The 126,856-nt window shown below is 44.0% G+C and overlaps 1 protein-coding gene across 1 annotated transcript; it reads left to right on the forward strand.

Moving 5' to 3' along the window:
- The first annotated feature begins 36,068 nt into the window (after positions 1-36,068).
- On the forward strand, positions 36,069-117,999 carry MAMLD1 (mastermind like domain containing 1). The gene is made up of 5 exons (XM_066559212.1): positions 36,069-36,336; positions 83,744-85,462; positions 114,038-114,184; positions 115,448-115,529; positions 115,818-117,999. The coding sequence occupies exons 1-5, from the start codon at positions 36,283-36,285 to the stop codon at positions 116,834-116,836; spliced, it is 3,021 nt and encodes a 1,006-aa protein (XP_066415309.1). The 5' UTR covers positions 36,069-36,282; the 3' UTR covers positions 116,837-117,999.
- The last annotated feature ends 8,857 nt before the right edge of the window (positions 118,000-126,856 follow it).

Consider the following 126,856-nt stretch of genomic DNA (forward strand, 5'->3'; position numbering starts at 1 on the left):
AGCTCATTATGTAAGAGAATTAGCAAGGCAGTTCTTTTGACATGACAGTCCATTATGGCGGCTGTCAATCATACCTTAACATATGCTTTTTTTGTCCTCTTTGGTGATTTTTTTTTTAAAAAAAAAGTTGTTTCATTCCTGTTCCTCAATAAGGCAGCATGTAGATGCTTTTTGTGTGTGCACAGTAGCTGTTGCAGATCTAGATGGGCAGTGCTTTCTCCACATAATTGCTGGGTAACAGATAATTATGCACGCATGTGTAATCCTGACTGATATGGCTCTTTGTCCCAGTTATATGTGCACAGAGGCTTCAGTCTGCTGTGGCTTCTCATCCACCTCATAGTGATTTTTGGTCCTCTCATATGAGATAGTGAGGCTTAGGGATTTTGGTGTAGAAAGTCTAGGTTTGCTTCCTGAGGAAAATGCACCTAGTTAGTTATATTTACTATATTTAGTTATATTTACTCATTCCCCCTACAGGAGAGAAGAGAAAATCTTGCTCTAAGACTTGTGCTAAAATGATATCAGACATTGATACCATAATAATATGTTCCACTTTTCATAAAAGGACTTCCATGTAATGAATTTAGCCTGGAAGATGATTCAGTATTACAGTAGTCAGCAAGTGAAGAAGTAGATGCATGGAGTATCTCAAGTTTGACTCCAGTTCATACCCTTCCTCAAGTCTTCTATAAATGAGCCATTGCCTATTAGAAAAGAACAGGGATGGAAAGGAAACAACTGCTTAAAAGGCTTTTTACTTCACTGAAAGACCATCTAAGAGGGGGAGGGAGCACCATAAGGATAGATTACCTCTGAAAAAGAAAGGAGTTCATCTGTACAATCTCATCTTGACTGGTGTGCTCATTTGAGAGGGCTGGTTACTGGCAGTAATGCATGCTAGGAACCCTGGGAAGTTAACACATATCAAACAACAGTGCATTTGCAAACACAGAATATGTATTACAATAGAATCATCTTTTCTTAATATTTAAAAAAAATCCTATATGTTAGAAGGCAGCTCTTGTAAATTATAGTTTCATCTGCTTTGATTCACACATGTATATCAAGCAGTACAGTTGAGACTAGGAGAACACTTTACTGCTTTGGGCTCACTCATGGGAGGAAACAAAGTTGGAAAAAGAAGCTTCATTACTGTACATCCATCTTTCTACCATTTGTTCTTTCTGAATATCTCTCTTTTCTAACCCCAGTAAAGTCCATGTTCTTGTCTTCTGGAACAACACAAAGGTAACTGCTAACACAAAGCTGCACCGGTGGAAAAGAGGCAACACATCTTTCCTAGCAAAGATGAACTTCCAGAAGGAGATTAGTTCACTGGGAAAAACAAGGTTCAACCCAGTAAAAATGCCTTATCTTGGTTACAACTTTTATTGGGGTGAGGAGGAAGGTGGGATTGCATTTTAAAAGCCTAATGGGAATACAAGGGTTTGGGAAGGTTTCTTCCCAAAGTAAATGTTTTCAGAAAAGTCCTTTAAAATATCCTCTAGTTTCCCTTCTCTTAGTTTTTCTGGAAAGAAGCTGTGTGCTTCTATGCTGTTACCTACAATCCTAGGTAGGACTGGGGCATCCATATAAATGCAGATACATTACCCCCTCTGCCCCAAAGATCACACAGATTAAGGCTTGTGTCCTGCAAATTGCTGGCTGAGGCAAATACTCTTGCTTGCATACAGTGGCAATGATTTCAAGGGGGTCCTCCAGAGCCAGGGCTCAAGAGACCTCCCAGCAGGACAGGTCTTGGACATTTGGTGTTGTAAGCATTGGCCTTAGTCTTTCTGCACAAATGGATCAAGCATCATTGACTTCATTGGTACTGCTCAGATGTGCAGTGGTGTGCAGATGTTTGCTTCTGACCTTTTAACATTCTTTTCCATTAAAAATCAATAAATGATGCCCTGAAATACCAAGCAGGATGCACATCATTCCAGCTGATTGCAGCTTAGGTGTTTTTCCTTTCTGTGCTATCATTTCATAGTCCTTAATAACTGTTCCTTTTTTTTTTTTTTTCCTTGAGGGAGAGAATGTATTCACAACCTGTTAAACAACTTCAAGGATGCTTCATTCTACTATTTCAGCTATTAGGTGACTCTTCCCCTGGTCTGATCTGCAATGAAATCAATGGAAAGTGTTCTATTAAATTCATTTGGCTTCAGATCAGATGCTGCCATTGAAAACTCTCATATAGGCAGCCTGGTCTTTGTGATATCTACCATAATGGCACAGTGTGGTCCCAATCCTGCAGTCTGACTCTGGGAAAATCCCCATTGACTTCAATAAGAGCTCTCTTAAACTAAAGATTTCACAATCAGGTAATGAGAAGCAATGAGCATACACTGCCCTCTCTATTAGATCCTGTAGTCAGACTACTTCTGATGGGCTTCTGTAAAGTGATTTTCTCTGGCAATCTGTGCTTGCAGCAGCACCTGCTCTGTTAGTCTCTCAATTCTTCTCTTAACAAAACAGCTTGACTCCGCAGGTGAAAGATTCTGAAATGTTTTAATTAACTAGCTTGAGCACCATTTGATTTCTATCTCCCTGGATGTTTCAGAAATTGCAAACTGCTTGGTTTTGTGACTGCCATCAAACAAGATTTGAACATATGAAACAGGCTGCTATAAGAGGAAAAGGTGCTGAGTTTATAATGTAAAGTTTATATCAGGCCACTGTAAACAGTGTGTGTACACAGCTTGTTATCACTGGGTGATTTGACTAGCAGTGTTTCTCAGGCTGCAGGAGTAGTTCTAGAAACCATGGGCCAAATCTTCTAGCTCTGATTTAGTTAAAATTCCTATTGGTTTCAAATCTTTTGAGTTGAGGCTTATCTTGAGTTTTAGAGAATGAAATAAAAGATCAATGGGAAGAGCAAAAAAAAAAAAAAAAAAACCCACCTAGAGTTTTTTAAACTATTCATTTTTCAGGTTACACAGGAATATGCATTTTGGTAGGCTGCTATTGTACAGAAGCAATTGGAGCTCTGGGTCTTACGATTAAATAATTACTGCAGTGTTCTGGCCACATTAGCATAGCTCAGTTCAGTAGGTCAAAGCTGTGCACCTACCCACCTCTAAGAGAGGGATCAAAGGAGGGCAGTGCCAGGAATCCTTCGGAGCCATCCCACACCTCGGGCTGCCACACCCGCCCCAGCCGCTCCCGGCAGCTGCAGATAAGGGCTCGGTGTCTGCCTGCAGTGGGGCAGCTTCTTCTGAAGGCCTCACAATGGACCTGTCTTTAGCAGGGGCACAATCAAGCAGGAGTAACTATTACACCTTATTTGCATGTATCAGCCTGAGTTACTTGCTTACAGGATTTGATATCAGGCTTCTGAAAAAATTGGGGGAAAATAGGTGTGTGAAAGGAAGGAAAGCCATCAGATGTCTGTCGTGGCCAGTGGGAACTTTTTTTAGTTCTGCCAAAATGATGAAAATACACCTTTACTAAAAAGATAAAAGCTAAAATTCTCCTGTAACAACTTGCCTCCATGATCTGAAATATCAGAAGGCTTATAAAGGGATGAAAGAGGAACAGTTTTACTAGTACAGCAGCAAAGCACAGTATTTGTGGAATCCAGGATTGAACATGATTTAGTCTATGTGGAATGGGTATAAAATCTTCTACACAGAGTAAGAAACCAACAAATCTTTAATAATCAGTGAAGTGCTGCTGGGGGAAATTATTTAATTATTTAATTATTTATATTTTATTTTATTTGGGTTTGTTTGGGTTTTTTTTAGTCCAGGATTATGACACAGATCTCTTTGCAGAATTACACATATTAGTGTTCTGAAGTCAGAAACCTTAATCTTTAGGTTTTTTCCCTCCTCACATTAAGCCCAGTAAGCTAAATGAAGTGTTCTGTGCTACATTGTGTCTTTTCATAGCTCCTGAACAGAAGCCAATTTAAATAGTTCAAATCTATTTACAGGTAATGTTCCTCACAAACACTGCACCACTGAGACTATTTGTCTTTCTGAACTTGTGCTAGCGCTCATTGCATTAGCAGTTTAATCAGATTTGTTAATGAATAATGTTTTGCTTGCAAAGTATATCTTACGTGCATTAAGCTCTTAATTGTGGAGTTGCCACAAGCCCTGGATAAAAGGCGCTGCAGCAGTCAGGAAATCCAGATCCCAGCTGGGCTCCTGCTCCCACTCGCTCCTCCCTGGGATTCCCACTGCGGGGGTAACAGACCCTGGTAAAGCCTGTCTGCTTTAGCTGAGCTCTCTGAGCACCATCCTGCTTCCCTCTAGTCCTTGGTGGGGCTTGGGCAGCAGGGACAAAAAAGATGATTTTTCTGATGTAAGGATTTTTTGGTTCTTTGTGGTTTATTTTTTGGTAACTTGAAACAGAGGAGTGTATAGGATGTTGATTCCTGAAAATAGTAATTTAACCCCATAGAATAGTTTCTATATTGTTGATTACTGATGTGGTTTTCCCTACTGATGCCTTTGCTTAGCATTTTAAGAAATTAACCAACAAATGGAAGTTTGATGTAAGCCTTGGGCTCTTTAACCTTCTGTTTCTTTATGCCTGGTCCTTACTTCCTTGAAGTTTCATTCGTGTCTTTTTCTTGAGTGGATGTAATTTGTTAGTAAAATATATTCACAGTCGGGCATCACAAAATTCCACAGGCTGGGCAGTATTTATTAAAGCAGAAGTAGCTAGCTTCCACATTCTGACTAGTGATAAATCACAGCACTGTGTATGAAACTTCACATTTAATTGCAATGTAGAACAGTGGGGCAGAAGTAGGAAGTGAGGTTTTATTTCTCTTTGAAGTTAAACATTCCACTTCTCATTTTCTTATCAAGTTTTCAGTTTCATATGCCTTTGAAATACAACGATTATATAAAACACTGCTTTGAACAATGTCATAGAAAACTGTGTGCCAGATTTTTTTTAAGGCATGGAAGAACATATAAACATAAGTTGTTTCACACAGTATCTTGTTTTGTGGGTTTTTTTGGAATGCGAACTAGAATACTGAATCAGTTAGGCACTTGTTTAAGGACATAATGAGATCTAGAAATTTTCAAATAGGAAATCAGGTCCTTGATCCAGGTATGATCAATTCCTTCCTTAATTTGTGCGGCAAAACACTTTTGCAGTGTTTTAAATATGTTCATTTTCCTCCATAGTGATTTCATTTTTTTTCCCAGGGAAGGCTTGTATGGTCTCAAGCTGAATTATCTCAAATTGCCTTCTTTAAAGTATCTTTTTCAATACTGTTAATTGTAACTTTTATTGAGTCATTCTGAAATCTGTCCAGCTTCAAAGAAATGAGACAGACGTGCCTCACCAGGGTGGTTTCGTGGCTGTCTGCTCTGTGCCTTCGCTGCTGGGCTGTGCCCCAGCAATGTGAGCAACCTCTGGCTGTGCCCGTAAAGGGCAAGCTGGGCCGAGCACGGGCAGCCTTGAGCTATCAAAAGCACCTGTGGCCGGTAAGCTGAGCTCGGTGTTCACTGTCCCTTACCCCAGGTGACACCTCAGGTGGCTCAGAGGTGAAGCAGTGTACATGAAAGCCACCGCAGGTCCCTGTCACCAGCACCCTTCCTTCCCCCTCAGCCCCATCCTTTGTTGCCACCCGGCCACTGAGCACCTGGTGGGAGGCAGCAGCTCACGGTGCTCGGCTCCCTGAATGTCATCGGGAGCTGCCTACACACATCCTCCTCCAGCTGGCTCGGGAGGCGGCGGGCTCAGGTGAAAGGTGCTGCTGACAGCTGGGGCTCCTGGCAGCAGCACATGGTGCTTATTTAGATAGGCTCTCTATTAAACGTTCCCCTATGCCTGCTTCGCTCACTTGCTCCTGCCCTTTCCCAGCTGATACTGGGAATTGCTCTGCTCCAGTGGTGCTAATTCAGGAGTATGGTGCTGGCTTGCTAGCCTGGCTCTGGGAAACTCTCTCCTGGGTTTTTTCCTCTTAAAAAGTAAAAGGAAAAAACAGGAAAGGAAAAAAATCCTCTGGGCTCTCCTGCTGTGGGTTCCACATATCGGGATTAGCTGGTGGCACAGCAGCGATGTGGCACCACAGTGGCACAGCTGCTTCGCAGCCAGGGGGGACCTGGGGGCCCTCTCCCCACGAGGCTCCCCAGCAGTTCCGCGGCCGGCCGGCGGCGAGGGGCTGCCCCGTGTCCCCCCGGGCAGGGATGGCGAGGGGCTGCCCCGTGTCCCCCCGGGCAGGGATGGCCAGGGGCTGCCCCGTGTCCCCCCGGGCAGGGATGGCGAGGGGCTGCCCCGTGTCCCCCCGGGCAGGGATGGCCAGGGGCTGCCCCGTGTCCCCCCGGGCAGGGATGGCGAGGGGCTGCCCCGTGTCCCCCCGGGCAGGGATGGCCAGGGGCTGCCCCGTGTCCCCCCGGGCAGGGATGGCGAGGGGCTGCCCCGTGTCCCCGGGCAGGGATGGCCAGGGGCTGCCCCGTGTCCCCGGGCAGGCCGGAGCGCGGCCCCGCTGGGCCCGTCCGCGGCTGATGCGCCCGGAACGCGCGGGGAGCGGCGGGCGCGGGGCCAGCCCCGAGCGGGGCCAAACAGCGCGGACGTCACCGCTACCGACGGCTCTCCCGCCTGCCTCCAGTTCCTTCCTGGCTTTATTTATTCCTTGTGGTGAGCACCAGCTCAATGCGCCGTTTTATCCCCAGCAGGACAGGGCACACCCAGTGAGGAGAAGCAGAAAGTTCATCGCGGCTCCAGCCAAGCTGGGAGTCTCTGCGGGGTCACTGTCAACACGAGCGAGTGGGGCGCGTTCGGCTGGGAAAATGTGACGAGTAAAACTTTAAGGAAGGAGGGAAAGCCAAACGTGTCAGGTCTACCCAAAGTAGAGCTAGGTAAACCTGCTGCCTATGGGGTTACACCAGCTGCTGTAGCCTGTTTCCTATAGTAAAGTCACAAAGAAACCAACCAGATTGTGACTGAAAACCTCAGCTTATATGTTTGCCACTCTGGCACTCTATTTTGGCAATAGAAGGATTGAAATATTTGAAATTAATGTGTATGTGATTTCCTTGTGTGTACTTCTGTGATGTTTATGTATGGATGGCACACCCCAGCATATCCCACTGATTCTGAACCTGATCCTTCTGCTTTGGGACGTCAATGCAAGTTAATGTGACTGATCTTCCCAATCACTGTAAGGTTTTTATTTAGCACCTAATGCTGTGTTAAATTATTTTTCTCCATTCCCACCGTGTATTTAGGGGGCTGCTGAGCACCCCATGCCCCAAGCAGTGTCACCACTTGCCCTTCAGCTAATTCCTCTGCAGCCCCCCATGGCAGAGAAGAGTATTTCAAAACGTTGCTAAGCTGACACCATTTTCCTGCATGCTTCCCTCATAAAGCCAGCAGACTTGGGGGAAGTAATTGCTCCATCTTTGGCTTAAGATAACTTCTGACACCATGTAATGCTTTATAAATACTCAAGAGGCAGGTTTTTCAGTAGAGAAGGCACACTACCTATTAAGTGCATGAGCAGGCAGCTGCGGCTGATTTTACTCTGGTGCTTGGAACTTCTGAAGTTTTACTTCATTAGAACCAGGATTTCATCTTTTTGTTAGACACAGGATGCTCTCAGTGGTTCTGTGTGATTATCAGCACAGTCGTGTATGCACCACAATTATTATTTCATTTCTTAGTCATGCTCCTGCTTGCAACCAGATACCTCAGCCCTAATATTCTTTGGGTAGCTCTGCTATCATGTTATGTACAGTCCTATTTTCCTTTGTGAACACAGCACTGAAATAGGACCAAGTGCCAAGCCATGGTGCCAAGGTGTAAAGTGCATATGAAGAGCAGACTAGCTCATCAGCAGAGCAACCAGTGCCATAGCCAAGGGTTTGTGTACAGGCTACATTTTTGTGTGAACTGAACTATGCTATAAACATGAGACAGAAAAATCCCAAGTCAATGAGAATACTGTTACATAAATAAAGTCATATTTATTTCTTTGGCCTAAGAAAATGTTGTGACTAAAACATTGAGGGAGATCAGAGAGGCAAAAAAAGCCCAAACCCCTAAGTAACACAGTAATAAGTGGTGAGTCCAGCTTCCCTCTTATAAACTGGTCAGATGTGCCAGAGCAAGTTCTTAAGCCCTTTAGTGATCACAACTGGAGCAATGCTGCAGAGCACACAGGAGGGGAGGCTGCTCTTGGCTAGGTCCTGACTAACACTGACAAGTTAGCTAAGGGTGTAGCTGTGGCTAAACCACTGAGCAGCAGTGAATACAGTGAGTGGGGCTGTACTTTGTTTGAAAATGAAGTTTCCTCTCATTAAGAACACATGGAAATATCTGAGGAAAACTGATTTTTAGAACACTTCAGGAAATGGGCAAATTAGGTCTGACAGAATAGTGATATGTAAAACAATGAATCTAATACAAAAGATGCATCAGGGAATTCTCAAGACACCTTTCATAATAACAAAGCCAAAAGCCATGCAAGATATGGAAAGATAATTTTCTTTCAAGATACAGATTTTTTTTCCTAATTTTCCATCATGCTGTTCCTATTTAGTGGCTGGGAGCCTCTCCTCCATCTGCCTGCAATGCTGGGTCTTGCTTGCACAAGACATCACCAGTGAGTAAAGTTACTCAGACTTCATACTCACAAACAAAGCGTTGTTTTTCTGCCTGTGTGAGAAATAAAATATAGAAACCTCACTAGTATTGAAGAAAGAACAATTAAATGTTCAGAAACAGGTCATGAGCTTATCTATACTGATGTTAACCAGGATAAAAATCTTAAGAGATTTAAATGTTTATGATTCACAGCATAAGTAGTGGCTGATGAGACTTAAGGAAACATTTCCCTCTAGGGCAGGCTTTTCTATAATCAGCCATTACAGGCACACTCCTCTGGTCCATGGTACCAGAGTACAGGGACAGCAGGTATGATCCACAGTGGCAGCTCCCATCTTCCTGCCAGCTCACAGCTGTGGCTGACAGTCCCTGTTCTCTTGGAGCCATGCCTACTGCCAATGTGCAGCCGTTTGGGGGTTTCACCAAGGCAATAGGGGGGGTTCTACTTACTTGTTGTTCATTATTCAAGCTCCTTCCCAAGTAACCTTGTTAAAAACAGTTCCAAATTGGATGTGGATTGACTGTTGATCTGATGTTACACTCAACTAGCCAGTGCCTGGTCCAACAAGAAATGTTCTCATTCTTGTGTGTTGCTGTTGAAGACTGGGCTGTGGGCTAAGCAGAGTGTTATTTCAAGACAAGATAGCAGTTAGCCTGAAGGGGAGAAAAAAAAATATATATGGATATGAATAGGGAAATTACTTCATGCTCTACTTTGGGCAGACTCTTGCTTCTGTAGTTACCACCTGCCTTACTTCAAGACCAGCAGACACTGTGAGTAGGTCTGTCAGGAAGGCAGGTGTGACTTTGAACAAGTATGGTCCTGTTAGATCAGCAGTGAAACCTGTCATGTCCTGCCACCAAAGACAGAGATCCTGTCAGGCTGCTGCTTCTGTGCTGTGAAACTAATGTATGGATGTGTTTGTTGGAAAAGAGAGGGTGTCTGATGGGCACAAGTAGGGGATCAGCAGCTGGGGTGGCTGCCTGAGTCTTGCACATCTAAGGGGCAGCTTTATACACTGAGTGGAACAGCTCAACATCCTCTACAGTGCTGTGATCTTTAAGAAGCCTCCTGTACTGGGAAGGCACTAAAAATTGAAATCAATTCCCTTTTCTGTTGACAGCTCTTTATGATCCTCTCACTGGAAATACTGAAGTCTGCAGTTAAAACGGAAATATGTTTAAGAAGTATACTTTTGTCTGTGTTTGCCTTGGCTAGAGGCTGAAGTGAGTACAGTGTGAAAATGTGGTGCAATAAAAGAGGCTTCAAGAAAGAAAAGAGTATGAGATGTGCATGTTATAGATGTAAATATCACTAGCAGAGCTGTGCTGCAGAATAAATTGAAAGGTTTATAATGGGTTTCTGTCAAGAGGTTACATAATGGTTAGGAAGGCAATACATGGTTCAAGTCTAGAAATGGCAGCAGATGGAAAAGTATTGATTTATATTAGTGACAGTAGAAAAATAAAGGAAATAATTGAGCTACAACAGCTAGTTTCATGCTGAAAGAACAGTGTTCACATTCCAGTTGCTTGCTGCTACTGTCACAGTGACTCCAGGAGAGATGCCTGTATTTCAACCACTGACTAGCACGTTTGAGGGCCAAATAATTTAATAGCCATCTACACTGAATTTAATGGCATTATTCTGTATTCAGCTAGTGCTATTGAAAGCAGAATTTTGTCTTGATAGGAAACAAAACAATCTGTATTTCTACCAGAGTCTAATGTAAAAGATGTAAAAGCACAGTTGTGCTCAGCACTAGAGAATGGGGAAGATGTCAAAGATGCAACTATAGCCTCTTATGTGCTGATCAATCTATACTGACAGACTCTGGATGCCTTAAAAAATGATCACGAGATCACTCCATTCTCCACCACTGGAATGGAGTTTACGTGAAGTGGAAGATCACTGGAGCAAAGCATCCCAAATACCCCTTTGTTCCCAGCTCAAATCCCTAATGAGATTGGAAAGGCACAGAAATCACTTCCACTTGGCTTTATCCCTGTAGTGAGGGAGGGGTTTCTTCTGGTCACATAAAGCAAAACCTGTTCCTTTGGGACACTTTTGCAGGACCAGGCATTCTAACCTGGGGTTTATAATTCACCTGCATCAAGACTGAATGGTCTGGGAGAGTTCCCTGGGACTCCAAGATCCCTGGGTGTGCAAATCAAGTTCCCTGGTGCCCAGGCAGCCAGGCTCCTTCCTGGGGAATGGGGAGGGATTGTGGTGGGTGGCTGGGTCACCCTTGACAGGAGCTAGCAAGAAGCTGAGGCAGGGATCTGAAATGGGAATGTGCTCCTGTATCTTCCAGCTGAGCCCGAGCCTGTGGCACAAACATGGGCAAACCTCTCACCTGAAGAGCTGCATATAAAGGGACTCCTGCTGTCTGTGCTCCCCTTCTCTCCCTTCGCCTCTCACCTCTTTTCTGAGCAGAAAAGCTGAGCTGAAGCAGGCTGGGTTCCAGTTGAGTCTCAACTCCCACAGGGTACTTGTTCTCCCTGTTCTTGGAGTTTCAGGAGTGACAGAATTCCTGGATGTGGTTTCTTTTGTGAGTGTAGCTGCATGGAGAGATGTGCCTGAATGTAGGTCTACACATAACTTAGCTCTGGAACAATAAAAATTCTGTCAATTAGGATTGGGTCTTTAAATCTGAGCCAAAAAAGTATACAGGGGTCAACTAAGGCTGTGAACTGTGTTGTGCAAAACCCTGCATTTTCATCAGCCTCCTTTGCACGTTTAACCCATAAGGTACAAGGTACTCCTGCAGCTGGATTTGCACTGTGGTGAAGCAGCTTTCTGGCAGAGGTGGCCACAAGTCCACATTTACAGAGCAAGGCCTGAAGGACACTGCTCATATTCCTTTGGAAAGACGAGGTGCCCCCAGTTCTGGGGGTGCTGCTGACACTTCCTGCCATCTTTCACTGGTCCATCTGCCCCAGTAAGTGACAGTGCAAAGCAAGAAAGATGACTGGGATTTCTGGAGGGACCTAGGCTTCTTCTTAAAGGACTACTAATATTGGCTGCTGCAGGAGCAGATGGGATTTGCAGGAACCCCAAGCTCCATCTGTTCACAGTAGATATGATAAGCCCAAGATCCAGGGCACAGCTGAATGTGGTGGCCAGCCCAGCACTGTCAGCTGGAGGTGAGGAACAAGTGGGTCAGAGCAGCAAGATTCGAAAACAAGCAGTAAAGGCCTCTTTCTCTAGAAAATGGCAGAAAACACTTTTCACCTCTGTTGAAATATACCTGTGGTAGAACCAAAGGTGTCCAGCAAGGCACCTCCTAAACACACCTGGCTGTCATTTGAGCAGCCTTATTTCCCCTTCTAAGCTGCCTATGGCTGTGGCTGCACTGAAGGAGCCAGAGCTGACTGCAGCATGCAACCTTTTACTTAGTGGGTGGAGCTGGCACAGCAGCATTTGTAACCTCAGAAGCTTGAATAACCCAGTTTCTAAAATCATCGTACTTGCCAGCCTATGCAAAGAACATATAATTAGAGCAGCTTTGACTATTTCTGTTGAAATAGCTCTTGCAGCTTCTTGTTAGTTCTGATAGCAGGAATGTTGCTGCTTCTGCACTAATTGCTGTAACAATCTTCCGAGGGCTCAGTCCTGCAGTCAGTACGAACCATTCCTGCTGAGCATGCTGCTCTTCAAACTCAGGGACTGGCAGCCCTGGCAGAGCAGGGAGCAGTGCTGGCTGATGTTCTGCAAGATTTTCTTGCTTAAAAGGAGAAGACATCATTACTTGTTATTGATACAGTTCCTCAGTGTAATTTGCTCAGCTAAACTCCAGTGTAATCTGCTCTACTTCCATCAGACTCTCCACAGCTAACTTCTTTCAATGTCCATGAATTCTGCTGTGACTCTCAGGAACAGTTTCTTACTGCTGCAAAAAAAAATTAGCCCCTTTGGGTAAATGATTAGTTCATCTAAGGCAGCATCCCTTGCTGATTAACTCGTTACTTTATATGGGGAGAAGATGCTAAAGCTGCCTTAGCTCTCTGTTACCTGTGACATTTACCATTCTCCACAATGGGAAAGCTTTCTCCTTGTTTTGGCTGTGATTCTTAGTTATCACCTGATATTTCCACACTAGAGCACCAGAGCACAGTTTGCCTCTCCACAGCATAAACTCCTAGAACTGCTCACCTCAGATAAGGCCACATTTGAAGTAGACTTGGTTTGTTTTTCAGCTATGGCAATCTCAAACTATAGCTGTGCATGCACAGAAGGCCAAAGAACTCTGTATCCTGGAATGGCCTGGGATCATCAGAACTTCTCAGCAAAAGCCAAAGCTTCCTTTTGAGAGCCTTGGCCAGTGTTGGTGGTGTCAGGCTAAAGCATTAGCAGACCAGGATTTTGCCTATATAACATAGATTAGAGTGGTGTATTTGAAATATTTTAACACAAATTTATCAGTCACTGCCTCTGGGGCATTTGTCTGATATGTTGCAATCATCTGGATATTTTAGCAGAGTTTCAATAGACTTGCGTCAAAATCATTTTGCCATCATCTTGACATAGTAATGTAGTCTCCAGTGATTGCAGTGACATTATTTTGCCATCATCCTGATATCATCTATTACAGCATTGTGGTCCCCATGCTCTGGCATTGCTGAGCACTTTGCCTCATTATACTATTTTCATAAGCTTGCTCTGAAATTTGTACAAAATAGCTCTGGTTTTCATAGTTACATGCATGGGGGAGTTCCTTAAATCAGAAAAGATATTTCAAGTATACTGATTTGCTATTTTAAGAACACTCCAGATTTTTAACATTTTTCCTTTAAATGACCAAAATGTTTAATTCATACAAAACTGCCAGAAAAAATGTTCACTTAGGAGGTAAATGATGTTTTACTCAGAGTTTGGCAGGAGTACTGAAAACTGGTTCCAAATTATGCTTTGTTAAACTCTTCATCATTAAAAGCAACATAAACTTAATCTTTTTGGGGTGTACACTGGAGGAAACATTGCTTATTGCAGCCTGAAATAGCCTCAGTATTCTTATGTTTATGATCCAGTGACTTCAGTGTTTGGGATCCAGCTTATTTTGAACAAGCTCAGTCCCTTACTGTATCATTTTAAGTCTTAAGCACAAACATATCCCAAATATCTTCAGATGCACAGATAATTTCAGAAATTGAGAGTATGGCTGAATTGGCTTGGGTAGGGAAAGGCTTATTTCTGAGCTTACCCTGGCCACATTTAGCTAAAGCCATCTTAAACTTGGCCCTATTCTGAGTTTAAGACAAACAATTTCTCCAGTGGGATTGTTCATGTGAATATTAAGTACACACACAGGTGTTTGGAGAATCCAAGAGAGCAGGAGACAGGTGTAAAGATTCTCACTGACTTCAGTGGCTATAAAATGGCTTCAGTAGCTTTACACCAGGTTGCTAAAGAGTTTCTACTTCTTATATTTATAGAAACAGGAGGAAAATTTAAGCTTGGTGCATCAGTCCGTGCACAATGGTGATCCTCTTGCAATCCTCTAAGAACTGGAGTTTGAACCTTAAGTATGGAAAATGCTGTCTGTGGTGTTTCAGCTCTCTGCAAGCACCAGGAATGCTTTCAGCAGGGGGTACAACACTGACATCACTGGAGACCCAGTTGACACAGGACTTAATGCTAAGTAGCAGTTTATATTTTGCAAGCTTTTTGTAAATTGCTGTAGGGTCTCTGCTTCATAACACCCTGCCTTGGTACTCTCATATCTTTATTCCATGGGTGTCTTTTTCACCTTTTTAGTTAATCACATTTTCTAAAGAGAACAGCAGTAAAAAATAGGTACCCAGTGAAGGCATTAATCCTTTTTTTCATGCCCTCATAGGAGGCCACCAGATTATAAACAAAAAAATTTTTTAAAGTAGTTTGGTTATTTCTTAATCAGGAGAAAATAGCTGTGGTTTCTTTTTTTTTTTTAGCTATTGATGTTACCCTTTTCAAAAGTACACACGTAGCAGGAGTTTTAAAGTTTCAGCTTTTAAACTATGTTGTCTCACATTCCAGTACTGATCCTTGCAGTATTGTCTCTTGGTTGGCTGCCCTTTCATTTCTCTTCAATTACAGCTCCCTCAAAAGCTGTATAGAAAAAGATGCAAAAGAATAACACAGGCCATTATTCTGGGCTTTCAGTGGTGATAGACTCCACTATAGCAGACATTCAAATAATGACTGAACTATCACTCCCCTCAGAAGCTGTACTAACAAAACACCACCAACAAAATTCATGGGGTTAGTTAATGTTTTATCGTGACAAGTTATGGGATGATATGGAATCACTTTTTGTTCAAACCCAGAATTACCTCATGGTTCTGTTAGCTATATTAAATCTTCATTAGTCCAAAAATGAGACTGAAATCAGGCCATTCATACACTGACATCTGCTGAGCTTGCAGATGAATAAAACTTTGTGCTTCTTCCCTACATTCAGTGGGTTGGCAAACAAATAATTATTTTCTGTTTCTATTTTGTTTATACAAAGCCACCAAATCATGGTGCAAATACATGCAATAGTAAATCTCCCATTGTCTCTAACCAGAGCCATGTCTGGGTCCATCTATATGCAAGTTGTAAAGTCTGTGCTGAAAAAAGCTGCCTGGTAACCCTGTGAGTATGCCAGCAATCATAAATGTGCTCTATTTTACAGGGCATGCTGGAAAACTACTTGTGCTAGGGAAAAATTCCTGACAGCAGCAGCCTCTGTCCCCGGGATGGGAAAGCACATCCATTAGTGATTCCTTTGTCACCAGGAGCAGCTTATCTTCATAATGCAGCCAGGGGAAGGCTGAATTCCTATCAGAAAAACAGACAAGTAGCTACTACTATGAGCTGAGTGGGAGGAGAAACATAATGGGGGGACCGTGTCCGTGGGACTCTGCTGAAGGGAGTGAGAGGGGAGTTAGATAAAGTGAAAATAGGGTCAGTGTCAAAATGTTTAATTAAGAGGCAGCAGCACTGGAGTGAGAAGGAACAGGAGATCACAGGAGATAAAGGGATGGTGGGGAAAAGTAACAGCAGCAAAAAGCTCAAGGATGGTCTTTTAATTCTCTAAGCGTTTTTCCCAAGGAGAAACATTGCTTCTGGAAAAGAATCTCCACCTCCTTTACCCTGGTGGGAGGTGCAGGTGTGAAGTCTGAGAGGGTTTCATTGATCCTCAGCAAGGAGGGGGGAGACCCCAGGGAAAGGGACACTGCTGCCAGAGGGAAGGAGCTGCTGTGTGAGGAGCACCTCTTCCATTTCAGTGTAGGTGAATAACAAATGGTCACATCAGGGATAGCCAGGGAGAAAGCCCCTGAACCCCAAAGGGAGGGAAGGAATGGCTTTTGTGAGCCACGTGCTGAGGCTGGGTGGGATGAGATGTGTGAGGAGGAGCTCAATGGCAAGGAAAAAGGGCTTTTTCTCTGGGTGCCCACAGGCTAAAGCCCAGCACAGAGTGCTTAAAAAGCTTCTGCCAGGCTCTGCTTGCATCCTTCATTTTAAAACAATGAATATAGCTATTCTGAATTTATTGTAGGATGTTCAGAGCTGGCAGATCACCAGCGTTGTTTCTTCTCTCCTTGGATTAACCCAGTGTTCTCTGCATTTCCCTGAGTTGCTGCCACCAGGGTTGTTGTTTTGAATCCTGCAGCACCAGCTCAGTCAATCAATCACCACAATCAGTGCTGGCATTGAGACACAAAATAACATGGAAAAAAAACACTGTGTAACCCAGGGAAGGGCTCGGTGGCACTGTGAAATCAAGAGCAGACACATCCTGCCAGTGGCTACATCATCTCCTCATTCCCTGCTCTGTGTTTATGTGTGTGTATGTGTGAGTATGCACATGCCTTGTGTGCCTTTATCTCCTTCCTCCTACAAGCTGAGAAACTTGGCTCAATATGCCAGAAAAACCTACTGAAACAGCAAAATACTTAATGGATCCTCTTTATGCCTCACATCCAGTCCAGGCTAAGGAGAATGGGAGAAGAAATTGTGATTAAATTATTAGCTTGATGTATTCTTAATACATGCTTTATTAGCATGTAACTAAGTGTTGTTAAGTGAATGAAATGCGTTGTGTAACAGATCACACCTCCTTTACAACTGACGCCCTAAGATAGAGATCAGTGTTTGTACAGGAAGGGAATGCAAGAATTCTAGTACACTTTGCCTTTTCAGCCAGCAGACAAGCTCTGTTTTCTTCTGATTTCCCCAATTTTATTATCATTTTAGCAATGTCATCTCATGCTGTGTAAGTTCAGATAAACTAACTTCCTCATTTTCTGGGAGCTGTGACTTTCTTACAGCACTGTGGCTTCAGTGGGCAGAGATAGAGTGACATGACTGGGACTGCTGGGGGTGCTAGGAACATTAATATCTTTGTGACTGTGAGCTTAGTGATAGATATTCTAGTTACCATTTTATTGGAAAGCTTCAGCAACAGTGTCATTCAGAGCATTCTGCACATGGCTAGGTCTGGGTTGAAACATGTTTGTTGTAGGATAAATTCTTGGCTAGTGGCCAATGAATGATCTGGTGTTTTCTGTGTTACCCACAGGTTGTTGTGCAGGAGGTGCAGTGGGTAGGACCTGATCTGCTACATGAGACTCTAACTTGGACTTCAGTGTTCAGGACTTTGTTTCCCTCTGGAATAAATTCTTAGCTAGAGCATGGAGTGCAGGCTGTGTTTTTGCCCAGCAGTTCAGTTTCCTCTGGAAACACAGAGCATTGTGTGAAGTCAATCTGTGTCCTTCAACAGCAATTCCTGAGCGCTGCCACAGGGGTGAACAGTGGATGGTAAAAGCTTGGGCAGTTGTGTTTGCACCTTGGCAGGGGAAAGGCTGCCAGCTGAGCTCCTGGTTCAGTAAAGTGCTGGGAAGTTAGTTCAGGTACAGAGGTGCCTGCAGGAGGGATCACCTCTCTGCTGGAGCTGAGGCACCGCTGACGCACCGCTGACGCCGAGAGCGGCCCGGGGCTGCTGTGCCATTCCAGCATCCAGGCACAGGTCCATTCCCCTAGAGGGAATTATCCTTTCAAACTGGGGGAACAGTAGCCCTCATAAAGGGAAGTATGTTTTTTAGAGGTCATCTAAGTCTGCCACAAGTTTAAGCATAACTACTGTTAAGTGTACATCTCGCATACTCTTGGAACCTTCCAAGGAAGGCGGCCCTACGACCTCCCCAGGCGATCTTTCCCGGTGCTTAACTAGCCATATTATTACCCAGGGTTTCCTAATGTTTAACCTAAATTTCCTGTGCTCCTGTTTAACCCAATATTTCTTATACTATCCACACTGGATAAGGAAGACTACTTACTCCTTTTCTCTTGTAAGGGCACATTACGTATGTAATCTTCCTCAGCCTTTTCTGCAGACTATATGAGAGCATTCCTTCCAGTTCTCCTTGTGTTTGCTAGGCCTCTGGCTATTCTCAGTGCTCTCTGCTAGATCTTTTCTGTTTGGTGTCATCTTTGAAGCTGAAAGGACTTCCCACAAACTGCCTACACTGCTCCAGCTGTGAAAAATCACATTGTATTCTAAGCAAGCATCTTGAGAATGGCCTGGTACCACCTGTGCAGCCCTTCTCACTTTTATTGTATGCAGAAACTAAGTTATTCTGATCTAACATAAAAGACTGGAGTAGAAGTATTTCATAGGAGCAAATCCAGGGCAGATGCCTACAGAAATGTATTTAACATACTTCCAGTTTTAGAGAGAATTTTGTAGGTAGAGGGAGACTGTATTTTTCCTAGCTCACTTATGACCATGAGGAGGCTGATCCTGGAAAGCTTTAATAAAGTTGAGATTTATCTGTTGCTTCTCCTCCATTCCCACTGAAGGAAATTAAATTGGTTTAACAAATCTGTGTTCTTGACAAAGCCATGCTAACTGTTACTCATCTCCTTGTTATTTCCTGAGCGGTTACAAATAATATGATTGTTTCCATATTTTTCCAAAAACTGACCTTCACTCACTGCTCTTTAATTCCCCATTACAATATTTTCCCTCTGTGTAAGGAAACACACTATCTGCTATTTTTCTGTCTTGTGGATATTCACCCATATCACCTAAGATCTCCAAGAAAACCACTCATGGCCCTGGGATTGCTTCAGGTAGTTCAGTAGAGTACTTTAGGATGAATTGTAACTGACCCAGCCAATTTGAAAGATCTGATTTATCTAAGCACTATTTAATCTGTTCTTTCCCTGATTTCACTTGTGTTTCTACCTCTGTCACTATTGCTGTTTCCCACCTAACCTCATTTGATCTTTTTGGTAAAGATTGCAGGAAAAAACCTTCCAACCCTCAGCCTCTTCAGCATCACCTATCAATAACTTTCCCTGCCTTGTTCAATAGAAGGCCAACACATTTTCCTCATCTTCCTCTGTTTATGAAGTATGATTACATCCTTTTTCTTGTTGTCCTTTCTGCACCAATGCGTTTTCATTTGGCCTTTGTGATTTGGGCCCTACACTCTCTCTTTTCTTTCCTCCTGGTCTTCAATAATCTGACCTAGGTTCAACTTTCTATGCCTTCCTCGTGTTTGAGGTCAGAGAGGAGGAGTCCATGATTTAGCTAAGATGGCTTCTTACAACACTTCAAATGGTTTTGCTGCTTTGGGATAATTTGCACTCATGCTGTTAATAGAACTATTTTAAGGAACTGTCAGCTACTCTGAGTGCATTCCCCATGAGATAATACTTAAAATTCTCTGAGTTTATTTAATCTGGCTTTTTTCAAGTTTATTGCTTCTATTTGCTATTCATTTTCCCTTCCAGGAGCAGTGGGTTTTCTCATTCCATGATCACTGTCACCAAATTGCATTCTGTTTGCTTATTTTTAAACCTATTTCCCCTGACTCTTAAAATCAAGAGTAAAGAATGTTCCCTTCAGTTTCTTCTCCAGCCTTGTCTCCCAGAAGACATTGGCAGTGTGGAGTTTGTCCTGTGATCCCTGTTTCCCAGCAGGCATCTCCATCAGCTCCTGCCTGTGCCTCCATCGTGTCCAAGCCCAGTGGCCTGGATGTGTGTATGATTCATCTTCCTGCCCTCCAAAAGAAGGAGGTCTGTCCATCTGTTCTTTGTGGCTTTACTCTGTACACCCCCTCAACCCCCCTCTGCTGTCACAGCACCTGTGCTCACTCCCTCTGTTATTATTAGCTAGGGATTTTCAGCTGGTTATCTCTTCCCATGTTTTACACTGTGGGATGAATGTGTCTGTGGACAGCATTTTGTCCTTCTCCCTGAACGAGCTTCACCAGATAAATTAATATTCTAGTCTTGTGAATTATCCCAACAAGTTTCTTGTGCCAATTAATTCATAATTTTGAGCACGTATTAAAACTTCCAAGTCCTCCTGTTTATTCCATGTATTTCTTGCATAAGTTCTTGTGATTACTTTTTTGTGATTGCACCCAGCATCTATCAGGAATAACTCTGTGAAGTCAGAGGGTCGTATTTTGCTGTCATTTACATGAATGTCAATCCAAATGATCGTACTGATTGGCAAGAAGCTATTTCAGATTTACTTGCATGAGGGTAAAGGAAGAATTTGGCCCCCTGAAATGAATTCTGTGTGAAATAGGTCTGGGCCAGGAGGATTAACATGTTTCTCTAATTGCTAGATGTGTTATATTGTATGTAATCAGTGTAGTGGCAATAAAATATGATTGCCACACCCAGACTATTTCATCACTGAGCTTTTTTGAATCCTTTAATTGTCCTTCATTTGTTACTGTGCTCACATTAATAAGGTGCAGAGTTTAACATAATTGAAAAAATAAATTAAAATAATTTAAAAAGAGAACTCTGAGATGTGCATGCAAGCTGACTGTACCATGTACTTTGTGCTGCAGCAGAGCAGCAGAATGAGGTAGAAAAAGTCAGCTTTTGAGGTTTTATTACTTTTTGCTTTGTGATGACTGGCTTCAAGCCCACACATTTCTTGAATACACAATAGGGAGTTGGGCAAGACTGCAGAAATAAATTTTATTAACACACAATCACTGCAGCACCAGACAGAATAATCTCCTTTAGTCTCCTCTAGCTGGCAGAGTCCTCTTTGTACCAGGTCAAGTCAATTAGCAGTATAATGTACGACAGGTTTTATTTAAAAAGGGTTTAATTAAAGTTTTGTTACAAAGCTCATACAAACTAACAATCTGTCTTTTAGGGATATGTATTATCTAGAAATTGATTTTAACTTAAACACTAATTTATAGACTGTCCCCTGTAATAAGTATAATTCCTTGGAAGATATTAAGGTCCTCCTGCCCCAAATAAATTCAGGTCCTGATTCAGCAAAACATGTAATTACTAAGGACTTCAATGAAGCCACTCATGCACTAAAAGCTGAAGGTGTGCTCCAGAGCTTTGCTGAATTGGGGCCTTCCTGTATAACCCTGCCCTGATTACACACATGGGCCAATTCAGCCAGGTCTTTGCTGAGAAAGATACTTAAAACCATTTGTGAATGTCTTTAAAATACCTCATACAGGCCAGTAAGGATGGGAGTATTTCCTTCTTCTAGATACAGATGGTTTTCACAAGTCCTGATATCTTCTCAGTTCTTACATCTAAATACAGTGATTTACCTGTTCCACCTGTGAATATATTTTAAAAAATAGAAAATATTCACCCTACTAATTTTTTGGGTTTTTTTCTTTTTTCTCTTCCCAAGAAAGCAAAAGCTGGCACCCCAGAAGACGCAGCTAGTAGAGCTACAGTAACTTAATGGAGCTATGTTAGTTTATGCCATTTGAGGATGGTAGCCCAACAGTTTAAGTAGATGTTCTTAATGCAAACTAGCAGTGCTACTCTAGTAAAGGCTAACTACAAACTTTCACCTGATTGTAATCCCTCTAGAATAAAAATACTCCTAAAAGCTCAAGAATATGTCACATTTCAGGATAACTGATAATTCATCCTTATATGTGACTTTCTGTTTTTATTATTCACAAGCTATATGATTTAGAGTCACAAACAAGTGACTAGAAGGGATTTCTGTGTAGAAAAGATCCCAGGGGTTTTTTGGCTCTCTCCTGGGCAGTGTGGTTGACTTACAGCAAAACCTCTGGATCATGAATTTTCCCAGTGAGCAGGAGGCAGGTGAGCTGGGCTCTGCAGTCTGCCTTGGACACCCCAGAAGGAACTGGATGTTTCCAGCATGTGCTGGAGCCAGGAATGCTGGACCCTGCTGGGGCAGCTCCCCGTGCTGGCAGCGTGCAGCCACAGATCCACAACAATGGCCAGAGACACCAAGAAGCCTTAGAAGGCATCTGTCTTCTCTTCACAGCATATTTGGGAAAGTTGTGCCTTTTTGTTGTAGTGTTTATTACCAAAGCAAATCCTCCTCATTTTTTATTTTTACTTTTTAAATCTTTTGTCATTGAGACACATGTAACAGCGGGTCAGAATTTGCTTTGATTAATCTCCAATCTGGTTCTACTGTGTTCTTCCCCATGGTGTAAATCTAGACTGCAGCTGGTAGGGGGTTGTATGCTTAAAAAGAAAAAAGCCTCAGTGCCACAACATGCAAAGTAGCAGGCTTGCATTGCCTACTTGTATGTCTGAATAGTCTGAAAACCAAAATATAATTCAAATACTACTTTTCCTGCCACCTTCTGCCTGAGCCCTCCAGAGCTGAGGCAGGGAAGGCAGGTGTGTGTTTGAAATATGTGACATGAGAATAAAATGGGGGGCAAGTGGAGGGAGAGAGAAAGAAGTGCATTCAGAAAACCTGTAGAAAAGAATAAAGGAAGACTTGAATAGAGCAATAAATTCTGTGGGACAAGTCCTACCCTGACAGCTTCAGTGACATATCCCTTGATTTCAGGGAGGCTGCCGACACCGAGCTGTTCAGGAGATTTTGCAGGGATGGCCCTGCTTGTTTGAGCAGAGCTGTTGGGTGGGGATGCCTGCCCCAAATATACATCACAGGCTGCCTGCTAGCTAGAAGAACAGGCTTGCTCATTTAAGATTGAATCAGGCTTCAAGCTTAAGTTTGCAACAGAGAAACATAAGGAATGAAATAGTTTGCAAAGAAATTCTAAGCAATCTGATAAATTCTCAAACCAAACTCTTCAAGATGTGTCTGGGATTAATGCCCAGTCCTATTACAAGTTAAACATGCTGGTCAGAGCATATTTTACAAAACCTGAAGAGCCCTAGCACACACAGAGTGTGAGGTTCCTCAGGAATAACCACCAGGCTCAGGTGTACTAGGGGCACAGGGCAGAGCTGGTGCTCCACCAGGCATGGCTGGTGCTCCTCATGGAGACTGCCAGGCTGACCCCTGCAATTAAAACAGAAATATTTTCCATGGTTGGGTTCCTTGTTGGCCAGTTAAGAGGAATGGGTTATTTTTACTTGCCACTTTACAAGTCTATGTGTGACCACATTGTCCATGGTATATGGAGAGAGATGAGTGTTTAAGGACTCAGGTACTATTTCCCTGGCTCTGCATCAGTGTCCTAGGGGTGGTGGAATGGCTGTGTTGGAATGTGTGCAAAGCCTCACAGCTGTGAGTACTAATGAAAGGAGCAGGGAGGCAGGGAATCAGGGATGAGCTGCTGGGAATGGTTGGATGCTGCAAGGTGCTGTGCACCAGCCAGTGCAGGTAACTGCACTTCCCAGAACAGCAGCTTCTAAGGTCCCACAGTCTTCCAAAGGCATTTGCAGGTTTAAAGTTAAGTGTGTTTTTAGAAGTGCAGTTGAGTTTGGGGCCAAACTGATCAGTATTTTAAGAGTTCCAGCCCAGAACTGTAAAGCAAAATAAACCCAGGCCTCCATGTGCCAAAGCCTAATGTGTTAGCCCACTCTTTCATCCACCCCTTCCTTCCCTTCCCTCCAGAAACAGTCTCACCCAATTTTACTGTACTGTAATGGAAAATAGGAACCAGAATGCACTGGGACATCCTTTACAATTTTTTTTTCAGTCTAAATAGGTCCCATAGACCTCTCACCAAGTGATTTCAGTTCTCTCAGTCAAAGTAGCCTCATGGGATAAAATACAAACAGCATTAATCCTAAAAGACAAAATACAGCAGAAGAAAGAATTGCAATGACAATTAAAATATCTGCAAATGAGTTTAGCTAGCGCCCACCGTCCTTTTTACATTCGGTGTGATCTTCCTCTGGAAAAAAATAAATTAAGGTCAACATACAAACTTCCTCTGCTTCCTGGAATTCTTACATATTTTCACTATGATAACATGATTTGTGTGTGTGTAAATGCAAGGGGAGAGGCAGCCGGGAGCTGGCAGAGAGCCCCCTCCCCCTCGGTCCTGGGAGAATGCCTGAAGCATGAGCTCAGCTGTTGGGCTCTGTGCATGGTGTCATACACTTCCACAAGCAAATTCACAGTGACATTAAGAAAAGAAGATCTGGGGCCCTAGTCTCTAAAGTGTTCACAGTGTCCATGAGACAGCTCCTACATAAAGGGCTGTTTATTTGTTGAATTAGCAAATTGGTACCCGTGGAGGGGGTTGAAAATATCTGAGCAATCCTGGGGTTTTGGTACTGTCACAAAAGTGTGTTTTCTTCTATGTGAGTTTGCTCTGACAGAAACTCAGGTCTTTGCATTTCTCCTTCCTCCCCCTCCTCCCTCATAAATAAACACCCTTTAAAAAAAAGGTAGCTCACAATTAGCCATTAATTAAGTCCTTTACTGGTTTAAAATAAATAGTTGCTGAAAGCCTAGGATGAGGATCTCAGCACAAAGCACATCTGTACACCATGGTGTGCTTCTGAGAAACAGAATTTAAATGATTTGCATATGGCCACCTAAATATTTAATGGGTTTGCAGTTTAGGAAAGCTGGCTTAGAACTATGCTGTGCAGCCTATCATCTCCTCTGGCTCTGCTGCCTATGTTGGGTCAAACGTGTTGTTATTTTTAGGGCCTGATCCTGGAATTTCAGAAGCTGTTGGAGCCCTTGGCACCATTTTAAATGGGGGCTCCTCTCCAGCATTGTGTCTGCACACAGCTGAGCCTAGGACACGTTCAAGTTTCTAAAGCTGCTGGAGTGTTTGAGAATCTTTAAGCCAAAACCTGGCAGTGTTGTTCCCTTCACAAAGAAGTTTCACACTAGCATGGTATCAGTTCTCAAGCTGCCTTACAGCCCTTCTTTCTTCCCCTGCCCCATCCCCCCACTGTGGCCCGCTATGTACACGCTCCCAAGCCCAGCTAAGCATTTCACGAGTGTGCAGGGCTGAATGCACATTCTCAGGAAACAAAACCGTGAGATACTTTCAAAAATGCAGACACACACAGAGCTTCTAGACAGCTCCAGGCAGGTGCAGTGTTTGTGCTGCAGCCGACTGTCCGGTGCTGCACTGAGGCATTCCAATGCCACTGTGCTCCAAGGCCACAGTCAAATATTAACTGAAAGCAAAAGTTAAAGAAAAAGAAGCAGCTCTTCCCAGTGGAATTGTAGCATTCTCTCCTCGTCACATTCTTTTGAGCTCATTCATTCCTTTGAGCTCCAATAACAAGTCAGCTCTTTGTATATGGTGAGACTTGTAACGGAGAAGAGAGAGAAATTGCCTCAGAAGCAGAATCCTGCCTTGCACTTTTTGCAGGGATCACTATGCTTCTCTGCCAGCCACAGAGAGATTTCTTCCCAATTTCACTTCCAGGCAGCCTCTCTGGCACAGACCTGGTCCCTGTGCTTTAGAGATCAAGTCTCCCATCACAAACATGCATCCAAATAACCAGCATTTCTGGAGCCCTCATTCCAAGTACTTCATCAGGTAAACACTGTGGCTGATGAGGCCAATAGCCCTGGGGATTCTTAATCTCATGCAGAATCAGGTTTTACTGGCTAAAACCCAGTAATCCAAAATTCCTGTTGACCCCAATGGGAGTTGCAGGTGCTTGAAAACCTCAGATTTATGGATCGCTTCATTCATCATTCCACTGCAGCCTTGTCTGGACAGGAAGACAGTAACCTTTAAAGAGCAACACTTCACAACCATTAAGGAACTAATATTTTATGCATTTGTATCACAGTTGGCTCCAAAGCCAACCTTGGCAAGTGTCTGGAGGTTTCTCCTGAGAGTTATTTTGTGTGTTAATACTGCTGCTCTGTTTAAGGTGTTTAAGGGTTGTTTCTCTGATCCTTCTTCATTAGAGGTAATTGAATAGTTTAGAAACCCAATCACTGTTTGGCTGAGTCTTCCAGTCAACAACCCCACTGACTGAATAATCGCTCACAAGACACAGAGGCACAGAAAGATAAGTTTATCACAATTTTCTAGCACTCAGAACATCTTCAAAGTGCTTGACAGGCCACTAATTACTTTCTTATAAACAGCTGTGGATTCAAATCTTGCCAAAATGCAGAAAGATTCCTGTAGCTCATGATTTCAATTTCCCTACTTCACTGGTGACTTCGGCAACAACATCCTCCACACTTCCCTCACTTGGGGAAAAAAATTCCCTCCAGTTGCTTTGCAAGGAGGTTCTGTGCAACCCCAGGTGCCAGCCCCTTCCTCCAGGCTTCTGAGCTGCTCTGTGTTCTTTCTGTGCTAAGAGATTTCATTTCACCACCCCCAGCGAGACAGAGTCTACCTTCTGCCTGAGGCAGAGCTGCAGCGCAGCCATGCCAATTATAAAAGATGCCTCCCAAACGTGTATTCCTGGTTTCCAGAGTGACTCCAAAGTGCTACCACACCTATCTTCAGAGTGGCTAAAAGTTACCAAAAGGCAGTGTGGTCACAGGGAGTCACATACCGTGCAGATGAGCAGAGCATGAATTGCTAACTGGATGGTCAGGGACACTTGGATTTTCCTCCTGAAGTCCCTGACAGAGACAAATCTACAAATCTCTCTTTTTTTTTTTTTTTTTTTGGTGGATGAATTGATGTTTTGCTCTCCATGCTTTGCTGGGACATAGCATGGCTTGCTTTCCCCCTAGGCATTACACCCAAAGTTGCACTTGCCTCTCTTGCCTCACCTCTTTAGGCTGCTCTATATCAGGAGAGCCCCACCTGAGAAAACTACTCTGAGCTCTGTGCTCCATTTCATTGCCATTGACTTCAATCCTTCTGTCTCAAAAACCCTTTCCCATGGCCCCTGTGGAAACTGTGGTACATGCTCATACCAGTACCACAAAAACTTTCAAAAACCCTCAAAATAATGTGAATTTATCTTTCAAAAACCCTCAAAATAATGTGAATTTTGAATGTGTGATCACTTTCATCCTTGGACTGCTGACTCCCCAAAAGCCTCAGAATCACTGCACCAGAAATTGCATCAAGATCTGTGGTTAAGTGTCTAGAGGTGCAGCTGGAGCAGAGCAGCATGGCTGCTAGTACAGTAATTCAGCAGCAGGCTAGAGTTAGGGTCACCTGTGCTATAGATATTTCAAATCTATCTGATTAAACAATGTTAATTAGTGGTGGTTCTTTTTTCCAGTACAGTCAGAGCTGTTTGTCCCTGTCTAGTAATGGAAGAATGCCACTACCTTCAGAAGTGATTTCTAAGGACTGATTACAGAATATTTGTTCAACTTAGAGAAGAATGAAGTCCTACATATATGTTAATACATCCCCACTAACACAGAATGGCTTTTTGTTGTTCTCCTCTGTCTGGAACGTGAACAATTTATAGTCTCCTGCATCTAATTAGTGAATCTGACCCTTAAATGGAAGCAGTAGAGGTTTGTGATTTCTAAGTCCAACATTTCTAGGCTCTATCATTGAAAAAGGGGCTTCATAAAAGACTCAAGAGATGCAGTGGGATGATTTTTAAAAGCCAGTCAGATATAGCCAGGAAATAAAGGCGTGCTCTGAAGCAGTTGCATGGCTGTCTTGATTCACATTCACAATGCAGGGAAGGTAAACTGCTTTCAACATGGATATGTGGGAAGAACTTGGCCTTGTACAGCTCCCTCCTTGGTACTAGCCAAGATAAAAATACATCAGGATTACCAGCATCTAGGAAACTAGCATATGGTGCTACCACAGAATGTAATATGAATATACTTTAGAAAACCATTATTTTTCTCTTCTTGAGCAGTGTCTCATTAATCTGGGTGCCATTCATTCTCTGCCTGGATTTTTTCCACATTTTTCCCATGAAAAGAGAGGATATGCTTGAATTAATTTAATTGCCAATGTTTTTTTCCAAATAGCTGTGGCAGAAATAACTTTTCCTAGCCAGGTTAAACAGCCCCTTCAGCTCAGCAGTTAACACTTATTGTTGCTGTCAGCCTCTCTGCATTGATTAGGGATCATACTGCTATTAGTGCTGAAGTGGCTTGGGAAGTTGCAGTGCTTCCTTTTCTCTCTCCTTTCTTTTTCCTGCACAAGAGCAAGATGATCTCACCATAATCTGGCAACAAGTTGTTTTCAAATACTTTAGGAAGAGCCAGAGTGCTCAAAAGGAATTCGGGGGTTCATTTCCAATCGAGTTGAAAATTGTCCCCAAATGAGAGGGCTCCTTCCTTCACAATGAGGTGATCACTGTGGTGACTGTGGGAAACAGGCGTCAGCCAGGCAACATCCCCCAGGGCTGGAAGCTGCTTCCCACCTTTTCCATCCTGCCATGGCAAAACCCAACTTTTTCCCTCAATGTAATGTGTGAACTGCAGGTGATGCTGCTCCAAACAGCAGTGGGTATAGTTGGAGGGCAGAGCAGGAAGGATCCCATCACCTCTGTGAGAGGGAAGTGCCTTCCCTGTCCCACTGCACCAGCCACAGCAGCAGGGAGGGAGCAAAGCTGATTCTTGTCCATCTCACAGCCTTTACCTGCAAAGGTCACGCTGGCTGGTCCTGTGAGGCTGTGCCCTGTTCTCTTGTTCCCAAACTTAATCTATTCTGCACTGTACACAAACAAGTGCGAAGACAAAAGAAAATGCTATCCTGTTTATTCTGTCATTTCTGCCACCACCGTCAGCCTTGAACATTTTGTATTTTTGTAAACATGGAATTCATTAGGGCATGCAACTGACTTGAGAAAAGTGATGGTAAAACAGGGAGATTTTTTGGAGAAAAATATAGAACCAGACCCCTTCTCTGAACACTGAGATGGGTATGGACCACATTATGCATGCAGCAGAATTGTCAGCATCTTTCACCAAATTCCAAAAATGCCATTGTACCCTGTGGCACATGCTGGCAGCTCCAGCAGTAGGTGAGAGACCTGTCTCCACCCTGGAGTACTTCCTTGGGAAAGGGAAGACAGCAGAGTGGGTAGCTGGAATTAGAAGTGTGAACACAGCACAAGGACCAAGAGAAAAGTGTTAAGGAGTAGTAGGGCTAAATGAAAGAAACACTGTGCAGGAATGCATTGGGGGACCAGGAGCAGAAGATGGGCAGGAGAAAAGAGGGTCCTGGGAGGGGGACAGTTTGAGAGGACACACATGCTGGACCTCCCAAGGGTTTATTTCTGCCTTTTACAAGTGCTGGCAATGAACTGTGACTCTTAGCCCTAAGGTACAAAGAGTAACTATACTCAGCATCCTTTTGCACTTGCATGCTGTGTACTGACTTGTAAGTTATATGTACCTAAAAGTAGCTCAGTTCAGGCTGTTTCTTGATTTATACAAGAAGTCAGAGGTTACTGGTCTTGTACTTTCCTTTGGGGGACAGGGAGGGTGGTAGCACAATTTCTCTGGATAGTGCCGCTGTATTTATTTGAATAACAAAATGTACAATTCTGGATGGTTTCCATAGTTTTGTATTGGATATAGAAATGTATCTTAATAGCTTTTATTAATTCCTTTTCTGAAGGGAAGTAAAGCTTTATTTTTTTGGTTCAAGAAATCTGACACTAGTTGAGACACCACACATTTCTACAGAAGGCTGCAGCCTCTAGCAAACGGATGCATATTTATATGACAGGATATGCTCAGTAGCCCTGGGAAACCAAGAATTGAAATCAATAATTTCTAGTAAATCACAAACTGACATTGGCAGCATCCTATTCTGGCTGAATATCTGTATCATCACAGACACTCTTCTTTAATAAACAGAACATACAATGCTTCATGCATTGGTTTTGCATTTTCTTGGCAAATGTATAAAAGAATAATTTCTAAGCATGATCCAAGGGATCTCTGACAAAGGAAAGAGGGTAACATTTGTTTCTGTGAGCTTTATGGGTTTAAATCTCAGGGCCAATTCTGCCATCAGGTAGTTTATGAATATTCATGTAAATTGTTTTGAGTTGAAGAATATGTAACTTTGCCATGTATCTGGCATGGAAAGAATACTTTGACAGTAATGAAATAGAGAATGTTTTAAAAAATAGCTTCAGCAAAGAGAGAACAGCTTTAGAAATGAAAGGGAAAAGTAAGAAAAAAAGGTGTGTTTCCTGAGGACAGCAAAATTATGTGAATGTAGAAGCATTTTCTTATGCTTAGATACTTAAAGCAATTTGAAATATCATGTATCAGCTATGGGTCAGATTCTGCCTTTCTGTTGACTTCCAGAGGAACTGAGGCAGATTTGTATATCCCTGATCACTGCACTTGTATGTGAACTGTGTGATCCAGCAGTGGAAAACAGCAAGGCTAGAATTATTGCTATTGTTTGTGTTATTACATATTCTGAGTGATGTCTTACTTGCAGTTGGGCACAGGAGTCAGATAAGCGTGTCCTATTGCCTAGACCTATTCTTAACCTGGAAATTTGGCAAGTGATGCCTGTCACTGTTTGCTCCTGATCCAATACCCCCCATGTGCTGGGACCTGGCTCTGTGCCCATTTGGCTGCTGGAGCAATTGATAAATGAGACAACGCTGCTGAACATAATGCTTGGAGAAAAGGCATCTCCTGGGGAGAGACAGGGGCTCCTTTAAACAATGCCTGAGTGTTTGCAGGTACCTCTCACTTCAGCAAATGACAGCTTTTATTCTTAGATGTGACTGAGGCTGCAGGTGGAATGTGCAGCAGCCTCAGCCCTGCCATCCAACACACCTGCAGCCCAGCACAGGGTTTGTGCCCGCTGGGCAGAGCCAGCAGCAGCCACACTGAGTGCACACATCACAGTTCAAGAGGGAAAATGTTTTATGCACAAGTCAAAATTGGAGAAATGTCATTCATTATCAAACATTTCAGTGTATTGTTGCTGACAATAGAGCTATTGAATATGATATTATGTTAATTTGTATCAGCTTCTGTGCTTTTAATGAAAAATCTTATTAGCTGCAAGATGGTCAGAATTGAAATGTCTGTAAGTCTTCTACAAAAGCAGCTCATGGAATCACAGAATGGTTTGGCTTGGAAGGGACCTTTAAAGGTCATCTGGTCCAGACCCCTGCACTGAGCAGGGACATCTTCCAACTGTATCAGGTTGCTCAGAGCCCTGTCCGACCTGACCTTGGAAGTCTCCAGAGATGGGACATCCCTCAACCCTCTGAGCAACCTGTCAGCATTTCACCACCCTGATCATCTGTGTGCTTCCCTCAGCACTTGGGTAATCCCTTCCATTCTGAGACACTCATACATTATGTTAGCATGTGCCTAAGTGGATCTCTGAGTGAATCTATGCAAATAATTGATTTCTGAGTTTAAAAATTAAATTCAAAATATATCAATTGGAAGCAAGCATTTGGTCACTAAGCAGACATTAACAACTTGATTTTAACTTGATACTTTAGTAGAAGAAAGACAATGTACTTTTCTGAAAGTATGAAGAAGTTACTCACAGAGTTGTCATCTCTTAACTCCTAACAGAGAGATTAGATTGGTGTTTGTCTTTCCATATAAAAGACAAAACTGTAATTCACTTTAACTTATATAATTTTCTAAGATAGTTCATGTGCCCACTGAAATGTTAGTATGGCCATCCATCTTTTGATGATTTTACCTATAGACTCTTCCATGGGAACTCATGTAAATAATGATTTATGGAAGTTGAAGGACTTACAAAAAGTTGATTGTACGTGTTTTTCTTTCATGTCCGGTGAAGACCATGCTGAAAACCTTTAGTTAACTGCATACAATCAAAAGCTTTTTTTCTTGAAGCTTATTTTCCTTAATGTAATATTTCTTTAAAAGAATCGAATTGCTACATTACCACATATACATATATTTTTTCTGTATGACTTACAGAATTACTCAATGTAGCAAGCATTACTGAGTAAATTAAAATTTATTGATGCATTTTATCTATTTTTAGATATTTTCCATATACTTCTAGTAGGAAAAAATCAAATATTGATAGGACTGAAAAAAAAAACAAACCTGAAAGATAGTAGATGTAGAGTAGATATTAGGAAGGATTTCTTTACTGTGAGTGTTGAGGCCCTGGCACAGGTTGCTCAGAGAAGCTGTGGATGCCCCATCCCCTGGAAGTGTTCACAGTGGGGTTGGATGGGGTCCTCAGCCACCTGGTCTGGTGGAAGGTGTCCCTGCCCATGGCAGAGGACTGGAGGTAAATGATCTTTACGTTGTCTTCCAACCCAAACCATAGCAGCAAAGAATGGTTTGATTCTATGAAAAAGGACATGCAATTAAACACATTCAGAAATGACCTGAGATGCTGTTTTACTCAACACAATGTTACTGGTGCTGATAGTATTGTGACTTTCAGAAATGAATTGAAATTTTGCATGCATTAGTAATTTCATCCCTAGTTTATTACACTGCACTCTGGGGAAGTACCCAAAGGACATGACCCTTCCTGGTTCTGAGCATCAGCCAATTACAGACTGGCTTTGCTTAAAAAGAAGCTTGCTAAGAGGCTTGCACCACTACCTGCAATTTCTCCTGCAACTGCTCAGTAAAAGTTTCTTTTCTATCTTCTGTAACATCAGCCTGTGGTCAGAGACAAGATACCAAATGAGCTGAGTTGCTGATCTGATCTAGCATAAGAAATGCAGTACTGACTAGTCCAACTGAAGGTTCATCTTGCCCAAGCTATTGATTCCACCTGATTTCAGGTTGCAAATGTGCAATAGGAGGCATCACATGCTTGCCATCCATCTGGTTCTGAGGCACTGACAAACCTGTGAATCCTTCAGTGAATCTGTGGTGAATCCTTGTGCTGCTCCCTTGCTGCTTCCCTTCAGTGTACAAGATGTGCTATGGGGCAGTCCTTTCTGCTCAGACTTCTGTTATCCTTTCTGGTGTCAGGAACCCCAGAGGCCAGCTGGAAGTCAGACACAGTTCTCCTGAGAGAAGACTCCCAGCATCATGGTTACCTGGAAGCTCAGTTTTAGCATCTTTAGTTCACACCAGCCTGGAAGATGCAAACCTTTTCTCTAGCCCTTGGCCATCTTCCATTGGCAATGCCTGTTGCTGGCACAACCCATCCAGGCTGTGTCTGAGTGCACAAATCTTTTCTTTGGTGAACACAACTTAGGGCAGTTATTTAGCATATTGCAGTTTTCCAGCTAACTGTTCTCCTTAGGTAGAAAGATACTGCTTTTTCAGAACAGTGAGTAAAGGAAAAACATTGGTCTTGTTTGGGATATTTTTGGTTTGTTATGTTTTGGGGTTTTTGTTTTGGTTCAAGGCACTCTTCTCATCCTTTTGTTATTTTTCAGATAAAGCTATAATTTCTCAGCTCTCCAACTCTGGCTTTTGAATAAGACATCTCTATGTGGAAAGAAATTATACTAGTTTTATAAAGGAACAAAGCAAAATATACTTTCTATGGATATTAAAGATGCTAAATGAAATGTGGCAAACTACTGTAAAATTGATAGATAATGTGATTAATCAGCAGTCAGGCCCAGGTTTGATGCCCAGCATTGGAAGAAGCATTTGAGATACTAGAATATGTTTTGCCAAGCCTCATGGCCATAACAGCTTTGATGTCATTAGAATCACATCTTTTCTGCAGAATCCTACAAGTCACTTTTTCAAAATAGGACAGAAGCATAGCAACAAGGTAGCCTGCAACATGCTTAGGGTAAGCCTAACCTGAGAAGATGAAATACTGCCCTGAAGAAGCCAGTGAAAGTTTTGTTATTGATTCCAGAGCAGCCAAGGATTCCCCCAGGTTAACTAGAGTAAATATGCCTAAAGAAAGGGCTCGTAATTTAATCACCAAAGACCAAAACTGCAGCCTGAAATCCCCTGCTTAGCCATTACCTATCACTGAAAATGAGTGATCTCTGCAAGGGGTTTGTTAAATGCTTACACAGTCTGAAATTGGGGTTTTGAGCACACCCAAAGCTGTCCTTGCCATTGTTGAGCCATCCAGGCTGATCAGCTCAGTGCACCAGGTCTGGCAGCATGGGCACACTTGGCACTGAGCTGCTGGAGTGACATCCAGAGCCTACACAGCTTAAGCCAGCAGGTTCAGAAGGAAAATGTTGCCACAGTTCTGTCATGGACTAACTGCTAAAAGTGTCTTGATTTGATTTCCCTCTGAGAGCACACCCCACCTTACAGAGGAGAACACAAAGCACTACCTGGCAAGCAGATGTCCATGGCAGCTAAAGGCAGCAGCATCAATCCTGCTGCAGAGCAGGCACACACAGGACTCCTCTACCCTACCCCTGTCATCTTCCTTTTGGGGGAGGCCTTTGGTCTAGTTTTATGGAGTGAACAAAGCAAATGACAGTTCTTAGGAAGTATTGTCATCTGTCAGGAACTTCAAATGTTTGGCAAGAGTCATAAATGACAAAACTTCTTGACAATAACTGGTATAGAAAAACTGACAAGCACCCACTGTTCATCATCTGATCATGGTGCTGTCAGTAGGTCCAGCTACAGCGTGTGTGAATCCCTGGGTGCCCCATGTGTTCCATACATATGTATTTTAGTTCCAAAATCTCCAAGGAGGAAGATGGGAGCCCTTACACACACAAGTATTTTCAGGGGGGGGTTTCTGACATTGCACACTGGGCAGACAGTGGCACCTCCTTCCAGTGGAGCTTCATTCAGGTGTGATGAATGTGGATCTTCCCTGAGCCTGCTCATTTTAGGTGACCCCTGCTCAGCATGTTGGCTCTTTTAGATCCCATGCTGATGCCCTAGTGCTGTGTTTGGGCCTCAGCACCTCAGGCAGGGCAGTAGATTTGGTCTGGACAGCCCAGCAAACCCAAACATCAGATGTTGATACAACTCCCTTTAGTCACTGAACCTTTTGAGATCTGGCCCTCAGAAGCTGTAGAATTCAGAGTGTTTACACCCACAAAAGTTTATTATTTTTGTGTTTCTTTTTTTTTTTTCAATTGAAAAAATAGATCAAAGTAATTTAAAATAATATAAAAGGCAAGAGCACTAGAAAAGCAAACCAATAAGTTTCCAAACAATGCTAGCTGAAATACCACAAATACTGCTAAGGGAAGCGGGCCCATTGTTGCAGCTGTCACAGGCAAGCCAGAGGCTTCAGCAAAGCTAAAAAGCAATGCTTCTCTGTTGGTGAACTGTTATTGCCAATATTTAGCTCAGGTACAAAGATGGGTTTGGAGGTCTATAAGTTTGCTGCAACTTGAAGGTGATTGCTGTCTGGAAAACTTTCAGGAAAGTGAGGTCAGATTCTGGCTCCACTTTTATGTATTTGGTTACAGTAAAGGGTTGTATTCAAATAACTTTCTAATTTTACAGAGCATAATTTACTCATATCACTATTTCAGGAATGATCTTAGAAACTACACAGTTTATTACAAATGCTAGTAAGTCTTCCACACCTCATCCATTGAGTCAATGTACTGGGACAGAGTTTCTAGCATCTCCAGTTTATCAGGATAGGAGTGACAATTGTAGTGATTTAGCAAGGTAATAAAATGAAATTATACCAGCAATTATTTGTGGACCCAGTGTGCTCTCCTAGCTGCCTGCAGCTTGCTCTTCCCAGTTCTTTCTGCACAGTCCAAGAGGAGTTCTGAATAGGTTCTCAGCTTTCAGTTGATGGTCTATCAAAATTAGTATTCAGAGGTTGCAGCTTGTAGCAAGCACATTTATAGTCATATGAGAAGTGCGTGGCTTTATGAGAGCTCTCTATTTGGAATTGTGTCTGTCTTCAAAAAGACATGTACATAGCACAAAAGATGAAAATGAAAGAACTCTGCTGTTTCCTTCTTCCTAACCTGGGTTCACCTGGGCGAAATGAGTTTAACCCTTTTGTGTTAAGAGTGCTGAACAAACTATGTCACCAAGGGACAGGAAACTACATTCTGTAAGAATAACTCAAACCTTTACACTTCATGCTTTGGGCTCTCTTTTCAGTGATTTGATCACTTTGATTTGGAAGGAAAAAAAAATCTATTAATTGCCAGTAGCTTTCTGACCTGACTTTGTACTAAATGAATTTGAAGGTCTACAAGGAAGGTGCTAAACATTCTAAGCAGCTTTTTGTGTGTTAACATTTTGACCATTGGCTGGTTAATTTTCGCCTTCATGCACGGAGAAAAAAAAATTAAATCCTTGGATCTGTGAGGTGTCCAATTTCTGTAGAGAAGAAAGTGTTACTTCCCCTTTAAGCCTGGCGCCGTTCGTGTGTGTGAGTGTGCGGGCTGTGTGTGTGAGTGTGTGTGTGTCTCCTCCTCTTTGAGTGACACAGCACTTAGATATGCCTATCAGTAACTTAAACCCCACAAACTCCACCTTCTAAGTGAGGAAGCTGTGGGTTGATGGAAATGTAGTGAGCAGATCGAGACAGACAGTGAATCATTAGCAAACTGCAACGCCAGGATGAACTTGTCTGGAACCTAAAAGGAGAAAACAGGCTGCGAGTCCTCTGCGGCGCTGGGTTTGCTCAATACAGCCAAAGTGGATCTAAAAGCCGGCTGATTCCCAGTCCAAGATGCTGCTGGTTTCCCAGCGGGTAGAAGCACCACGGATGGAGCCACATATTCCAGTAAGTAGCATTTGAAATCGATATGGGCTGGGAAAGTAGGAGCTGGTTTAAAAGGACTTAAACACCCTCGGAACAGTTGCTCACCGGGCTCGGCACGGTCGCAGCCAAGCTGGAAAGTTTGCAGGGGCGGTTCAAGAAAGTGCCCACCTTGGGCTGGCTCTGCCCGCGGGTCCCGTGTGCCGGGGCCGCCGGAGGGAAAGGGGACAGAAACTTGAGGGGGGAATTTCGCCCTCCATTCTGGTCAGAGCTGAAGTCGGACCACGGAGAGGAGGACAGGAGGGAGGGGGTCCGTGGGCTTTAAAATGGTGGTGAAGAAGGTGATTTGCGGTGCGGTGCGGTCCCGGGCACGGCGGCGGGGCAGGCAGTGCGCGGCAGCGGGGGACGCTCCGAGGGTTTCCGTGTCATTGCTCGGGTGGTGACGCGCTGGGCTGCGGGCAGAGCCGCTGGATGCTGCGGGAAGAGGCGGTGGATGCTGTCGGGGGCGAGCGGGAGCGGGGACCCGCCGGTGCGCCCGGCACCGCCAGCCCGCGGGTTCTCGTGTCAGTGCGGCCGGGCCGGCTCAGCCATCGTCCGGGGATTTCCAGCTAAACTTGGATCAGACAGGCAGGGGAGGATAAACCCGTCATCGCCCGGGGACTCCGCCGGCAGGGTGTCACGCGTGGAGGGGCTAGCGGTGGTCCCTCTAGTATCATTTTTTAAATAATTCCTGGTATTTGCGTTGGCAGCCGCGTGCCTGGTTATTTTGGGAACCTGAAGCGCACGTTCGATAGGCAGGATTGTGAACAAAAGGCTCGTCCGAGCCCCGAAGGAGCCCTGGGTTGTTGCTGACGGGAGCGTGGAGCGCGGCGCTGAGCCCGAGCTGCGGGAGCGCGTGTGCGGGAGCAGCCCCGAGTGCGGGCGCTGCTGCCGTCCGTCCGTCCGTCCGTCCGTCCGTCCGTCCGTGTGCTCGGAACAGAACGCGTGAACAAAACGCGTGCTGACTCACGCTTTAAACTGTTTTGGTTTCTGATGCTGTGGTTAAGATCGGGGCTCAGCGCAATGGCAGGGTAAACACGGCGCTCGCTGGCTCGGTCCCACGTCCCCCCCCAGGGCAGGGGCTGCCCCTCTCCCCCGTCAATAGCCGGTCCCTCCTCCCGGTCCCTCCTCCGCCGCCTCTCCCGGCCTGTTGCTCGGCCCGGAGGAGCGCCGGTGCCGGGGGCACCGTGGCTTTTGTTCGTCTTTGGCTGGAGGGGGGTTGTCACCAGGGTGACTCGGAGGGATCCCGGGGAGAACGGCCGTTTCTGGGAAGAAAACGGGCTTTGATTTCCTTTCACACCGCCCCCCCCCCCGCCCCCTCCGGCCTCCCCCCCGGAACAATAAATTAAAAGGCCGCTTTTGTTTTCCACGGTGCTCCCGGCGGGGGGGCGGCGGAGCCCGGGGCCGGGGAGCGGGGCGGGAGGCGCCGCGGAGCCGCGGCCTGGCGCGGTCGGGCGGGCAGGTCCCCGGTGCGGCGTGCGGGGGACGCGCGGCCGGCTCCTCTCGTCTCGCCTCGTCCCGTCGGAAGCCGCTGAACGCCGCGAGCACCGGCGGCTTGTGAGGAGCCTCCTGGAAGAGCTTTCCTCCGCCGCCGCCGCCGCCTCCTCCTCCTCCTCCTCCTCCTCCTCGGGCAGCGGGGGCACCCCGCGGTGCCTCCCCCGCCCCGCCAGCGGGGGGATTAACTGCGTCTGGCCCCTTCCGCGGGCCGGGGGCGGAGGGAGGCGCCGGGCTCCCCCCCCCGCCGCCGTGCGGCCGCCCCGGCTGGGGCGGAGGGCGGGCTGTGGGAGCGCCGTGAGGGCGGAACGCTCCCCCGGTTATATAACGCGAGTCTTCCCCTACTTAGCCCCGTAATCCCTGGGTAATGCCTAATGCCGGTGCCCCGGGGGGCTGCGGGGCAGGGGGCGGCTGCTGCTCCCGGAGCTCCCCCTCTGGGCCGAGCTGATGGGGAAATAAAGCTGCTGATGTGCAAGATGGACCATATGGTGCCTCCGGGAGACAGGGAGCCGGAACGGCCTTGAACCCGCCGGTCCCGGCAGCTGGGTGCTGCCTCCCCCGGCGCACCGGCATCCCCCGAACGGGCTGCCCGGTTCGTGCCCTCCCGCTCCCGGGGCGGAGCTGCCTGCCGGGAGCACCGACAGCGGCGGGAGGCACCGACAGTGCCCGGGGGAAGCCTCGCCCCGGGGAGAGGGGGAAGCCCCCATGCACGGGGGGCTTTTCCCCGCGGCCGCGCTCGCCCCGTGCGAGGCAGCGTGAGCAGTTTGAGTAAGTTACACGCGAGCACCTAAAAAAGCAGCGATCTAGTGCTGGCACTGCCCATTTTCAGTCCTCTCTCCCTGCCATATGTTTAGAAGGGAGAAAAAAAATGCACTTTGGGAAGGATGCTCTCAGCTGAAGGAGGAGGTGGGCTGGGGGGTGAGGTACAAGGAAATTCCATGTTAGGAAAGCATTAGCAAGGGGTGACTTCTAATGTTTTCCTGCGACTGACGTTGACAGTGACACACATGTGTGGGTTGATATTGGAACGTCACAGAGTTTTTAAACTCAACCAGGAAATAGTCTGTTGCTCAGGGATAAAAAACAAATAGTCTGTACTGTAAGGCAGGTAACATGCAGTTAACAGCCCTCGAGTGAGTGAAAAGCTGTTCAATGTTCTCAATTGAGCAGCTCAAATTCAATCCAGCTTTTTATTTTCTGAGAGGTTTATTCTCTTTTTTACATGTGGTTTTTCAGCTCTATTTTTATTCCTTTTAAGTAATACTTCAAAATCAGAAAAGCACATATTGTCAGGGCTTTGCTTTTGGTCCCTTGTAATAAAGTATTTTGAACTGTAAAGTGTCTTGGATTTTTTTAAAGCTAAAGTAATTGTTAGAGGGTTTGGAGAGGGATTGGCAATTAATTAGTAGTAGTAGTTATATTTTAATTTATTTTTTTTTTATGACTTCCTCTTAACACAGGTAGGAGTGTTTAATAAATACAATGTTTTTTACTGACCCCCTTGTAAATGTTACAGTGTTGCAGCATTTGGAGATTTAAAACGGGATTAAGAAGCTATTGTGCTAGATGATTTCTGAATATGCAGGAAAATTTACTGCAAGAGTTCGTGATCCCAGGTGTCAAGGTGATACTCTTGCCCTGACTTAAGAGGTCACTAACCTGCCTGGGTGTGACTGTAGGACAAGCACGGACCCAATAATGGGCTTCATGAGAATGACAAAAGTTAGGGAGGCAGAAGGAAACACAAGGGCAAGAATAACAGTAAGAAAAATCCCTAAATTGTCCTGTAGGTTAAGTACAGTGCAACTCACTGGTTCCCTGTAATTTAATCAATAAATGTTCTATGTTACTTGCTACTCTGATAAAAGTTGCCTTAAAATAACTTTTATGAGTACATAGCCATGGGAAAGTGAAGTAAATAGTGCAGAAGCTGTGACAAATGGGTTTATCCAAACTGGGGTATGGAGTAATAGAAGGTTGAGCTCCTGAAATAGGGAGAGGGGCAGAATCCCCAGGTTTTCATTGTTCCCTGGTGCTGGCTGTGTCAGCGTTTTTCAGCGTTTAGGCGAAGGTGACTGTAAGTTACGATTCATTAGTAATTGGTACGGTCTCCAAATAAAGATAGCTAAATCAGTTTAAATGGTGCTGGCACCTCTCCAAGGAGCCCTCTTTATATCTGACACATTTGCTGCAAACTTCTTTGAGGAACAATTAATATTGTACAGTGCTATATCATCCTCTGTGGGAAGAACAGTGATGTAACTCACTATGAAGGCTTTCTACCTGATGTTCCAGTTTGACTTGCAATGTTTAAAAAAACCCCCAAAACCAGCATTTTGAAGTGAAGGAAGCAGAAGACACACCAAGGCTTTGTGTTGAACTGTTTTATATCAATATTGATTTTTTAAGGGGGTTTGTGTTATAAAGAGGGAGCTTTTATCCCCCTGAGCTCTTTGGCAATTATCTTCCTGCCATAAATGTTGATACGCATATAATGGATGTAACTAAAAAATCTCCTTATCCCAGCAGAAAAGGCTGACTGTTTGTTGGAGCAGAGAGAATGCTGAGAGTGTGAATAGACAAACCCATATGTCGCTGGTGAGAGAGATAAATGATGGACGAACAGGAGTTGGTTACTATGGATCAGCACAATAAACCAATTCCCATCATACACCTCTCTTAATAATATACCAGTCTCAATGCCATTGATGGGTAACCTAGGTAGCACCAGTCAACTGTAAGTTTTTCAACTGTTCTTTTCTACATATCAAAGAACAGTTGGGACATTTCTAATTTTTTCAGATGTTGAGTGCTAAAATTACACAGAACTTCCTTCCTTGCCAGTAATTTTGAAGGGGAACTTTAGAGCACAGCTGTAAAATGCCGAATGTGCATGATACCACTATGTGCTTGTAGTAAGTTTTGTGTTGTGCACCCCTAAAAGGCAATCACTGAAAAAATACGTGATGAAACTGGTTGGGTGTATAGTGCTGCCTACATTAGGGTTGTTTCAGGATTGGACTGGGTTTTGGAAGATACTGGAATATTGTTTTAAGTGAAAACAGAAATAGAAAAATGCTGTTTATTTTTTAAAAACAGCCCTGTAGAACAGGCAGTGATCAGTACCACAATTTTAACTTTGTGTAACCCGTTTCAGGACTGCCAGCAGCTGAAGGGAAAGTGCAAAACAGTCTGTGCTTGTATCACAGTCTCCTTCCCTTGTTCTGTATTATCACTGCTAGTGCTTTGCACAGAAAACTGAAGTCTTTGTCATTTAGAGGTTTCACTTTATGTCCTTGTCTTCTGGTAGATATTTCTCATTGCAGTTGCTATGGACTGGCCTGTTAGTTCACAATGGAAGTATATCTCAGGGTGACAGCATAAGCAGGGCTTGTGGCTCTCAGGATGTGACGCCATGGTTTCAGAAGTTGCCAGTTACACTGCCAGAGAGCAGTGCAGTCAGACTGGGGTAAGTTTCAAATGAGTTGAAAGGAGTATTTATTCCTCTTGGGAGCCCTTCTCACTGGTAATATTTTTCATTTTATTAAATAGAGGAAAAAGTATTACCAAGTCATTACCTTCCTTTAAGAAGAAAATACTTATTTTGTGCAGCACTTACTTGCCAAGTTGGAGTAGGTCTTTCAGAGCTGTTACCCCTGGTGTGCACCCTGGGTTAACTGCAAGGTGTTCATTGGGTAGGGTGGTAGGAGAGTACACCCAGCTTTCTCCTTCCAGGGCCTAGCCTAGCAGTACTTTTCCATTTTGTAGTGGATGAGGCTCAGATTTGATCCAATAATTTTGGGCTCAAGGATCAGGCCCTTCAGTACAGACAGGGAATTGTTGTGTGCCTGCACCCTGCTCATTCTCACCTGATGGGGGAAGCTGACTGGAAGCAAAGCAGGGCTCGGTGTATATCTCTGATGGACGAGTTTTACCTGGCTCTTTGCTCCTGTGGAGAACCTGTTGTGCCCAAAGGGAAGAGCAGAGGAAAGAGCTGTGGGTTTCCTTCCTGCCCTCCCTACCCACTAGGCAGCTGGGCTGGCTGGAGGACACTTGCTGTGCCCAGGGAGTGTGTGGCTGGAGGCTGTATCCGTGGGGCCCAGGCGTGGGAGATGCAGCAGGATGCAGGATTTCATATGGCCTTGGCTCGGAGCTGCCTCATGGCTACAATGAGCCATTGATAAGCACTGACCTGATTAAAGGGCTGCTGCTCACGGGAGGCTGGGGTGCACCCTGGGCCTCTGGCAGGGGCTGCTGGGCTGCCCAGGATTCCTCTTTGGGAATGGGTGGCCATACTGAGGAGGGGCAGACCAGAATTCACTGGAGTGTCCTGTCCAGAGGAAGGTGTCATATTGTGACTTGTTGAGAGCCACGGTGCTTTTCCCTGAAGGGATTTGGCAGTTTTATTGATAAAGGAGTGTTACATAAGTACCCCATCAGGCATGTCCTGATTTGTTAATAATTGATGATCTGGGTAGTACAGAAATGCTGGTGCTGTTAAAGCACTTCCAAATAGATGTGCAATCTCTGCAGGCTCCCTGCTTGACTTTAATTGTAATAAAGGCACTTTGCTTGTTTCCCATTTGGTTTTGGGGTTCTTTTTATTTTCTTGGTGATCACGCTGCAGGTGCCTGTCGTGCCTTCCCATTTGGTCAGGGCCAGCTGGGTTCTCAGCCTGGTGCAGGCAGGATCGAGGTTCCCTCTGCAGGGCCAGGTGTCATCCCACATCAGGCAATCTCTTGACAGCAGCATCAGCCCAGGGAGAATCCTGTTCCTTGTGCCTTCCACCTTTGGAGGGAAGGTATCTGGTGGGCATGGAGGCAGTGGTGCCTCTGCAATTCCTGCACCAGGGTTTGCCAGCACAGGAGCCAAGATGCTTTCTCGCACAGCACTGAACAGGTGCCCTTCAGTTACCCCCCTGTTGATAACAGGCTGTGCTTGCATGGATTTAAAACCTGGCTACTTTCATGTGCCACAGCTAGAGAGATTGGGAAAAACATTTACCTCTGCTGACACACATAGAAAATAAATACTTACTGGGTGTCATCATCATGATCTGGCTGCCTCTTTCTTCTTGCATGGTTTTTCTTTTCTGTGTAAGTTTCTTTTTCTCTAGAATTAAGTACCTCAAAACTCTGAGCAGGTTTGAGAGTTACACCTACCCCAGACCTACCTATTTATTGCTTTCAGAGTAACCCAGCACATTTACTCTGTTGAGGGCAATGAAACCCATTACCTGCATTAAAATCCAAAGCAGCAAGGTAACTTTCTAGTTATGTTGTGAAATATAATGCCATTGTTGGCTTTTATTAATGTCTCGAGGTAGATTACACGGTGGTTAGAAGCCTGTTCTGCTGGGCAAAAGACTGTCTGTAATTTCAAGTGGTTGATCCTGATCAGGCAGTTGGAGCGGCTGCAGCAACAATCCCTTGGAGCTCTAAATCACATTTGTCACAAGATCTGCCTGGTAGTATTGGCTGCTCCAAGCCTTACACCGACTTCTCAGCATTCCATCCCTTCGGTTGGATCACAGCAGTGAGGGACTTGCCAATCTTCCCTGTTCTTTGTGCCTAATTCTGAAAGACTGGCAGGCTTTATGCTCTGTTTTCTGAAGAGGGCCCAGCTTTACTAAGCTGCCTGTCTGTCAGGGATTAATTTAACCTCTAATTACTACATTTTCTTCACAGTTTGCTGCACATGAGCGTGTTGTAACAAAAGCACAAAGAAGTATGTCATTTTATTTAGCCACTACTCTGAAATTAATTTAGGGGGTACAGAGTCAGATCTGACACACTTGGTGTTAAAATAATTGTGCTGGCATTAGAATTAAAGTACATAATCTTGTTGTTTCTAATGATACAACAGTACTAGTGTAAATAGTGTTGTTAAGTCGTTAGTTATAGCCACAGTAATAGAAGTGATATCTACTTACAGAGAAACACTCAAATAAGCATCTCAGCAAAAGTTTCCCCCAAATAATTCATGGTTTCCTCAAAATAATGGCATGATTTCTGCTTGATTCCCATCTGACATTTTGGGTTAGGATTACATATCTAAGTGTAGTTTGTTGTTTTTTCTCAAAAGGTCTGCCAAATTGCAGTAAACAAACATTTATGATGGCTTGGGCTTCTTCCAGCCTGGATAATGATTTTTGAGTTTTGGGTTTTTTTAACATGCGGCATCATGGGAACAGTACAAAAGGCCGTATGTCCTCTTGTCCCTGCTCACAGTGACATCAGCAGTGCCACAGTTCACACTGAGAGCAGCCTGCTGTCTTGAAAGAAGAGAGTGAGTCTGCTCCTGTTACAAAACATGGGATGACTTTCTTCTTTTCCAATTCTGTAATATTTGCAACAAAGGTGTCAGTTGCTGGTTTTTTTCCTTTTGGAAAGGTTAGGCTTGGGAAATGCAGGCTATCTCCTGTTTAGGGAAATGTAGCTAGAATGTAGCTAAAGGTTGTTGGTTTTACATCAGAAATGTGCAGTAGGGGTTTTGTCATCCAGCACCGTGTTCATCAACTCTGAGCCAGGCTTGTTAAAAATGTAATTTTAACTCTGAAAATGTAATTTCTCATGTAACATTGGATTTTAAAAACCATTGGTTATGTACTAATAGTTTATTTCAAATGGAAGCAGAAGATTGGTTGTATGTTTTTGTGTCGTGCATTTGAGGTACAAAGCATGGGCCCAGCTCAGTAATTCTCCTCCAGTGAAAACTGTAGGTGCATTTGATGGGAAACTTCCCCTAAAGATTCCCCAAGGTCAGGTAGGACACAGTTACAGAGTCACATCCTGTATTTCCTTTCTCAAAAGGAGAATTAATGTGGCATCGTTATCCAGGCTTGTGACAACAGTGACACAGATTGCCAAAAAGACTAATGAAAGGAAAGTGATGATTGATTCTCTTTACAGTAGTAGATCAAATTATTTCTCTGAATTCTTTCTTCAGTTCTCTCAATTCCCAAACTGTAACCAGTTACAGTGGTTATTTACTCTAATTACTTCCAATCTACGAGTAAATCGAACATGAATTAAGATCGACTGATGAGAGGGACAGGGTGGTTCCTGAGCTGACAGTCAGGTTTGGAGATGCTCTCACTGGTCAGAAGTTCAGGATGGTTTGAAAGCTCTGTGGAGCAAGTGGGATTTTTTGTGGATATCAGTTTTAATATAACAAGCCAAGGCTGAGTAATGCTTATTCTAATTTCAAAGTTGTCCACATTTTTTTTTCAAAGGGCCTGAATATCTGTATGTATGTATTGCTGGAGGCAATTTTAAGAGTAAATAGTTCCTAGGTTCTTATTGTCCATTGTAAAATGGGAATGATGGTGCTTTACCTTTACCTTCACACTAAGTATCCTTAACTAGTTAAATAATCAGTGCTTTTTACCAGCTGAGGTCTTTAGGGTCCTTTCAAATTGTTGGAAATTATATTCAAAATAAAGGCAGGTATATCCTACTGGAAGCATCCCTCACTGTGAACAACAGTTTTATTTCTTTGCTGTAATGCCAACTTAGGTGGATTTTTTTTATTTTTTATTTTTCCCCCTGATATGGCATTATAGTATCTTTCTTTTTGCTGAAACTTCAGAATTTCATGTAGGGATAAAGAATATATTTAAAGATAAAAATGGCATCTACGCTCAGGCATGTATTTTAATGTTTCATTCTCTGTCAAGGGTCTTCACAGGTTTAAGTTTTTGCAATAGTAAAAAAGTCAATATTTTATAAAGACATTTGTAAAAGTTCCAAACACACCAGTAGCTTTGTCCCCAAGCATTAGTATGTAAACATTCACATTAGTTTAAGAATAAATCTGTATCACTCGTTTCATGTGGTTATCAGGATGGATACTGAGTATAATTTCACTTTGCTTGGACTAGATACTTAAAATCTTATTAGGTTTTTGACAAGTCCAAGTTTATATAACTAAATAGTTTCTGAATGTATTTGATACTTTAGTAACCCAGTAGATCTTGCTGAGGGTCAGGTACTTTTAAGGACCTCACTTTTTCTGTTACCTTAACTTACTTGTTTTCTTAATTACTTGTGTTGATTTAAATAAATTCACAGAGAGAAAAACTCAAGTTTATACAATCTTGTAGTCAGAAATACAGGCAAAAGGTTTTGATCTCTGACTGTCAAATGGTGACTCATTAAAAAGGAATTTTTGTTCCTCCCTTTTCAAAGGGTTACTCACTACCAAGCAGTAAATATCTAGTTTTGATGCTACTGCATTGAAATGCTTGACATTGTTGGTATATTAAGTCCAAAGCCTGTAAGACTGTTTGTTCACAGGCTTCATGGGTTTTTTTGTTTGTTTTTCTCAATTAAAGAAACCCATTGGAGGATTTTCTTCAAGTTTTACCCTGTCAATTTGAGTACAGACTTTGTTTGGATTTTAATAACAGAGGACCCTGTCCATACTTTAAGCAGTCGGTCATTCAAATTATTTTTAAAAACACATGACCAAGCAAGCAGTAATTTCTTTCTAATTTTGCATTGGGTAACATTAGACAAGGACATTGGAATTCATCTAAATCAAAAAAAATTTCTTTGTCTTCCACATCAAGTGTTGTGTGCTAAGCATTTTCTAATACTGCATAGCGTAAAGCTGAAAATAAATTGTACTGAAGAGAGACAGACAAAATCCAGCCCAAGGCATGCCCTTTTCCTCCATTTCCATATTAATCTTGACTCTCTGAGCCATCTCTTTTGTCTTCCTGTTCTTACCTATTCTGCACGTTTGATGGAAGGGCACAAAGGCATGTTTGAATCTTCCATCTCATCTCCTCTTCTTAGGTATGAATTTGTTGGTTTGAATTTACATAGCATTGGAAAGATGTTTTCTTGGTTGCAGCAACACTTGTGTTTGACTTGAAGCAGAATGAGAGTGCATTTGGGCTTTTCAGTGCTTACAAGACGTGAATCTTGGTCCCTGATCCCAGGAGGTAGATCAGACTTAATTTCAAGTGAAAGTCCTGCATCTTCAAATAACTTCCCATGTCAGTTAAAGTTCAATATTCTTGAATTCCAGAAATGTAGATGAGTCAAATCTGAAGTTTAGGGCAAGTGTGAAGGATGAAAGAGAAAATGTAGCTGTTTCTTCTGACGGCGCTCTCCCCTCCCCTTCAGGGCTCCCACAGTCTGTCAGCTGTAACGGAGTGATTTGATTACTTTGTAGTGTTAAGCTAAAAGAATAAATCTGAGTGCCTTGGGATTGGGGAGCCAATACAACAATCAAAACCAAACAAGTTAATAAACGTGAAGCATTTCTGCTCGGTGCTGCTGTAGAAATGCTGGTTCCAGAAATGCTTGGGGCAGCCGTGGCCATGGCCCAGTCAATTAGTGTAAGTACATCCCCTGTGCACACCACCATTAGCTGCATGCTGGGGGCTCAGCTCCCTGTTTTGAAGGAGAAGTGTGGGTTTTTTTCTGCTGTTTATAAATTATGAAGATGTTGAATGTCTCAGGATAAACTGTTCATTGCTCACCACCGTGCTTCCCATTCTCTCTACATACCTAGAAAAAGCTTGACTTAGGCCATCTGAATTGCCCTTTCTTTAGAATCATTTTGGCCTTAAACATTATCTACGAATTTCTATTTTCCCCTTTTCAGTTCTTCTCTCCCCCAGCCCGGCATCCCACAAACTAGCCAGAAATAGAGCATTTCAGTGACTGTCCACAGAGGTGGTTTGAAATCCAAATGCCACCCTCAGACTGGTTTCTGCCAGGCAGAGTCATTTGGAAGACAGTATACATAGAAGTACTGTGAGCTACAGCAGCAGTGTCAAGTGGTGTTGAGTAAGAAAACCTGTACTGCTTGTCTGCATGGAACTGCCTGTGGATGTGGGTACTTGTGCAGATCAGACCCGGATTACTTACAAAGAGCCTTCTGCTAGCCTGTAGCTTTAATTTTATCATATCTAAGAATGGCAGTAATGGCAAACTAGCCAGGAAATGACCAATTCTGGCTGCCCACAAGACCTCCCTGTGGAGCATCTACATGTATGTTATTTCAGGGTATTCAGTGGCCAGCTAGCCCAGCAAACATCCATTTGTTGGTGTTCGTGCCTGGAACAGAAACAGGTACAGCCCTTTGTACAAGAATGGCAGAAAATGTGCCACTGAGTGCTTTGCCATCTGCTTCTCAAACTGTAGTGAAGCAAACTGTTAAACTTTGCATGGAGCTTAGGGCTTGATTAACTTAAATTACTATCCTGTGGTTCATGTCTGCAATGCCAAGGGGATTAGGTGGCATGTATTTTCAAGAAATACACGTTCATTATTCAGAAGGGTTATGCAATAACATCCAGTGGTCATTTCCTTTAGGAGCATAGCTGTGTTGGTAGTGTAGCTTGTTTGTTTGTGCATTCATCCTGCTGGAGCCCAGCACTGCCAGCACCGGCCGCGCAGGCTGGGGCTGCTGCAGCCACACATGGAGAACCTCAGAGCTTGAGGTGAAGAGGTCCAAAGTGCAAGGAGGCAATGGCAGGGGAGAGAGAGCTGGGATGGGCTGGGACCAAGGGGAGGGCAAAGCCAAGGAGACAGAAGAGCTAAGGAAACTGGGCAGGTATCTGGGAGATGATGGAGGCGCAGCAGGTCCAGAACTGCCTCAGTAAGGCTGGAATCTCTCACGTGCCTGGTCCACAAGGTCCAGCATCTCCTACGACTTCCATTCAAGCAGTAAGTGCTTCCTGTGTGCAAACTTGTTCTGTGCTCCTTGGACACTGACTTCCAGGCACTGTTTTTCTTTATTTCTGTTGTCTCTTTTAAGTTTGCAACCCTTGTTTTTTCCTTGTACTCTTCCCTTCATGCCTTTGTTGTGGTTGCCCTGCTGCTGGGATCTCACCTGGTGTCACCTCTCCAGAGGCAGCAGAGCTGTGGCAGGGAACAGCACTCCCTGTGATCACAGGCATGGCTTGGTTGGGTTTGTTTTGTCAGAACGACTTTTCTTTGGGTGAGCACAGGGCTGGGGTAGCCCAGGTATCGCACAGCTGGCTGAAACACAGCTGCTGTTCCCTGTGCAGCTGCAGGATGTGCCCCTTGCATGTGAGCTGGTGCTAACACTGAGGCAAAAGTCAAGGTATGACTGCCCTGCTGTCCTTATTCTGTGAATTCGCTGGTTCAGGCAGAAAGAGTGAGGGCAGCTTTCACCTGGCCAAACTGCAGCTCACTGCCAGCAGGACAGCAATGGCTGCGTGAGCTGAGTTTGAGCTGCAGAAGTTGCTTAAGATGTTAAGTAAATAATCTGGCCCTTGACACACATGGAACAGCAGAAGTGCCCGGAGCAGCACTGCCAGCCTGCCCCAGGCCAGCTTTCCCTGGGCCAGCCCTCCCTGGGCCAGCCTCAGGGGCATGTCTGCATGAGACCAGTGCACCTTGCTGTGCACTGGGAAGCTAGGTCAGAGGATCATCTGAGCTGCTAATTAAACATCTTTCCAAATCTCCTTCTACAGCAATTTGGGATCTTAAGGTGGCCTTGGATTCTGTGAACCAAGGACGGTAATGTTCTCTTTTACAGCTGGTTCTGAAGCATTGTAGCTTCCCTGAAGTAAGGAGATGTAATTCAGTGTTTATAAAAGCAGACATGAAAGTAAAAGACTCTTTGGTTCTCTCTGAGAGCTTTTTCAAATGTAGAAAGAATGAGTCACTCGACATTTCATTACTGAATAGGAGCTGATTTACAAGTGTGTATGCCCTGAGATGAATGTCGGTGGATGAACTCCAATAGTTTCCTCCATGACCATGCTGTAAATGGGCTTCAGCCAGTTTGATGTAATTCATTTTGTGGCACTGTGCTGTCTTTTGAAATGGAAGCATCATCCTTCTTATGATCTTGTGAATGCTAGATGGCCAATTAACATGGGAATTCCTGATTAGCTTTAATTCAGCTCTACTACTCCAAGAAAGCATAGTTCCTGAACTGCACAAAGAAAGCCTCTTCAAGCACGGATCCAAATCAGTGTACTGAAGATCCTGTTGGTAGGTGTGGTGACTATGATTAATATTTACTTGATGTCTTTCATCTTCCAAGTACTTTACACAGAGCAAGCATTTCATCTTCACAAAAGATGTATGAGTTAGGTGAAGTAAGTTTTACTCCCTCGGCTTTATTAATAAAGGCAGGGAAACGGAAGCAAGGAGATTAAAGTAGTTTGGTCATGGTTACAAAGAAGCTCTGAAACTGTGTAATTCCAGGTTTCTATTTCTGAGTCCAGACTAATGTCTCTTCTTGGTAAGAAGAATCAGCAGGACAGACTTTGGAGTAAGAACGTCATAAGAGCTCAGTGAGGGATCACTTAGGCTTGTGCCCTGCCAGCCTGTTCTCCTTCCTCCTCCCTTACAGAGGCATTCCCACAGGTTGCCACTTGAGTTGCAAAGCTCCTGTGGATCTTTCTTTAGGCATATATAATGGCCCAGTTTAGTCATTGGTCTGGTTGGACCACTGAGAAATAAGTATATGTTGAGATTTCTGGAATAAAAGAGTCTCTCCTGAAGTGAATATGATGAGATGTGTATATGATTTTAATCAATTCAATGGCTTACTGCATCAGAAAGTGCTTAAATTACATTGTTGAATTTTAAGCATGCAAGGGATCTCATTAATCTGTAAAAATTATTTGTTTACCTTTGGTTTGGATACGGCTTTGGAATACAGGTACTCATAGAGCTCTGTTTGAGTTTACACTGAAGTTTATTGCCACATCAGGGCCCTGGTTTGCAGCAAAGGCCATGTCACCCTGATCTGCAGACTGGCAGGGAACCTGTTGAGGGCCCAAAGGTAGTTTTTGCCTTAAAGAGCTTCCTATTAAGATGAGTCAGTGGACAAAGCTTAACATCTGAGAAAGTTCTTGTCTGAGAAGACACCTGATCTTTTGAAAGAGAAGCCTCCTTGGTAGATGCATATGAGTTCTGTGCATCCTCAATCTGGTTGTGCAGCTGGTTGACTGCAATGGAAACCCTCACCTGGGAGGCTCCCCTGGGAGCCACCTTCCTCCTGTGGGGGGGAAAGCAATTGCCTTTTAGTTCCTCCAATCCTGCCTTAAAGAAGAAAGAGAGGATGCCCTTGGCTGAAACTGAAATCCACTCTGAGATGGTGGCCATAGAAGCCACTTCATTTTATCTAGATTTGACTGTAAATTGAGCCTCCTGTTTCACGTGGAGCAATGATTTTAATGCTGCAGTCACTGGCTGAGAGAAGGGAGGCAGGAGAGCAAAGCAGTGCAGCCCCACTCCCCTTGTAAGGCCATGGTTCAAAATGCTTAATTAGTTGTTTCAAACCGGTGGCTCTTCTCTTTTGAGGCAGGAATGATGTATCAGCAAAAGCTGACCAAATTGATGTAGCAAATCAATTCTATGGTAATCCGTTTATTTAAACTTTGGTACTTAAATTTATAAGCTCTTCTCAAGTGTGCCTGTGCTGCCATTCATTAGCCCTTATTCTTTTATGCTCTTGCTCAGAGGTTTGTGCTGCAGATAGCAAAATGGCCAGGACATGCCACTTGAAACTGCCTCCAAATGTAATTCAAGCAGGTCTGCAATAATAGTGCTAAAAGAAGAGCTATTTAGTGGCATTATTAATGGACAAAGAGTTCAGGCAGGATTATGAAAAAGTAAATTTTTATTAAGAGTGGAGGAGCTAGAAGAATGGACTGATTGCCCTGAGTCCTCTGGGCCCTCAAGCAATCAATTTCCCTTTCTAGTATTCAGTTACTTGCTAATTGTATTGATTTTTATCAAATATGTGTACAAATCAATTTTATATTTTAGTGCTATTAAAAGCTTCCTTCCTTCCTTGCAGGCAGTGCTGCTCTGATCATTCTCTTTGTCTTCCTTTATTTTAATGCTTTTATCCTAATGCATATTTTTGTTAGGACATGCATGTTTTCCTGTAGGACATTGAACTAGGCTGGGATTTTGCCTCCATGCTCAGGGGTGGAGCAAATATGCATCAATCAGTGCAAAGCTCTGTGAAGTCAGTGGAACTGTCTGCTTAAGGAAAAATTGCAGGAAAGGGATGTGTGGTGTCGTAAAATGGGTGGGTGCAAGTGACCACACAGCGTGACCCCCTGAAGAACAGGAAGCACGGCTGCCACCGGATGGGGATTGTGCTGCAGAAAGCTTGTAATGAGAAACAGAGGGGATAAATGCTGAGCATGATGCACTCTAACTGAGTGAAGGGGGGGATGAAGTAGGGGTGGGAAAAATGAAACTCCTGTTTTGTTAGGATGACCCCCATTGCTGCTGCAAGCTAAGTCACTTAGGCACTCCAAGTGAAGTGGATGCTGGAGACATCTCTGAGCAGAGTGAATATATTGAGCTCTGAACAAAATAAAACAATATTCTCCATTTGTGTTTGTTTATGCCCATGGCGATTCAAATTGTTCCTGTCAAAAGTACCTATTTTCTGAGACAGCACACGCTTGTGCTCTCCTTTTAATGTGAGCCACACAGTTTGGGTTTGGGGAGAATCTCTCTGGCTGTGTGTGAGCCTGAGAAATAGACTCTCATAATTTAAATGTTTGGTGTATGTACAGCACTGCCAGAGATGGTGGGGACACTTCGGACTTCTAATGGTGTGAGCAGGAGTTACAAGAGCAAGGGGAGTTAGCACTCTGCTTTTCCACTTGCCTCTGACTTAATATTGAAACTGGAGAGTTTATGGTGGTGTGTTTTCTGCTCTTATGCCCAGGCACTTAAACAAAATACTTTTATACTTTTCCTCAGGAAGGAAGAGTTGCATTAGCAAGTATTTGGGTATATACACATGGTAAAAATACACCTTATATTAAATCATCTAAAACAGTGGTACATAGAGCATTTTATATTTTACATGGATCACTTTGGTCTTTTTGATTACATTCTCCTCCTTGGTTCTGCTGATGTTTCTTGATCTCACAGCAAACCCAGCTGGGTTTCTTCTGGGAAAACCAGCAGAAGCCACAGCTTTCTCAGCATTTTCTTCCTGCCAGTCGCTGCTCCCGAAGGCAGAGGTGCTGTGGTGTGGGGAGACAGACCCAAGCCCTCCTGCCCCATCCAATGGCATAAAAGGACCAGGATGCTGGTCCCCCAGGAGCCCCCATAGAGCAGCGCAGTGGGGAGCAGGCATCCTCTGTGCCCCATCACACGGGATTGCAGCAATCCTGGCTGCCCCTGTGGCTTCTCCTGCCCCTTTGGGGTGCTTGGGATTTCAGATCTAGTGTAGGCACTACAACCACCATCGTCAGCATAATTAATGACTTAGAAGGTGGTTAGGAGAAGCCAGTGCTGTTCTGCTTTGATCTCTGTGCGCAGTGAGTTCCCTCTCGCGTTCCCAGCCCGAGCGGGGCCCGGACCCGCACAGAGCCCGCACAGCCCTGCCCGGGGAGCGGGGCACAGACCCCGCACAGACCCCGCACAGACCCCGCACAGCCCTGCCGGGGAGCGGGGCACAGACCCCGCACAGACCCCGCACAGACCCCGCACAGACCCGTACAGACCCTGCACACACCCCGCACGGACCCTGCACAGACCCGCACAGACCCCGCACGGACCCGCACGGACCCTGCACAGACCCGTACAGACCCGCACAGACCCCGCACAGACCCCGCACAGCCCTGCCGGGGAGCGGGGCACAGACCCCGCACAGACCCCGCACAGACCCCGCACAGACCCGTACAGACCCTGCACAGACCCCGCACGGACCCTGCACAGACCCTGCACAGACCCCGCACAGACCCCGCACAGACCCGCACAGACCCCGCACAGACCCCGCACGGACCCGCACAGACCCGCACAGACCCCGCACGGATCCGCACAGCCCTGCCGGGGAGCGGGGCACAGACCCCGTACAGACCCGCACAGACCCGTACAGACCCCGCACAGACCCTGCACAGACCCTGCACAGACCCCGCACAGACCCCGCACAGACCCTGCACAGACCCTGCACAGACCCTGCACAGACCCCGCACAGACCCCGCACAGACCCTGCACAGACCCCGCACAGACCCCGCACAGACCCCGCACGGACCCTGCACGGACCCGCACGGACCCGCACAGCCCTGCCCGGGGAGCGGAGCCGCTGCCCCAGCCCCGCCTGGCCAGCGGGAGCGCCTTTTGTCATTAGGGTTATACAGCACCTCTTGTACGAGAAATCACAGCCGGGCTGAGCCGTGTGAGGGGTCATTATAACACAGAGAAGATAAATGTACCGGTTCTGCTGGAGGCTGTCCTCAGGCTGTTTGTTATGTGTCTCTAACACTGTCACTACATCACACACTTCCTCGATCTCCGTATTACCCTACAAGCCTGTCTAATGGGATCCTCTGCTGCTGATTCCAGCTTACCCTGACCTACTTCTTTCTTGTGTCCCAGCAAGCTGTCAGGAGCTATCAGAGCACTGGGAGCTGAAATAAACACTCACTGAGGGGAAAAGCAAGGCTGTCTCTAGTGAATTTAATTAGCTTTGTTTAACTGGCTTGTTTGCTTTGTAAATCACATCATTTTTAGTCAAGTTTAAGGGATAAAAAAATCTGTAATTAAAATCAAATGATGCACGACCTTATTAAAAGTCAAGGGTTTTAAAAGTTCCGTACAAAAAGTCATTTAGTTTGTAACACATTTGCAGCGCTCTGAATATTTTAGGGAGAAGAAGGATGAAACTGAGATTCTTTTTGGTTTTGGGATCTTTCTTCAGACTAGAAGGAGATTGGGGTTTTTTGAATCATTATCTTTACTTTTTCCTGAATATGGGTTAAAAAAAAATTGCTTTGGTCTTTTTGTCAACATTGCAAGCTTGCTGCATAAAATTTTAGAATCCAAATAAAGATTCTTACTGTTCCTTTCTTCCCTATGGCCTAAACATCAGTATACTATGCATAGTTTGAGTTCTTGCTGTTGTGTGAGCCCGTGGTTTAAATCCTGGCTTCCCTTTGCACGTCTGTTGCATTTTTGAGTGTTGGAACAGAAGTCATTGTCATTTTGACTCTGCCAGACAAATGAAGCACTGACTCGGCAAGTCATCACTGGGTTGAATTTGAAAGTGCTTAGAGTGTTTTTATCAGACAATACATTTTGTCTTTCAGGTGCTTTACTGTATTTCAGTGTGGCACATACTTCTTCTAACAACTGACGTTCTTGCTCTTGTCAGTGTAGGGTCTAATCCTCTTGCTGTTGAAAATGATAAAAGCCCTATGAATTCCTAATATGTCTTATCAAAATCTGGCTGAAGTATAAAATGTCTGACCCCAACTTCTGATTCTTCTTCAGCAGAAATATGTTTCTGCCTTGCACCGTGCATGCATATTGATAGAGCCTCCTGAGCACATGGCTTATAGAGATACTCTCATCCCTGTGCTGAGCTGCAGCACGAACAGAAAAGGATTAAAGGACCACTGAGAAATAAATGGGTATGCATTAACTTGCAGTGTGAGAAACAGTAAAATATGGGATAAAACTACCACCTGTGAGTATGAGAGGAATTAAAAATCTGTTTCACAAAGGTGCAGAACTTTTTTGAGTCTTTTGAAGAGGATGTAAGATTGGCTAACCTGTAGTACTGCACTGAGAATTACTCGTGGTAATAATTTCATTGAGGATATAATGAGCAGCCTGATTGCTCAATGACTTCTGAGTAACTCACTAACTTAAGGATCACTGTGAGGTTTCAGGGAAGGAAAAGAGAAATGTTCTTTTCTCAGTGGGAGTTTTGGAGGTCCCTTGGCCCCAGTGGAATGCGTGGTGATGGAAGCTCTCTGCTGTGCCAGGAGTGGAAGTTGTATGGAAATCTTACAAAAAGAGAGGGAGACACAGAGGGAGACTTCAATGGCTTGACAAAATTGAGTTGAAACAAGAATATCCAGGTGAGGGGGGTAACTGAGCACCAAGTGGTTGAAGTCAAGGGACCAAGTTTGTGGTCTTCCAGCAGTAAGGATTGAGGCAAGGAAAGTTGAGACATCCCAGTTCAGTTTTAATATCTTCAATGACTCCAGTGAACACAGAGCAGAAAATTTGAGCTATTATAACTTCAGAAACTTTGCTCACATTCTGCAGCTTCACCAGATCCTGTATATATCCCTTGTGGATTGAGGTCTTAAGTATTTTTGGCATCTGTAGCTGAGCTGTGTAGAGTGGGAGGAATACAAGTACTGCTCCTGGGTCATTGCTCCAGAGAAAGTGGGGCTGAGGTGCATATTGTGGAGCTTTTATCACAGGCATGGAAACAGACATGTTTTATAATCTGATCCAGTGTGAATAGCAAGGCAAATTCATAGTTGTGTTAGCCTAGTGAGAGGTGAGGGGTGGAGCAGGGAGGTACGAGGGAGGCTAAAGCTAAATGCTCATTTGGACCCATTTAGCTGCTGAGTGCTGCTCACTGCAGCTGAGAACTGGCTGTGAGGACAAGGAGACCTCAGCACTGTGGGAAAGTGGGAATTTAGTGTGTTTAGCCACAACCATGTGATTAATAGCTGTGTGCCTGTCATCTCTGCCATAGCACCCTCCATTCATCTCCCCTCTGCAGAGGAGGGGAGCAGGAGAGGGACTCTGCTCAGGGTGGGGGATCTGTGCTCTTGGTGGCAATCAGGAGCTGAGGAAGGGACCTGTCCCAGCACCTCCCTCTGCACTTAGAAAACTGCCTGGCATGTTCTGGGCACCACTGAAATCTGAATAATAAACATTTAATTCCGAGCTCCTCATATTTGGCTGTGGTTCTGTTCAGTGAAGCTTTGCTTAGAGGACACAAAAAGGGACAAATGTTCATAAGGCTTGAATCGTTTAACTTAAATCAACCTCCTCCTACCCACTATTGACAGATCAAGAGAACCAATGAGGCATGTTTAATTACACATACACCCAGTTTACAATTAGTCTGCAGACTGATTTTTTTTTCCATTTTTTTTCTCCTGACCCCACAAGGAAAAATTTGGTCCTGCAAGAGGTCTTACTGAATGTGAGACAAGCAGGGCTGCAGTGAGGTTTTTTTCCTTTTTAAATGTAAGTGGAATATCTTCTAGGTCAAATGATTTAATCTGATGCTCTAATGTGACATGGTTTAGCAATCCTTCTGCTCTCCTTCTGCTTGTAATAAGTGACAAAAATATGGCTTCTTGCTTGATAAATGGGTTAACAGTATTCACAAGGCAGGTAATAGAAATCCATATTAATAGGTGGAAATTGGCTCTTGATGCCAGGCAGGAGAGTCTAATGAAAGTATTATTGTTTTAGCTTCCAGCTCCTTTGGAAGCTGAAAGGTAAATGCCTGTATTATGTTCTTATTACCTATTTATCACACCATATAGCTGAGTGGATATTTATTAAATTACATTCATGTTTAATGCCTGTTTGTATACTTTTCACTCAGTGTGTTCTCAAAGGAAATTCTCTGGAAGTGTTTCAGAAATGCACAACTATTTTCCCATTCTCTTTTTATAAAGCAAACCCATTGTTGCCAACTGTCAATATACAATTGGCTTGGAAATTCAATTGTTTCCTGCTAAGCTGTAAGAACCAGCTAATCCTGCTCGATTTAATTTAGGAAATAAATATTTAAAAATCTGAAAAACACATGGTATTTTTGGGTAGTGTTGATTCCTTTTTAGTCTTTGAAAATACCCAAGATCCCAAGAGTTGGGCTTACCTATTTTCAGCTTTAATTTAGCATTAAATTGCTTCATCAGGGATTTTATATATGACCTTCTGTATGTTTGTGATTCTTCTGAGAATATTTAAAATAGTACTGAATACCATCAAAGATAAGAAATTAGAAACCTGTTTATTAATACACCTACTTATCGTGCTTCTGCAGTTTTGCATTCTTATTTTCTTCTTAAGCAGCACTTTCAATTAATTCCATCTAGATTAAAAGGGAAAAAAAAAAGAAAAGGAAGAAAACTAAAAGAACAAAAAACTAAAGCAAAAAACCCAGCATAGCTCAAGTATCCCCACACAGCTTTAACCTGGAGAGTGGTGGGATCTCAGGGGCTTTTCTGCACATCCTGAGAGGCAAAAAAAAGGAAGGTGGGCTTATATTTTCTCCCACCATATTATTTCCAGTTGGTCCCTCTTGTCAGAGCTCTGTGGGGTGATGCAGTCACAGTGAGTCAGGTGAGGACCAGGGCTGGTAGCCAAGGGCTCCTGCTTTTCTGTGTACCTTGTGCAGCAGTCACAGCACTTCCTTCCTGCCCCAGCATCCTGCACTCACAGACCATGCAGGAGAGGTGCCCAGCTGGAAATCTGTGCCAGTTTATTTAAGCAATCCCAAACAGGACATTTGACTCCCACTCTTACACTGAGGAATAGCTGTCATGTGTGGAAATCTGCAGAGTGTCATTCTCTCCCTTCACCAAGTTATTTGCAGATGCCTCAGAAATGCCTGGGGCTTGGTGCAGGTGGCTCCAGTGCTCACACAGAGCCTCAGCAGCTCTCACAGGCACCCTGGCCAGGCATGAAACAGCCCAGGTGAAATGCAGGGGCTCCTACCCATGAAATCCTGCTGGGGGGATCAGGCTGTAAGAGCTGGACTTAGAAATTACAAGAAGGCCAAGTGGTTTTTTTATATAAAGGGTTTGATAGTTCTTGTCTGCCTGAAGTTTAATTTCAGTGGAATATTGTATTGATCCATCGATGCAATCTGTTGAATGCTGCTATTTGAGCCACTCTGGCTTGTTTATATTAAGGATAAATAAATAACCCAGAGCTGCTGCACACATTGCAGCTCTCTGCAGTGCAGGCAATAATGCAAACTCTTCTGCCACAAGCAGGTTAATCACTTTATCACTTTCATTAAAATTTTGTTGCCACTGCCATTTAAAGACCTAATCTTTGTCATTAGTGGGTTGTAACAATGCCAAGTGAACATACTTTCAAGTTATGCTGAAAAAAAACTATATAAAATGTTATGCATCACATAGTACTGATTTACATTATTAATGTAAGAGAACAATTCAGAAAACAGTTATTTTCTGCTACCTTTTTTTTTAATTGTGCAGAGAGAAACAATAAATCAGTCTTCAGGAGTATGTGGAGCATATGAGCAAGTAGCAGTTCAAGCAAATTTTAGCCATTTATTGGGTTTTGAAACTTTAGGCATCTTGGATCAGCAAATGTTATTAATGTTTTAAGAGCCACTGCAAGCTCTTCCTTAGATTTTATATATATATATAATTATCGAGAGAGTAAGAAGTTTATATATATGAGTGTATGTATATGTAGAGATGTAGAGAAACTCCATCTCTGTTAAGCATTTTAGTTGTCATGGGAATAAGCTCTTCAAACTGTTATTCTTTCAGTTTTAATAATCTAAGTCCCTTTTCAGTACTTGCAGGTCTGCTTTACCTTTGTGTTCATTCAGTTTGATGAAGACTCTATGGGCTAATTAGTTTCATTTCTGCTTATGGCTGATATCTGATGGTTTTCATTCTTTTGGCTTCTCAGATCTTGGTCAATGCTCTGGTGTGTTTGCTGTAAGCACTGCAGGGAATGGTTGTTCTCTCTGCTGTACCCCAGTAACACATATTGCAGCATTTGACTGATTCCCCCTTTTGCAACACCTTTAAAGTATGGCTCTGTTTGGGTCAGGATTTCATAAATCACATTGATAGAAAAGTTGCATTCGATCCTTTTTCATGTAATGTGACAGTACAACAGAATTTATAGCATTGGAACTCATCTGAGAGACTCCCATGGTAACACTAATATTTTCTGACCTGCCTTAATTTCTCTTCTTATTCCAGGCATCTGTAACTGACTGTGTTCATTTTTTTGTGTAATAATGTTCTTTAAGATGAAATTTTGCCAATTGGTGTTTGGGCAAGTCTTTAATAAGATTTTTCATTTTCTTGATTTTTTTTCCTTACTCTCCAACAGTTTGAGCATATTTGAGTTATTTTGAGTTTCTATTCTGTCCTTGGAAATCAACATGAAGTGCTTAGCATGAGGCAGAGATCTTGTAGATCCTACAGTAACATGAAAGCAGCTTGTGGCACTGCAAACAACAGCAAAACCACTTACAGGTTTAATATGTTTGGATAGGAAATGCCCAAGAAAATGTATTTCTGAGCCCTGTGTTGTTTGTTAAGTCACACTGACGCACGGCCCAGGGCCTGAGGAAAAGTTCAGGAGCGGCAGAGAGCCAGGGAGGAACTCGTTGGTGGAGAATTTCTGTGGAGATAGTTTGTGGGCTGTTTATTGATTGCTCAGGTCATTGGTGAAAGGTCAACAGCTCTGCTGTGTCGGCAGATAAAGACAGAGGAATGGCATGCTGAGGTCACATTGGAAAGGAATTCAGTCGCACTAAAGAAAGAACATTTTAAACCTTTATTTACTCAGAAAGGGTTGTGAGGTATTGAGCTTGCACGTTTATGACCCTTCAGTGGAAGATTAAGAAACCTTATTCTCGGCTTTCCCTGGGAGTTTTCCCCTTGCTTTACAATCTGCTTTTAGAGTCAAACCATTTTTAGCTCATTGCTTAATTCCTTGCTCCTGGTTTTGTGTCTGGCAAAGATTAGAGGCATATTTCCTTGTGCAAATAAACACTGGTAATTTTTTCTGAACAACCAAATTTTGAAGCAATTATGTCCTATGGTTAATTTAAATTTTTTCTCCCTTTTTTTCCTCAAAGTGCCTGTAGAGTGCTGAGCCCTGTTTGTGTTTATTTCTACTGTGTTTTACTTTAAGCCTATATGAAGGTAACTATTGCATGGCAGGGCTGAGATTTAACACATCTGAAAGGTGAACTGTTCAGGGCAGAATTTAAATCAGGAGGACTCAGGTCTTGTCTGAGCAAGGTCCTCATCAGCCGGTGTGTGCTGGGATTTAGGCAGGCAGGGTGAAAACAATGCTTTTCATTTTATTTACCTCCATTAGGAGCCAATTTAAATGAAAGCTAATAGACCATTATTGCACTTCAGAAAACGGGTTCTTACATAAACACTTAAGTTCATGGTTTTAACTAACCCAGTGCAGATTTGTTTTGCAGTAAGCTGTAAGTAGATGGGGAGCTGGTTTCCAGATTTGGGGACCAAAACACCTGTCAGTAAGCATGGGATTCTCTCTAATGCAAAGGCCTGGTCCAGACCTACCCCATCACCAAGCTCCCCTTAATCCCTGGAAGTGGTACAGGGAAGTACAGCCACACAAAGTGGGTGGCAAAGAGCATGTTTGTTTCCTTAGTCAGGTTGGGCATAAAGGCAATAAGTGAACAGGATTTGCCTGTACAGAAGATGTGAGCAAAGATTTGTATGTTGGAAACAAGGCTGCTGTGACTGATGATTTTAATATTGTCACTCAGTTTGGGCTTCTAAACTCCAAAATTGCAATTAAAAAAAATCCCTGTCTCTTTCTTCAGTAACTCAAAGCTCCTGAGTTTATGATCAGGCTAGATTTTTTCATTTCCTAGTATTAAAATTAACAAATCCTGCCTTTTAGATCTTCCAGGACTGCTCAGGTAGTTCACTTCCCCCCTGCCAACCTTGATGCACAGCACTGTGTAAAGTTAAACACTTCTGCTTTTGATGAAAGCACTCAGAACTGCTCAGGAGAAGATGCCAAGGAGCACCTCCAAGCTCTGGGCCTGTCCCTGCATCCTTGTGCACCTTCTGCATCGTCCCTGCTAACCAGGGCTCCTCCTGCTCAGCTTTGTAGGTTGATGTGTTCAGTGCAGCCATTTCTGTACCTCACGAAGAACACAGTAAAAAATAAACATCTCACCTGTGTTTTGCAATCACCTCATCTCTGCTGTTCCAGCAGCTTGGGCGTGGGTGGAAGGTGACTGTGATCCTCCAAACTGCCCATGGAGCAGGGGCCAGAACCTGATGTGCCCTGCTCTGGCACTGTCCTAAGAGGACAGAGCAGCAGAGGAGCTGCTTCCAGTTGTTGGTGTAAAACACCTGTACTGGGGGTTGCATTTTGGGTGAAATTTTGATAAAATGTAGAAGAAAGCTTTTCAGAGGCTAAGCCAAATGTGATGCCAAGCAGAGGATTTTTAGCCTTATTGATGTGTGGCAATACTACAATTCCTCACAGGTTTTCTGAATACTAGAGAGGAGTTATGTTAGACCAGTAATGACTGTAACAAAAAAAACCAATGAAGTAAAAATTAATAAACTGATTTTTTATTTAATTTATTAAGGAAAAAAGGAGCCTTGAAGATGAAATGAATGCACTGCTACTTGCCTGTAGTTGCTGAATCACATCCTGCTCCATCCAGAAGTAACTACATGTTGGCATCTAAATGGCTGTTGAGTCACCTCTGCAATATGAACTGGTGATTTACATTCATACACCAGAAAAGTGTCTCTGTTTAATAGTGAAAAAAAAAAAAAACTTGAACACCCAAACTGGTTTTTGCAAGAGAATGTCCTAGAGGAAAAATCTCTGGATGGGGTTAAGATTTCTATTGACAACAGACAGGCAAAAGCATGCAAGGCCCCTGCCCTGTGTAGCTGCTGGGAGAAGGTGCAAAGGTGCAAATATTTCCCAAGCTGCAGTTTTGGCCAGGAACTCATCCAGGAGGCTGCTGCTGGAGCTGCAGGAGCTACAGCTGCCTCCTTTTTCTAAATGCATGGTCCCAAAACCTGAAGCAGAGCCTGGGGAGCAGAGGCCCACAACTGCTGGCAGAGCTTGGTGCCAGCTCTGTGCCCAGAACACCGTGACCGTGTTTTCTGTGTGTGCCCTCCCCTTCAGAGAATCAGCCCTTTGTCTGAACAACTCCTTTCTCCTTTGCTTTTCTTTCTGAAGTTTTCAGTTGGTGACTGGGAAGCGGGGAGGGGAAAGGGGGAGGCAGCCTGCAAAGATGGAGCAGCTCATGAAAAGAAAGCTGCTGAATAGGCAGATTGTTTTATCTGGATGAGTTTTGTGTTCCTGACTCTGTGTTGCAAGGGAAGGTACAGTATAAACAGTGTTCTGGCTCACACGCTCCTGCTTCAGCCAGGAGATCACTCCTGCTGCTGCTGCTCAAAAGCCCTGAGCCTGTGTTATCTGTTTCCCCCTCCCCCTGAAGGTATCTGTTTGCTGCTGATGGCATTTCTGTTTAGCCAGGGCCGTGGTGACACTGTAAGAAATGTGACCGTGTCTCAAGGATTCTGCAGCTTTGTGCGCCCCCACAAAGTGGAATTTCCTATGGCTGCTGACTCCAAAAGGGTCCTGTGTTCCCAGCCTCAGCAGTCTGGACAGAAACCTGGAAAGCTGAGGATAAAATATCTCAGTGTGGTTTAGGAGGAAATGTAGAAGCCCAGGCTTGGAGTGGGGATCCCAAATTACCCTTCAGTGGCTGAATCTTCTCCTCCTTCTCTCTTCTTCCATCAGAAAACTTTAGGAACAGCTGAGGCTCTGGTCAGCTGGTGGTTGCTTTGGCTGCCCATGTAATCCCAGGCTCCAACACGAGATGTGGTGATAGTCTTTGAAATGGAGAGGCCGTGGCCTCCGTATTATTAAAGGTCATCAGGCATCTGGTATTGGCTGAAGGGACTTTGTGCAGCAGAAGATTTTATAAATTCTATAAATATAAATTTTAAAGGAAGAAAAGAAGATGAAAAAATTATGGTAAATTTAGTGCTTCAGGTTCAACACAGCAGGGAGGGACAGGAGGTGGGATGTGTGTGTCCAGGCAAAATAATCCTGAGTAAATAAATCCTGTTGATTCAGAGCCCTTGAAAAGAAAATTCCTCCCCGAATACAAGTGATTTGGTTTTTACACATCCTGAACTGTGTCAGTGAAACCCTGAAACCCTCATCAGTGGGGGGGACAGGAATGGTGCTGCTGGCCTCTTCTATGCTGAAACTGTAATTTAAGAATGAGAGGGGTTTAGGGCTGCTGGAAGTTTTCTGGTATTTCATATGAGAATAAAGTGCTAATGCATCCCCCCACTGAAAGGTAGGAAGCCAGTGAGCAGGACTCTCCTCAAACACAATGGCTCTATCTTGCTCTGTTATGGCACAAAGGAGTGGCTTGCTTAATCTCTGAAATTAATAGAGCAGAGAGGAAACGGCTCTTAAAGAGATGTGTGTGTGCTTCCTTCCTGTGCGGAGCGTGGGGAGCCTGGCTCACTGAGGCAATGTCATTTCACATAACTAGAGGGCTCTTCTTATAAAGGACAATTACAGTAAGTCTAGCAAGGCTGGAATTTTTGACTTTTCAGGGGTTTTTTTCCCCTGCTAGGGTGGAGGGGATTTTTGTTCAAAACCTGGTGTATTATTTTGGTGGAAGATGATGCTGTGAGAGTTTGTCCTACATTTGCTTTCTCAGGAGATTGATGGGGTTTTTTTTGGGGGGGGGGAGGAAGCAGGGGGGTGTCTGCCTGTTGTTTAGTGACATCAGAGAAACCAGCCTGCTGCTCCATTCCCTGCCACACTTAGTACAACAGTCTAAATGTGTTTTGAGCTCTTGTCCTAGGAGAATGTCAGTTCAACCAGAATTAACGGAGTGTATTCTAGTAGAACAGCTCCTTTTTCACACTGTGTTGGCCCTTTATAGCAGTGTGTTACTCTTGGTGTGAAGCCAAATCGACTGATAAGCAATGCACTAGATTTTCCTGCACGTGGTCAAGGCTGTTCTCATCTATACAAACATTTTTAGCTTTAGGAAAAAAGCCTAGTGCTCACAAAACTAAACCCCACCTAGCCCCTCTCACTTCAGAGGGAGGGAAGAGAAAAATTGGCTTCCCAAGAAGCCCTCAGGATTTTTGAGTTGCTTCAGGGAGAAAGATGGGGAGACCAGGAAGAGATGCCGTGGGGACAGGGCTCCTGGGTACCGTGCTGCCTGCAGCCCATTTGATTTGAGTACAGGGGGATGCTGCTCAGCATGGTTCAGGAACTGACTTTAGTTGGGCAGATGATGCTTTGCTCTGCTTTCATTCCTTAACTTCTGTTAATAATTTATATGTGATACTGCACATTAGAAATATACCTCCAACTCTGCATTTGAAACTGCTGTCTAGGGTAGCATAACATCATCCAGCCATGTTGTGTATCTTGTGCATTTATTAAAAAGGAAGAGGGTGTGGATTGTGTGAGTTTAGAGTCAGTCAGGGGGAATCTGTAATAAAATGCCTATCTATAAAGTGCAGGACACTTTGTTCCCTCCTAGCAACATGATGTATTTTACATATGAACAATAGTTGGTTGTTTTGCACAAAATGTGTTTTTGTTATTATCAGTGCTGCCACCCCTTGTCCCTCATTTATTATGGGACTCACTGCAGCAAAACTGCCAAGTTCTTGGTGCTTTTTCAGCTTTCATTCAGCTGCATGATTTGTAATGACTGTGGTGAGCTGGGGACAGGAGGAAGTTTAAATTTGGGCAGTTGTGCATCTATCTGCAGCTAATGAGGCATCTAATTTCTATGCAAATCTGATACAGCTTTACCACAGCCCTGGCTGGAAGTTCAAGTATTCTGTATTTTTCAATATTTTTCAAAATTTTTCAATATTTTTCTGCATTTTTGCCATCGCCAGTGTGTTTTAAGCACCATCTCTTTTGGATTTTATTTATCCAAAATATGAGATGGAGAATTGGCTGCTATCAGTGTTGCTCACCAGTGGTGAGGAAGGCTCAGCAACCTTTGTCTGCCTGACCCCACATTGCCCATGGCTGCTGTAACCAGGTACTGGAAAAGGCCAATATTCAGTGGGGATTGTATTGCTGCAGTGTCCTTTTCCTTTTGATGCCTTTTCAGCAGCCCTGAGCAGCTACATCCATCTGTCCCAGCCACCACTTTAGTGCCCTGCACAAAATTCCCCTTCCAAGGGGAAGCATGGAAACATGCTAAAGCTTAGTGTCAGAGTCCCTGCAGGCTCCTGGGGGCAGGGACCAGCTTTCCTCCTGGTTTCAGGCAGGTTCCCAGCCCCAAGCAGTGTGACCTTGTCTGTCTTGCAAGGAATTATTGTGCTCCACGCAATGCTGCCTGAGAACAGGCGGCAGCACAGCACAAGGTGGGATGGCTACAGTTTAAAATAGAAGATGGCATAATGAAGTTCTTAGGCTAAATGCCAGTGTAAAATTAGCATTTAACTTCCCCCTTAGAATTTGCCTGTTAATTAGGTATCACTGTCTATATTGGAGTCATTTTTAGAAGTTGTTACAGTAATATTAACATGACTGAAATGCATTGCATGAAATTATATTATGCATCAAAGTTTTCTCCTGGTAGGGGCTTAGATCATCCAGCCCAGCTGGGAATGGTATTATTTTACTTGTTCTATTATAGACATCTAGACACATACACAGCCCTCAGACTTAAAGGAATGTGTCTGCAAGGTAAAATAATAAGTGTATACCAGACAGTCCACAGGATTAGAAGTCTATTTAAATGAGAAGAAAAAGTGGGGGACAGAGATGAGAAGGGAAGAAATTCTATGCCTTGTAACAATACCCTATTTACCTTCCAGTTATGACTTCTCAAACTGGATTAGGGCAGTGAACTTTTTCTTCTGAACATATCAACCTGTAAAGGCAGGTGTTAGCATCCCAGAGCAGGTTGGACAGAGGATTTTTGTTACATCCTTTCTTTAGACTTTTTTTTTTAATAAATCTTTATGCAGAGCCTTTTATGCATTTTGATATCAAGTTTCACCAACTTGCAAAAAGTTTAACTTCTGGATGTTTCCCCAAAATAGATGTACAGATGTGGCACTGAACTGTTCTGGTTGGGCTTCCCTCTACTCCAGGACCTTTCTGAAATCCTGGAAAAATCTGGGGTCCAGTGTGTGCAAGGCTGCCTGTTCTTGCAATGCCTCCCATTGCCATGTAGTCCTTGTCTTTGGGGCTCCCCCATGCTGTGGGGTCCCATCCAGCTGGCCTGTAATAGCTCTGCCTGTTCATTTTCCCCAGCTCCGTTTCCTTTCTTCCTCCTAACCAGCGCAGAACTAGAGGGATGCAGGCTCTGGGGTCCTGTGCATGCACCATAGGAGTACCAGAAGGCAGGCAATTTGCATTTTAATAACTCCCTCATTATGTATTTGTCTGATCCTGTCAATATTTTGCATTTTTTAAACTTTGCTGACTGCAGACATTGTGGGCTATCAAGTCAATAATTAGATTGCCTTATTTTAAGCACCTAGGTTATAAATCAGAGCAGCCCGATTCTGTAGCCCAGTGCTGTGTCTGGAGAGCAGCTGGCCTGTATGTGAAAGGCAGAAGATTTGAGGAGAGCATTGCACACAGATTTGCTGTTGTTAGGAATGCCTTTGGGAACATACTTGAAACGGTGGGGGGGAGGGGGTCAATCCTTTTTCAGAAATAAAAATTCCAGAAATTAAATCTTCATCAGAGGACATAGCATCACCTTTCCTGTCAAGTGAGTGTGGTTCTTCCCACACCAAGTAGGAGTGTTGTAAACCTCACTTTCATTTTATTCCACCTGCCTAATGAGGTGGGATGTTTTGTTTCACCTAAAGCCTGAGCTCGTGGCAGAAGCATTAAATGCAAATTGCACCTTGAGGACCCCCCTTGAATCACCCAGCACAGCTTGTACTGCCACTGATGCTGGGTTTATCTCAATTGTTGTCTAAGGCTTTGGAATTATAAATGTTTGTGTTAAACATGTACTTTCTCTTCCTTGTAGTGCAGTTATTTGTATTGCACGTGGGGTTTGAAAGAAGTCAAATATGGAGAGTGCAGAAACAATAAAATCTCTGTTCATGTCTAGATGCACAGGTATGTGGAAAGTGAGGGTGAGTGCTGGTGGTGCTATAAAAGATGTGGAGATCATTTCATCCTCAAAAGAGCAAACTGTGAGTGGATACAGATACAGTGGACAGAGAAATGCCCACTGAAATCAGCAGCAAAGGTTCCAGCTGTTTCACCAGCTCCGGTCCAGTTGAAACAGAATACAGATTGCTCTGAGTATAGAATATCCTAAAGACAGATTTCAGAGAGGAAAAGCCCAAGTTCTGCTTTTATTTTAAAAAGTATTACTGATGACCAATACCCAAACAGAAATGTGTTAGATGCATGGGGCAGTGGAGAGCTTGGACCCAATGAAATCTGCAGCTGGCACTGAAATGTGGCAAAATGGGTGCTGGGAGGACATCAGCACAAAGGAACCCCCAGGAACAGGTGAGCACAGACAAGGGCAAGGTTTGCTTCTTTAAATTTGCATCAGGAATGAAGGGACAGTTGTGTGCAGATGCATGGAAGAGGGAGGAAAAGCATTATTAGAAGCTGCATTATTTCTCTTACTGTAAATAGTTTTTTGTTCAGCATGGAAAGACAGCAGCTCTTCCCGGGGTTGTTTGCTGTTTGCTTTTCTTGTGTGACTGCTTGATGGTTCAGCTTGTTAATGGACCAGGTTTCTATTAAAAGTGTTTAGTTGTTTGACAGAAGCCAGGAGCTTACTATGTGCTGGTGAAGGCTGTCACTGTTTTCTTATATGGAGATACACATGTTTTTAAGGGGTAACAGAAATTCCTCCTGGTTCTTGGATTGCTCTTAGAGTTAGGCACAAATCATTAGAAAATAGTGGAAATGTACTTGAGGTTAATTTTCCTTCCTTCCCATTCAATCCATGAGCTTCTGCATATTTTAAGGGAAAAAGAAGTTTGGCCTCTCAGAAAACCCAAAACTAATGTGGATCAGTGAGAGATCCAGACCATGACAATGTGAGAGCTCTCTAGGAATCCCATAATAGCTTCATTTTGGTGTCATGAAATGGGCAGCCCTGAAGAGCCCGTGGTTTTCAGAGTTGCTGTGCAAGAGCTGCCCAAGGTGCCTTCCTGTCTCAGCCCCACCCCAACACCCTGAGCCCTGGGAGTGGGGGCCCTTAGTGACAAGCAGAATCTCATCTTGCACAAGTGCTTGGTGAGGAAACCTGGTGACCCAGCTTCTGGCCAGCTTGTTTTTCCCAGGAATGGCCTTTCCTTGGCAGAGTTGAGGAGTGGGGCCTCGTGCTTTGCCATGGGTGCAGTTTGCTCCCGGAGCCAGGCGAGCTCCTTCCCCACAGTGCAGTTCCATATCCCACACTAAAACCACTGTATTGTAAATGAGCAAAGTTTGTTTTCAGGGAGTTGCTCATATTGACACTTCTGACTTACTGTCTGTCTTGTTACAGAGCAGATTTGTCTCACAGAAACCAGGAAATGCTGTGTAAGGCTGGAGCAGAAACTTCCGTAAATCAACAGTCTGCCCCAATGTCACCCCATTTCTCCCATGTCTTGTTTTTGGTGTCTTGTTGTATACTAAGAAAAAGTACTTCAAATTCAAGCAGAAGGAGGGGGTTTTTTGCGTTGGAGAACTGATAAATGGTGGTGCATTTTTCCTTTAAAGATACACTTGACATTTATCTGTCCCTGTTCGTATATAATGAATGGGGAAACAAAAGAGGGAAATTGTATTTCAACTTTATGTGCTCAAGAGGAAAAAAGAGGTAGTTTTACTAGGGGAAGACATGCTGTATCTGATTACAATTCCTTATTCTTTAGGCTGTCATTTATGCCTGGATAAAGTAAATATAAAATGCTGCCAGGTTAGAACAGTGCTATTTTAACTACATTGTCCAAACAATTGTGCAAAGAAATGAGGTGAAGGACTAATTCTGTGTTGGTGTTCTGATAAGATTTTGAAATAGAAGCAAAGTGAAGATGACTGTAAAAGGGAGAAATATAACAGCTGAAACCTCCTAACAATGTGCTTAATGATAGTACACCTTTCTTGTTCATCAGCACCTCTCATGTTTGTATGGAGCCCAAATAATATCAGTTCTTTAACAGTTTTTACATCAGTATCAGAAGGAGAATAAAATAGATATATATAAACTAAAACTTTTTTTTTGTTTATATTACCAAATTCATGCAGTTAAAAATATACAGTATCTTTTAGATTTGAGTACAAATAGGTATAAAACAGGGTGTCAGCCTGTTTAATTAAAAAAATTAATGTGTTTGGCAATGTGTTTAGCTTTCTATTTGGTTTTGGCTCCAGATCTGACTCAAATGTTTGTGCAAGAAAGGCTGCACTAAAAAGTGCAAGGTCAGATTTTGGAGTGCTCAGACATGTCATGGAGGGAGGGGAAAGAATTGCTGCCATACATAAGGTTGGTGTTTCCTGCCCATTTCCTACATCACGTCTGGTAAATGTAGGGACTGAAGCACAGGAAACCAAGTACCATTTCTTTGCAGTCTCTTCAGTTCAGTAGGAAGTTACTTTTGAAGAACTGGAGATGTCTTGCCCCCAGGGCTGGGTGTATGCCATGGTGAGGAGCCAGGGCTGCTGGTGGGCACTAGGAGAAACAATGCTGAAAATTTGCTTCTGCAGAGGAGTAGGCCCTGTTATAGGAACTGAAGAATGGGAGGCTGGTGAAATGCATATTGATGGTCATGATGTGTGCAGGAAATGCTGTCAAGGGCCTGGCAGAGCTTTGAATAGGTACAGATGGAGGTGAGGGGTTGCAGCTGTGGTAAGCACTTGGAAGTTAGTGCATTTGAAGAAGTTTCATTTCCTTCTACAGAGCAGGACCTGGCAGCTCTGTGCCAATGATAAAATGGTTACCCTCAGCCACTTCGTAGTGGCTCACCTCTTCTATCTCCATTGAGTTTGCAGTCAGTCCGTGCCTCTCAGCTGGGGTTCAGCCACTTCCACCTGAGAGGCTGTCATTTCTTATAGAGGACAGTCATCTTACTGTGCCTAAGATGCCTTAAGGGGACTTTCTCTCAGTACAATTCCACTTAAGATTGCTGAGACTACCTGAGCACAGCACATGCATGTCCCAGCCAGGTGGGTTGCATTAACACAGTGCCCACCCATGCTAATTAGTCCCAGAGCTAGCTCAGTGGCCTTGGCTTCAGGATCTCTGAGCCCCAGGGAAGGAATATGGTCTGAAGTGATGAAGTCACCTCAAGCAGCTCTGTTGAAGTTAAGTGAACCTCTCCTCTCTGGATTAGAGTTAACCTGGTGCCCCTTCAATTCCTTGAGTGCCCTGAAACTTCAAGGTGGGCACAACACAGTGTTTAGTGACAGATTTCACTTCCAGGAAATCCAAACTTTAATTCCCAGTTTGCAAGGTTCTTGCAGCTGCCCAGAACACTCCATGGTGCCATCTGGACAGTCATTTCCTGATGGTTGCAGCAGTTAAATCCTCACTAACCCATGTAACGATAGCTGAAAGAGGAAGTTCCTCCCATTCTTTCAGAAAAAAATGAAGAGATACTTGCTCTCCAGCTGTGTGGTTTGGAGAATTCATAGCTGTAGGTTCAGGTTTGCACAGTTTGGTGAATGGTTGTGTGTGCTGGCCTGGGCAGCAGCCAGCCAAGCCAGCCCCTCTCCCAAAGTGGACAGGGCATCCCTGTGCCTGCAGGTGGCTCAAACCCCTTTTTGGAGGAGAGGCAGAATTCTCAGTCAGTCACGGGATTCAGTGGCAGCTGTGTAAATTTATGTCAAGAAAGTTTTGCCTTCACTTTCAGACACTGTTCTCGAGCTTGAAAGTTTTAGGGGAAGTAGTGTAATTCTTGTGGGTAAACTGAAATGTCATAGCTAAAAGGCAGCAACAGGTTTGTCATCCTAAACTAGGTACACACAGTTTAAGTGTTCTGACCTTTCAAGAATGTGTTTGTTCAACTCCAGACATCGTGTCTGTATTAGAAAATAGAAGGGTAATTAAGTGTTGATGTTCAAAAGCATACAGTGAGTTTCCATGTAATATCTTTGTTTCTTAGTAAAGGCCAAGTCTTGCAAGCCACATTTCTCAGTGAAGGAGCCCTTACTAGGAGAAGGACTATAACCCAGGATGTCGCCTTGCTCTCTGGGTGGAGGGAAAGCCTCTACTCATTTGAAAATTCATCCTTTAAGAAGGGGCTCAGAAAAAAAATCCAAGTACCTGCAGGGCTTTTTGGTTTTCTCTTTAACCTGATGCTCATGTTACATAATGTGAACACTTGGGGCAAAAAACTGTGATACTCTGAATTGAATTTGCGTTATGTTTAAAGGGAAAATATAACTCTGACCAGAACAAAAAAAAGAGAGCACGTGTATGTTGTAGCCATGGTGTATTGCAGCCATAATGCATGGTACATGTTGCTGCCTGGCTACTGCCTCCTGTGCATTTCTGCTCTGGTGCTGCTGCAGGGCCAAGGGACACCCTCCTGGCCCTGGTACTGTTTCCTCAGTTCTCACCTCCCAGACATACAGCCACACCTGTAGTGGGGCAGGGGAAGCAAATGAACACAGTTTGTTTGAAAGTCCATTCGTGTTTAAAGAGTTCTAGTAAGAGAATGTTTGATCACACGTAGTATTGGGAGAGAAGATAAGTGAAATGGGGAAATGAGGAGTCTGTTTGTAAAGCACTCACAAGGTCTAGGGTTTTCTGAGAGTTTTCAGGTTATCTTGTCCCCTTGAAATTAAATTGCAGCCAAGTGTCTAGGCTCATCTTCAAGGCTTAGCTAAGACACTTAATGAAAAAAAATAGTTCCTTTATGTAATTCCCATAATTCCCTTCCTTTCACCATTAACAGGATATATGGAATTCCATCAGTACTTCCTCTGTAAATCAAGATATTGCAGGCTATTGTCTCCATGTGCAGCTCCAGCTCAGTGTGCAAAGCATTTCATATTCAAAGCTTCAAAGGTCAATCATCTGATTAATACTCCCATTCCCCTGATGAGTCTTTTCTCTCTTTGTGGTATCCCTGTAGTTTTGAAATGCCTTATGCAGATGACTGAAAGCATTTCCTATGCACCCGGAGTTGACCCAGCTGCTGCAGCTGCATGTTGATGCTGCACCCATTGCAAAAGTTCCTGTAGGGAATAAAAGGTGCTCCAGCCATCCAGGAGGCTTCTGTGAGATAGTCCCACTACAGCCAGCAGTAGGTTTCAAGCTTTTTTTCCCTGCTGCAGTTCATCCCCCTGGAGTTTTACAAAGAGACCAGGACCATGTAAAGTATTCCCAAGTGGAGCAGCATGCTTCAGCCTGTGTATTCCAAACTACCTCCTCTGTTATGACAGATAACTGCAGTCTGGCTATAAAGTCTGTATCAGGGATTGGTAACCCTCCAGGATGGTACTTGGCACTCAAGAGCTAACACATGTTTTTGTTACATGAGCATGAGTCTAATAAAATGGCTCAGTGGTTTAATATGCCCCTTTGTAAAAACAAGGCGCAGTTGGATTTAGAAATTGTGATGATTTGGCAAGTTCAATTATTAACTTCTCTTTCAGGGTTAAGCTTTGACCAGAAATTTGCCATGAACCCATGGGCACATCCTGCTAGGAAACAACATGCAGAAATCCTTTGCTGTCCCACTTGATTTATCTGCACAGTGCAAACTCGGAGTGCAGAGCTGTATTTTGCCCCGAGGAAGTCACAGCAAGCTCCATCACCACTCCAGAGGAGAATGTGCTGAGGTTTTATTGTTCTTGTGCTTGAAAATATTTCTGCTGTGCTCGAGACAATGCATCTTAGGAAACTGTAGCAGGTCCTGAACTGGTCTGTTTTATACTCTGCTTTCACCATGTTTTGGGAGAAAAGTTGGAATGTGGTGAAGAGCCTGAGCTATGTTAGCTATGCAGTGTCCTGTGGGATTGTTTGTGAACACAGCAGCTAAAGATAGGAGTGCACCACAGAGATGCTAAAAATACTGTCCAACTCCACGGTGGTTGTTTAGCATTTGGAGCGCTATAGTTGGCCTTACACAGACAAAGGGAAGATGCAGTTTTGCAATTTGAATATGCAAATGAAGTCCTGATCTTGCAAATGTGCAATCATATGCTCAAATTTGAAAAGGCCACTTGTATTCCTGAAGTTAAGCATTGGCACGATTAAGAGTTTAATCAGTCAAATACAGTGTCATCAGAAGTTAGTGTGATTGCAGTGCAGAGACTTTGCTTCAAAAAACAGCCAAGAAAATCACGTTGTGTGATTGAGATCAGAACTTTACATTCCACATGTTGATACTTGGAATTGTGTTGTCTTATAAATCATCTCTTATTAACGCAGTAGGTTGCAAACAGTTTCTTCTTTACATTTATATGCATGATTTAGTAAACAGTATTTTAATATCAGTAGGAACATATGCTATGCTTCATGGCTTTCAACGTGTGACCTTTCAAGGCAGAACAAAAGCTTAGAAATTGGAGTTTACATACAACTGAGAAGTGTAGAAAGCTTAAAAGGCTGTGTAATTCACTTCTGCAGCAAGAACACCATTTTCTCTAATATTGTTTGCATAAGTCAGCATTTATGTTGTCAATTTGCAGTGATGAATGTGTGATTAACATTGCTTCTAGGACAGAGGGGAATTGGTATCTATAGCAAGTCAAGAGGTTCTCTGGTTAAAACCCAAGTAACTATGGCATTGCATATTCTGGCAGAGAGAAATTCTCCAATTCCTGTGTATTTTTAATTCACTCCTTTAGTTAGGAGGAAGGAGCAAAGAGTGAAATGTCATCCCTGATGAAGTCAGCTTCCCAAAATATTCATAGAACCATTTAGGTGAGAAGGACCTAAGATCATCAAGTCCAACCAATTTACTTAATTGAGGCCAAGATTTCAGCAACTTTATACAGAAAAAGGGCTTCAGGACTGGAATCTGTGTTTGGTTTAGGGTTTATAATACCACTGACATGCAGAATCCCTTTAAAGGTCCCTGGGTAAGTTGAAGAGCCATGTTCAAAGAGCAGGTACTACAGGAGCAAGAGCTGTATGCTGAGCTGGTCATCTCCCTGCTGCAGGAGGAAAGGTGTGTACAAACAGCATTTTTCCAATGAATCATTTTCATATTCCAGCTGATGCATGCTGAGAATAGCAGAGGTGCTGGGTTGGTAAAGATGAAAGTTGTGGGATAACATGAAATAGTCAGAAACAAATTAAATATTCATTCCTCATGCCTTACAAAAGATTTCTGCTTCTGGCCATAATACAGACTCCACTCTACAACCACTTTCTGTGAGACTAGATTGATTATCTTTTTTCTCTAAGTGAGGCTTGGTTTTTTGGATCTGTATTAATCAATATCCTGCTTATCGTTTCATTTTCTGAAAGACAGAGAATATCAAAGGAGCAGGAGAGGAACTGTTCAGGATGTTTCCTTCCTTGCCCACTTGTTCCATCCTTCTTAAGAGTTGTGCTTCAGTTTTTGGTTCCACTTAGGAGAAACCTCAAACTGCTCTTTTAAATGTTTTGTCCTGCCCGAGCCCAGAGGAGAGCTCTAGATTCAGTAATAGATCATTTTCCAGTGCAGGCAGTCAGCAGAAGGGCCCTGGGCTGGCAGATGTGAGGGTGCTGGTCTCAGCATTCAGGGCAGCCACACACAGGAGGCTGGAGCTGTTGTTTTTTGGAGGAGTAAGTGTGATTATTTCAGCTGTTGGAATAAAAATGCCCTTTTTTCAGACTGAAATAGCATTGTTTCTTACTGTTCTTTGGATTTGAAAGCATTTTGTCCCTAGGTTTGACCTAATTGGAGGCTCTGCCTCCAGGCTATTAATTCCCCAACCATACCTTTTGACAGAATGGCACCTGTAGTTTGGTAAAACCACAGGACTAAGTCTTCTGAGATATTAAAAATACAATACAATATGTAGCAGAAAAGAAGTGTCAGACTGGGTTTTATCTGCTTATCTAGTAAGTGGAAAACCTACCTCATAATTTAGGAACACGTACATCCTGTTTCTTCTACTTGTGGTCATTGCATAACTGTGCCAGTGTTAGGGGCTGAAAAGGAAGAGAGAAAAGTATCTTACAAATCCTGGGAGACCCAAGTAGCAAAAACATGACTTTTTGCTCAGTGGAGAGGATCTGCAGTTCTCCAGCCTAGACATTGCTGTGAGAAATTAATGTAGTCTACAAAATTACTGCAAAGTGTTCCATAGGACTTTGAAATTAATGGACTATAAAAAAGATATAAAACAATACTGCTGGTATTAAAACTGAGCTAAGATGAGGTAATACTGATGGAAAGGCATTGAGTCTAAGATTGATCTTGATTTACAGCCAGATATGAAAGAATTGCTCTTGTACTACAACTTAAAACCAAGAGGCAAAGAACTTGTTCTGTCTTCAGATGTCTAGTTAATAACACTTGTCATTAAATGGAACGTGGAACTTACAGCCAAACAATATGTGTGACGTGATTGCTGTAAGTCTTCAGATGACTAATTACAAGGCATCTGCACAGAGATCTCCTGCTAGCAGCACAACACAGGAGCAGGCACTGGTCCTGTTCTTCCAGATCCATTTGTCAACGGCAATTTTTCTCCTGGACAAATTTCCATTTTAACAGTGACATTAATACTGAAAGCAGATGAATTGCTAAGGAAAGACAAGAGGGAAGGCTCTGAACATTTGTTTTGATAGGCCAGATCTCTGTTGGTGCCTACCAAATGAGTCTGGTAATTCTGTCTGACCTGAAAAGTATCAAAGCTGCTGGGTTTTTTTCTTTTTTTTCATTTCTTTATAGTGAATGGTGCTAGCCTCTTGCATGCATCTTGCTTGTGTAGGGTGGCAAAATAGGTATATCCTTGGCTATGTCTTTTTTCTCCTTTCTCCTTTTTTCTTCTTTCATCCTACATTGATACCTTTATTCAGACATTAGTGATGTTTCCTGTGATTTTGCAAAGGGGTAATTAGAAAAATCTTGTTCATGTACTTGCTGCTCTGTAGGGTGTAAGTTGTTCCCTTTGAAAGCCAGACATAGATCACACATATTTCTATCATTAGAAATGTAATTGCATTCACAAAAATTGGTGAATGAGAAAATCATATTTGTGGCATCTTCTTCCCCTTAATTCTTTGTTAAAATGTAGAAAAAAATAAAGCTAATACCTTAGGCTCATGGTAGTCCAGGTTGAAATTCCTGTTAGTTTCTGTGGCTTAAGCTTGTTGTAAAATTACATTATTCTGGTTTTGTGTAGTCATGATGTTTGGTGTTTGGGATTTCTGTGCTTACCAGCTAAAGGGCACAGTTCAGTGTTTTGTGGTCTCTGACAATGCACACTCAGGGGGTGTGTGAGCACAGCCCCTGGTTCCTGCAGCTTTGCACTCACAACAGGAGCGTGAGATTTATTAAAGGGAAAGCACACACCTTGTTCTTTTCTTTCTCTTTTAACACAGTATGAGGTCCCTGATTTACTGAGGGAATAACTGGGGAAGATCTTGATGAGTGGTGCAAGTAATGGGGCAGAGATCAGTGCACACTCCCATCCAGTCAGCTGGTGCTGTGTGCTGGGGGGAGATCAAACTCTCCACGTGCAGCAGCAGTTTTTGGGAGGTGATTTACATCTGCACACCTAAGGAGCAACTTCCAGTACCTGTTGTTACTATATTTGTTTTAAAGATGGCAGTTGGGAGACTCCCATCTTTAAGCTGTAGTGTCAGGTAAAAACAATCCACATCATGCATACAAGGTGGCTAATAACCAACGTCCTTTCATGGTTAAAGTGACTGCTTACATCCCCCATTCCTCTTCCTACATCCTCCCTTCCAGTTGCCTATTTCTATGAGCATGATGAATAGAAGGAAATCCACCCTGTGAATTTTCCCTATTCATAATCCTTTCTCTACCACCACACCTCATTACAAGCAAATCTGCCACCTTTGCAGTCTGCAAGTACCCAACAGACCAAAGTGGACTTTACTCTGGTACTCCTTACCTGAAAAATTGGGGAATTGCAATTTTTAAGCACACTGGTGCATTCCTTTGGTAGCTTGGAATTGCATTGTGACCTATTTCCTTACACTGTAAAATGACAACCTAATGTCCATCCATGCTCAAATTGCTTGAAATCAGAAGGGTCAAACAGCCCAACATAGTAGGAAGAATGTGATTTTAGCTTATTTTTAATCTTAGTCTGGAGAAAGTGAGTGGTAGTTTTAATTGCTTGAGCCTCCTTGAGTTCTCCTTGTAGCCTGAGATATGACTTTGATAAAATGTAGTTTATGTTTCTTGTAGTCAGGTACTGCTTTAGCTGCTCACTGGTCAGCAGGAGGCAATTTTTCTTGGATTCAGGTATATAACATGAGTGTCTTTTACCAAACTGCAGCCAGCATGCACAAACAGAAACCTACAGATGTGCTAAATGCACTTACTGCAGTGCCAGGTCCTGCTGTACTGGAGTGGGATTGTTGCCCAGAAGCATTTGGGGTTTGCTGTTCATGTACAAGCCAGCCTACTACCCAGCACAGAGGGGCTGCAAGTAACTGCTGCTATTTAAAAGGTAATATTTTGTATCAGATCCACTTTCCAGCCTTTAAACACACAGGCACATTCTCATTTCTTTTTCACCAACTGTCCCTAAATATTAGCAGGACAGTAAAATCTGACAGTAAAATCAGTAAAGTCTAGAGTGTGGATAAATGAGCAATAGAGAGCACAAAACTTTCCAAACTGTGAATTTAAGGCACAGGAGGAAAAAAAAAGTGAAGTTTTCTTGTTTTCTATGGAAAATTGCCAGTTCCATTTTCTCATTGCATGACTGTTTTTGTCAGAACAGATAGAAACATTTTGGGCTGATGGGCAGATAGGTCTCGCTGAAGCTTGTTGAAGCCACAGAGGCTGAAGTCTTGATCGCTGGATGCTGCAAACAGTTTGCCTCTGGCAAATACATACTTCCAGTTTTGGCAGTGTCTAGTGCTTGGAAGAGACAGAGACTGATAGATTCTCTGGTCAGTTCAGTTAAGCAAACCTTAGACTCAGGTTTTATACTTTGCAGAGGGAACAGTTTGCAATATGCCTTGAGAAGATACTGGGGGGAAAATACTTCTGTTTATCTCAGGCTTCTGCCTTGCTCAGTCCTTCCACCAAAAATTAAACGTGATCTATCTGTCAAAATAATTCAGATATGCCAGATCTTAGCAGCCTGTCAGTGACCTGGATTCCCAAGGTGTTTTGCTCTGAAAGGCTTTGTGCAAAGCTGCCACCACATTAGCAAATCTCAGGATCTGTGGTGAGACTGATGTCTTCCCCACCTGCCCCGTCTCCTTTTACAATAATTTCTTTTCCTCAATGAAACAAACAGAAAAACCAACACATGGAATTTCCCAAGGTTACAAGGGTCTTGAGGCTCTTAGTGAAAGAAGGTTATCTGACTCCCATTCTGGATCTCCCAGGCATGGATCCATGAACATCAGTTTATTAAATCAGGAGAGTCTCTGGCCATGCTCTGGACACAGGGCAGCTGCTGGGGGAGGGTGTGGATGGCAGCAGCCCTCTGGTCTCAGTGCTCACTCCAAGAGGCTGTGTAGGTGTGGGAATCACTGCTGTAGGTTGGATCTGTCCGTGGCAGGGCGTGGGGTGGGATGGTGCAGATCAATAATCAGCACCCTGTGGTTGTTGTAAATCAAGGCTTGACTCTCTGACAGACTGCAGGCACAGGAAGAGGCACTGAAATACCTTGCCTAATGTTTTTCCTCTCTCATTTCTGTTGGCCTAAATAGGAATCTCTGGTTAGAGGTGGCTTGTTTCTGGTGGAGGGGTCAGTTGTGAGGCTGGAGAAGCAAGGCTCTCCGGTGTAGGATGCAGGTGCTCCTTCCCAGGTTCCCACTTGCAGCTGAAGGAAGGCATGAGTTCCAGGAGGAGAATTACAGGGGCTGTCAGGAGGGCCATGGGGCAGCCTGGCTCAGGGGAGAGCTGGAGCAGCAGCTGAGGACAGCTGACATGTTACAAGAGAAGAAAGGCTCTGAGTGCTGGCAAAGCAGGGAGCCAGTCCAGAGATGCCCATGTGTGGTTGGTTATTAAAATCCAATGGAGCCATCACAGTATTTATTTACTAACAATTTGATCACTCTGCTTCAGTTTTGGCCACTTCCTGCCTTCCTTTGTCCCTTCATTGAGTAGCAGTGAGTTCCTCAGGGCCAGCACCACCTCCTGATGCCCAAGGTCACCCTCACAGCAAGCCCAGCTCGAGGAGGGCACAGCCAAGGACTGGCTTCTCCTGCTGAGGCTGCCTTTCCCTCCTTGCACAAGAGAAGCTGTGGAGTGCTCTGCCCACATGGAGGGAATCAGTTTGGTGCAGGGAGGGAGCGTGTGACAAATTAGCTGTTTGTAACCACAGCTGTGCAGCTTCTGTGGACAGAGCAGCGTAAACAGTTATTATTTATTCTGGTTGTGCTGCCATGTCGAGCCAGCAGCGTTGCTCCTGCGTGACTTGGTCCTTCCCAGAAGGACAGCCTGCTGGTTTGGAGAGGACAGGAGTGCTGGGATCACTGCTAAAAGCAAACCTGAGGTAATGGAGAACTCACAATCAGATATGCCCTGAATCGGAGAGCTGCCTTTGTTTCCCAGGTATTCCCAAACAGAAGTTAGCCTGTGCATGCCAGTGCATTTTAATGCATTTTGACAATGTCACAGGAGCCCCTTTGTTGCTTGTCTGCTTCGTCCTTGCTTGCACATGTGAATGAAGCTTTCCCATACTGAGCCATAGGCAGCCTCCAGCCAGCTCAGGAGAATGTGTGTGTGTGTGTGTGTGTGTGATGCATTTCTAAATTTCCATTCATTTCTCAGGTATTCAATTTGAAACAGAACTGCCCAATATGCTAATCAGCAGAGAAAGGGGAAGAGCATGCTTTGGTGTTCTTCTCTTTTCTGTTGATTTTGTCAAATTGTGTAAAAAAAAAGAAGAGGAGAAAGAGTTGGAAAAAAAACGGGTCCTTCTTGGGGAATCTGGAACCAGATGAAGGAATGTTCTGCAGCAAACAGCTTCTTGAATTAGTGAGGTGAGGACCTCCTGATCCCAAAAGTTGTAGTGCCTTGTTGATGCTCTCCTGCCACCACTGTGGTTGGCGTGTCTGAGCCAGTCATGTCCCAGTAACATGGAATGTGTTCCTGTCCCCTGCACTGGTCAGGGCTGCCACAGCAGCACGTGCATGGAGAGCAGCCCCTGGGAGCTGGGGCTCCTCACAGCCAGCACCAGCCCCAGCCCAGAGCCTGCTGTGTGGGAGAGACAACCACTGAGGTGTCAGTGGGGAACACTGAAAACAACCTCTCAGCCAGAGCAAGGAGGGATTTCTGTTTATGATGGAAACTTCATACTGAAGTGCCTGGTGACTGTGGTCTATTTTTTACATTGGTGATGTGCTTGAAGCAGAAGGATGATGGCACCCAAGTGTCCCTTTTAACCAAAATTATTCTGTGATTTGCTTAGCTGCTTTAAGGAGCGTATCTTTCTCTCTCAAGTTTGGGGCTGTAGTCAAATCTATCTTAAGCAAAAGCAATGTTACTAAATTCTGTGGAGTTATACCTGCCTGCACTGGGAGAAATTGGTCTTCTGGATTTTATGGTACTTATGCAATACTCACCTGGGAAACAGGAATCTTGCTTTTCAAGAGAACATGACACCCAGCTAATTTCACTGCCTCTCACAGCAAATCTTCTCAGGAGGGCTAAGCAACAGCATCCTATTTAAAAGTCCTGTCCCAGTTTTGGAATACCTGTGCCATCAGAAAGCTATGGCCTTATTTTATCTGTTTATATCTCGTAACAGTCATAGGGAAATGAAGTTTTGTTTTCCCATCACACTTATTCCCCAGTGCAGCAGTTAAAGAACTGTTTTTCAGAGTGTTTAGAAAGCCCACATTTTTCCCTGGTAACTCAGAGCATAGGAATGTCCTATGGCAAAGGAAGAGCTGGCAAGGACATGCATGCCAGCATGTCAGCTGGCCAAGGGTGGGAGATCCCCCACCACTTCCTGCCTGAAGGTTCCCAGGGTGCAACTTGGGAGCACACTCTGTTTGTTTTGGATGTGTGAAGCCCCTGTAAATACCCTCTATACATGTCTGAGTTTTAAATATATGTAGTTAGTCTCTACCAACATGTTGCAGCCTACACAGGGCAACATCTGTTGAAACATGCAGCTCTGGCTTAATTTTAGCAGAGAAAATGAAGGAAAACTATTTCATCCATCATTAGACTAACATTTGGGAGAAGATTTAGGCCTGGTTCCATTTCCTAAAGCTAAGCAAATTTTGGCCTCATCAGCAAATGTCTGCTGGTGCGTCAGTGTCTGGCTGTGACACTGGGACAGGCTCTCACAGAGCAGCAATCCTGGCCCAGCACAGACACTGCTGTCCAGAGAGGCTCTCAGGTAACCAGACAATGTGCACTGGAAGCAGCTCTCCTCACTTCTCCCACCTGTGGTTTTTGAGCACAGTCCATGTTAAGCAATGTGACTGGAGAGCACCAGATACAAGCACTAATAACTCTGTAGGGGACAACTCTTGGGGAGTAAAGGGAAAACACCCAAAGGTCTCTTTGCCACAGTGCCAAAGCTGCTGTGTCTGGTGATGGAGGGTAGATGAACACCTCCTAAAAGCTGTTCAGCAGCTCCCTGTAGTCTGCAGACCTGCCATGATGGTCATGGACAACCAGCTTGTACCCCCTCACTCCCTTCCAAATGTCTCTGTAAACTGGATACCAACATGGCAATGTCTGATACTAATCCCAAACTGCATCTACACCCTCAGCAACTGTGGGCACAAATCTGCCATTGTCCCTCTGGCCACCACTTTAGAAATAAGTGATGAGAGGTGTGAGAGCAGCTGGGTGAGCCACCTGCCATGTTCCAGGTCAGAGCCATACACGTTTGTGGGGCTGCCTGGAGATGGGCTGAAGGTAGGGTGGACATCAGCTGTCTGCACAGTGCAGAGGAGCTGCACTTGGTGTGCCCCCCCCTGTGCTGGCAGTGCTGTGACACTGTTGTCTGAGAGCACCAAAGTGCTGCAGTTGTGCAGTGACTGAGGCATGACTGCAATGTGTTTAAAAATTAGTGTAAAATTTAGAAGTTGGCCATATGCAGCATAGCCCTGGAGTGGAGATGGTTATGCTGGGATTGGCAGGGGGACTTTTCTGTTGATATAAGCTTTTATTAGATGGGATTTTTTTAATAGCACTACATGATGGGAATTATTTGGACTTGTAACCCAGAGCTGGGAGATGCTTTACTGGGAGCTGGCTTAGAGGAACCAGGGTTCTTTCACTTTCCATTGCTGATCAGATACTTCTCTATATACTGCTTCCCTCTATTGATAAACAAGGTCATAATGCTTATTTTCCTTAACTTGAAGCAGCAATGTTAAGGTCTGATTAATCCTGTAACATACAGGTCATGCTTGTTAAAATTGAAAGCCATAGATGATTTTATGTGGAAGAGATTGCCATATGCTGAAATAGTATGTGAAGCATTGTTGCTAGTTTCACTTTCTTTATATGTAGAAGGCAGGTTTCTTTTCCCTAAGATTTGTGAATTTACAGCTCCATCATTTCTTGTAGGTCAAGATATTTATATAATTGTATTTTGAAAACATGTCCATTTTTATGAATGAGTGGCAATCCTTCAAAAGAATGAAGCTCACAATGCCTTAGACATAGAAGAATAAACAAAAATTAAGAAGTTTAGCTGTTACTTACTCTTTCTGGAATTTAAAACATCTGTGATAGGAAGTTTGAAAGTCTGTTTAGATAGATAGCTGAGAATTTGGTTTGTTTTGGTTTGTTTAGAAAGTATGCTAGTTATTTCAGATGTTTGGCCTATAAAGAATGTCAAACAATTTAATTGTCTCAGGTCTGAATTTAATTCGAGTCACTGGCAGAAGGTCACTAAATTCAGTCCAGGGTTTCATTCAGATTTGCCATTTAGACCTAAAAAATGTTACCATAAAAATGTTGGCATGTTTGTTATGCAGGGAGTATAATGTCTTAATTGAAATGCAACCAGAAACTATTTTAAAAACTTCTATTACAGTTCACATGACAGACAGTATTTTGTAGCTTTAACATCTGTTTTAAAGCCAACTCATGGATTTAGCCTTTGTCTGACTATAACGCTTCTGATTTCGGTGAAGTTGCACACATTTAAATCCTGATTGAATTTGTCTCACATGATTGGCTTTTTAATTGCATTATTTAATTTTTTTTAATCTCCAACCCAGTGTTGTAGTGTGGAGCTTCAGCACATGTCAGAATATGGTCAATAATGGATCCTTTCTTCTTCTTTTTATATTTTCACAGTTACAGGGGTCCATTAAAAGAAAACTGGAAGATGATAGCTCTCCTGCCTCCAGTGGTGTGCCTGATGTCACTTTCCCAAATGACAGTAAAAGACTTTGTCTTGATGATGTAAACCTTGCCATGGGCCAAGGGGCCAACCCCAGCATGGCGTGTCCAGAAATGCAAAGTTCTCCATTCCCCACGGGTCACAGCACTTCTTCCCTGGGAGTCACAGGGCACCCAGTGCTCCTGGAAAACAATCACATAAATGGGGGTGGCATTGGCTCCCCGTTCTCAGTGCCAGCCAACACAGAAATCAATCAGAAGGGGTCGATAGGAGGGCAAACCAACAACATTGTCCATTACGACGAGAAAGGAAACAGCTTACAGTCTGTGGACCAGGAGCTGCAAGATCTATTGGAAGAGCTGACCAAAATGCCTGATCCTTCTCCCAATGACCTGGATCTGGAGAAGATTTTGTGCAGCAAGGCTGAAGATCCACTTGGTCTGAGTCATTCCCAACCAAACATAAGTACCACTCCAAAGTCCTCCCCGCAGACTTCCCACTTGGAGAACCATGTTGCTAACAAAGATTTTTCTCCAGGCTGCAATCCAACCAGTGGAGGATCCCCTCAGATGAGACCATCATCTGCTGGAGCTAACTTCCAGGTTCCTCCCTCAAACAAACCTGCTGCATCACCCATCTCTACAGCAGCTCAGAACAAAAACCAGCCACCACCGATGCTCCCAGTGCCCTTGCCCAACATGCCTGGCTCCAACTGGCATGCTCAGCAGCTAAAGCAGCTGGCAGCCAGCAAGCAGGTGTCTGGTACCAAGCAACAAGTACAGGCTCCCAGCTGGCCAACTATGTCTCCTCCTGGTCTCTCTCCGCCTTACAGGGCAGGATCATCCCCACACCATCAACCTTTTAGTCCTCAAAATGTTATGGTGTCTGGCATGCCTGCTAATAATTTACCAGGAAACAACATTCAGAGTCCTCAAAACACTCTGCTTTCAAGCATGACTTCCAGCAGCACCCCATCCAATGGCCCCTCTCCCCCCTATGGCTCTGAGAAGCTCTCCAGTCCAGCTCTGAGCCAGCAGCCCTTCAGCCCTCAGAGCTCCATGCTGCCTGCTCTGACAGCAGCCAGCTTGCCAGCCAGCAGCATTAAAAGCCCACAGAACAACCTGGTTGCCAGCATGGCCTCCACAAATACTGGACCTTCTCCACCGTACAGGCCAGAGAAGCTGTCGAGCCCTGCTCTGCATCAGCAGCCCTTCAGTCCTCAAGGTACATTAATCTCTAACATCACTCCCACCAGCAATCCCACAAATATGCAGAACTCGCTTTTTAAATCAATGACTACAAACCAGACCAAAAATATGAACATAATTATGCAACAGCCATCCAGTAGCTTACAGCCAGGTCTGGTGAATGAGAGCCCTGTTAGCCAAGACCAGTTTTCTTTCACCAACACCAAACCACTGTCTCACTTTGCCTCAGAGTCAGCTACTCAAAAAATGTCCCCTCTGACGGCAGGACAAGGACAGCAGTCCCTCATTCACTATCTCCAGCAGCAGCAGCAGCAGCAGCAGCAGCAGCAGCAGTCCCCAGCCACACAGCAGCCCCAGCAGAACAGCAGCAGCCAGTTCCTCCAGCAGCAGTTCCGACAGCTGATGCAGCCACATCGGATGCAGAGGCAGATGCAGGCTGCCACACTGCCATCTCAAAGCAGACAGGTGAGAACCTCTCTTCTGTCTTACATGGCTCATGTGAAAATAACAAATTATTTATTTTCTTAATTTGCTTTTCCATTTGTGTTTCAAATGCGACGTCACTAAATTTCTGAGGTGTGCACAGTGCCTACATGAACAAGGCAATAACAACCTCTGGTGTTATCATAGGAAATTTATTTATTTCTTCAACTAAAAATGTACCATAATTCCACCATGCATTGCCTGTTTTAGCCTGGTGGAGAACTTTGTGCTATTCTAAAGTAATTTTTTTACTTGTATAGGTGATAGTCTCTTTTTGCTTATATTATAATCTCCAGAGATATTCTCCTTGCATGTTTCATGTTATCCTTTCAGAGGGAATATCTTCTTTTTATCTTAGTGCCCTTCAACAAATTCATCTCTGTGTTATGCTTCTGAGGCTAGAAAAGATCAGGTGGGGTGAGAAGTGAAGTTAAAATGCGTCCTTCATGGACAGCAGGTCAAACAGTACAGCTCCTGAATAGCAAAGAGGCAGACTTGAAATACCTGTTACTAGCATTTGCCAGAAGCCATTCCCTGCTTTGGATGAGGGCCATTCCCCACCCATGGTGATCTGTGATACCAATCGAGCTGGTAAATGCAAAAATGCAGCTGGCAAAAGTGAGGCACAGCCCTGGTTTCTGTCCAGTGACCTCCTCCTCCCTGAGACTCAGTGAGAGGTGTGGATGTGCTACCACCCCAGATCAGAGATGTGCTGTGAACAGGGTCCTGGGAGCACGGAAGGGCTCAGGGACCGGGTCTGAGAGCAGCCTGGCTGTGAGGAATAAATGTCTTTTTGTTTGGAAGAATAGTTGGAAACACCGAACCTCATCACCAAACCAAGGCTTTGTTAGGCTGAGCCAACACTTTGTGAGCAGACTCCTCCAAGCTGCTTAGCTGTGCACACAGTCACTCCATCAGCAGCTTGGGGAGGACTGAGACACTTCTGTCCCAGTAAAGCAGAGACTGATCTCTGAAATTCTGCTGGGATCTGCTTGAGAGCTGAAGTGTGACATGCACTCCAGAGCCAGGTCTTCTTTGCCCTTCCTCCCTGCAAAGTGACTGGTTCTTAAGGAGGGAGATTTCATCAATCTTGGTGTAATGCTGGTGTAACTAAATATCAAAATGTCCTGTGACAGCAATGAGAATTAGGAGATAGTTACTAAATATCAGCTTCTGAGGGGTGCATTGGCACTGTGCCTCTTCAGGATCACCTCCTCTTTTGCAAGTTGTGCTCCCTCCATTCTCACTTCCTGCAGCAGCCTGGAGCAGGCAGCAGGGCAGGACTGGTGCCTCACTGGATTTGTGTAGAACAGGTAGCAGGGAGGCACATCTTGTGCTCTTCAGAGGGTTACTAGTGGAAGGCCTCTTATTCAACAAAGACCTGGAGCAGTTTGTTGCTCCAGGCACATGAGGACCCTGCTTGTGTTCAGTGGGACCCAGGTCAAACAGAGAGTGGAGTCTTGCTGGCTGGGGATCCTGGCCTGTGGATACGATTGAAAGGGAGCCAAGTGCAGAAGTTCCATGAATTACTGCCCACCACATGTTTTACTCTGGAGGAAGGTGTGTGTGAAGAATACATTCGTGGTGTTTTCCTGCATCTTGCATGAGTGCTAGCAAGTTGTTAACCACAGTGACATGATCACTTTTGATCATACATCCATAACCTTTGAGGTTTTTTTTTTTTGGCTTCACCACTTAGTGTGTGAAGTAGGAATGGCCTTGTTGGATTCCTGAGGTTTCTATGCCCCAGTTTTCCCTGCTTTGCATTTTAGTCTTATACCTCTGAACCCCTTGCATCACTGATTAGATATTTTTAAAAAATTCCTGAAGTCAGTCTGTCTAATTGGCTGAAATATTCCTTCTTCGAGCAACTTTCCTGGTGCTCTGCCTGTGCTGCATTTTCAGCTGATTCTCACTGTCAGAGAGAGAGTTATTATAATCTTGCTGCTATCAGTAGAGATCAAGGACAGTTAAGACAATGATTACAGGTGATGAGCATTTTACATTTTCAGACTAGTTAGGTAAGCTTATGGTGCCTCCCTCATTTTACAGGGCAGACTTAGACCAATAATTACACACCAGATGACAGTGTTCCAGTTTTACAGTCTGTTGAGCTGCTGAAGAAAGATGGTGGATATTCAGGAGTGGAGCATTTTGTAAGGTTTTGATAACTTTACTGCAAATCTCATAAAAGAAAATGGATCCTGAGTGCTGAATAAAAAGAAAGATTACATAGGAAAATTATTCTGTGTAGGAATTCTTGAGTCTGAGATATTTACTACATTTCATGGAATCTGGCATGGAGATCTGTTATTTGTCTGCAATAGATTTCTTATTTACATTGAGAGATTGTACTGAATTGTGGACCCCACCTGCTCTGTACCAATTTTACTCCATTAGAGTGAAGTACCCCCAGTGACTGTGGTTTTGATTTCCAGCAGTGTATCCAGAGCTGAATTTGAGCTTTGCAGAATTTCAGTGCAGTTCCCTCCTGAGGCAGGTGATGAAGAGGACTTTTCAAGCAATGAGCAGTTGTTTCATTAAAAGGCACAATGTTAAAGACTCAGAAGATGGGGGAGACAACTGCATCTCAAAAATTAGTAAATTTCTGATGGCAAATTGCCCTTTTATAGCCTCATTCACAGAAATTTGCTCAGAGAAAAATAACAGCATTCCCTGAAATGTTGCTTAGTGCTTAAAAGTCATCCCCTTACTCTGTGTGTGTGTTTGCAAATGTGACTAAAATTTCTAAAAAGAAGGCATAGTTCTCTCTTCTTTGGAGCAAGAGGTGCAGCTTTGTACAGAAGAAGAATGTGGATGGTGGCCAGTTGGAGGGAGAACAATAAACCATGAAATTTGATCCTTGTAGCCGGCACAGCAACACGGGGAACAGAGCAGCAGCCGCAGAGCCAGAGTGAGCGTTTTGCTGTTGTTTCACTGTGTATTAAAGCAAACACTCCACATTCCAAAAGCAGGGTTACTGCTGGTGCCTCACAGCTCTACCATTTTCGTAGTTAGTGATGTATCTTTGAAGTGCAATCAGTGTGTCCCAGATCCTGTCTTGCCCGCACACTGCTCCATCTGATAGGGCTCATCTCCCCCATCTGAAGCACTGTGTCTTTATTGTTGGCCACGGACGGCTATTGATTGAGGCGCTGACAGTTTGCATTGTGTGGCACTGCAATGCCTGGTGGGGCAACGCTGCTCTCTGGCCATGGGCAGCTTTTCATTTTATTCCTGTAGGGCTGATGCTGGTGAGTGACATTATACTCAAAGGTCTGGACTCTTAAATCCAAATATAAAGATGGTAGTAAATGCCGGAGTCAGAGGTAGTCTCCAGAACTATCACATGCTGTTTTCAGGGGTAAAGCTTCACTACTTGACTCTGTCTGCTGTATCTGGGTGCACAAAAAGCTGTATTTGCCCAGGCAGGTTGACTAGTTGGGCATCTCCCTGATTTTCATGTCTAAATAGAGTTTGTACTTGCAGATTTCCTGTTCTGGAATGTCCAATACACTGGGCCAATACAATTCTGCCTTCAGCAATGCTGATACAACACCTCAGTTCAGAAAAGCTGTTCTGTCAGTCCCTGCAGTGCCAGAGCAGACCCAGGGCTCAGTGCAGGGGAAGGAGGGATCCCCTCCTCCCTGAGGGCAGAAAAGCAGCCGGTGATATTCACAGTTTGAGTCAGGAGGGAATACAATAAACCCTTTGGGTGGCTATCTCTTTTCCAAGCCCAAACTGATGTGAGTTAAAACTCGGGAGTCTCAGGGAGGAGGGCAGGATTGCTGACTGACTGCTCGGTGTGTGAAACGCTGAGAACCAAAGCACAGCTGAAAAGGTTGTTTTGTTGGGGGCTGTAGGTGATAAACAGCCATTGTCTGGGAGGGACATGCTGTGTCTCTGGGCTCCACTTGCACCGTAGGAACCAAATGTGCTATTCTTAGAGCTCTCTGCATTCCTGCTGACATCCAGGGACTTGTACACTGGATTGTCAGTGAAGGGTATATTTGTTTCATCTCCATTGCCAAAAATACTGATAGAGAAAAAATGACAAGGGAAGAGACAGAGAGAAAACTAATATTATTTGCAGTAAAAGTGGCTGTACTTTTACTACATGTGGACTGCATATGGGATAGTGAAGAACATGCTGAGGACTAAAATATCCTTTGAAAAGCAAAGTATTTCTTTGACTGTGGTAAAAGCAGAAATACATTATCTGAGTTGGAAGAATAAACCATAGGTTGCAGAGAAACACCAAAACTTCTGAACTAGATTAAATATACTTTTTTTTAAAGTTAAAAAAATCTTTCAGAGCATAAGTTTTCTAAATATAGAAACAAAACTGAAGAAGAAATGTTCTGTTATGAAAAGCAAACTGACCCAGAGGTTAGATGTCAAAGATTAAATAACTATAATGGAATACGAAATACAGCTTTTATTAATATGAAGAAATGGTAATACCATGGCCTGATTTCTATGGGTGCCATATATTATGGGAGGTTATTTCTGCCTGTGAAAAGTCAGTGCACTGTGATTGTTAGGTGAGACTGTTCTGACTCAGCAGCACTTCATAAGCTCTGATGCAGGTTGATGAAGAGTTTGGGAAAGCAAAGAACACAGCCTGCATCATCTGAGTACATAGAATCCTCCTGCAAGTACAGGGAAAAATAATGTTTTATTTGGGATTTACAAGATGTCACAAGGCATCCTCCTAATGCATAAAACAATTACAGTATCATGCTTTATTAATAAAATCAAAAGTACTGGCCAGATTTCATCTGCAGCTTCAATCCCCTACCCTTTTTCTTCAGGGTCAAACTTATTTTTAAAGCCACTTTGAATGAAGTTCTGCTGGTCTCTTCTCTTCTCTTCTCTTCTCTTCTCTTCTCTTCTCTTCTCTTCTCTTCTCTTCTCTTCTCTTCTCTTCTCTTCTTTTTAAAATCTACCTTTTTTTTCTTTTACCAATGCTGTGAAGAGAAAACCAGATTTGATTTCTTTTACCAATGCTGTGAAGAGAAAACCAGATTTGATTTCAAAGAACAGTGCCAGCACAATACCAAAGCAAAGCCTTTGAGGGATGGAGGGCTTTTGAAGGCAAAGCAACAAGCCCTTCAGCTAATTAAGTGCCTTTGAATAGGGGAATAAAGGAAGCTGGTGATGAATCTGGATTACAGAGAGCAATAAGGCTGAGCCTGGAGTTTGACATCTCCACAGATGTTAAAACATCTTCCTGAATGGTCATTTCTGAATTTATATTTATCTGTGCATTTGCCAGTGAGTTGATATGTTTTTCAAACTTGGAGATTCTCTGTTCTCTTCTCAAGAGAGTCTGAGAGGAGCTTGACTGAAGCTATCAACTACCTTCTTCTCCCTTCCCTCCCCTGTAAATAAATAATGTCAGTTAAGTCTTGGAAAGTAAGAAGTGAACTTGTGGAACAAAATGGGGTGTTTGGCCTCAACATGTCAACAGTAATACAACATTTTCAGAAGTGCAGTAATCAAGACAAAAAAACCTTAATTCACATCTGATCTTATGAGCCCATTGCTCTTTCTCAGTGGTTTTTTTTTAATTGCATGTGTTGTCTTCTTGTGTTCCATTTTGGGTATTTTAAAGCATTCCCCTGCTGTAGTGGAGCCCTTTAAGCCATGTCTTAACCTTCCCACTTCTTTAGCTTGTATTTTCAGATGTTTGCAGGCACTGATGTTTCCAACTGCTCTGCCTAATGCACTCCATAATTCCTTCCAGTTTAGCTCTCTGTTGTGCTGATAGCACTCTTGGACACCACACAGCACATCATTAGGGCAAGCAATCTGCAGAGAAGAAGCTTGTAAATAGACCAAATCCTTCTAAACACTATGTGGGGAGCATCCTCCCACTCTCACCATCACCCACCTTTTGGATCTGAAATTAATGTGGACACTACACCAAAGCTGCTCCATCCAGACAGGTCTTTCCCTTGGTTATGACCTGTTTAATAAAATGGAAAATGTTCAGCCAGCAATTGAGCATGTAGGACACGGACAACTCTGTGGGAATCTCACACTGGACAAATTAAAATCCAATTGGAAAGAAAAAAGAGGCTCAGGAGGTACTGTAAACACCAGTGAGGGGTGCTGGAGGGTTTGAGGAAGTCTTCTCTTCCTTATGTGCAGGACAATGAAGCGATGAGGAAGGGTTGTCCAGGGTGGAGAAAGAGGAAGCAGTGCTCATGTGCTGTGAACATGTACAGGGAAATGTGACTTACCCCAGAGAAATCTGGGGCAAGGTGCTGCATTTCAGCCTGACAGGCTGCTTGCAATGTTCAGGTGCTCGGGATGGGGCTGTGTGTCCAGGCTGTGTGTCCAGGCTGTGTGTCACAGCTGTGTGTCCAGGCTGTGTGTCCAGGCTGTGCCATGCTGTGTGTCCATACTGTGTCCAGGCTGTGTGTCACAGGGCTGTGTGTCCATGCTGTGTGTCCATGCTGTGTGTCCATGCTGTGTCCAGTGTCCAGGCTGTGTCACAGGGCTGTGTGTCCATGCTGTGTGTCCATGCTGTGTGTCCATGCTGTGTCCAGGCTGTGTCACAGGGCTGTGTGTCCATGCTGTGTGTCCATGCTGTGTGTCCATGCTGTGTCCAGTGTCCAGGCTGTGTGTCACAGGGCTGTGTGTCCATGCTGGGTGTCCAGACTGTGTGTCACAGGGCTGTGTCACAGGGCTGTGTGTTCATGCTGTGTGTCCAGGCTGTGTGTCCAGGCTGTGTCACAGGGCTGTGTGTCCATGCTGTGTGTCCAGGCTGTGTGTCCATGCTGTGTCCAGTGTCCAGGCTGTGTGTCACAGGGCTGTGTGTCCATGCTGTGTGTCCAGGCTGTGTGTCCATGCTGTGTCCAGTGCCCAGGCTGTGTGTCACAGGGCTGTGTGTCCATGCTGTGTGTCCAGGCTGTGTGTCCATGCTGTGTCCAGTGTCCAGGCTGTGTGTCACAGAGCTGTGTGTCCGAGCTGTGTCCCTGCTCCAGGCCAGGCACAGCCACAGAGCCGTGGGTGAGCAGAGGACAGGGAGCCACGGCACAGGGATTCTGTGTGAGCCCTGAAAACCCCTCACCACCCCTCTGTGGTTTTCAGCTCTAAGCAACAGACAATTGCTTTCTTCTGCTCTGCAGTGCAGGATGGGAGACAACCTCACCTCCCAAAGGTGTAGGGAAGGTGGTACTATCATGAAGAATGACTGATTCATCAGTTGTACCCAAACCCCTCTGAGCCTGCCAGCCAGGGTGGACAGTTCCTCTCAGGTTTTCCAGACAGCTTGGTAGCAGTTCACAAGTGTTCTGGGATAAACATCAGCTGAATTAGGCCCCATCTGCAGATTTTCTCCTTTTTTTCTCCTCCCACAAACCCATTATACTTTCTTTATTATCACAGATTGGAAAAAAAATCCATATGCAGAAATCTTTAATTAAAAGCAGTTGAGCAAAAGGTTTTGAGCATACATATTTTCTCAACTGTGCTCTTTGATACAACGAAGTTTTAAACATCCTGGGAATCTGGGGAAGGGCTTGACAAACTTCTCACTGCGTGGCTTCAGGATGAATGCCATAACTTCCTTCTGTGTATCATTCTTAACTACTTGTAGAGTGGTTGGTGATGGGTAAGGTGCATCCTCACTCACAAGTCAGCACACCCATAATTCTTACATTGCAAAGGTGTGTTCATGGCCCAGCGTGCTGAGGAATAGCAATGAGGAAATGCTTTCCATGACCCTGTTGTACACCCAGCTCATTTCAACTGTGCTGTAAATCCCCATTAATATCAGAACATCTTCATTCCATTTTCCCCATGTTTTTGGAAGGTAGGGTTGTACATTGTCTGTATTTTCTGTCTCTCTCTTAGTCAACGACAGTTTGGGGAGCTTGTGTTGAACTAAAAGCAGTCTGGCTTTTGGAAAATGTGCTCACTTCCCTAAAACCATGCCCTACTTATTTCCTCAAATTTGATGCCTAAATTAATAAATAATTTTAATACTTTCTGCAGTGGTACTGTTAGAGCATGGTATCTACCCTTGATTTTTGGGGTGCTTTCTACCTAGTATTCTCATAGTTTAAAATTATATCAGTATTTCACAAGGCAAAAATATGTACAGAAGCAAACAGAATGAAGGCAAACAAGTGTGTAGGAGAGTCCCTGGATGCTGTTAATGCCGTGCCTGGTTCCAGCAGGGCGGGCTGACAGAGCAGCCCCTTTGCCTTCCCATTCTGTTCCTCTGTCTTCCTGCCTGGCTGCATGAGCCCTGCACACCAGCTCAAAGTACAAACATGTTTTGATTCAGATGCTATACCTAGAAATAACTTTCCTGGTAAAATGAACTTGGTGGGGGTTTTTAATTTTTTTTTTTCCTTGGGCATTTTGGAGAAATTTCAGTGTGTGGGTGGGGGGAAACAAAGCCGTGTCTGTAAACAGGAACTGATATTGTCTGTGGGACTGAATGGGGAGAGAAACTGAACTGGCCTCGGTGATTCTCTCATACATCTGTGAGTCTGGAAACACTGGGATGATTCACAGTTTGCTGATTAATACAGGAGCAAGCAAAATGGTGTGAATTAACGGCCATTACAGAGCTGCACTGGATGGCAAATATCCCCCCAGAACAAATGATGTTTCATGAAGATTGCTTAGAGGAAGAGGTAATGGGTCTTAAATACGAATTAGAAGCAGTCCCATCAAAGCTGTTAACATTAAGGTTTGAAAGCCAAACACTATTATGAGCTGTTTTCAAAAACTGTACATTTAGGAAGTCTGCCCTGTTGGCTGTGTAATATTTCTGTCTCGAGCACTTGGGATATTTCAGGCAGCCAGCACTAATAATTGATAGAAATTCACAATCAGAATGCAGCAGCTCTTCTTAGGGCTTTGAAGGCTAATCACTCTATGACATGTTTTAAAGTTAAATTTTTTATAGCACATATAAAGGCAAATATCATCATTATCAGTACATAATTCTGAAAAGCACTACCATTAACAAGAAGTAATCCTGTATTACAATTTAACCCTTGGAATATAGGAGTGTTAAAGGATGAAAAGAGTAAATGCATTACTTCAGTATGAATAATATTCTCTGCATAACCAGCAAAATTATTTAACATTTGTCATTGAATTAATGAAAACGCAATTCCTTGGATCAGTGTCAGGCAGATGCAGATGTGAATGCAGGTTATGCACAAGCTGTGCTGAGCTATTTTTCCCCACTACAGAATTGATGGGAGACCCACAAGGTGGGTAAGCCCTTCAATGTAGCCAAAATAGTGTGATATCCTGGCCTAAGACATTACATTAACAGCTTGATCTTGTAAAGATTCAAACACACACACCTAAATTTACGCAGTGGGAGGTCATTCCAGGATGACTGCAGGATTATTTCTGAGAGCAGACTGAATCATGTGTGTATCTAGGCTTTGTATGCTCAAGAAAGACCAAAGGTGGAGCAGAAGGATGCAGCAAGGGGCCCAGCAGTCGTTGGCAATGCTATATTAGTGCTGCAGCAAAAAAAGACAGGGAGTTGGAAGCTTTGATGCACTTGTTCCTGCCTCAGATCAAGTTTACATTTGAATTATTTTTGGCTTTTCTGGTGTTGTTGTTGTTGTTGGCACTGTGGTTTTTTTTTTCCTTTTAGGGATTAGTACCAGCATTTTACAAACTTCCCAAGCTTCAAATAAATTAATGTTTTAATCAGTCCAGGGGTTATTTGAAGTCCTGTTGTGTTTGTTTTTTAAAGTCATCAACTGCAGAAGGAAAATTTGCCCCTTGTAGGAAGAGAAGCTGTCCCATCCTCTCAGGCACAGCAATAAAAAAGCAAATGGGGGAAAAAATCTTAACAAAACACTTTCCCCCTCTCTTTTGTGATTAGCAGACTTCTAATGTTAATGTGTTTCTTCCCTTTCCAGCAAGATGAGGACATACTACCCTGGAATATCAGTACTATGTATCCCTGTCATAAACAAATCAATTTCTCTTAGTGCTTAATTACTCAGGGCTTTTGGAAGCTTCTCTTTGCATAATAAATATGTTTAATATTTCCTTTACTCTGTGGCATTAGGAATAAACAGTTTCAGCGCTGGGTTGAAGGGTAGTTTACAGGACACTCGTGCTCGGGCAGTCTGTTTTCTCTCCCGGTTGCTCTGCAGGCTGTGTTTAAGCAATGAATGAGCGATCATATCAGCATTATTTTTTGTTTCGTACAACCCCCTTTTTCTCCTCCTTTGCCGCTCAGTTAGCACTCTTTCTGCAGTGGCATTTTCGCTTTCTGCACGGAATTGTGTTTCTCAGCATAGCTGCATGATGAGTGTGAGCTGCTTTTTTCTCCTTTCCCTCCCCTCCCCAGAGATGCCCTGTGACTTCCTCTATTAGTCCATTAATCGCCGTGGCTCAAAATTCAGTCTGATCAAAGGAGCAGAACGAGGTTGAAAAGTGCAGATTCTAGCAATTGACTTGACTGTTTAGATTCCCTGCTGAGCTCATTTAGAGCTGGAATTAGGCTGTTCCCGCTGTATCTTTCGTCCTTGGCTCGGCGCTAGCGCGCTGCGCTGCCTCGCCCAGCCCGGAGCCAGCCCTGCCCGGGCAGCGAGCATCCCTCCCTGGGCCAGCGAGCTCGGCTTGCCTTGGTGAAAATATCTGTGCTCACATTGCTTCCCTTACCTGACTGCAGGAAAAGTGCAGAACCACTTCACTGAAGGAGTAAATCTTGATGGTTTTAGTTTAAACATCAAATTTCCGTCTCTTGAAGATCTTTGCTAAGGTTGTGACGAATGATACGAGTGGGAAAGCAAGAATTAAAACAAAATGTAAACGGGAAATTTGTAAACAACGTGAAGTTTCTTGTAAAAGTTTTCTTTACACGGTAATGAGTCACTTCAGGAATATAGCTGGTGTTAATGCCTATTTATACATGCATTTAGAAACTGGTGCTATTTTCTCTCATTAATAGTCTTGTTTTTCTTGTTTGCTTCGGGCAAAAATGCAGACTGCCCATACCTGTGGTGTTTGCTGCAGATTAACATCTGCTTTTGCAATTCTTACACATCTCAAATTCCTGCTGATGTAACTGGGAGTACAAGCTCTCCAGGAATAGTGTCGGACTCTTGATGTCATTATTTGTGATTCTGCAGTTACCCAAAGTGTGCTAATATCTCTCAAATAGAGGTAGAGTCATTTGACATGTAAGTTCTTATCTCATTAAGGTGAATTATTGTTACTGAAATGTGAATGGTGTTCTATTATCAGAGAATATTATGTATATAATGGTTTAAGAGCACCTAAGGTCAGCAAGAACAGAGAAATGTTGATAACATCACCACAGACTGTGTGATGGTTCTGAAATGTGAGTAAATCTTTAACTGAAAAAGGTAGACATATCAGTGTTTTCTCATAGTTTAGGACTTGGACTAAAATCCCCAACATTTATTTATGTTGCATTTTACTTTTTTTTAAAGGAAATTAAAAATTACTACTTAATAAGAACTTTTTCATAAGAAAAAATGTTGGCATTGAGGGGGGGGGATATATACTGATCTGTTTTCTGCCCAGTCCACAGTCTGAGCTTTTTCCTAGATAGGTGGCATATATCTATATGTCTATGAATTATACTTTTAGAAAGAACTGTGATCTTCCTGAGGGACCTTATGTGTTATAAGGTTAGTAAGGAACTCCTGTTTTCAGTGGGTTGCTCCATTCTAGGTGGACACAATATATAAAGTTACTATGCTTTAGCTTATGAAGAGCTAAATAATAATCCTCAAATTTCGTCCTTTATAAAGCGTTTATATGCTATCAGGATGGTGGGCTAAAATCTTGCTTTCTCTATGATTTCCTGGTTTTTCTACTTATGATAATAGTATTGAGAAATTTCATAAGATGAAATGCTGTCTAGCTGCATTTAAAATACACATTTTGCATGTTTCTGTCTTGATCAAGCCAGGGGGAAGGTATGTACCTGCTGCCTAGATTACTGTCAAACATAACAGAAAGTAGAGTTGAATTGTACTCTGTTCTCCTAACAGACCCTATTTGCTCCTCTGACTGGGTACTAAAAGGCTTTTATTGCCCTGCCTCACTAACATTTTCCAAATAAAACATTTTTTGCCAGTTTCTGAAGAAATAGCAGAACAAGTACCACCTTAGACAGGCTGGAAGGAGTCCTGTGCTGAGGATTATATACCAAAACAGTTGGCCAGAATAAGGAATTAAAGTAATCCCTGATATTAGGAACATGAAAATGAGATGACCTTCTGTACATGTGAGTTTCTAACCCAGCTGCACCACAGGCTCCCCTCCATCACTGTTTCTCCACACCTTTACCGGGCAGAAAACAAAAGCCGGGCCGTTCAGCAGGGAAACTGGAACACATGCTTGCAAATGTTACAGCCTTTAAATGCATTGTATTTTTAACAGTAGTTCGTGATTGGAATGACAGGAAGGAAATGAGCAGAAAACATCCTATTCTATCTCTATATAAAATCTTGCTTGTGAAAGATACAGTTACCACAATAATGATGGGACGCCAATTGATTCATTGTGCTGGGAGACAAGTGCTGAGCCAGAGAGCCAGCGGGGTCATTTTCTTGCTCCAGCTCCTCTTTGGTTGTTTGCTGAGGAAGGGCAGGAGAGGGTTATAAAGCTGCTGCCACTACATTCAATTCATGTTTTTCTCAGAAGAGAAGAGACACCACTAGCCAAGATCTCTTTCCTTTGGAAATTGTGGCTGGGAAGGGCCCCTTTGGCTCGTCAGACAAAGTGGGCAGTCAGACAGCCCCTTTCCTGAATCCCAGGCAGGCACCAGACGGCTGAAGGAAGAGAGGCACCAGGCTGAATTAGATTGCCTCCTGCTTTGGACAGTACGGCAGGGAGGCAGGCTTAATTGCTTTGCAGCTGTTCATTTTTTCCCCTTCTCCCTCCCCTGCCTCCTCTCCCTCCTCCCAGCTGACTCCGGAGGCAGCCCCTGCTCCAGCCCCTGGAAACCTCCCCAGCTTGGGGGTGGAGTATCAGGGGTTTGTGGACTCATTTTTATCAGTCTTTGTACTCTTCCCTCAAGCCCAGCAGCAAATGGGAGCAGAAAGTAAAGTACTAACGAAAAAACTGGTGTAACCTGGTGGTTTGTTGTTGTTTTTTTCCTGGGTTAGTTGGTGCCCCGGTTTCTGAAAGCTGCTGGGACAGGGGCAGGGCAGCAGCCGGCAGGTGGCTGGGGTAGCATTGGTATCAGGAGAGGCAGCAGGGTGTCATCACCAGCAGGGCCTGGCATCCTGTCTGGGCAGACAAACCAGGAGAGCCTTCCAAGGAGCCCCCTGTGATGTGGCACTCCCTGCAGCAGGATTTACAAGACATTGGGGTTTGCTGCTGCTCCCTTCACAGAGCTCTCCCAGCCTCCTGCCAGGCAGTGTGACTGTCAGCTGGGGTTGCTTTGGTGATGGTAAAGGAGCCTCGACACTGAAATGGTCCTGCCATGACTATTCAAGGCAAAGATCTTGAACCTTGGAGAACACACTGAGTTCTCCAGCCCTCAAAAACTGCTCAGGCCAGACTTGCAGATTTGCATGTATCTCATAATCCCAAACTGTCTGAACTTCATGTTTGTTAAGGAAACAAAGTTTGTTGCCTTAATTGCTCTCAGTCCCGGATTTAAAAATCTAGAAGGTGTTTTCATGCTGGAGCAATGAGGCTGTGGGCAGCACTGTGCTCACCTGCTCTGCAGAGAGGGGCTCTGCTCTCACTACTCAGCCAGCCTTCCCAGCTCTGTTCACCTCCAGCAGCAATGTCAAGCTAACCCAATTTTTCAGCTGGTATTGAGTGCCACAGGCAAGTTTCAGAGATGTCTCTTTAATTCCTGAACTTGTAGAATTTTGTGAATATTTTCCCTCCAGTTCTACTGACTCATGCAGTCCAGGGAGTGGAGACAGGAGAGAATATGAAGACTGTAACCCAGGCCTAATTTACTTTTCTGGTAAAGGCAGTTGTCAGTAAGCCCTTCACCTCTCTGCCCACAAAGATAGCACCTCCTGTGAGACTGTCTGGCCTCCCAGGTGTAAACATGGCATCCGTAGTGCTTGACTGTCCTAGGCCAAGGCAGCTCCTGTGCTGGGATGCCCTGTGTGGGTGACAGCATTCCAAGGGGAAATGCTGCTGAGCCCACAGCCCAGAGCAGGGCACACAGCTCTTTGTTGTTGGGGGCACGGGCTGTTGTGGCACACTAATCTCTTGATTCTGGACCTGTTTGCTGCTTATTTTTTATGATATTCTTAACAGCCTAAACCAGAACTTGAGGTGGGCACCAGTGCAAGGTTTTGACACATTTCCTTTAAGGCACAGAGCTGTAATGGGGATCATTGCTCAGTGCCACTGGGGAGACTGAGGGTGTCATTCCTGAAAGGGAGGGTAGCTACGAGACGCTTCAGTGCTCAGAGAGATTTGTGTCTGTAAGAAATGGATTCAGAAATAAGTTACAGTAGTAAGTAGCAGTGACTTTTCTGTTTTCCCCAATCTGTTCAACATGCAGCTATGATAGCTCTGCCAGTTAGATTTGAATTGAAACTGGCTCCACAAGGTACAAAGGCTCTCGAGCCTCATTGCTGGGACAGGAAATCCATTGTGGCTCCTGATTAGTGCTGGTGAAATTGGAAACATTTCTTGGGGCAGATAATGATCTCACAAATGAAAATATAACCTGTTCATCCTGAATTTTAACAGGATAGTTATGCAATTCCAGGCCAAATCTAGGATGTGTCTTTTATGTGCACCCCTTGGTCAGAAAAGGGAAGGATGGGTTTGGACCCTGCAGTACCCTCTCCTCAGAGCTCCCCTGCTTAATGCCAGCAGCAGAGGGGTGATGGGGTGAGACTGAGTAAAGAAATTGGGGTTCCCATGTTGGGACCACCCCTCTGAACTTGGCTGAAGATTGGGCCTCTGTTTAATGTTCCTCCCCATTACAGTCACCACCGTCAAAAGACAGGTGGTCTGGCTGGGGCTATCCATGCTTTTGCAGTCCCATAATAATCCCTTTAATTATGGGTAAGAATAGGTTCTGTTTTTTCCTATGTTAATAACAAGTTCCAGGGTATAAATAACTCTGCAATTAAAACACCTAACGATTTACCATTTGACACCTATGCAGGCTGCTGGAGGAGCCTTGGCTGTGCAAGGAAATTTTTTCTCCTGCCCTGAATATTTTATAATTGTTCTACAAAGAGCACATGGATGCTCCAGTCATTAAGAAATGCCAACCAAGGTACATTGTGGCACCAGGGAGCAGAGAACAAATAGCTAGGGCTGTGCTGGAGCTGGAGGGAACACTCCTTTCAGACCTGCAGCCCTGGTTTGTTTGACTAGTTCTGTATATTGACCTTTGTTGTTTAAGAAAAACACAAACAAACAGTATTGCTTTCTTATAGGACCCATTAACTCCTTCAGAGGCTTTGTGGTGCCTGTTGATGAGAGCAGCAGATGTGTGGCTGTGTACTGCAGCCTGGAACACCCCTGGTGTTTGCTGTCCTTGGGTGTCTGCAGAGACAACCTGCATGGCCCTTCCTTTGTGCCTGTGGAAAAGGCAGTCTGTATGTAAATACATGGAAATAGGCCCAGTCACAATTGCCAAGGAGATAGGGGTGATGGGGAGAGGGAAATTCACCTCAGCTTTCCGAGGGGAGGCAGAGTCCCGAGTGTCACTTCCGAGCCCGCCCGTGATGTGTTTGATGTGGAGGCTGCGAATAGAGCTGCTTAAACGTACCAGTGTGCCTAAAAATGTAAAAATAAAAGCAGTGCTATTTTAAGACTCGAGAATCAGGGATTATAAATAGCCCGACTGGTGTGTTACTCCTGGCTGGGTGTGTCGGTCCTGGAACATCAGCACAGCTGGCACTTCCCTTTGAAGCGGCTTGTCGCTAATGACCGCAGCCGGGAGCCTCCTCTCGTTCCCTGTTCCCCGATAAACACGGGGCACTGATAAGGTGCACAGGGCACTGATAAGGCTCTCCAGGCCGGGTCCATCACACCAGCCCTCAAGCACACCCGAATGGGAGCTGGTCAGGCTGGAGGGAGCTGTGGAGCTGGGACTCATGGAGGGAAGCAGAGCTGGCCCAGTGCAGCAGAGGGGGTTCTGCTGAGAACAAGCTGTGGAGCTGGGGCTGCTGAGCCCAGAAAAAAGGCAAAACAGGTGTGTGGTTAAACACTGGTTTGGGCCTCGTGAGCTGTGGATGAGCTCTGTTGTCAGTCTTGTTCTGTGGCTGGTTAGGATACACCTTTCTGCTCCCATCATTAAGACTTCTCCTGTGGCCAGTGGAGGAAAAGATGTTTTGAGAGTAATTTCAGCTCACTTTAATGTGCACCTCCAAGGTGAGGTGGACAGGCTGCTGTGAGGGAAGCCTGGAAAACACACCGAGGCTTGCCCTTGCCTGCCTGTATTCCCAATCTGTGGAGGCAACAGCAGCTGTGGTGATCCAATACATAAAGTAAATTAAGTTGAAAGTCACACAGGTACCTTAAATAGCTGACTTTTTACTTTCTGACTTTCAAAAATGGTTTTAGTTTCTGTCTGTTATTGCAGTGTGGTGGCTGGAAAGAAGCACCTTTGATGCTGTGTTCCACTGCCTCCACACTGTGGGGGAGAGGCAGGGAGACAGGCCCTTCCTTGGAGCCTCTTTCCAAGAGAATTCTGGCTGGCTCTTGCACCAAGTAATGATACGTTTATTTGCAATATATGGAGCCAGGAGCCGTCTCTGGGTGATAGGGATCTGGAGACTAGTAAACAAAAAAAGGCAAGGTTGGAACTTAAACTCTAAGAAGAGTTGTTTGGGTCTAAAGAAAGCAACTATAAACCAAATAATGATGGTGTTCAAAAAGGTCTGGAGTGGTGTGTGTCAGGACAAGGTGCAAATGTATCTGCCAAGCCCCTGCACTGGTAGGATGCTAAAATCTGGGTTATTCTCACAGGGAGCTGTGAGCAGCTTGTACCCAGAAGGCAAAGCGAAGGGAGCTTGTGGGCCATTTCTTCTTTTCATAACAAATAGAAATGGGCCAGGAATCTCTCCTGGTGTAGCTGAGTCTTCCCCAAAGAGGGGGAGCTTATTTATGTTCTTGCACTGGAGGAAAGCTGGCAAATAGGCATCAGTAAAAGAAGCAAAACACCCTGATGTCTGAAGGTTTCCAGGAACTCATGCTGAATTCCTACTCAGTAGCCTGCTTGTAACACATATACCTGTGTCCTGATGGGATGCTTCACTAGCACAGGCACCAAGCCATTGGTGAAAGAAAAGATTATTTCCATCAAAAATGAACAGGAACAACAGCAGTGACAAATAAAGATCTTACAGGTTCAAACCTGATAAGCTGACAGCTCCATTTCCAAAGGTGGATGTTTTCAACTAACCACCTAGAAACAGTATTTTAGTAATCTGCTGACTGTGGTGGACCACCTGCATGCTCCACACTACTGACAGTCAGGGAGCTTCTGGGGATCCTGAACAGGATCTGAAAAGCTACAGTTAAGTGCCAGGCCAAAGATGAAAGCCTTTTTCTGAAAGTGAAGTTGTTAGCTCAGTCTGAGAGCAGAGACTTCTCCCATGGCTCTGTGTGGTCAGAGCTGCTCCTGGAGGGCAGTGGAAGGACTGATTTAATGCTCCTTGTCTCCTTGCTTTTATGCTGAACTCTAAATCATGCCTGCGTTTGGCGGCAGCTTAGCAGTGAGTGCAGCACAGAGCCTGAGACCCCTCGGGTGCCACAGGCACCCAGATCTCCTCTGCCCTGGCCTGGGGGATGTTTGCAGCTGAGGGCTGTGGCTCTGTGAGGATGCACAACACACATGGACACAGACAGACACAGACACACACACCTCCCCCCGTTACGGTATGAAGAAGCTCAGCTTGCTTTTTATTGCCTCTCCCCACTCCCCCCTTCTTCTTTTCTATAATCATTGCAAAACAGGAACAAATGAGTGTGTCACTTTAAACCATGAAACCACTTAGTCCATAAAGACAGATTTGGCGTCTTTGTGCTGCAGTGACAGGCCAGCGTCGCTCCATAGTGATCCCACTGTTCTCCTCGGCCCCGCACCCCACTGCCCTCCCCGCCCCCTCCCAGATTTGCTCCGTGTTTGCCTGCCTCTGTTTTTGTGGTTGGTAACCAGCAGAAGAATGGAATGGATTTAATGATTTGTTGGCTGCGGTGCTGGCATGATTAAGTCAATAAAGCTGCAAGCTGAAAACAGTGTAGTTACAGTATATGACTTTAACCTTGTTAATGCATGTTTACATCCCCCTGCCCAATGTATGGCTGTATATTGCATAAAGAAGATCTGACCAATCTTTAACCCATTAAATAATTCATAAAGTGAGAGCAGACATCAGCTACTTGCAGAGCGGATCAGTAACCATGGGGTCAGCAATAACTTTGGCTCCCTGGACCATATCCAGCATGTTTAAACTCTGGTGATGTCACCAGGCAAGCTTCTAAGCTTAATCATTTGGATGGGAACAAAGGGAAGTTAACTGTTGACATGCAGTGTCTCTGCAGAAGAGACACGTGCAGTGCTCTGCAACATCCCAGCCTGGCAGGGAGCGTGGCTGAGCTCCAGCTCTGAGCCTCTTGTACCTGTCCCTCTGTCCCCCTTTCCTTACAGCAAAAGCGTGGCTGGCCACATGTTCAAAGGCACGTGCTTCCTAACATCCTTTTAGCTTAAGTGACAGAGACACCAGAATCCCACAGAGTTTCAGGGAAATGTTGGCTGACTTGAGAAGATGGTATTTGGAGGCACTTGGAAGGTTTTCTCATCATGGGTAAATTTTGAATGAAAAACATCTGCAATGTAAATGACACAGAAGGACATATAATGCAGATGGAACAGGGTGAAGACAGGAAAGTGCGAGAGGATGTGGAGTTAAACTGGACCATTCTCCCTGAAGTAAAAGTTGTCATAATAAAGTATCAAGCAGGACTTGCAGGAAGATCCCAAGATTTTCTCAGGAAACTACCTCAGCCAGTCTCTTATTTTTGTAAAGACAAAACATAGGGCTGACTTGGCCCAGCACCGAGTTCTCCTCACACAGCTTCCAGCTGGGCTCTGAGGGATTCTCCAGGTGCTGCCATGTCCGAAGCTGTTGCATGCAGAGTTTTTTGAGGACTTCAGGGGCAGATCATGGGGCATGTGGCTGGGACATGCTGCGCTCACTGGGCTGTGCAGCCAGGTTAGAGGCCCTGGGGACCATTACAAGTCTGTGTAGTTTAGGGCTTTTCTGAGATGCAGCCAGCTGTGGCCAGACCTGGAGGAGAGGTGCAGAGAGGAGAACATGACAATGACTTGTGTGTGGAGTGAAGCAGGAAAAGCCCTTCCACCTCTCACTGCTGAGAAACAAGGAAAGCAGCTCTGCCAGGTCTGTGGGGTCATGACACCACGGCAAGGGAGAGGCGGGTTTCACATGTAAACCCTTACATTGCCTCAGGAAATTTCGCTCATTCTTTCTGGGAGGAACTTTAATTCCTTTTGGAGGGAAACTGAGACAGGGAGCAATGAAATTGTTTGCCCGTAGTCAGTGAAGAATCTCTGTATGACAGAACTGGAAACTGGACCTGGTTAAGTAAGCCCAAGTCCATAGGAAGGCTCTTGTCCTCTGACTCAGTAGAGAAGCAAAGGCTTTAGAGGCTTGGGAATTCACCTGTAATGATCCCAGCTTCCACTTCTCCTTCTGACAAATTGCATGCTTACACTCTCATGAGCTCACCCCAGCTGTGTGTCCAAAGGGACACTTGTGTGGCTGAACTCCTCAGAGTTTTGCATGCACAGCACAGAGACAGGGGTGTTTGCAAACAGACCCCAGTTTCTTCATGTCTCCATGGCTAGGACTGCTGGGGCTGTTAGAGGCACCCAGGTAAAAGCTCTCACATGGTTATTTGTGAGGCAGATGGCTGCATAGAGAAGAGCATATCTCAGAATCCACCACATCCGCTCAGTAATGAATTTTCCAGTGCCAAAAGATAGGCACCTTGTGTTGGAGATTAGAGCCAGGACCTTCAGTCTGCTGTTGCCAGCATCTGCAGGCAGAGATCGGGGACGAGGCTGACCCCCAGAGCTAATGCTGATTATTCTCAGTCACTCAGTTATTCCCTGTTTCTTTTTGGTGGTTCTTTTGATGATTCTCAATTTCATTTACCCTGCCTTTTTGTTTTGTTTTGTTTTGTTTTCTTGGTTTGGTTTTTGCTGTAATCCAGAACAGCAGTCTGCTTCAGAGAAGATGCTCCAGAATTTATGGCAAGTCATATCTGATCTGTGTAGAAATTCCATGTTCAGTTTTCTTTGTTTTTAGCTTGGAACATTGTGCAATGTGCCTGAAAATCTTTCTTTACCGGTCTGTTGACTTCGATTAATGAACCCACATACACCTAGTGATGTTTTATTATCACTCACCTATCATATGGTGTTATAGCAGCTGGTAATTTTTGTGCATTGACTGCATTTTCTTTTCTGCTTGATAGAAAACAGAGTTGCTCCAAGCATATGATAATGCTGAATGGGGGGATCCCAACTTCTGACCCATAGCTAATATCCTGCAAGTCACATGGAGCTACCGGGGATTCTTGAGCTGGAGCTCGAAATGCCTGTGTTATCAGCAAATAAACACCATTAATTGCTTCTAATATGACATGCAGTGGTTAAATGACAAGATCCTTATTAATATGTGTGTATATCAGCCTTTCAGTGTGGATGAGGGGGAGTATGAAGTGGTAAAATTATTTAAAATTAGTAGGGAGTATTTACAGGAAGACATAAAGAACTGTCAGTTGAGGAAAGCAGAATTTTATGTTCTTGTTCTGGATGACCTTGCTCCAAGGACAAATCAGAGCTTTATGAAATGAAGCTGCAGATGGCTAGTCTCAACTCTGTAATAATGAAATGACACAAGAAAAAAATGAGACATCTAACAGTTTGTAAATACAATCTGAATGGAAAGGGAGAAAAGGGATTTTTTAAGGGGAGACTGAGTTGACTTGGTTACAACAGTTCAGCTTCAGGTGTTTTAATAATAATTTCCATTTAAAAACATAATGGAATTGCTCCTTGTTCCCCATACTCAAGGTCACCTTAACACATTTTTCATTTTTAACACATTTTTCATGTCAATATCTTGGCTTTAAAAATTTGATCATGAGGACTACCTAGTCATAGCCTTCTCTGTATCCATTATTTTAGCATATTATTGATCACTGCATTTTGTTTTGTAATTTGTGGTGATTTTTGACACCTGATTTTTGACACCTGGCAGAGGATCTGATGAAACCCTTTTTAGGTGTTGGACTAGTTTCATGTGTTAGGAAGGAGTAAGGGTGTGAGAAGTTTAATACTGAAAAAGTGATGTGATACTTTGTGCCAGAGCATGCTTTGTTTGTGCAGTTACATGAGAAATCAGGAGTAATTATGCTGGGTTTTGCATGTGGGGAGGTTTTCATGCAAAGGTCTTCTCAGAAGTTGTTAGAGAGCCAGCTACTACTGAAAGTGAAGAAGACTTGGGCATCTGCCTCTGCAAATTGATCCTTTGCATGGCAAGGAAAAAGAAATTAATGTAAATGTTAACTTGGAGAAAGCAGGGGATTTTCAAAATCTCAGTGATCCACACCACCTCACTGCAGTTCACAGAGCTTTTCAGAAATGGGCAGGTAGAAAACTGATTTATCCCATTAGCTCAAGATTTTCCGACTTTCACTTTGCTAGTGTGAAATCTTCAGTATTTCTTTTATCAGATCTCTCTGCTCCTCTAATACATAAATTTCCCAGCCAGTCATTGCCCTCCCCTGTAGCAGCTTCTGCTGGGTGTTGAGCTAACCTGACTCCTTTGGAATCTCATTGACACCTCTGAGAGCATGACTTGACGTAACACAAGGATTGCTCGAGTCAAACCACTTTATAAGATACAAGATATTGTAGTTTGTCATCACAGCTAGCACAACCTTGTAGAGACAGGCAGGACTACCAGCTGAAATTAGGTGAGATAAATACAGTTTTAGATTATCTCATTCAATTCATAGGCAAGCTGCCCTCCATGGGAACAAGAGCGTGGTGTCAAGGGTTGGACAATCACAGCAGCTGTACAACCCAATATAAATATATGTTCTGGGCAGAGAATTCAGTTTTGGATTGTGACTATATGTTATACAGAGAGGTTTGCCTTGCATTTGGGATGGTGGATCAAAGTGGTTCTCCAGGCTACCTTCACCCATGGTCTGGGAGTTTATCTGGGCCAAAGATAAAGAACTACTTTCAAAGGAGCTGCTGTTGCTGGAATCTTGATCACACCTCTCTACAAGCACTGCAGTCCCTGGAAGGTTGTATCTGTCTGTTACACACCAACTTCTCCATTCTCAAGCTCTTATCTGTTCCCAAAGCTGTTTCCCATGTTCCTTATAACTAGATTGGTAATACCAGTGATTTCCACATGCCTGCTAAAGGATGTATTTTTGTCTAGGAGAAAAATCCCCATTGCCATAATCCATTCTGGATTTTCTGTCTTTTGGTTGCTCTGGTTGCTGTTGCTCTTTAAGGACATGTTTTGATGGATGAAACCAGCTCTCACAATATTGGTAGTCTTTGCACAAAAGCTTTATCTAATTCAATTAATTTTTTTTAAGAGGGGAAGTTTCCATCATATTAGAATTGTGGATGCATTTTAAAAGCACTTTGGATACTTTGATGGAATTTTGTTTTGTTTTGCACAGCATGAAGTATAAGAACAACTACAGGGAAATCAGTGTTTCAACTGCTTTGCTGGAAGGCAGGAGGAAGATCCTGGTAACACTGCTACCCAGGTGTGGTGATCTTGTCACTGCTCCTAGAAAGGAAAGAGGACTACCTTTCAAGGAAACTGTACATGCTCATGCTGTATGAAAAGAACAAAAATCTTGGAAGATTGTTTTTTAACCAAACCATATACCACGGATCACTTACAGTCTTCAAACAAAGCCTTTTCCTGACTGACAGCCCCCAAGATAAGCTTAGAAACTTGAGTCTGGCAGTATTTCACATGCTTGTGTAACAAGTAAATGGTGGAAAGATGGGTAAAAAAAGCCCAGATCCACCGAACTGCACAGTTTGTTTTATCAATGTTCATACATTGTGTTAAAGCAAACACGCAAACAAACAGAAAGCTTTGGAGCATTTCTGAACTGAAAGGCTGTTTTATCTTGAAGAGCATCTCTGAATTGTGAGCAGAATAGAGGGAAAAAAAAGACAGAAAACTTTCAAAGAGCAGATGGAGAGTTTTGTTAACGGCAAGGAGCAGAGGCAAGAAGCACAAGTAGCCCCAGACTTCTGCATGGAGCAAATGACAGTGGCATCTCACAGACTTCACACCCTTGAGGGGGCTGACATGATCCTTTTGACAAACTGACCCTGGATTTTGTTTGCTTTATTTGTATGCATAGGTCACTATCTTAGTATCTAAGTGCATTAACAGCTGTGGAGGCCATGAGCCCTCTTTGTAAAGGTGGCATCTGGGTTTCCTGTGGGTATGCACAAAGTCCCTACACACCAGGAGTGTACATGTGGCTTCTCTGTCATTCTAAGTCATGAAACTTAAATCCACGAAGTTGGGTGAGACAGCTTTAATACTGTTGGTGTTTAATTGCTTAGTCTGTAGTATTTGCAGCGTGCTTTTGCCTGGGGTCTCAGTCCTGGGCTTCAGGATGAAGCTTGAAGTCCCCACCAAAGAGATGCAGCACAGCTCCTGGATGAAAGAGGATGCATCAGGGGGCAGGTGGGAGTGCAGAGAAATGCAGGGCCATTAGTTTGAAACTAGCATTTGCATTTTCTCAGCAGAGTACAGAACTCCCTGTTTGTAACAGATGTTCTAAAAATACAGAACAAAACTTGGTTTGTGAAACTTCACCCCACCCCCAGGGAATAGCTGTCCCTGCCACGAGCACGGATCGCCCACGAGTCCCCAGCCCAGGAGCCAGGGCCTTAGAGCAGGTCAGGAGTGGCTCTGCTCAAGTCCTGTAGCCATGGTTTTCTGGTTGCTTCTTGTGTTTCTTATTTACTATGTGATAGCATGATATATACTTCAAACTAAGTTACCTTTGGTTGCCAAAAAAACCCCAAACCTGGTGGAAAAAGCAGTTTGTCCTGCTCATGTACTTGGAGCAAACATCCACCCTGGCTGCCCCATTTCCTTTAGTCTTTTGTTTTTATGCTGTGGCTCATCTCAACAGCCTGGTTTAAGCTCTGAAATCACTGGATTCCGCTGGATGCCCCATTGGAAGTAGAGGGAATATTTCTCAAATCAGCAGTGTCTTCTGAAATGGAATAAACTTTTTAAATTCAGGTACTAGAGGTATTTTAAATGAGCCCTTTTTCTGTTCCTCCACTACTGCTAATGCTTTCAGTTAGGAAGTGCAGCTCTTCCCCAACTCTTCAAATAGCTACTGAAATTTGCAGTGCTGCTTGCCTCTCTCTCAGTAACCTTGCTGTGACCTGGTTATCTATTAGAACCACAAAGAATTCAGTCTCTAATTAGTCCATCTGTTAACTATTCAAATTCATGACTTAGTTTTATTGTCTGAGCCTTTAACATAATGCTGAATGGTCTCACCTGGCAGCCTATTTCTTATAAAGCAAATGTGCCTTTCAGAAAGCCATTTTGGTGCAGATAACTGTCTTTTCAGCATTGGACAAATGAGACTGTCTAGCAGCCTGCAGTCCCCTTCCTGCCCTCACTGAAAAAAATTGTACATCTCCAATAGCTCTGGGCTTAAGTCAATACAGTTTAACATGTACAATTTCTTTGTTATATTATTTGGAGTTACACTGTAAGAGCAGATGGGAAAGTCTAATAATGATAAATGAATTTAGTATTTTCACATAGTCCTAAAAACAATGAATGCTCTTTATTAAAGATTAGAGGGTTTTTTACATACTTACCAAAGAGTGATTACAGCTCTGGTTCAGCTCCTCAGAAAGTCTTGCTTTTAAATTCTTTTTGGACTGTTTGTTAATGAGGATTCAGAGGAATTAGGGGCCATAAATTTACTCATTCTTGCTTAAGTAAAGCCACAAAGTGATTCCTGCATATATCACTAAGTATTGAGGACTGAAGTTTATCAACCACGTTCACACAGAACGATTCATCTCCACACTTACTTGCTGCAGCTGTGCATTTTCTGCGTTTTCAGGTGATGGGGCTGGAGCTTGTCAGTGGATTTTTGGGGGGATGTCAATTCATAAATGTCCATGGCAGGGCTCAGTGGCACCGTGTGCACCCTTTCCACCCAGCAGTGCCTGAGTGGCTGTTGGAGCAGCCCAGGCTGGCCCCAGCTGGGCGCGGTGAGCGGGGATGTGCCAGGGCATTGGTGCCACTGGGGGGCCATGGCCTTCACAGGGGCACTCAGTGCCTGAGCACTGACAGGAGCACTGCACCTTCCTGCAAGCCTGGGGTCTGACTCTGTTCTGCCCGCTCTTGGAACTAGGGTATGAGATACTAAGTCAGAACTGTGTGGTTTTCCCCAAGGCCTTTCTGAGCAGAAATTGCCCCACTGGGGAGCCTGGGGAGTGCTGCAGGAGCTCTGGACCCGCTGTGCCACTTTGCCTGGCAACAGGAACACATGTTCTCAAAGTCACTCTCCACTTTCAGGTCTGTGTGGTATCCCATTTAGTTAGGGATTCTGCCCATTTTACTATGAGTTTTGGGAGAGGAAAACAGAGAAAAAAAAACATGATACCCACATGCAAATGCTTTTTTTCTTTTTTCTTTTTTTTTTTTTAAGTCAAAGAATCAGAACCTCCCATAGCTCTCTGCACCCTCCAGTGTAACTGCACAGCTGAGCCACAAGACTCTTGGGTGGGAACATCCACATTCAACATTCCCAGCTTTGGCAGCAGAATCCTCCTCTCTTTGCTGTCTTCCTGGATTTATAATGGGATAAAACCAAACTACAGACGAGTTAAGATTATGGCTGCTTTGGCTTGGTTTTACTAGGGGGAGGAAAGTGATTTTTCTTGGGAAGTGATGAAAAGGAAAAATGTTTAAAGTTCATTAACCTTTGGTACAGATTGCAGTGTCCTTTAGACTACACCATAGCTATTCTTAGTCATGACGTGCGAGTGGTTATTTTTTATTGTACAGGAATACAGTAGTTCCCACTAGTGGTGAAAAGAGAGAACTTTTTCCTTTTCCTTTCCGTTTTTCTTTTTTGTCTTAACCTAAACGTGAACTTGTAGAAGTCAGGATTTCAAACTCACTCTTTGGCTTCTCAGCTATGCTATTTTGTCCTAATTTCCCCAAAAGCAAACTGCATATCTCTAGATTGTTTCTTTACTGGCTAATTAAGTGTTATACAACTTCGCTCTGAAAAACTCAGCAACCCATTCAGTGTATTTGCAAATGAACTTTGCTGATTGTCATTATTGCTATAGGGTGCCTGCAGAAAATCCCATATAATTAAGCAGTTGTACCACCACAGCACAAGAACTGCAATTAGTAATGTGATTTACACTTCTTTACCATTAATAATATGGAAACATCAACATTATTTTCTTGATGATGTTTAGGAGAAATTAGAACGAGGTGGACATGATTAGGAAAAAAGACTTTTATGTTATGACTTGTTAATGCAATAGCCCAGAGCAAGACATCAGAATGATTGTCCTTGCACTAAAGCTCCTTTGCTTCAGTAAGCACAGACCCTCTGTGCACCACAAGACAAGTTTGGAGGAAATTGAATAGATGGCAGGGATTTTGGTGGTATGAACATTTCAGCGTCTTTCATGTGCAGAGTACACAAACTGAATCTCTCCACTTTCAAATATTCCCCCAGAGGCAATCTGCATTATTCAAAGCTTAACTGTGGTTGCAGAATCCTGTCTGACATGAAAGCAGACTGCCAGCTTAAAATGAACTTTCATATTTACATCTGTAGTAAATCATATTTACTTTTTCCTCCCCTCCTCTCTTTCTGTGGGAGAGAGGGAGTAAAATGGGTAGGAGGGAAGAGGGAGGAGGAGAGATGTCCAGCGGAATTGTAAGCAAAGCACCAGTAATAAAATCTAGTCTTACGAGACTGCCCATGAATAGGAATGATAATGAGAGCAGTGATGAGCTGCAGGTTTGTGTCTTTTAGTAAATTATCTAGCAGGCATTTACATTTCATCAATTGTGCTTTTGCATAATAGACCAAAGTGCTACAACAAAAGGAGGCGCCATAAAAATGAGTAATTTCAGCGACCTTCTTGGTAATCCCTCTTAGAAAGAATGTCTTGGAAGGAGTTGGATGATTCCTCATGGTGAAGCCTCTGTGGAAAGGTGCCCCAGGCTCAAGGAGCTTTCCTGGTGACAAATGCCTTTCAAGGCTTCCTCCTGGCCCCTCTGAAACATGGCTTGTATCCTGTTTTCTCCATCTGAGCATGCTTCTAATTGTCAGATGTCAGAAGGCAACAACCATTTTCTTCTTGCTTATCTCCTGATAACATTGATTCTCAAACAAAGGATGTGGGCTTCCACTCTGAAAACAAAGGAAGCGTGGCCCAGCTAAGGATGCTGGATATAATATACATACTTCTCCCTTCCAATAATAACAATACATCATAAATAATGTAGAAGCTGGATGTGAAAACAGAGAACAGGGAATGCGCTGGTGCTGCTGTTCCTGGGTACAGCACTCACGGGATCTTGTCCTTAGCAAGGCCTTGACTTCTTCCCTCATTTTTCTCTTGTATTTCCCTGAATACCTGCCAGCTCCTAAGATGTTTAGAATTCAGTATTTTTTAAATTCTTTTTCCATTTTGGGTTGTGTCTTCATCATGTTCTGGTGAATTATTTTTCTCTCCTCCGCATCGTACTCTTTCTTTGGAGGCAAAAGCTCAGCTGTCAAAGTCAATTTGGATCTTTCACTGAGGACTCAGAAAGAGGCTGGTTTGTGCCAGGCAGGAGCAGGGCTCACTGCATTTATTACTGATTTGTGCTTAGGCATGACCTGACCCTGCATTTTTGTATGTTCTTCTCTGCTTTCACGGTGACCTCTTCTTGTTCATCTGATCTTGAAACCCACAAGAACCACTTTAATCCCAGGCCCACATCTTCCTTATCTCTCCTGGTCCCAGGTCTGGTGGCACCTTTTCTGTTCCTTTGCCTTTAGTTTGCTCTTTCCCTGTAGGTTTTTCCTCTACATTCACATGCCAAATCCTACCCTGATGCAACTTTCCTTTCCTTCTGTCTTTCAGTATAACAGTTGGAGAAATTGTGAGAAATGTGATGCTTTACTCCCACCCCTTCTGCCAGCCAGGCAGCCCTGTGACTACAGCAGTGGTAGTGAATGGGTCCTCCTGGCCTTGGGCAACACACGAGGAATTTTGGTTCAACCTTTAGCTTCTCTCACTTCTTCTTGTGCTGATCCTTAGAAATCAGAGCACTCCCCCACCTCTCACTGTCCTCACAGGGCCATGTGAGTCCATGAGGTGCTTTGGCCTTGGGACAGCTGAAAACTGAAGAGAGGGCATCAGTAGAGAGGATAAGGGCTTCTGTTGGTACCTCCCTGATGAGATTAATTTCCTTTTTTCCTCTTTCTTGGCAGGATCAAAGCCCTGGCATCGTTGCCAGGTTGCAGGAGCCAGGCTCCATCCCGAGCGGCGGCTCCGTGCCGGCACCGGCCACGGTCAATGGGTACACGATGAGGAACCATCTCCTGAAGCAGCAGATCATGAAACGGCAGCTGATGCAGGTACAGGGTGAATGCCCCTGTGGGCTGCTGTGCTCTCACCTCACTGGGAGGGACAGGACTAGCTGGAATGAGGAAATCATCAGTCAGCAAACACTAAGAGTGACTCTGGAATTGCTAGGCTGAGTCAGACTAGGCTGTGGTGAGTCTAGCATGAAGCCAAGAGAGGCCAAGGCCAAGTGCTGCCCTGCCAGAGTTGAGTGCAGATCTGCCCCCTCATATGCAAGGGAAGGATTTGGTCACCTCCATATCCCTGATGTCATTTTTGGTCAGCCACAGAGTTGGGAAGGAAGATGCAGAGAAGGGAGGCTTGGAAAGTGAATCAGCCCCCGAGAGATGTTCTCCCTGCTTGCCTTTCTCTCTGGTTCCCTGGGGATTTAGCAGAGCAGATGTTAGGCTCCAGTTTGTCCAGGACTTGACTGGTCTCTCTAGCAACAGAGGCCCCTGTAGGAGGTTTGCCACAGGCTGTGTGAGGAAGCTGGGATGGGGAAATCCCATAAATGACTTGGGTAAAGCAGCTCTGACCATGTGCCTCTGACTTTCTGAATGTGCTACTGGATTTGGGCCAAGTAGATTCATATCTGTGGATGGGAAAAGAGATGAGAAGTAGCTCAGTAAAACCATCAATGAAGTCCTGTGCTGCTCCTTGATCAGACTCCCTTTCAAACCCAACTCTGCCTCCCTGCCATCACTTGGCTTCAACTTTTTCTGGGCCTCTCTGACACTGGGGGAGCTCCACCATCCCCAGAGAGCTGCCCAGGTCACAGCTGCTGCCCACAGCAGGGATGTGAGTGCAGTGCTGGGTTCTGGAGCTAAATGGTGGGAGACTCAGGTCACCTGGACTAGCCCAGCAATGCCTTGCTCAGGGAGCACCTGCTGTGGATCCCTGGCTCCTGTGTTCTGGTTAGAAGTGGCAACCAGCACCCAAGGGGATGGTGCAGCTGGGCAGAGCTTCCAGCAGCAGCACACTTGACTCATAGGCTGGTGAACACAGGAGTCTCCATGTTTGTCCAGCTCCCCTTTGGCTGCTGGCACAGCATCTGCTGAAGGTTGCATTTCCCAGTGCTGGGCTGGCATCAGGACACCTCTGCAAGAAGGGGAATGTGAGAAATTAAAATTCAGTCTGGAATGAACTGTCTGGGCTGAGTCTCATCAGAGTAGAGGGCTAAAGGGAGAAGTTGTTAATGATAGTGGCTACACCTCAAGTGTCTGCTGCTCTTTTGGTTGTCAAGAGACTGCTTCACTATTACTCCTCTTGTTTTCCAGGAAAAGCAGAGACAAAACATGCTGGGAGTAACATCTGAACAGAGGAGCTTGTTTGCAGCTCAGCAGATAAACCAGTTTCAAGGTAAGGAAAGAAATGGCCTGAAAATGGTCTGAAAATCCTTGAGGTGCCAAGGCCTGGTGTCTGGTTAAATAGAGACACTTAATGATTCTCTGCCCTGAATTACAAGCATTTTGCATTTTATCACATATTGTGAGATTCCCGTTTCCTTATGGCTCCAGTATAACTCTGTTACAAAGAACACAAAGGAGAAGCCCCCAAGGCAAAAGAAAGAGAGGCAGTTTTTAAAGGTTTAGCCATGTTTCCAGGGTGAATCTGTGCTCACCAGCTAACGTGTCTCTTTGTCCACAGCCGTGCAGCAGCCCATCCCTGCTGACTGCAACCAGGTGCTTCCCGCTCCTCCGCCCAACCACCGCATGCTGCCGTCAAACCCAGCCATGCTCCAGAGCACCCTGGGCTCTGGCATGGCCTCAGCCCCCGCCAGCCAGAGCAGCGGGACCATGGTGATGATTCCACACAACCCTGGCAAGCAGCAGGGGATTTTCCCACCTAATTCTGACTTTAACATCCCGCTGCGGCCCAGCCAGAACTCACTAGGCATGAACTCGGGGTGCCAAACTGTTCACAGCCACTCCACTGTGAGGCCGGGAATGCCCATGGGAGGCTTCAGTTCTGGCTCCTTAGCAAATCACTCTGCAACACAGCAACACCTGAGGCAGCCGAGCATGCCAAGAATCCCCAACGTCTACCCCAACTCATCAGCCCAGATGTGGACACCAACTACTGTGCCAAGAATGCCAAATCAAAGCCAAATGGATACCAGCATGCAGCAGTTTTCTGGGAACACGGTGTTCTCCAAACAGGGCGTGAGGCCGAGCACACCGGGTCAGGCGTTCTCCCAGCAGGCTGTGGTGCCACCAAACCAGATCGCTCCTGGCATCCAGGTCAGGCAGATGCAGAAACTGAGCATGGGACAGTCTGGCCAGGGCTTGAGCTCAATGAGTAATCAGAACTTGAGACACAATTTAACCAGGGGACCGTTGCCAGCTATGAATGTTATGAAATCGTTGCCCCAAGGAGTGTCCAGTTTTAACCACCTCAATCCTGCCCCGGGGCTGGGCCCGCCCAGCTACCCCTCCACTGGCCAGCCCGACGCCTTCAGCAGGATGAGCAGTGCTGCTGAGCTGCCCCAGTACGACTTCGTGTCCCAGCACAGCAGTTCCATCATGCCTGCCAACTGCAGCGACACCGACTTCCTCGACTCCCTCATGAAGAACAGCAGCAGCAGCAACGACGAAGAGTGGTTGAACAATCTGACAATGATAGATGACATTTTGGGACAGCATGCTCAAAGCTCTGGACACGTTTAGCTCAGAGAGAAGCAGCCTTGTTGTAAATAACACACGTATGGCTTTGAAGAGAACAGACGACCCGTGAAAGCCACTGCCTCGTTCAATACAGAGGGAATGGACTCAGCCAATTCTTTGCTTGCATCAAAGTTTAATATTGGCAGTTTTTCAGATGACTGTATATATTTGAATATTTTGTAAATTATGTTTTCCTAAACCTTAAATGTAGAAGTATTTATACTTCTTTGCTGGACTCTTTGTAAATAAATCTATAGCATAACTTTTGGTTTTATTATAGGGATTTCATTATACCTTGTTATAAATATGCAAATAATATTGTTAGTTTCAGTAATACTGTGTATTACAGCATAAAATACTTATGTTTTTGACATAACTTAACACATGATCTAGGGGTGTCATTGCAACCAGACTAAGCAGAAATCAAATGTGGCATTTATTCTCCCATATCAAGAGGAAAGATTGAAAAGTTGCATTAAAAAAAAAAAAAAACCTAAAAGGAGCTGCTGATTCCTTTGTCCCTTAGTCTTGCAGACCAAACGTGGTACACAGGTCCCATCCAGGCACCCAGTGCATTCAGGGATCTGCTTGCAGAGATCCATTTGCCAGATCCTGGGCATGTTCTCAGCTTGACACACTCCAGTAGGTCACTGTCCTGCAGGGAGTGTGTGCTGGTGACCTTCAGTGCTGATGCTGTGTGCCTGGGGTCGCAGGCTCGGCCTGGTGTGGCCCATGGTGGCCACGCTGGACAGGAGGTGCTGGGCAGGCACTGCCCAGCTTCCAGCCACTGAACCCTTCAGCAAAAAGGAAGCTCTGGTTTGTGCACCTCTACCATGTATATTTGTAGTGTACAGGTGATTTGTTCCTGGTTTTAAGGCTTTTCATAATTTCTGTTTTAATGTAAGACTTTTTTCAGGGGGAAAGTCTACAAACATTAATAGTTAATTTTTGATGTTTTTCTGTCAGCTACTATTGTCCTCTGTATATTTAAGAGTCTGTTTATAAAAGATTCGCTGTACTGTAAACTTCTTAAAATGTTCATACTTTGTGTAATCATATTTTAATAGTCACGTCATACTTCGCAATACATTTGTAATATAACGTCAGCTTCAAGCACAGAATGTTTTTTTCTTCATACCATAATAAACTGCCAGGGGAAAATTGCATATCTTTATGTGCTCATTTTTCAGCTACAGTGTTTTGTACCTGCAGATATTTGAATTAATTTGATTTGTCCAGGATGCTACAACATCAATCTAATAACATGTACAAATGCATGTGTGCTGTTAGTAGGAGCACTGGGCCAGACAGAGAGTTTAAGCAGGCTTTAATTTTATTTTAAGGTGGGATTACTGAGGCCCACTGTCCTTTTCAAGTATAATTATAGGTGAATGTGAAATTAATCTCTGTTGGGTTTTTTTTTTACATAGCACCATGTTTATTTAAGTGACAGTTCTTGTGTGTAAATGCCATGTGTGAGGCAGTGAGAAGGGGACCTTGCTCATTCTGTGACACCTGCAAGGGCAGTGATGGGTACAGAATGTTACTCCTTTGACATAGAAATTGTCTTATGGGAGAGCTGGTGCCTGTCCTGGGGGAGGCCAGGCTGAGAGGAGGGGTAAGAAAGAACAGGAAAACTTTAGCAATGTTAAATAAATGCACAAATAGAATCTGGAGGTAAAATTGCCTCTATTTAACTGAGCCAGATTCCCCAGCTTCCTGGTGGAGATGTGTTGTTGCTGCCCTTTGTCAGAGGCACACTGTGGGCACTGAAAGCCTGAGGAAATCTCCTGGGGAGATTCCTTGCTGGAGGGAGGGGTTTGGCAAGGGTTCCTGTCCTGAGTGGGTCCTTCCAGGAGCCTTTTCTCCAGAGCCAAAGGGCAGAAAACAACTCCTGAAGTCAAAAATGAGAGGGGACAGTCAGGGTTTAAAGCAGCCAGGCACATGCTCTGCTGCTGCTGGTGGGCAGGAGACCTCCCTGGGTACAGCCACTCCAGGCTTGCCAGAGAGCCTTGGGGGTTCCTGGCGACAAAGGCAGATCCCACAGAGCCAGAGGTTCTGAGGGGAATGATCCCTAACCAGCTTCATCTCCAGTTTGGCGTGTACTTGTATGAAACCAGGGTGAGGACAAAAAAATCCAGTTTTTCCAGCAAAGAAAACCAAAGCATTGCCTAAAATATGCTGTAGAACTCAACAAGTGTCTGAGTAAGGCAGAAATGCTGACTTGCCTCTGGACAGCAGAGAAGGGGAGAAATGCCCATGGGTGAGCCTGTGGTGAGGACAAAGGTGAGTTTGTTTGGCTGTGAAAATTGGCACCATTTCAGCAGCTTTTCTGTCGTGAGCTGTGTCCTGCCAGGGCACAGGGAGCTTCAGGGAGTGGCAGGTCTGACACAGGTCTGGGATCCAGAGGCACTCAAGCCCTCCAGGCTGGCAGCACAGCAGCCACTGATGGCAGAGAAGGCTCCTGCCCACATGGTCCTCTTGGGAATATTAATAAAAACAACAAAAATGTCCCCTTTTCGTTCTTCATTTTGTTTGTGTCAAAACACACTTCATCTTTTCAGTTCTGCATGATTTGGGTTAGAAACACTGTGGGGAGGATGTCTTCAAAAGCCAACTGTTTCCAACAGAATTTTTGTAAAACAGTTTATCTTGTACCTCTGTTATGTATGCACTTGTTTTTACTCTGGGGTTTTTTTTTGTTTACCTTTTCAGCTGGTAGAGCTTTTCACCCCTCCATATCCCATTCCTAATGCCTCAAGAGGGAATGATGATCCTTCCTTGCCACAGAGGGGTTGTTGGAAGAAGAACTGGACTAAGTATAATTATTATTGTCTTGCTGGTTGTATTTGTAAGTACTCTTTAGTAAACATGTCTTTTGGGGAGTTGGCACAAAACCACGATGACCAATGCCCTGTTTGGGTTGCAGCCCAAGCACAAGGCTGCTGCCTCTCCCTGGGTCAGCTTGGGCTGCAGCACAGGCACAGGGAAGTCAGGGCAAAGGCATGATGACCACAGACAAACATTCCAGCAGCTGGAGTACCAGCACTGCAGTCCTGGCTGGGGTCAGTTAATGTAAACAGTAACTGCTAATGACAATTAATTGCCTGTTCTTTTCTAAAAAAAACCCCCTACCTTTGTCTGTACTTCGCCTTGCCTTTTCTTCTCTCTGTTTAAAGTGTGAAAATGCTCAAAGTGTAATCCTGCCTTCACTCTGACAGTCTGTGTCATTAAGGCAAATAGTTACAGCTAGTAAGGGCTAGTGAACTCTAGGACTAAACATATCTGCACAGTTCTCCTGCTCTATTTACTGGACCAGCAGATCACCCCACAAGATGTACATGGACTTACACTGTGAGCCAAATTCTGCCACCATGCAGAGTAAACACACAACAGATCTCCTGAAGGCAGTGGTACAGTATGGGATTTATACAAACACAAATAAGAGCAGCATGTGGTGCTCTGGCAGTGCAAACTGAATTTGGATTTCTAAAATAGTTACAAGGAACGAAGTGTCTGACAGCACTCACTGTTGAATGCCATCATTTATTTTCCATACAAGTTACGTCACCAGACTGCCCTCATAATTATGGCCATGAAAAAACAGAGGCAAGGCAGTAAGCTTTTCCTCTTGGACTCTAAAATAACATCAAATGCCTATAAAGTCCAGAATTTCCAAAGACCTGAGCTCACTGAAAGCCTCTCTCACTGAAAGATTAGTAGCATAGGTAAGCCAGACTTACTATGGAAAAATTCTCTTTTTGGATTGTATTAATCTAAAGCAGCCTATTTCTAACAAAGGAAAAACAGAAAAACACACTCTTTCCTATTAGACAGTAGGAATAGATGTCATGGGAGCCTGGATCAGACAATTTCCCTGGGAAGCATAGCCCTGACTTATGCAGAACCTGAGCCCTGCTGCTCAGAGGCTCTCCAGGATTGATTACCTGTCTGTCTTAAGAAGCTTTCAACAAAGGAAGCTGCACTGATGCTGAAGTGTAAGGTCAAGCTCTCCTCTTGTGTAGGATGTTGTAAATCAGGAGCTATTCCACTGCCTGCTGCAGGGTAACCCCTGATTTACACCTCTCTGGGAGCAGAGCAAGCACCTGGCAAGGAGCTGGCACTTGTCTCATGGTCCTGCCGGGATGACCCCCATGGTGGGAGAGGCCACAGATGTGCTGGGTGGCCCCAAGGGAGGAGTTGCTCCCTGCTGGTGCTGCAGGGCAGCAGGGACACAGGGAGGAATGAGACTCTGCCTCTCTGCTGCTGCCATCTGCACTGACAGGCAGGTGACACACGCTCCTGGGGGGACACCGGCCCTGGCACATCTGCCCAGACAGTTACTGCCCAGGCTGAGCTCAGGTTTTGGTGCTAAACTCCAGATTAACGCCTGTTTCCTTCTACTCCCTGCTATAGATATGGATAAATAGAGATATATAGATACAGGTTTAGAGATAGATAGATAGATAGATAGATAGATAGATAGATAGATAGATAGATAGATAGATAGATAGATAGCAAATTTAAAACAAACAAACAAAAAACCTAGAAAAAAGTGACATGTTTTAAACACCAATGAGGGTCTCTCCTGGGCAAAGTAAAACAGAAGTACTGGTTGGCAGATGCAGGAGTTCCTGAGAACTTAAGACTCTGCCTGGGCAAGAGGCCTCCTGTGTACAATCCTGCATGAAACCAGGGACAGGCAGGTTATTAAAGCAGTCAGGCTGAAACCACTGGAGCTGTAGTTAATCACAGCCATGGCTGTGCTATAGATGAGTAATGACTCTCACACTTAAAGGGAAAGTATTATGTACATGTTAAGAGAAGTTTTGTAGATGTACAGTTGTGTTTCCCCCCCTTGCATTGTTATCAGGGATGGCCTGGCTAGCTGGGGATTTGGGAGGGTCAGCTCGTTAGTGTGGCAGCACCTGGGCTCCAACCAGGTGTAAGATGTAAGAAAGTGATCTCCACCCCTGCACAGCGAAGGAGGAGTCGACTGACAAGGCTTTGGGAGGGGCTAAAGGTTTTTAAGGGCAGAACATCCATTGTGTGGATGGGCACATGGTGGTGGAATCCTTTGCTCCTGTGGCTGTACTATCAATTGTCTCTATTCAGTCTTCTGTTGTTTGATAAGGCTATAATAAACCTTCTAAATTTTTTGAAAGTGAGTATCAATCTCACAACAGCTGTGTGCTGATTAAAACAACGCCCTGCCACAGCTGTGATTTTTGTCTCCACAGCCCAAAGGGCCCATGGCTGAACCCTGCTGCCACTCTCATTGTGTGCCAAAGCCAAAGACCACTGAGAAGCTCCTGAGGTTTGTACATCACATTGTTTTTGTCCTTATCAAGGTTTTTGATGCTGCAATTTAATGAATTTAACCAACTTGGCTGGAGAAGAAAAAAGAAATGCCCTTTTAAGCTTAAAGTTGGATTTGTATTTTAAAAGGATATTTTAATTGTTCTGGTGTTGCCTTAATCCCTTTTCAAGGAGTGAAAAGACATGTTTGCTGACCCTGCTGGGTTCCCTGTCCTGGAGCTGTGCTGTGTTTGATGGATGACTGGGACAGACAAGACCTGGGGCAGTAGCAGGGGTGGTGAGACCGGCCTATTTTCACTCCCTGAGGGGGAGCCAGCCCAAAGCTATAAAGTTGTGAAATCTCTTTTTTGTTTTGCTGATATAGAGCTGTGCTTGGCTATGGAGCTGCAGAAACATGCTTTGTTTCAAGTTTACAGACTGCTCCTTGTCAACTCTGCTGGCTTTGTATGGCAGCCAGGGAAAGAGAATTACCTGGCAGTCCCTTGTTCCTTTCCTTGTCTCAGCCTATAAATTACTACTCTCTCTCACCTATTAGTTGACTGCACTATTTGCCTAAGCAGTTCCCATTAATCCCCTGTTTGAGCCTTACAATCCTTAATAAATATATATGTTTTCCTGTGCTCTTTCAGGATAGTTGAAGATGTCCATTAGCAGTGGGGGACCATGAGGCACAAAAGGCTCAAGACTCAAATCCCAAAGATATTTAGGTGCCTAATGAGGCAGGCAGACACCAGTAGGATTTTTCAAGTGTAGTTAAGCAGGACTAGCAGCCACATCTCATGGGAAGTGGGTTGTGTGTTACCACAGGTAGGTCCAGGAGGAAAAGCTGGTTGTTTCTGTATGGCTTGTTGTGGGTAAAAACGGGCTGTGAGTCAGGCCCCTTGGTGTCTTAATTTTCCAACCTAGAGAGTCAGTTGGCTAATTGTGGCAGGGATAGCATGCAGCCTGGCAGGTAGGCAGTGGAGGATGAGCCATGGATTTCACCTCTATTCTGTGCAAGTTCTTTGCTTTACTCAATACCTTGTTCCCACCTCTGTGATGTGGCACACCTGGCCCTGCCACAGCGCTTGGGCTCACACAGAAAACATGAGCAGGTCGCTCTCCTTGGCCAATATTCCTGCCAACAAACTCTTCAAAAGTGCCACCTGTGCATCTTGAAGGCAGGTGGAGTCCTACTCCTGCTTCAAACCTGCAACTCAAACCTGACACCTCTTGAGCTTCTAATGGATCATTAATGTAGCCAAGATGTAGTGAGACACCATCTGCATCCGTGCTTGTCCTGGCATGAAATCAGGCAGGGAGACTCTTTTCATCTTCTTGCACCTAGAAGTCTGATCCCAGAATAATGTTTCCATTTTAATTGTCTGTCAATTGGTAATTTTATTCCTCTTGTCAGCATCTACAATAAGCATGAGAAGTTTTTCCTCTGGCTGAGGCAGTATTTATGGCTGTAGTACCTCTTGTCCACATCCTGCAATCATCCTCAAACTTAAACTCTGAGCTATCCTAGAGAGCAAATATATTCTTTAATGTATTTTTGTGTATTTTATGCAGTGCCCAAACAATGAGGCCCTAGTCTCTAGATGCTACCATAAGTCTACTAATAAATAATAGCTCAACACTGAGATTAACACTGCTACACAGAGACCTGATTTGGTACATTAACTTCTTATTCTTTTAATGCTGTGAATGTAAGCTGTAGCTGGAGATAAAAAGTGCTGTGAAGATTATTGTAAGTGCTCTGATCTTCTGAACCCTGAATGAGGGTCACTGTTGTATAATAAATTGCATTAAAATATAAATGAAAAGAAATCATGTACAATTTTTCCAGCAAGAATTATTCACAAGAAGCTTCATGGAAGAAATGACTGCATTAGCTCCAATAAAAGCCATTATTTCTTTCAGGTGGCTGCTTGAAGATTTGCTAATTGTCTGAAGAACCTATATCTGATGTGATATTCAGGGCTGCTGAGACCCCACTTGTCTCAGTGATTTTGCAGAGCTGTGAGAGGGTTTGTTCCACTCATTAGAGCAACCAAAGAAATTCTCCTTCATAATGAAATTATTTTCTTCTATTCACCAGAGTGTAAAGATGTGCCAGGCCAAATGATCCACAGCAGTATGGCTTTTTCAGTCCCACAGGAATGACCCTTGGTCCCACAGGACTAAAGAGAAAGATCTTCATTGATTGCTGCAGTGAATGTTCCTGCTAACACCATGAATGCCAGTTGGTTTTAATCCTGCCCATAAATGGTAATTTTCTCTAACAATGGGAAAGAAAACTGCATTTGAAACCCAGTTTCTCTTCTTCCCACCATGACATATTTAAGCAAACTGACTATGGTGGTGTTTTCTTTTTCATTATAAAGATTAACACCCCAGAATAACAAGATTAGATCCATTTTGCCTATAAAACACGGTAAAGGAAAATTTGAATTAAACCAGAATCAATAAAGCATGAACTTTGGAGAAGTCAAAGGTCCTTTCGGTTCCTTGAGCTATGCACTGGCAGCCTCTGCTGACAGAGGCTTGAATCCAACAAGAAAGCCATCACTAACACCTGATGGTGAAGAATTTCTTCCAAATTATTGGATCACATGGACTTTAGAGAAACAGAAATCAGTAAAGCTCTGGTAAGCAGTGGTGCCTGAAACAGCTTGCCCACCATTGGTTGCCTATGGTGCACAAGCACTCGCTGCTGTTGACAATATGACAGCAAATACTATCATGGAAATCAAACAAAAATATGATCTGATCTAAATGGATGCACTATTCAAAAGAGAAGAGGCTTTCAAAATGCTGATCTTTTGCAGGCTCTGTAGCTGGTCTGTGACCTTGGGACTCTGCATTCAGCAACTGCAATCTGCTGTCTGGAGCTTGTCTGAATTTTGAAGCTACCTCCTCTTTGTTGTGGGATGACAGCTGAAAGGGGCTGTGCTGTGTTTTCAAAATTCACAGATATTCCACTGTGAGTAGGAAATGCTGGCTTCCTGTCCTGCCCTATCAGCTGCAGTGACTCTTGAGCTATAAAACAAAGAGTATTTCTGAATGGAGCATGTATTAACTCTGCTGTGACAGCCTGTCTCTGTCACACTCATTCACATACTAAAAATGATGCTTAAAATAATTCTTACATGCTGAATTGTGAGTGATTCAGACACTACTGTAAAAGCTTCAGATGTAAACCTTCACATGCATGGACCTTGACAACAGGAGGAGGGTATTTGGGGGTCCATCCTGCAGAGTTTTCTTTTCCCTGATAAAACTGTTTGATGCCAAGATGCTTCTGCTTTTACAAGGTGTTTTAACTTCAACCACTTCACTCCTGCAGTCTCAGCTGCCTGAGTTGTGTCACTGGAGTTCTTTCAGGATTTGAATGAAACCTCAGCCCTTCACAGAACTTCAGAGCACAGAGCAAAAGCAAAGCACTTAACAGGTATTAGTCTAATGGGTCCTTCTCTTTTACAAGCTATATTTATACATTTAACAGATCATTTTCTATTGCAGTTTGCAATAGAAGAAAGTGTACTGGAAGCTTATGCTTTTGTGTGCTATTTGCTTTAAGAAGATTTTCTTCTATTTCTCTTAATTTGTAGCATTGTTTTACTAGGATTAATTCCACTTACAGATCAGGTAATTCAGTGGATATTACGAACTTCAATTTGTTTGGTTCTTCTAATCCAAATACTCCAGTTCTCTTAAAACCTTTATGTACTTTGCAAATTAGGTATGATACATGTGAGAATGAGTTTGCCTTTCTGTGAAATGCAGCTATTTCTATGTTTATAAAACATACTAACTGCTTCTAATATTTACATAGAGAATGTAGGGGGTGGTTCCTACATAAATATAGGATCAACACATACCTGACACTGATTTTCCTTGTCTTTGAAGACAAGGAGCCAGTGTGCGTCTGGTGTGACAGCAGATGTGTGTATTTATGTACATACACATAGACAGGTATATATTGTATGCATCAGTTGCCAAGTGCCAGGTTTTGGTGACAGCAGTGCTGTGTATGCAAACCCAGGTATCCAAAAGGGAGCTATCATCTGCCTGAAATCACAATAACAAGTATTCAGTCAGTGCTTCTGAAAGTGCTTCCCAAAATACAACTGCTATTTCCAGCCCCTGGGAGTCGCAGGATCCAGAAATACAAGAAACCTCTTATATAACTCACCTTATTGCTATTGTGAGTCAAGCAGAAAGGGGCAGATTTTTTTTAGGGTGCTTTATGTGTTTTATTTGGTGACATGTTACTTGATAAAGAAACAATTAGGCTAATTGAGGGGAAAGCTAGGCAGAAATAGGTTAAAGAGGTCTTAAAGTACAGCTTAAAAGAATTAAATCTGGAGGTCTTTATTTAGCAGAGACAAAAATAAACATCAGGTTAGCAAACAAAGAACAATGACAGGAAACAAAGGGTGTAAGTAGCACTGTGCTAGAAAAGCAAAAGAATCACTGATATACCATATCTTTTCTAATATCTAACTTGTAAAAGGGAAGAAAAATGTACACATGTGAACATACAGACACGTCTCTGGATTTGTGATGTTTACCACTGCATTGTCCTTTCCATTTTATCTGTCACGACAGCAACTGAAAACAGCAAGAGAAAATTATTGTGTGGTAAATGGACATAAATCATCTTTAACTTGACCTATGGGCTTGATTTAAAGATGCAGATTTCTCACCTCCACTTAG

Source organism: Molothrus aeneus, chromosome 14 (assembly GCF_037042795.1).
Source record: "Molothrus aeneus isolate 106 chromosome 14, BPBGC_Maene_1.0, whole genome shotgun sequence".
Classification (NCBI taxonomy): Eukaryota; Metazoa; Chordata; class Aves; order Passeriformes; family Icteridae; genus Molothrus; species Molothrus aeneus.

Coding starts and splice junctions, on each gene's coding strand:
- MAMLD1 (XM_066559212.1), top strand. CDS start 36,283: ATGCTGCTGGTTTCCCAGCGGGTAGAAGCACCACGGATGGAGCCACAT. Junction 36,337..83,743: donor GGATGGAGCCACATATTCCA/GTAAGTAGCATT, acceptor ATATTTTCACAG/TTACAGGGGTCCATTAAAAG. Junction 114,185..115,447: donor TGAAACGGCAGCTGATGCAG/GTACAGGGTGAA, acceptor CTTGTTTTCCAG/GAAAAGCAGAGACAAAACAT.